Genomic DNA, 144,179 nt, shown 5'->3' on the forward strand with positions numbered 1-144,179 from the left:
GCCAAAAAATGAACAGACTATTGCTGGTTAAATGCACTTGGTGTGACAGCTTCACCCTGATGTAGGCTTTAGCCAAAAAACAACCACACCATTGAGGGTTAAATGCACTTGGTGACAGGCGCAGCTTGCCCCTGATTTTGTATATGGCCAAAAAATGAACAGACTATTGCTGGTTAAATGCACTTGGTGTGACAGCTTCACCCTGATGTAGGCTTTAGCCAAAAAACAACCACACCATTGAGGGTTAAATGCACTTGGTGACAGGCGCAGCTTGCCCCTGATTTTGTATATGGCCAAAAAATGAACAGACTATTGCTGGTTAAATGCACTTGGTGTGACAGCTTCACCCTGATGTAGGCTTTAGCCAAAAAACAACCACACCATTGAGGGTTAAATGCACTTGGTCGCAGCTTGTGCTGGCGCACCACAAGACACAAAATGGCCGCCGATCACCCCAGAAAAATGAGACTGACAAACGGTCTGTGCAGCCTAAAAACAGTGAGCAATTGAGGATCAGCAGCTCAATGATCCACAGCTGCAGATCGATCAGTTAATCAAGTCCTTTGGAGGAGTTAATCTGCCTAATCTCGCCCTACTGTCGCAGCCGCAACCTCTCCCTACGCTAATCAGAGCAGAGTGACGGGCGGCGCTATGTGACTCCAGCTTAAATAGAGGCTGGGTCACATGGTGCTCTGGCCAATCACAGCCATGCCAATAGTAGGCATGGCTGTGATGGCCTCTTGGGGCAAGTAGTATGACGCTTGTTGATTGGCTGCTTTGCAGCCTTTCAAAAAGCGCCAAGAAAGCGTCACAAAAGCGCGAAGAAAGCGACGAACACCGAACCCGAACCCGGACTTTTACGAAAATGTCCGGGTTCGGGTCCGTGTCACGGACACCCCAAAATTCGGTACGAACCCGAACTATACAGTTCGAGTTCGCTCATCCCTATTGCTGACCCCTGCTATAGGAAATCATTTATTTTAACAAATGTACAAAAACATGAAAATAAGTGATAAAATTGCAAATTTTTTATAAATACTTTATAATTTCTTGATACATGAAATTCCTTTAATTGGATATCGATAGGACATGATGGGAGTCACATTTGCAGTAAACCCATAATCTGCTCCTATAATGAATCAGAGAAGGCTTTTTATTGGTTCTTCTGCTTCTGTTCTGAAGACAGGTGGCAGGAGTTGTATCCAGCCATATTAGATTTTTACTCTGATTCCCCATAGATATCACAATAGCAAGACATTTCTAGTAATGTTAAATTGAATAGCACCCATCATCCTCTGCTCTGAATTACCTGGTGCACTATTGAATGGCTTGTAAATCCGTACTGAGGTATTTGGCTCAAAGGGGTATTCCCATCTGGGTCATTGATGGTATCAAATAGGTGCAGGTCCCATCTCTGAGACTCACTGCTATCTACAGAAGGTGACCCTTGAAGTGAACAAAGAGCGCAGCCACCCTCCATTCACTGATATAAGAGTGCCAAAATAGCCATGGCTCGGCTGTTTCCAGCAGTCTCATAGAGGTAAAGTGGCCATGTCTGCATGGTATGCTCTCCATTCACTGTTATGGGAGCACACCTTCCAGACTAACTTCAGAACTCCCATAATGATGAATGGAGAGCACGCCCAGGGCTGTTTGAAGGAATTTGGGGGCCCCAAGAAAAATAGACATGGAGGCCCCCACAGTATAGCCATACAGTTTAAGTTCACCCACACTTTTTGCCGCCCTAGGCAAGATAAAAATTGACGCCCACCCCACCCCTTTCTCAGCTTTTAAATTAAAAGAACTGCTATGTTTCCCTTAGGGTTAATCCAGCTTCTTTTAGCTGTCTCTTTTTGTGGAACGGAATTGCGGACCGATACATTTCTATGGGGCCGCACGACGTGCGGCCCCGATCCGGAATTGCGGACCCGGATCCGCAATTCCGATCCTGAAAAAAATAGAACATGTCCTATTCTTGTCCGCAATAGCGGAAAAGAATAGGCATATTCTTAGTGCTGGCAATGTGCGGTCCGCAAAATGCGGAACACACATTGCCGCTGTCCGTGTTTTGTGGATCCGCAAAACACACACGGATGTGTGAATGGACCCTAAATGTGAGGTAAATTAGTTTCCAATGTAGTATTAATAACTAAACAATTACATAATAAACATATTGAATTGTCTACTTACCACCAGGACAATAAGATGATCTGGTCTCTGGCTGCAGTCCGGCTCTTGGTCTGGCTCTGCGAACTCCCTTGTCACTTTCATCCCCCCCCTCCCTTGTCACTCTCATTATTCCCCCCCTCCCTTGTCACTCTCATTATTCCCCCCTCCCTTGTCACTCTCATTATTGCCCCCCCTCCTTTGTCACTCTCATTATTCCCCCCCTCCCTTGTCACTCTCATTACCCCCCTCCCTTGTCACTCTCATTACCCCCCTCCCTTGTCACTCTCATTACCCCCCTCCCTTGTCACTCTCATTACCCCCCTCCCTTGTCACTCTCATTATCCCCCCCCTCCCTTGTCACTCTCATTATCCCCCCCCTCCCTTGTCACTCTCATTATCCCCCCCTCCCTTGTCACTCTTAATCTTCCCCCCTCCCTTGTCACTCTTAATCTTCCCCCCTCCCTTGTCACTCTCATTATTCCCTCCCCCTCCCTTGTCACTCTCATTATTTCCCCCCCTCCCTTGTCACTCTCATTATTCCCCCCTCCCTTGTCACTCTCATTATTCCCCCCCCTCCCTTGTCACTCTCATTATCCCCCCCTTGTCACTCTCATTATTCCCCCCCTTGTCACTCTCATTATTCCCCCCCCCCTCCATTGTCACTCTCATTACCCCCCCTCCCTTGTCACTCTCATTATTCCCCCTCCCTTGTCACTCTCATTATTCCCCCTCCCTTGTCACTCTCATTATTCCCCCTCCCTTGTCACTCTCATTATTCCCCCTCCCTTGTCACTCTCATTATTCCCCCCCTCCCTTGTCACTCTCATTATTCCCCCTCCCTTGTCACTCTCATTATTCCCCCCTCCCTTGTCACTCTCATTATTCCCCCCCCCTCCCTTGTCACTCTCATTATTCCCCCCCCTCCCTTGTCACTCTCATTATTCCCCCTCCCTTGTCACTCTCATTATTCCCCCCCCTTGTCACTCTCATTATTCACCCCCCTCCCTTGTCACTCTCATTATTCACCCCCCTCCCTTGTCACTCTCATTATTCACCCCCCTCCCTTGTCACTCTCATTATTCCCCTCCCTCCCTTGTCACTCTCTTCTCCCCCCTCCCTCCTTTGTCACTGTCTCCCCCTCCCTCCTTTGTCACTGTCTCTCATTTCCTCCCCCCCCTCCCTTGTCACCTCTAGTGTAGCGTGGCCGAGCTCTGTTCGGTCCGCGGTACAGGAGCATTTGTTTCCTGTACCCGGCCGGACTGAAAGGAAGTGCACACTAAGTGAGCACTTCCTGTCAGTCCAGCCAGGTACAGGAAACAAAAGCTCCTGTACCACGGACCGAACAGAGCTCGGCCACGCTACATTAACAACAGCATAGAGGCAGAGCAGACACAGCAGGCAGGATTCTTTAGAGCGGCAAGCACTCAGCCTCAGCCGCTCAGGCAAAACAAGCACCGGCTCTGCTTGGGGCCCCGGGCCAGCTCGGGGCCCCAAGCAATTGCTTGTTTTGCCTGTGTGTTAGCGACGGGCCTGAGCACGCCATATATGCACAGTCTCCTTCACTTTTGGGGCCCTGTTCTCTAGATATGAGCAGATCTCAGAGGTGGGACCCTCATCTGTTTGACATTGATGGCATAAACCAAAGATATGCCATCAATGTCCCAGATGGCCCAACCCATTTAATATGGTGGTGTTGTTGTGCAGTCGTACTCTCCAATCCAATTTGACATGTTAGAAAAGGTGACAGGTCTTTTATCCTTTCATAAAATTTTAAATCTAATTTGCAGCATCATTAATCCTTCTCCCCCATATCTTGTTACAAGGGCTCCAACATTTCCAAATGTAGAACTCAAAGGAAGTGGGCTGCTCTGGTCCCTGTAGGCATTGCAGGAGTTAGTGAATAGAACACCCAGTCTATGTCTTCTGCAGCCCTGCTTTATGCATTTTTAAACTTTCTATAGTAGAAAGTCCGTAGGAAGTTTAGCTTAGTTATGTCTGGTGATTCATACTCCTACTCCTTACATATTATAATAGAAGGAGGTCCCATTTCCAAAGACAAGATTCAGAAGAGATGGGGGTTGTTTCAGTTCAAGTGTAGAACTGCCAGGACTTTTGCATACCTTTATCCAGCAGATAGTCCCAGTGTTTTGAAAAAAAAACTGGAGGAGGTAGAATTTTCCCAGTTGTGGTTGAGGAATGAAACCACCTTCCCAATGTGTTAGTTCAAGGGTCCCCCATCTCCAAACTCGCAGATGAAGTGTTATGCCGTGATTGCAGACCCACTGTCACTTGAACAGAATTGGGTTCAGGCTACTCCCAAGGACATTATCAAAGTGGCCCCCTTGGTTTTCACCATTTGACCCCTATACAGAAATGTGGACTTTGCTGCAGGGGAACCACCAGGCCACTGCCACAGAGTAGTTTATGTTCAAGTGACTGCTCACTGAAAAAAAACACCAAACAGATATACCACTGACTATACTAGCTGGTCATACAAGCAGATATTAAAAGCTGAGACTTTTGCCAATATATTCCTGTCAGGAAGATATCGGAGCCCATCATGCACCACGTCACGGTCACTCAGCATGGCGAGGGGTCCTACCACTGCACTAACTATGGTGTGAACACGGTCTGAAGGTGATGAAATCCAGCTCACAGCCAAGCTTCCACACAACCGCATAGCAGGTCAGCTAATGCAATGTGAACACAGCCAGACTGTAAGCCACACCCATATCAGACCATGTGATGGAGGTTTCCAGGTGCAACAGAATGTTCAATTGCCAGATAGAGGCCCATTCAATACATATAAAACAACATCACAAAAATATAGTGGCCAATATGGGGGAACTGTCTCAACCACAAACACTGTAGCGTGTCTTTCATTGGGCGAGCAGTCCCACCGCATGTGAACCACAAAATTACCGTGGCAAGTATGGGGGAGCTGCTCAAACCCCAAACACTGTAGCGTGTTTATCATTGGGGGAGCAACTTGCCATTATGAGTGACCGTGACGTGGTGCATGATGGGCTCCGATATCTTCCTGACAGGAATATATTGGCAAAAGTCTCAGCTTTTAATATCTGCTTGTATGACCAGCTAGTATAGTCAGTGGTATATCTGTTTGGTGTTTTTTTTCAGTGATTTATATGATTGTATTTTCATCCGCACAATGCTCCTGTTTGTGTAGGATGTTTTTGTGGTGCATGTGGACCGCGCTGGCGTCCTCCTTTGTATGCATTACTTGCTCGGGATGGTCGTTTGCTGCGGTCCACATGCGGTGGGGTTGCTCCCCCAATGATAAACACGCTACAGTGTTTGGGGTTTGAGCAGCTCCCCCATACTTGCCACGGTAATTTTGTGGTTCACATGTGGTGGGACTGCTCGCCCAATGAAAGACACGCTACAGTGTTTGTGGTTGAGACAGTTCCCCCATATTGGCCACTATATTTTTGTGATGTTGTTTCAAGTGACTGCTCACCAACAAGGGTCAAGAGATGCTGGTGTATAGCACTAAGGGTTCAGGCATAAATGTAGTCAGGGACAGACCAAGGTCAGGGCAGACAGAGTATGTGCAATCCAATAAATAGTCCGAGGCCAGGGTCGGAACGGAGAATAGACATTGAAGAGTTACTCCCAGGAAAAAAGGCAGAAGTCAGTACATGAGGAGACAGAGGAAGGTGCCTTAAATACCCCTGGATGACTGACCATTTAGGTGCACACACTGGCCCTTAAAGAGGCAGAGGAGGCATGTGCACATGCCCTATGGGCAGTGAAAGGCACTCTGCTGCCTGGAAGAAGCAGGCCGCAATCTGCAAGAAAGAACAGCTAGGCAGCTCCAATAGCCTGGCGCACTGACAGTGGCATGACTAGGGTGTTTGGCACCCAGGGAGGGTCCTTTCTCTGCCCCCCTCCAATACTTAAAAAAAAATTGTACCCCCTTTCACAGTAGTATTGTCCTCATTGTACAACCTTCACAGTAGTTCTGGACAGATGTGTGCCCCCTCACAGTAGTTATGCCCACATTGTGCCCTCTCACAGTAGTTATGCCCACATTGTTCCCCCCTCACAGTAGTTATGCCCTCTCTGTGCCCCTTTCACAGTAATAATCCCTATTGTGCCCTTTCGCAGTTTAAACCCCCATTGTGTCCCCTTCATAATAGTAATCCCCATTGTGCCCCCTTAATAGCAGTAATGCCCACTGTGCTAGTAATGTCCTCTGTGCCCCCTCCATAATAGAAATCCCCATTGTGCCCCCTTCACAGTAATAATGCCGACTGTGCCCACTTCATTGTAGTAATGCCCTCTGGCTCTGTGCCCCCTCCATAGTAGAAATACCCATTGTGCCCCATTCACATTAGTAATGCCCTCTGTGCCCCCTCCATAGTAGTATTGCCCTCTGTGCCCCCAGCTGTTTAAAGAGAGGGCAGCACTCATATACAGCGTTACAGAACATACGGGGTCATACAGTGCCCCATGCCTCTTACATCCAGTGACTTCTCTTCTCTGATGTAGATATTCTCTTTCCTCTTCTTCTCCTGTTAGACCAGACCAGCATGGTGACTTCTTTCAGCTGTGCCTCGTCTCTGCAGAGTTTAACAAACAGACATTTTACTTTCCTACTTTTCCATCATCCTTCCATCTTCTCAACACCCCATCCTGCCACCCCTAATACTGTGTCCACTGTGCTCCCCAATACTTTCCTGCAATAACAGTCCCCCTGAAAATACTGGTACCACACAGATCAGATCAGGCCCCCATATAAAACCCATTATGGAAGCGCTCACTAGTATTCCCTTTATAAGATGCACTGCATCTTATAAAGGGAAAAGCAATGAGCACTTCCATCTGTATTGATGGAAGCGCTCATTGCTTCTGTTCTGACACCCCCCTGAGAGCCAGCACCCGGGGCGGTCCGTCCCCCCGAGCACACCACTGCCCACTGAAAAGAATGAGAGCAAGCGCGGGTCAGCCAGACTACAGGAGAATGGGAGTAGAAGAGTAGGGGAGAAGAGTGGTGCCCATGCCCAACAGGGAGAGTGGAACAGCGATGGGCTTGTGCCACTGATATAACATAAAGAAGTACTCTGAAGCCTGTGGACATGGTAATAGTGCCAGCATTAATAATTCTGAATTCTGCAGCCTTGATATGTGAAGTTCCTCAAGTCTTAAGTAAAATACTAGAATAAGGTTCATTCTTCAGACAAACTAGTTCTTTTATATTTTTGATTTGCAATCTGAATTTGCACAACATGGTAGATACCTCTTGGTATGATTATCTTTATAATTGAGCCAATAGAATTAGAATAGAATTTGTATTTTCAGAAATTGGAGTCATATCGCTAAGATTGAGCAAAATTTTATGGGGATCTGATCTCTGTTATACCAACCAATCTCTAGAATGAAGTGGCAGCAGAGCTAGGAAAGTCTTCTCTACCCTTAACCCCAGTAAGAATTTTCCACCTGTAAAAGCCAAGCATAGCCAACAGTAGATGATGTGACACATCGCTTTCCTATCACTGCTGCAACTTTGTTCCAGCATTCATTAGGAGTCAGGTCCCACCAATCGCACATTAGTGGCAATGTCCTAGAGATATGTCTGCATCTGTATTTTAAGGAGACAGCTCCTTTAAATCTCAGAAATGAAAATGTTTCACGAATACAGTATCCTTACAAGCTCACACACTCCATTTTTATTCACAGCATAGATCATCCTGTCAGAAAATTCATAATCCAATGCTAGCTATTCATCTCAGAAGAGATAAATCCCCTTAAACCACTTTCTGCTCTTTCTGCTCTTTTATTTGCGGATTAGTACTGCAGCTCTTGTAATGGTATGGTTAAAACACTTAATTGTCACAGTTTATCACTTATCTTGGTTTTATTAACACTAATCCTCTTATCAAAATACTTTGAAAACATTGTTTTTATAATGTAAACCCTGCATTTGCTGGAAAGGTTCTAGCTTAATAACTGATGCAGCTCAATGAAATAAGCTTCATATCGCTGCCAACACAGTAAGATTTTTGTCTTGAAAGCAAATGGACCACAATATTATTATTATTTTTCATTTTTTTTAAGAGAACTAATGCTTAAAAAACAAACTCTAAGACGTTCATGACTGTGTAGTGTAAATGGGGATCTTTTTTTCTGCCAAGACCACCAGCAATTTTGAGTTCATTGGGGTCTTCACGGTACCTTGAAAGGCCAAAAGACACATTTGTACAAAGTGAAACATTTCCATTCACTTCCAATGTATTACCGTGAGAGTGGGGTTTTAACCCGTCACGCTGAAAAGCAAATAATAGTTATCATTTGGCCCTTTTGTTTGCTACTTGGTGAACAGTCTTTTGTGTGGTTGACCAGTTTCCTACAGATTTTTTACAAAATAAATTAGCACGCTCCAGTCTGTTCACCCAACTGAAAATGTCTAGCTAAATATTCTCATGGTTTAAGAACTCGAAGTTCCGAATTAAGTTCATTTAAATTTTTAAACTATTTTATTCCAAATATAGCAGAGCTGTATATATTTCTTATGTTGGCAAGAAATAAGGGAAAATGAAGGGAAGTATTACTGTAGGATCACACTAAACTGGGGGTGTTTGTAGACTGTAACTATAAAGATACATAGGTCTGCATATGAGCTGTAGACATAAAACTGTAGAATATAGCCTTTGAAATTCACCAGTGAGTTTACCTGATGCCCTTGGCCATCAAGGCAAGGCAAAACGAACAGTTGCTCCAAAGCCTCCACTAACAAGACATCTCCACCATCTAGGGGCATCCCCCCAAAAATAGATGTTTGATGAAGTCTTTAGTTCTGATTATTGTACCATCTTCAACAATACAAATGTTTAAAGGGGTTGTGCAGCCTAATGATATTGATTACCTATCCTCAGGCCAGGTCAAGCTAAAGTTAATCAACATTTTGCAACTTGCTGACTGATAGGCGCATGAATTTAATTGAATTCCATAAGGGCACACATTGTATTAATCACAGCTAAAACTAGATGTATGATCTCCATGTGATTTACCAAAAATTCATAGAACAAAATGGAAAGAACTCATAATACCCCAATGTCAAAGCCTATTGATTTCCATTCAGAAATACCACAAATTCATTAGCAATTTACAGTTTGTCACAAATGATTGCCGCATCAAACAACAGTTCCTGTGGTCAGACTCATCATGTCTTAGAAGAATATGGTCTTAAAGTTAGTTCGGAGCAGCTCCAGTATTGTTTTGCATAGTACAGCAGTTTCAGCAGTTCATCGTCTGACTTCAGCATTTGATCTTTCTTCCCTTGATCAATGCCGCTTTAGAACCTCATCATTTGATCTTAAAATAATGAACGATAAAAGAAAAACTATCCCTCTCAAGAAGTGCGAAGCTGAGATCCTAGCAAACTAAGAAGTATGGAGGGAGTAGGACACATGTAGCCTAGACTGACCATGTTTCCACCCTGGTGTGCGACTGACTAGTCTGTCGATTTCTATTGATTTCATTGAGCGACGTGCTAGAGTTCGTGTAGTCTGCTTTACAAATTAGGTTGATCAATAAACCTTTGATGTCTGCTATTCATGTGTCAATGGCAGTTACTCTTGCAAAAGTGACAATATTAAGTGCTGACATTTTGGTGGTTATAGCTTGAACTTGCTCACAAAATGACTGTAGGTCATCAATTTCTGAGCAGCAAATGCAAAAGTGACAGCTACTGTAACAGCAAAAATGTCACCAAAATAAAAGACAAAATGGCAACATCGCTGTAAAATAAAAATAAAAAGGAACAAGCAGGGCTGACTCTCCTGATCTCTTCCATCTTGCAGCAGGGCTTTGCAAAGCAGCAGGGCTCATTAATAGCGATGAGCGGCAGGGGCAATATTCGAATTTGTGATTTTTGCAGATATTTTGTAGAATATTCGTCGAATATTCGCGAATTAGAATGTGTTATATTCTGCATTCTTTTTTTTTTTTACTCAAAAATCGACAAGGTAATGACCATGTAATATGTGAATATTACGTGATCAATACAGGCGTAGGTCAAAAACTAATATATAGCACTATAGACTATAGAGCTATATATTTATTTTTAGAATATTCATCATTTTTTCCATCTGAACACATGATTGGCCCAAAAGCAATTTAAGCAGGGAGGAATCATGACTTCACATGGAAAAAATGACGAATATTCTAAAAAAAAGAATATACCGTATAGCACTATATTGAATATGGTGCTATATATTAGTTTTTTAGAATATTCGTCATTTTTTTCCATCTGAAGTCATGATTCCTCCCTGCTTAAGTTGCTTGTGGGCCAATAACTCATTGGCCCACAAGCAAGAAGCAGGGAATAATCATGACTTCAGATGGAAAAAAAATGACGAATATTCGAAAAACAAATATATAGCACTATATTCGAAATATTCGCGAATTCTCAAAGTTGAGATATTCGAGATAAAAATTTGCTTTTAGAATATTTGCGCTCAACACTAGGGCTCAATAACATTTTTGCTCCACTACAGACAAAGCACTGCAGGGAGACGCCTACTCCAGCCAGTTGTCTTACACCCAGACACAGGGCAGTTAGAAGGAGAAGGGGGCATGGATGAGTTCCTGGGACAGACAGAATATATATTTTTAATATATTAGTAATATGAGACAAACTAGAACCAAGGAAATGGAGCGCATGAAGGGAGATGCTGGGAGATTTTCTGTGTTTCTTTTAAGTAGTTCTCCTATGAGTAGAGCTCTGCTTAAATTGCACTTCATAGAGCATGTGCAACTGATAAACTCTGGCCTATATAATCCTTTATTAGTTGGAGATCTACATCTAGTGCAGCTACAAAGTAGTTTTAGAAACCAGTGGCTGATGCCCCCAATAGATATATCCACCATCTCCAGAAAACCAACCAGCTTGACTGCTTATGCCAAAGACCTCGTTCCTATCCTACAGGTTCATGTATTCCAGGCTGAAGACTGTAAGTTACTCCCAACTACTGTACATATATCGCAATTACTGCACATATCCATTCAGGATCACAGTCAAGTTATCATTTTTGGCCTGAGGTATGCTTTAAGCTTTTTTGGGGCTCCTGCTATTACAATGTTGCATGCATAGCTGTATGTAACTAGGTTACATTGAACAGTCACTCAAAACTATGATGAGACATTTCTGGCTGGAGTTCAACAGAACAATGCTGTTTCAAACATTAAACCTTATAGTGAATTGTTTTACTTCAGTCAGCATAAGCAGGGGATGTGCCATACTGAGATATGAGAGTGGGAATCAGCAGGTAAGAGCCAGCATCAAGAGCTGAAAAATATATTCAAGAGAGTTGAAGTGACAAAAAAAAGTTCCAGAATATTATTGATCAGCAGATTGCTTGGTTCTCTGCACTTGCCAGCTTTGTGTCAAGTGACACACACAGATGCTATGAGTGCACTTCTGAAATATAGCATTTTATTAATATATGCCATTACAGGCAGAGATTTTGTAATCATGGAGCTGTTTGCTTTGGTCCTACAGATTCTGCACAGTCTCCCCGTTGATATATATGTGCATGTGTGTGTGTGTGGTTGTGTGTGTTTTAATGTAAGATAATTAATTCTGTTAAAATGTAGACGCTTATGAGGAGACATTTCCCTCTAAAAACAATTATTTATGTATTTTTTTATTTATTCATGGTGTGTTATAAAAAGAAAACAATTACATTTTCTGTGTTTTCCATATTGTTGGCCTATACTAATGCGACAGTAACGTCTCATTAATCGGTCACACAGCTTAGTCTCAGTGAATGGGCCTGAGATGCAATAATAAGAACAGTCATATACAATGGACAGCGCTATGTATGGCATGCTGCAAGGAGGCTGCAGCATATTGAAGGTGCTGCAACCAATCAAAACAGCTGATAGGCTGGGGTGGCGTGAGTCAGACCCCCCACTGATAGCATCCCAAGGATAGATCTTCAATATAGAAGACCTAGAAAACCCATTTAATGGTTATAGCAAGGTTCTTTGTACAGGAAGTTTGTACATGCATGATGCAAACTTCATGATGCTTGGAGACCCTATTACATACTCTGGTGCTCAGGAGCTTCAAGCTATACTATACCTCTGGTACCTATAACTGTACTAATAAAAGAACCCTGTTCATTGAAAAGATGCCTTACACTTTAGACAGATGGTCGACCAGAAATCCCCCCCCCCCCCCCCCCCCCGCTACACACACACACGACTGGTCTGAGCCACTTCTCGAGGTGACATTTTTTTACTAAGAGCAAATGGATCGGGAGTATTTAAATCCAACAGCCCAGTCTTTCTTATTGTCCAACCTTTGACATCAGGGGTACACAACACTACTACTACTAATATGCATCAGATGGTCAGCTGGTCCTGCTGAAATCAACAGGTTCGGACAACATTAATCCAATGTGCGTGGCCCGGTTTACAGTGTTACTCCAACTTACCGGTCTACTAACATGTCATTTTATTATTCATGTTTAAATGCTTCTTTTAGCACTGGGAGCCACAGGTGCAACTGAATTTAGTGGATATTTGAGATTCTGAAATATGGAAATCACAGATCATAGACATAACAAATGCAAAGAACTTAGCAGTCAGTGCCGGTGTCAGAGTCCCAGTTCAGTGACTAGGACTGTAACTATAACATTGGCATAGTCTCTACATCTAGAGGAAAGAAGGAATTATGGAACTCTCTGCCTGAGGAGGTGGTAATGGTGAACTCTCAAAGAGTTTAAAAGGGGCCTTAATGTATTTCTGGAGTGTAATAAAATGACAGGTTATAGTTAATCATTGACCCAGGGACTTATTCTGAATACCAGATTTGGAGTTGGGAAGAATGTTCCCCCTAAGAGTAGGAAAATTGGCTTCTACATCATGAGGGTTTTGCCATTGCACTGGATTGCAGGTTACTACTGTAGGCAGAACTGGATGGATGTCTTTAGCCTTACTTTGATAAAAAAAACTACATCTCCTAGAATGTTTTCACAATACCACAGAATACTTACCTTTAGCTTTGGCCTAATTAGATCCCAAAAGTGACCCTAAATCATGGTCAGTCAATCCACTGGACATAGCAGCTGACAGTGTCAATGACCCACCGCATTTTAGGACATCCCACCTACAGGCTTTCCATGGTAGCTTCCATCTAAAGTCTACTATTAAAAATACTCTTTATATTTAGATACTGTCCTTTTATAATATTGTTACTGCTATACTACTGTATGGTACAACAAACAAAACTGTTTTGCGATTGCATAGTACCTCTAGAATGATTTTTATTTAATTATTTTATACAACACTGATGTATGCATGCAGGAAATGACAGCCATTAATGAGGTTATTAATTTTTCCAAACAAATTGCAGTCTATATAAGAAGGTTAACGGCATGAGCCCTACCTGTAACTCTAGTATATTCTAATTACCGCGTAACACGTAGCTGTTCAGTAACACCATTTTAAATTACAGCATATCTCTCTGAACTTGTTTTTATTATTTTTATTTCAAATCCTGCGAGCCTTTGACGTTGCAGATCCCAAGTGACATGCCTGCATATATAACCACATTAAATCTGACATTGCCTCAAACAGTACTTGCAAAAATTATGGTGATCACGTTAGTTCATAGCACAAAGAATTAAGATTTTAGAATGCTTTTGTTAATGAGGTTGACTGGAATTTTTTTCGGAACCTTAGATTATTTATAAAATGAAGCAGAATGTAGTACATTAGTAGACTCTGTGGTGTATGTATTGAACCTCACAATTTTAAATTTGTATTTTATTTTAAGAATAAAGTGTGAAGTTTTGAGCCATCTTACAGCGGACTCTTACATAAGTTGATACTGAGCTAATAATGAACACCGGTCAACAATATACAATTTAAAGTGCCTTTCATAGGGTCTGATGAAAAATGAAATGAGGGCAGACAATCATTAGTGTGATTGTTCATACCCCATTCTCTTCGCACGTTGCCAGCAGCACATACAGGGCAAAGTTCTGCCAACTAATGACAATTTTAGGTGCCACATAAAATATGCGATCATTCAACAAACAAGAATTTTGTCCATTTCTAGGGGGATCAGCAGCACTTTTACATTGGGAAATTATCACCAATGGAAATTCCTTCCCAATAATTGGCCTAGTCCTTGGCCAATGTAACAGAGCCTTAAAGTGTCACTGCACATTGAAAAACTTTTGATATTACCGAGATATCAAAGATTTTGATTGGTGGGAGTTCAAACACTAAAATGAGGAGAGAGAAGCACTTACATAGCACTTTTTCTTTACCCACTGCAGGAAACGGAAGTGATAGAGTCCTTAAAGGGTTTGTCTGACTAACTAATGTATTGTGATTGTCCATATTGCCTCCTTTGCTGGCTTGAGTCATTTTTCCATCACATTATACACTGCTTATTTCCAGGGGTTACGACCATCCGGCTATCCAGCAGCGGTTGGCCGTGCTTGGGCACTATAGGAAAAAGAGTCAGCCTCTCTGGTGAAGTGTGCATAGGCAGGCGCACTTGCTTGCTCTTATTCAGTTATAATCAAAGTGCAGTATCTGTGGATCACTGCAGCTGAGTAATGGATTTAAGGTGCTCTTGGTTTATGTGACCCACCCAGTCACAGAGAGGAATACAAAATAATATAGGATAAACCAGGCACTCAAGTATGGAGTAAATTGATAAGGATATTTATTCCCACAATGACAATAGAATATAGCAATAAAATTCACCAATAAAAATCACCAATAAAAGACTATAAAATATTATAAAACACTTTAAACCGTAATAGCAGCAATATAAGGCATGTGCACTAAAAGTCAATGTGTTAATTGAATGGCAGCAGCATTTATATTAAATTAATACGCAGCAGCAATAGACATATGCATTGATTAATATATAGCAGCATTGGACATATGTGGCTTGTAGATACTGAAGTCATTGGGTTCAGAAGACAAGGAAAACGCAGAAAAAACGGTTACCACTGAGGAAGGGGTCATTCAGAGAACCCCGAAACGCGTATGGTCTAATACCCTGTACCGGCATGCTGGAAAAATAGCTCCCCTGGACTTCCAAGAATTCATCAGCTGTGACTAAGAGCGACGAACACCGGAGGAATCCTAATAAAGCCACAGACATTGCTTCGGTGAGCAGGACATCCAGGTGACACTGCGCTCACAGCAAATTTCCACAGATCCGGACGTAGGATAAAGACATACTGGCCAGGTAAAACTAAGCAACAGAGTTGCTCAAATCGGTGGGACGCCACCGCTGTGCAAATTCAGCATTACCGAAACCAAAGAAGCGCTTATAAGACTTTGCTACCAATTACGGTTTTTCTGCGTTTTCCTAGTCTTCTGAACCCAATGACTTCAGTATCTACAAGCCACATATGTCCAATGCTGCTATATATTAATCAATGCATATGTCTATTGCTGCTGAGTATTAATTTAATATCAATGCTGCTGCCATTCAATTAACACATTGACTTTTAGTGCACATGCCTTATATTGCTGCTATTACGGTTTAAAGTGTTTTATAATATTTTATAGTCTTTTATTGGTGAATTTTATTGCTATATTCTATTGTCATTGTGGGAATAAATATCCTTATCAATTTACTCCATACTTGAGTGCCTGGTTTATCCTATATTATTCTTATTCAGTTATATCGGGTAATACAGCCTGGACTGTTTATTGGCAGCACCAACATCACCTCCATTTTTTTCCACTCTCATTGAGGCTATGTAATATATTTTATGTAGTCTTTGGGAACCTGAAAGAGGGAAAAGTGACTTCTTTCCAAATGTCCCAATTGAAATTGACACCAAGCTCTTGTGTTATACAAGATTTAGCAGTGAGATCCTACATCTAACTGGTCCTAGAGCAGAGCCTGTCTTTGTGGCCGTAGCCTCAGGACAGATCTCATTTTTTGGACGTCCTGGATTAGAAACAAATCAAGACATGACAAAATTACAATAATCTTTCTTTCCAGTGCTCACTGTCAACACCACCAAATCTTATTTGACCTCCCAATATGGCAGTGCAGCAATATACAATGTATTTTCAACATTACAGACCTTGAAAAAGGAGGAAATGACTCCAAAACTAGTAACTAGTAGGTTTGAAACTGGAAACCAGCTCTTGTGGACGAGGTTGATGTACTACATCTGCCAGGCCCAGTACTAGAGCCATGACATATGACCAGAACAGATGTCGTTGTGTGCCCTCATGGACCATTGTTCATTTAGATCATCACTGCAGTAAACCGACTATGGTGTATAACATGTAATTTCCGATTAAATTACCTTTTATGAATTCCAGATGAAACTACCTTTTTAAGAAATTTGGCTCTGTTGCAGCCAAATCAGCATCGGTAATTATACATGATGAATCTCGACAATATGTTAGAATTTGTGCAGCTAGATTGATTCTTCCTCTGTTGTACCAGAACACACACTTTTCAATCATGCTTTTTTTCTTTTATCTAAACTGTGCATCAAAAGTCTTAAATAAGATAAAGTAAACTTGAACCATTACCAGAATTTCCGATAATTGACATTTGCCGGAGCAGCAAAGGAATTTCAGTACACACATTCATGATCATTTTTGTTTTACATTTTACTCAGAGATGCCTGCCTGGTAGGAAACAAACAGGTGCACATATGATTAGCAAAGTAGGGGGCAGAATTCAATACCCAGTGGCATACAATGAGCAGCATATTACTATGGGAGGAACAATGTGTCCCATTCAGATCTCCATTAAATGTCTACGGTTCAGTGCACACAAGAACATGTCTCCAGTGTTTCAGGGCATTAATACAATCCCTTAATTCACAACATTATTACTCATATTGACTACACAAATTTGCACAACAAAAGCTAAAGACATTTTGTTAGATTCCGTCAGGAAATGTGCTACAGAATTTCATAGCATAGTGGTTGAACAAAGACCCCAAACAGATGGGGATGGTAAGTGACAGCCTGCCAGTCTGCCACCACCCTTCTTCACACATGAGCTTAACTTATTGATGGTGATTTGAGACATACTTCTAGAAGTTAATATATAATACAGTGCTAGGAATACGTAATCCAAAAGGAAACAAGTTTATTTTATTGTAGGGCGCTAATATTGCTACTTTTTCATATATTTTTTTAATTTTTGCTTTCTTATCTATAAACACAATAAATATACCCATTGGATTAAGTTACACAAATGTTTGCATTTTTCATTGCGTGAGATACTCAGTTTAGTGTGTGTGCAGCAGTGGCATCCAGCTCTCAGGTGGAAGGTGATGTGACCCACTCAGCATGGATCGGGGATGTGTTCACAGCCTTCAACTTCAAAGAGTTTTATCCAGCGAGTAAAAGCTGCAAAGTCTTTATTTCTTCATACCCAAACAATAAAAACAGTATACCTCCTTTGAGACAAATCTGACGCGTTTCGACCAATTTGGGTCTTAGTTTTTCCGTCATGCATAACGGAACCAAACAAAACTGTTATGTGCCCCCATAAACATGTATTAGGACGAAGCAAAACAGAATGCTTCTTAATTCTGTTATATTCCATAACCTCGGAATTAACAGAATTCAATAACACAAATGTGAACCCGCCCTTACTGATGTTCAGCAGATCAGTCGGAGATGATCAGCATGATTACTCTAGGTTTAGACCCCACCAAGGCCAAAATTTGCATGGTCCTCTGGTTTACACAATACTCTAAAAAACACAGTAGGTGAAATGGCTTCCCTGGAAATTGACCCTTGTGAGCATCTGAGATTAGGGAATAGGATTGTGGGGAAAGGGACTGAATGGAGTGACTAAAAATGTATATAGTGCTTCTGAATAAGTTAGTTTTATTCATGCAACTGGAAATAAAGTAAATAAATGATCCCCATGAGGATTTTCCCTTCTCAGATATAAGTCATTAGTGCATTGGTTGAGAGATATATAAGGGAAACTTTCTGTTCATGCATTGGTCTCTATATGGACATACAGAAAGAATATTGGAAAGTAGGAGGTGGGAAGTAGGGTGGACGTATGCCAATGTACTGCATTTAGGCAGGGGAGACAGGCAGCAGTTGGCACCCTAATAGTCAGGTATAAATAAGCAGCTCTAGTGGGGTTATACACAACACAGAAGGCTTGAATATGAGATTAGATGGGACCATAGTCAGTGCAGACACTGGAGGAACACTGGGAAGTGTGGGCAGACAGGTCAATGTGTGAGGAATACTCAGCATGTGGGTGGGAACTCAATGGTTGAACTGGACAAGATGTCACTAAGAGATGGAATCTGCAACACAAAGCACTCAATGTCCCATGGCAGTCCCGTGCAAGAAACTGGATTATCTATTTAATCTGGAAAAAAGCAGCATGTAAGAGGTCACTGTTTAATGCAGTCTATTCAAAGCCAAATTCTGTGCAAAACATGTCGCCCCCAACACTGCTGCAATTGTATTGTCAGAACTATCAGGACTTCTCAGGATAATCTATTTCTAGGAACAACGTGTGTATATCCGTAGAATGCATATGAGTATTTTCTATTTAATTGTACATAATGGAAAGCAATTACAATTTTATAAAAGAGAATGTGATGCTTCATGAGATATAATACTCAGCATTACTATTACACATAGGAACCTGCTTACAGTATTAGCTTTGGCGATAATAATTTTATTACATAGAAAAGATTCTGTCTTGGTCAGTTTGTATCATATATGAAAGGCAAGGTTGTTACTGGTAACATATTACTGACATCTAATCACTGGTCATATAACAGCCAGTTCTAAGTGTTAACTAATGGAAAAAGTCTGTTGTGAAGTGTGAAATATCAGCAAAATGGATTCCCACATGTATACATAATCCCAGCCATTGGTCAGCATATGTCCAGAATGTCTGACATGAAACTTGGCTACACATGTTCATAATTCATGAGTCAATGTAGTATGAAACCAAGAGCTGCCTCATTAAAATCATTGATTTCTCCTCTGTGAGCTGAACACTGTTGGTTGGCATGTTCTGCACTTTTAATATATAGTCATATAGGTAACTAAAAAATCTACTAGTCTACGGAGTCCAGTCTGCTTTGGTTTGTTTGATGTTGACTCTTCATGACTTGTCATTAAACTACATGCAAAGGAAGCCTTAGGCCTCTTTCACACTACAGTATTTTGCGTTCCGTATACGGTCCGTTTTTTGCGTTCCGTATACGGTCCGTATACGGAACCATTCATTTCAATGGTTCCGCAAAAAAACTGAATGTGTTCCGTATGCATTCCGTTTCCGTATTTCCGTTTTTCCGTTCCGTTGAAAAGATAGAACATGTCCTATATTTGGCCGAGAATCACAGTCCGTGGCTCCATTCAAGTCAATGGGGCCGCAAAAAAAACGGAACACATACGGAAATGCATCCGTATGTCTTCCGTATCCGTTCCGTTTTTTGCGGAACCATCAATTGAAAATGTTATGCCCAGCCCAATTTTTAATATGAAATTACTGTATACTGTATTTGCCATACGGAAAAACGGAACGGAACAACGGAACGGAAACGGAACCACAACGGAAGCAAAAAACGGAACAACGGATCCGTGAAAAACGGAACGCAAAACACTGAATGCAACATACTGTAGTGTGAAAGAGGCCTTAACCATACATTTCATTAAATGGACACATTTTTGTTGGATAAAAGGAATAATTGTTGTCATTCTGATTATCATAGAGTAATCAATCTATCGCTCTCCTTAGTTTCTGTAGATTTGTTATATGCATATATCTCTATATGCATTTATTATTTATATGCATATATCTCTATATGCGTTTTATATATCAGTCTTAATAAACACCTAAGCTGGAGGTGGATCCGCCGAAGTTAAGAAGAGGCATCGGCCTCTTCATAACTTCGGCGGATCCTGCACCAGTTCTAAATGTAAGACCGTTTACTGCTGCCCGCCCCCTTACCCGCATATAGCATGCCTACAATTTTCGACCCGGCGTGAGCAGGGAGAACTCACAGATGGCGGAGCAACGGTTAGTCTGCGCCTGACATACATCTAACAAGTATAATAAATGACCCACATAGAGTCAAGTATCGAAAGCAAGAACTGACCTGGGAATGCCAGCTACAACACTGATGCATGTTCAGATAAATCCCTTTGGCTTCCCTTAGAGTAGTATGCATACTGCATGCTAGCAAACATATTCCACAGACGTGCCAAATGAGTGATGTCACTCATATCCATCTGTATCCCCAGTGGGGAGCACAATCCAATTTCCATATCTCAGAAGCTCACACCATCACTGGCGCCATTTCATACAAATAGATAGAATATAGTAGGCGGCACTCACCAATATAGAAAAGAGATTCCTTTTAGATGCCATTTCATACAAAGCCTATGGACACAGCAGTTTGTTTTTGGAGTGTGGGGGGGAAAAAACAGCATCACCCAGGAAACCCATGCAAACATAGGGAATGATATAAACTCCATGCAGGCGCGAAATGTGTTGACTCTATATAAATGAAGATTATTGCTTTTTATGTTCTCCTTGGTTGTTTCAAACCCAGGGCCCCAGTGCTTCAAGGCCTCCGTGCTCTCCTTGTTAGCAGTTAATGGTAAAATATGATAACCCTACCTTCTCATTTCTTTACCCCGCCTTTGGGTGCCGTAGTAGCTTCTTACACTAAAACACATACTCCGGTCAACCGGTTTACTGCGAAATATACTTTAGATTATGTATGTGTCATCCGAAATGAGGACAGATTGTAAAAATATGCAAGAAAATACATTCTTTTTGTAGCTAGTAGTAGTAGATCATGTATTTTGGAAAAATAAAAGACAAATAAAGTTTTCTAAAGACCTTTTCTTTATAGAAGCTGCCATTGCTTATATAGTGGTCATTCAGAAGGACTGTACACACACAGTAATCATATGAAATATGCATGAATGCACTCCCAACCTTAATATGATTTTCTGCCGTTTATAACTAGTATGGTACAGCTGTGTTGCATCTTTAAGAAGTGGGAATTAAGGGAAATTGTATACATTACGACTTTCTTGGAGACATGCAGCTGTTCAGTTGCTACCAATAAATTATAGTAAAAAAAGTTACAAAATGTATTATCGCTAAGTTGCCAAATCATAAATTAACATTGCTCTAATTGCTCGTGTGAGCCAGATGGAGAGAGGACGAGAAGGAAAGAGAGGGAGAATGAGATAAGGGCCTTTAAACTGAGCAGCTCAACATTAACGCTATATAAGATGTCCTGAGTGTTTTGACAGGGTAAGTTGAGCGCGATGCCACCTCATTAAGTCCCACAAAACTGTGAAAGAAAAAGTTTCCCCACTCAATAGCCCAGAGTGAGGTCACCAGCTAATCTGACTTCATGGCAACAAAAGACCCTTGACTGATGAGAGGGCTTCCTGCACTGGAGGTCGGCATTCCTTTACCTAAACCAGGCTTTCAGACTGAAGAAAGAAAATCTGTTCGTCTGACTTGAACAATATCAGACAATGGCATGTGACTGTCAAATCCCCAATCTCCCATATGGATCACATAATGATTAACTGACCATTCAAATCTGGCCTGTGTCCCTGCGTTATCAGTACTCATATGTTTCTCTGGAAAACTGCAAGTCAAGTGAGATTGAATGCTACAGCAAGCATAAAATAATAATTAAGGTCAGGAATGATACAGATTTGCCATAAAAATAACCGTTATATGCTTTTGTGTCTCAGCAACGTATATATTTAGGGGGGGAAAAGCCGCTGTCCTTGGAAATTGCTTGGTAGGTATTCTATTTTCTGGAAGAAAATGCTTATATTCAGCAGTTTCAAAGGGCTTTTCAGATCATAAATACTGTATTTCTGAGAGCATGCTGTTAACTCCAGCAAATCAATAATACAGTGGAACCCTGTTGTAATCAAAGTAACCAAAGTGAAGTAATCCTCCTCACTAACTACAACCCCCAGTGTGCCTGTGTCCAAAGGTACTTTGTTGTATATAGGAAGATAACAGGCCTCTTTGTTCCTAAACATACTGTTCATATTTTATTATCATGCTATCCATGTGAAAGACTCCTCATCTTGTGGCAGAAAATATCATTATTTCCACTGAGGACATGATTTGACTTTATGCTTCTTTTTTCTTTCCTAGCTTCCTAGGTATCTGCTCTTAGAAGACAAAAGGATCAAACAACTTTTTAGAACTATATTTATTGGACATCAACTTGTACTGCTCTACTTTTATTAAATAAAACTAAAAAGATATCACAAGACAATGCGACATTTGAAGAATTATCCCAGACAAGGCGTCTACATCTACTACATAATGTTATTGGACTTGACAAATGGCATTTTCGGGTCTCCCAGTCAGCTAATAAGAGAATTAGATGATAAATCCCTGAACAAGCAGTTGCTGCACAATCGGCTGAAGAGAAGTTGGGTATGGAACCAGTTCTTTGTTTTGGAGGAGTACACGGGAACAGATCCTCTCTATGTTGGAAAGGTAAGACCTCCAAAATAGCATAAACATATATAAAATTGTCTTTCTTCACTTAGGCAATGGCCTGTAAAGAATTAATTTATGGCATCTGAAAAGAACATGGAATTGGTGTCACCTTGAGATATCTGGAGAGTATTCCAGCTGCTTAACATCCAATGAAATGAATATAAATCTCACATTAACTATGCAGCTCCTTATATTAAGGTGCCAAACACATCAAATGTTCCAGCAATGTGACAACTTATTACAGTTTCACGGCTATTCTCCTAGTGAATGATGATAATCCCATGTTTGAATACATTTATTAATTATTTCGGTTTTTTGTCCTTCCACAATTTCATGTGCAGTATCAATCAGTATTCACCCTGCAAGTTACAGTTAGTACATGCAGGTTACACAAAATGAAACCAAAATAAAAGCCCCAAAACAGTATTGGGCAGTGTCACAAACCCTCAACAAGCCCACTCAACATGGAACAGATATACCACCACAAAAAGAAAAGCCGAGTCGGAAAAGGCTCCAAATGTATAATACATTTTATTCAAAAACGTATACAATTCGTTGTTAAAATAGGCACAAAAGACATCAATAATGAAGTGCGGTATACACCTGAGGTGACTAATGAAAGATATAAATATGGTATGAGGAAGTTGACGGGTAGTTAGATGTTTCTGGTAAATGCTAATACAGTGTAATGTATGCAATACTTGCGCACATATTAACCAGACGCTGACCTATTGTCAAAATATATTGAGATGGGGTTAGTAAATTACAATAAAAAAGATGCTAATGCATCATGGAATGATGTTTGACATCCCCACACCAAAGGTCTGCATGTGGTGAAAGTGTGCCAGGTAGACATAAGCATATCAGAGAACCTATACCAGACAACATAAGACACCCCTCATACTAATTGCAACATATATGGCATACCCATAAAAATGGGGAACACACCTCAGGAGAACTCCCAGCATGCGCAAACAGCTTACATCTATCAGCCTACAGCAGGGCATGGTGGGAATTATAGTTTTACAACAGCTGGAGGGCCGCAGGTTGAGCATCCCTGCTTTAAAGTGTTGAGCAGCAACTCCAGCCTGTGGACAACATCCCAGAAACAGCTTTCTTTCTAGAAACAGCACCACTCGTGTTCCTACTCGGGGCATATTCACCCTTCCCCTTTGATGTTGATTTTACAGGATAATTCTGTGAAAATCAGAGTAGTTGGGAGGTGTGTGTTTACTGTACATAATTGCCTTTTTCTTTAACAGAACGTGTGCAGGTTGTCCATATAAACAGTGTCACCAACATTTATTTGCATGTTTTTAATATTAATATCACCAATCCAAATCTCTGTGACGGTGGCTTATCTCACTCAAAAATTCTGCAATTCTTGGCATCCTAAAATACAACTGCTCAATTATTCTGTCCCCAAACATCTGCTGTAAAAAGAGAGTCAAGTAGCCCACATACACATTAGATGGTCTGCCATTCGTGCCAAGTTTGGTCAACATAAATCTAAGGCTGCTTTCACATCATCACTATTATAGGAGCAGAAGAATGAAAGTAACAGAAGTGCCAGATATGATTAACTATAATGGGATCCATTAGGTTTTCATTCGGGAGAACATTCTTTCAGAGGAGAAAAAAGTTCTGCATGCAGGACTTTCCCTCCTCTATTTTTTACGAACTTTGTGACGGGAGCTTCCAACAGGTGTGAAAGCAGTTTAGTGTGTATAGCCAGTTATTGGTGGATCACTGAAAATGTCTAGTGAGGTATCTTCATTGTCTATGCACTGCCATGGTCAACTGCCTAATCGGTGTTGACATGATGGAAGAACTTATTGAACACTTTAGGTCATCAGTAGTGATAAATGCCCCTTTATAAAGACACATTTTCCAATCAGTGCATTGAGCTGAGCGATAGGATAGTAGAAGACCACCTTCATAGCATCAAATATTAGTTTTATATTCCACAATCACATGCGCAGCAATTCCAAGGTTTAATGATGCAATTATAATGTCCTCTTCAGAGGCTGCATGATGTGTTAAGGTATGCAGCAGTGCTATAGTTCCAGGCTATTTGTATATGACAGTTGCTAATTACTAGCATGCTCATTTCAAACTAGTGAAATGTCAGTGTAGCTCGTCTCGTAATAATGAAGATGTTTCCAGCAGAGAAGGATTAATTTGTTGGTTTACTTTGTGAAAGCAGTTTTTTATTTTTATTTTTCTGAGCGCATAAATTAATGAAAAAAAATTCCACTTTGTATTTCTTAGTGGGTTGTTTAGAATCGGATCTTAATCATTACAACACACTAATTAAAACCTTCGCTTAATAAGCCACACACCACAGAAGGAAGCATTGTTCTCTGGGCAATTTCAAGTGACTACTCCAAATGCTAGCAGAAAGAACTGACATAGAAGTCGTTTACCAGCACCGCCAATATCACTGCACCTGCTGCTTTGTTCCAGTGCAATGGCGCACATGATCCGTTCTTTACTGTCCGGGACAGATTCTGTATAATGAAAGTTGCAGATATGGAGTAAATCACAATTTGTTTCTTTAGTATTTCAGCTGAATCTAGCCTAGCAGTCAGTTGATCCATGTGGGTTTGGCTTCATTCAACCTCAGTGAACAAGTGTCATTGCCAGGAGAAGCAACAGCCATCTATACATTTTCCCTGCATTGGCTATAGCATGTACTGTAGTATTACACGCATGTAACCTTATAATTAGAGATGAGCGAATCGAAGCTGACAAAGTGGAATTTGATCCGAATTTCAGGAAAACTTTCATTCGCAATGAATGCGAATTTCATCGCTTATCGTGGTAACAAATCGCATTTTTCCTAAAATTACGGCTACATGTGAGGACTGAGGACATGGGGGAAGGAACTCTGTAAAGGTGGGATCACCCAGATTGACATGATTGCATGCAGCCAATCAGCAGCCAGCCAGCCCTGTGATGTCATAAACCTATAAATACGGCGGCCATCTTACAGTCAGACATTTTCCAGCATTCAGAGTGCAGGGACAGATGTGTGAAGGCGCTAGGGACAGCAATTGGAAAAACCTGATTGTGGAAAAAAAAGACAGAAAAAATGATTTATAAGTGCAGGGAAAGGATAGTGAGGAATCATTTGACAACATCTTAGTGCAGGGAGAGATGTCAGAAGGCGTTAGTGACATTGATAAGAAAGCGATTGTGCAGGGAATGATTATTTGGGGATCCGAGCTATTTGTCATTGGGCTGAAAGTGCTACGTGTTGCCTTTAGTGGCTTATATCTTAGTATCTTTAGTATCTTATATTAGTACTACAAGAAAAATATATACGCACTGCATTGTTGCAGTTATTTCTGGTGAAAGCGTATAGGGGCGTATTTCAGTAAAAAAAGAAAAATATATGTACACTGCACTGTTGCAGTTATTTCTGCTGAAAGCATATAGGGGCATATTTTTAGTACTGCAAGAAAAATATATACGCACTTCACTCTTTAAGTTTTTCCTGGTCAAAGTATATAGGGTCGTATTTCAGCACAACAAGAAAAATATATTCTCAGTTCACTTCTGCAGTTAATTCTGGTGAAAGCGTATAGGGGCGTATTTCAGTAAAAAAAAGAAAAATATATACGCACTGCACTGTTGCAGTTATATAAGGTGAAAGTGTATAGTAGCCTATTTCAGTCCAACAAAAAAATATATATTCTCAGTTCACTTCTGTAGCTATTTCTGTTATAAGCATATAGGGGAGTATATCAGTAAAAAAATCTAAATATATACGCACTGCACTGTTGCAGTTATTTCTGGTGAAAGCGTGTAGGGGCGTATTTCAGTAAAAAAAAGAGAACTATATAAGCACTGCACTGTTGCAGTTATTTCTGCTGAAAGCGTATAGTGGTATATTTCAGTCAAAAAAGGAAAATATATACGCACTGCACTGTTGCAGTTATTTCTGTTGAATGCTTTGGCAGTTATATGTGTTGAAAGCGTACAGAAAGAAAAAGATATACACACTTCACTGCTGCACTTATTTGTGGCAAAAGCGTTTATTGGCCTATTTCATTATAGAAATGTTATATATGTTATTTTGTATTTCAGTACAACAAGAAAAGTATATTCTCAGTTCACTTTGGCGGTTATTTGTGTATAACAGTGCCACCCACAGATCCCCCCAGCCCATAACAGTGCCATCCACAGATCCCCCCTGTAACAGTGCCAGCCACAGATCCCCCCCCCTGTAACAGTGCCAGCCACAGATCCCCTGAAACAGTGCAAGCCACAGATGCCCCCCATAACAGTGTCCGTCATCCACAGATGCCCCCCATAACAGTGTCCGTCATCCACAGATGCTCCCCATAACAGTGTCCGTCATCCACAGATGCTCCCCATAACAGTGTCCGTCATCCACAGATGCCCCCCATAACAGTGTCCGTCATCCACAGATGACCCCCATAACAGTGTCCGTCATCCACAGATCCCCCCCATAACAGTGTCTGTCATCCACAGATCCCCCCATAACAGTGTCTGTCATCCACAGATCCCCCCCATAACAGTGTCTGTCATCCACAGATCCCCTCCATAACAGTGTCCGTCATCCACAGATCCCCCCATAACAGTGTCAGTCATCCACAGATCCCCAGTAATGGTGCCATCCACAGACCACCATTAGTTCCAAACCCACCAAACACACAGCACACCTTTTGGTTAAAAATATTTTTTTTCTTATTTTCCTCCCCAAAAACCTAGGTGCGTATTATGGGCCGGTGCGTCTTATAGGGCGAAAAATACGGTATATGTGTTGAAAGCGTTTAGTGGCCTAATTAAGTACAAAAATAAATATACTTTCTCAGTTCACGTCGGCGGCAGTTATATGTCTTAAAAGCGTTTAGAGGCCTATTTCAGTCCAAAAAGAAAAAAATATATACGCATTTCACTTCTGCAGTTATATGTGGTGAAAGCGTTCGGTGTGCTATTTCAGTACAAAAAGGAAAAAATATACGCACTTCACTGGTGCTTTTATTTCTGCGTTTACTGCCCTTTTTCAGTACAAAAATTTAAATATAAACGCATTTCACTTCTGCAGTTATTATTTCAGTACAAAAACAAAATATATGCAGCGTTCACTTTTGCAGTTATATGTGGTAAAACCTTTAGTGATGTATTTCGGTCGAAAAACTAAATATATTCAGCATTCAGTGCTTCAGTAATATTTGTGGTAAAATCTTTAGTGACATATTTCGGTGGCAAAACAAATTTTATTCAGCATTCAATGCTGCAGTTATATGCGGTAAAATCTTTTGTGACTTATTTCGGTGGAAAAACAAATTGTATTCAGCGTTCAGCGCTGCAGTTATATGCAGTAAAATCTTTTGTGATCTATTTCGGTAGAAAAACATAATTTATTCAGCATTCAGCGCTGCAGTTATGTGTGGTAAAATCTTTATTGACATATTGCATTCGAAAAACAAATCATATTCAGTGTCAGCGCTGTAGTAATATGCAGCAAAATCTTTTGTGATGTATTTCGGTGGGAAAGCAAATGTTATTCAGTGTTCAGCGCTGCAGTTATATGCGGTAAAATCTTTTGTGACTTATTTTGGTGGAAAAGCCTATTGTATTCAGCTTTCAGTGCTCCAGTCAGTGGTGCAGCTATAAGGATAGCAGAGGTCGCAATTGTGACCAGGCCCCTAAGTCAGGCTCCCCAGGAGAGACAGAGTAAGCCTGAGTGATTTACAATACCGGCTGCAGGCAGCTAAGTAAGTTCACATTGGGTGGGGGCGGAGGCAGAGTGTATGTGCGCGCAGGCGCAGCCAGAAGAGGGAGTGGTCCTGCTCCCATCTGGAAAAGTTGTATGGGCCACCAGAAGTGGAGGAGGTAAAGCTGCGTGCCACGCACTGGAGTGAGTGAGGTAAGGCGGCGCCGGCCTGCTCCCTTACCCTCTCTGCTGGTGGGTACCAGGCAAGCCTCTGTACTGCTGTGCATACTACAGGGCTAGCTGTGGGTGGGCACAGACCAGGGGATCAGTGCCCACCTCAGGGGGTAGGAGCTGGTGCCTGGCAGTTGATCCGATCTGGCAGCAGGCTGGCGCCTTTGTTGATGGGTGGCTGGCATGCCAGTCCTCAGTGCCCAGGCTTCAGAGCTGAGGACCCCCCCCCCCCCAGTATGGCAGAGCAGGGGTGACCTGGATCTGGCAGCAGGCTGGTGGCTGTGTTTATTGGCATGGTAGGGCACTGGTAAGGCAGGCATTGCCCAGCTGCTGAGCAGATCGTTTGGCACACTCTGCTGTGAAGGGGTAGTACCATCTCCTGAGGGCAGAGGGTCTTATGCTCATGCTCTTATGATGGTTAGAGAAGGGTTTATAACATACTTGTTCTGTCCTCTTGCCTGCAGAGCTGACAGTCCTGTTCCTTCTTGTGCCAGTGCTGATGGGCATGAGCTGGGATTATCTTGGCTGCAGAGCTGACATGTTTACAGCTGTACTGATGGAATATAGTGCATAGGTTTATGCCCTCCCTTGGCTGAAGAGCTGACCCTCCCTCTCCATGCCTGTGCCTATATTGATGGGTATGATAGTATATAGATGGCATCCTTATTATTATTATTATTATTATGCACTTATCGGATTAAAATGTATTTTCTCAGTGAGATTTTAGTTCTGCCATTGAGCATGGTGGGCGTGCAGGGGTCTGGTGGTGTTAGTAAGTGGTATTGAGGGTAGGGAGGCCCAAACTGAACTCTTGCACCAGGGCCCATGAGCCTATAGCTACGCCCCTGGCTGCAGTTATATACGGTAAAAATCTTTTGTGACTTATTTCGGTGGTAAAAATTAATTGTAAGTATGACAGCGGAGCGAGGCGCAGACGTAGCGCAGTGGAAATTGACTGGAAGGGGGAAGTGTCCAGGCAGGTTAGGGTTAATATGGATTAGGAAAGGGGGAGTGTTTCTGGGAAGGGTCTGTGGGGGTGGCAGGGAGTTCGCGCGCAGTATATTAGGCTAGGGTTAGGGGCGGGAACGGCACCAGTGTCCGTTGTGCTCAGGCGAGTTGGATGTTATGGCGTCTCTGGATGATTTAATGGCGGCGGTGCGGGCAGCGGCCGAACAGCATGGTTCGGCTTGGCTGGTGAGTAGTTTGCAGGCCGCAGTGGGGGCTCCTAGCGTGCCTCCGGTTGCGGCAGGGGGAAGGTTGAGGGCTAGGAGGTCGGTGCCGCCTGCGCGTCTGAGCCCGGAGGCGACCCCTCGGGCCCGGCGGCGTTTGAGGAGCCCTTCAGGGGACCCTCCGCTGCGATTGGCTGGGGTGGCGAGTGTTCCTGCCAGCCGGCGCAGTGGGAGGACTTCGGCGCAGCGTGGTGCGCTTGCTGTGGAGGCAAGGGTTAGTGCCCAGCGGGTGTCCCGGTCCCGGCGGGGGGGGGGGTGCTTGCGCGGCGGTCCTGCGGTTCGGGGCGATTTGCGGGGGGGGCGGCCTGGCTGATAGTGGGTCCGGCAGCGGTGGGGGAGGCCGGCCTGATGCGGCTGCGCTGGTGGCTGGTGCGGGCCTGGCGGTCGGCGGATCCGACGTGGCTCAGCGGGCGGAGCAGCGGGCTGTACGTGTGACCGGCGGCAGCAGCAGCGATGGGAGACATGCGGATGCGGCTTCACTTACCTCCGGTGGTGGCCAGGCGGCTGGGGATGATTGCAGGAGGCGGAGAGCGGCATCAAGGTCCGGGTCTGAGGGACGGCGGCAGGCTTCTGATGTGCGGTCTCGTCGGGAGGGTGCAGGAACATCGCCACCTGCTGGTAGGTATGCGCTATCAGGCAGCAGTGAGGGGAATGAGGAGGTGCTGCCACCTGCTGGTCAGTCCTCGGCACCAGGCAGAGGGATGAGGAGGTCTTCTATGTCGCCACCTGCTGGTCGATCCTTGGTATCAGGCAGTGGTCTAACGAGTGATGCCATGCTGCCACCTGCTGGTCGGTCCTCTGTGCCAGGCAGAAGTTCGCTGGCCGGCGGGTTGGACTTCGTTCCGCCCACGGTGCAGCACGTTAACGTTTTTTCTGCAGGATTGCAAGTTGCGGCTCGCAGTGGACAGGCTGTGGAGCTGGGGCGGGATGTCCTTGGATCAGGAGTTTCGCAGCGGCCACTTGACGGTGGGTCGGCGTGCAGGGAGTTGACGTCCGCGCAACCACGCCACGTGGATTCTGGCGGGGGTTTCTCAGCCGATCGGTCGTTGGAGGAAGGAGAAGTCAGCCAGGAGGCGTGGGAGTTCGGTGGTCGGATGGATGATGCGGACGGCGCGTGTCCCTCGACGTCCAGGTCCTCGGCTGGGTCGACGCAGAGAGGATCATCGGTGAGGTCGGCGGCTGCTGGGAGGATGCCCCAGGGACGGCCAGGTGAGGGGACGTCGTGTCCGGTTCCTGTTGGGGGGGTGGGACTTCGGTGCCGGGGGAGGAGGGGTTGGCTCATGAATTGTTGACGGGTATGTGGACGTTATTGTCGCGGTGGAAGACCGGGGCGGGGTCGTCTCCGGCCGCCGTTTGGGCTGCTGCGCTGGCGGTTGGGGAGGGTGTGCGTTTCAGTGGGGCGGGAGTTGGTGACACCCCTGTTGTGGGGGCGGGGTCTGCGGTGGTTGAGGCTGCCGGGAGTGGAGGCAGTAAGGGGGCTGCCGTGGACGAGGTTCGGTTGGCGGATGCTGCGAAAGGGGAGGTATATGTGTGCTTCGAGGGGCCGTTGGGGGCCCATTTGAAGAGTGATGTCAGGGAGAGGATTTGGAAGGACGAGTATGTCGAGATATTCTCGTTACTTCCTTTGGACAAATTTAACTTGGATAGGGGAAAGCCGGATGAGAGTAAAAAGGAGGAGGAGGAGAAGCGGAGGTACAGGTTGATTCCGCGTACGTTTTTTAATTGGCTGCAGGCTTTTGCTATTTTTGCCAGTGTGGTGGGTGAAAAGGCGGCTGAGCACTGTTCGGCCCTTTTTTGCTATATGGATGCCATAGGGGAAGCGTATCGGACTTATGGTGGGGTGGCGTGGCTCAGGTACGATGAGCAGTTTCGCCAGAGGAAGGCGGTTAGGCCTAGTATTCGTTGGGATCATAAGGACATTGGTCTGTGGATGCGGTTGATGGCGGCGCCAAAAGGGGTTAGCCAGCCCTTTCGCGGGGCGGCCGGGGGTCCCTCGGCATCCGAAGCGGCTGGAGGAAGCAAAAGGGGATGTTGCTGGCAGTTCAATGAGGGACACTGCAAGTATCTGTCGGAGTGCCGTTTCAAACATGAGTGCTCCGATTGTGGGGGCGCCCATAGTTTTGCGCGGTGTTTCAAGCGCGGTAGAGGGAGGGGATTGGAGGTTACGCAGAAGAGGGGTGACCCCGGTGAGGGTGGACGTGATGGAGCCGTTTCTAGAGAGCTATCCAAATAGGGAGGCGGCGGCAGTGTTGTTGGCCGGTTTTCGGGACGGTTTTCGGATTCCGTGCACAGCGGTGGGTTCGGTGGTTGCGGCGCGTAATTTAGCTTCCGCGTTGCAGCGTCCTGAGGTTGTGTCTGATAAGATTGCAAAGGAGGTGGCTGCCGGTAGGGTGGTGGGCCCCTTTGTGGACTGTCCTTTGCCGGATTTGTGGGTTTCGCCTTTAGGCGTAGTCCCTAAGAAGGAACCTAACAAATTTCGACTTATTCACAACTTGTCTTACCCGGCTGGGGGTTCCGTGAATGACGGAATTGATGAGGTTTTGTGCTCCGTGTCGTATACGTCGTTCGACGAGGCGATTAGGTGGGTGCGGCGTTTTGGGCAAGGGACATTGTTGGCTAAGACTGATATTGAGGCGGCATTTCGCCTGTTGCCGATTCATCCAGATAGTTTTCGTTTGCTTGGTTTTAAGTGGGAGGGGCGGTTTTTTGTGGATTGTTGCTTACCCATGGGGTGTGCGATTTCGTGTTCGTTGTTTGAAATGTTTAGTTCTTTTTTGGAGTGGGTAGTGCGGCGAGAGGCGGGATGGAGTTCAGTGTTGCATTACCTGGACGATTTTTTGTTTTTGGGCCCGGCGGGGTCAAGGGTGTGCTCAGTGTTGTTGCATACCATGGAGCGGGTGGCGGAGAAATTTGGGCTTCCGTTAGCGAGGGAGAAGACGGAGGGTCCATCTACAACTGTGAAGTTTTTGGGAATCGTGATTGATAGTGTGGCTATGGAGTGTAGGCTGCCCGAGGATAAGGTGGTTGATTTATGTAGTGAGGTTGGTTTTTTGCGTAAGCCGAGGAAAGTGCGGCTCCGGCGGGTGCAGTCGGTTTTGGGCAAATTGAACTTTGCTTGTAGGATTTTGCCCATGGGGCGGGTTTTTTGTAGGCGTTTGTCCAGGGCCACGGCGGGTGTGAAGGCTCCCTTTCATTTTGTGCGGTTGGGGGGTGAGGTGTGTGCAGATTTGGCAGTGTGGGAGCGTTTTTTGAGGGACTTTAATGGTCGTTCTGTTTGGATGGAGGCGCCCGTTTCGAATGTTGATTTGGAATTGTTCACGGACGCGTCGGGGTCATGTGGTTATGGTGCCTTTTGTCAGTGGCAGTGGAGTGCAGGGGCTTGGCCGGAGGAATGGAGGGTTGCTGGCTTGCTTGGGAACCTGGCTTTGTTGGAGTTGTTCCCTATAGTTTTGGCCGCGTTTTTGTTGTGACAATTTGGGGGTGGTGCAGGCGGTGAATAGTAGGTCGGCCAGTTCCCCACCAGTGGTGCGGTTGCTTCGGCACCTGGTTCTGACCGGTTTGAGGTTGAATGCGTGTTTCGTGGCGGTGCATGTTCCTGGTGTTGATAATTGCATAGCTGACGCTCTTTCTCGTTTCCAGTGGGATCGTTTTCGCAGTCTGGTTCCGGGCGCGGAAGTGACTGGTCTGCCGTGTCCTCAGTGGCTCTGGAGCGTGGCCTTGGGGTCTAACGATTCAGTGGTCCGTGAGTAGCAGTACGTGGTCGGCTTATTCTTCCGTGTGGTCTCAGTGGGAACGTTTGATAGAGCAGGTGGGGGGGTGCGAGGGGGTTGATGATTTTCATTCGTTGCTGATTTATTTTGTGGGTGTGTCGTTTAGTGCGGGTTTGTCGTTTTCGGCGGCGACAAAACGGGTGGCGGCGGTGGCTTTTTGGTTGAAGTTGCGGGGTATGGCGGATGTTTCCAGGAGTTTTTTGGTGCGGCAGGCTTTGAAGGGGTATCGTCGTAGTGGGGTTCGGAAGGATGGCCGTCGTCCGGTTTCTTTTCAGGTGTTGCAGTCGTTGTGGGACCGGGCGGAGGCGGTGTGTAAGTCCTGGTATGAGGTGTGTTTGTTTCGGGCGGCGTTTTCTTTGGCTTTCTTTGGGGCTTTTCGGGTCTCGGAACTGGTGGCTGGCAGTCGAGTGAGTGGCGGTGGTTTGCTGCGGGAGGATGTGAGTGTTGGTGAGGCTGGATTGCGGTGTAGGTTGCGTAGGTCCAAGACGGACCAGGTGGGTAAAGGGGTGTGCGTTTGGTTGCGGCCTCTGCCGGGGTCAGTGTTGTGCCCTGTGCGGTGTTTGGTGATTTTTCTGGCGGTCCGGCCGGACGGGCCGGCTTCGTTGCTGGTTCATGTGGACGGTTCGGCTTTATCTCGTTATCAATTTATTGCGGTTTTCCGACAATGTTTGACAGCGGCGGGTTATGAGGCGAGTGGGTTTGCGTCTCATTCATTTCGTATTGGGGCGGCGACTGAAGCCGCTAGATGGGGTTTGGGGGACGAGGCCATTAGGAGGATTGGCAGGTGGGAGTCCGCTTGCTTTCGTTCCTATATTCATATTCGTCCTCATATGTTATAAAGTCGGTGGGTGGGGGTGTGTTGATTGCATGTAATTTGTTATTGTAGGTTTGGGTGCTAATTTCTTTTGTTTGTTTTCAGGTTCGCCTTCTTGTTTGGCCTGGATTTTGGGCCATTCTTATGTGTATTGGGGAGCGTTGAGAGCGGACGTGCGGAGGAACGGGCGGCAGTTGGGGTTCCGGCCGGAGGACTTGCAGGTCCGGTGGATTGGCGTGCGGGGTATGCTGTGGGGGCGTGTGTTGCCGGTATTCCATGAGTATGCTTCCCTGGATAGGTGCCCTGACATTGTGGTTCTGCATGTGGGCGGGAACGATTTGGGCGTTCGCCGCTCGAGGGATGTCATACGTGATGTGAAGTTGGATTTGCTGCGTTTGGCTGAGGAGTTCCCGGATTTGCTGGTCGTGTGGTCTGATGTGGTGGCTAGGAGTTCGTGGCGTTTTGCGAGGTCCGTGGATCGCATTAACAAGGCACGTGCGAAGGTGAACAAGGAGGTGGGGCACTTTGTGCGGCGGCAGGGCGGTTTGGTGGTGCGTCACCGGGAATTGGAGGTTGCGTCACCTCAATTCCTCAGGGCTGATGGGGTTCATCTTAATGAGATTGGGATGGACTTGTGGGCGCTGGGGCTTCAGGAGGGTTTGGAGTCAGCGTTCAGGGTTTGGCGGGACGTCCATAGGTGAGGTGTCTCCTATGTGCGTCGATGGCAGGTTAACGGGGGGTCTTGGAAGGCAATTCTACGTTTTATTAGGTGCATGACACGTTGGAGCGTGCATCTTATGTGGTTTGGTAAGCTGAAAGCTGGGGGGCTCCTGTTGGGCTAAAAGGCCTACAGGGGTAGAGGAAGATATGGATTCTGGGGGATTCAGTGCCCTTGGGTCGGAGAGTGCGGCCGAGGGTAAAAGGATAAGATGTGAGGAGTGAAGATAGCAGCTTGCTTGGGTTGCCTTCTAGGATCCTTCCGCAAAGGGATTGTTGGGACATTGTACTGTTGATGTTTGCATATATGTATATCTCATGTTTGCATTATAATAATGTTGGATAAAATATTGTTATTTAATAAACGGCTACTATGGCCTTTCCACCAAGAATTCAGGTTTTGCGTGCTTACTGGGGGTAGGGGGGAGTGGTTGGTGGGAAGGGCTGGAAATGATCTTACCTCCTTAAGTCAGTATGACAGCGGAGCGAGGCGCAGACGTAGCGCAGTGGAAATTGACTGGAAGGGGGAAGTGTCCAGGCAGGTTAGGGTTAATATGGATTAGGAAAGGGGGAGTGTTTCTGGGAAGGGTCTGTGGGGGTGGCAGGGAGTTCGCGCGCAGTATATTAGGCTAGGGTTAGGGGCGGGAACGGCACCAGTGTCCATTGCGCTCAGGCGAGTTGCCCACCCACCCGCCCTGTTTTAGGTTGTTTCGGGGGCCTTTTTTCATGTCATAGCAGGGGGCAGGTTAACGGGGGGTCCTGGAAGGCAATTCTACGTTTTATTAGGTGCATGACACGTTGGAGCGTAAATCTTATGTGGTTTGGTAAGCTGAAAGCTGGGGGGCTCCTGTTGGGCTAAAAGGCCTACAGGGGTAGAGGAAGATATGGATTCTGGAGGATTCGGTGCCCTTGGGTCGGAGAGTGCGGCTGAGGGTAAAAGGATAAGATGTGAGGAGTGAAGATAGCAGCTTGCTTGGGTTGCCTTCTAGGATCCTTCCGCAAAGGGATTGTTGGGACATTGTACTGTTGATGTTTGCATATATGTATATCTCATGTTTGCATTATAATAATGTTGGATAAAATATTGTTATTTAATAAACGGCTGCTATGGCCTTTCCACCAAGAATTCAGGTTTTGCGTGCTTACTGGGGGTAGGGGGGAGTGGTTGGTGGGAAGGGCTGGAAATGATCTTACCTCCTTAAGTCATCAGAGTTCAGTGCTGCAGTTATATATGGTAAAATCTTTTGTGATGTATTTTTATGGAAAAAACATTTTTGTTCAGCACTGCAGTTATATGTGGTTAAATCTTTTGTGATGTATTTAGATGGAAAAACAAATTTTATTCAGCGTTCAGCGCTGTAATAATATGTGGTAAAATCTTTATTGAAGTATATCGGTCGAAAAACAAAATTAATTCTGCGGTCAGTGCTGCGGTTATATGCGGCAAAATCTTTAATGATGTATCTTGATGAACTTCGCAACATTGTCTGTAGCTACTAGAGGCATGTTCATGCCAGGCAGGCTCCCCCAGAACTATCTTGGTCAATCGACACTGTATGATTGTGTCATTCTGTGTCTTCCTCATGCTGCTGCCACCTCCAGATTCTGTCGTTGTGCCACTCTGTGGCCTACTCATGCTGCTGCTACCTCCAGACTTGGTCATTGTACCACCCTGTGGCATCCTCCTGATGCTCTGGCTGCCGACACCACCAGACTCTGCCATTGTGCCACTCTGTGGCCTACTCATGCTGCTGTCACCTCCAGACTTGGTCTATGTTTCTATGTCATTGTGCCACTCTGTGGTCTCCTACCTGATGCTGCTGCTGCCACCTCCAGACTCTGTCATTGCGCCACTCTGTGGCCCAATCATGCTGCTGCCACCTCCAGACTCTGCCGTTGTGCCACTCTGTGACCTACTCATGCTGCTTCTACCTGTAGACCCTGTCATTGGGCTATTCTGTGGTCTCCTCATGCTGCTTCAACCTCACCACTATGTCATAGGTCCACTGTGTGGACTTCTCATGCTGTTCCCACCCTTCCCCACTTCATGACTTGTTCACTATTTTGACTTTCGGCATGGCTGCATCATCATTTATTTGACACTTCTTCTGATCTGTCAGAAGGAAAGAAAAATGAGACGCACAACAGATCCTGTCTGTGTATTCGACTCACGTGTCATCTCTGTTTTAGATCAACTTCAGTTTTTTGGGCATTAGCAATACTGATGGATTACTGACCAAATGATGAGCGATTGAAGGCAAATGCTCAACAGACTGGATCTGTTTTTTGAGGGGTTATTGTTGTGACGGATCAGAGGAAGGGCAAAATAATCAGTAACGTCAGCACAAACTTACTGCTGACACCCTCTCCACTCTGGGGGATCTACTTTTAGAAGCGTTTAATAGAACAGGTTCTGTAGACATCTGTGGAATCAGCTGACGGTGTAAAAGGAGTGCGCTTCTTCTTGAAGCTGATATCTACCTGTAAGGCTGAGTTGATACTTGAGTTATTTGGTCAGTTTTGGCCCCATAGCTGCCCAAATAAGTGAAGTATGCAGTGATTCTAAGAGTGACACCTGTCATGTGCTTGTCATACTGACTCACAGTATTGTTTCACTACCACAGCAGACTCCCTATGCGTGTTACTGCAAGGCGCAGTGTTCTACAGCCATATAAATTCTCTCTGCAGCCTGGAAATAGCCATGTTTAACAGGATTCACCGCAAATAAATTCAGATCGAAGCAAATTTTTCCTAAAAATTTGGCAAACCAGCCGAATCGAATTTTTTTAAAATTTGCTCATCTCTATGTATAATATATAGATGGACTGGGAAAAAACACTCTTTGTAAAGAGCTCTCTATTCAAGCTCATAGAGACAGGGAGCTTATAAATGAGGCCTCCACCCCTATGACATCCATATCCCCACATAGAGTATATAGAAGGAATCTCTTCATGAGACAACCTCTTAATTCTCAGGTTGCCAGCTATATTGATCACAGCTGCCAGCTATAAATCACAGTTTCAAACACTCTTTGCTTCAACTTATAACCTACCCTTACAGCCTATAAATTAGTGTGGAGCTTCTGGCTTACTTCATACAGTGTTTATTTCTAGCAAGTTTTGTGTCTTATTCTACAGATATATAGATTCAGACATACAGTAGATATCTCTACACATTAAAGGTGGCTAACAATAGCTGTTGGCCAGCTATTCTTCTGAACTCCTCCCACATACATGTACATTCAATTTGGCCAAACATAAATGTGTTCTCAATGGAGATAAGGGAATAAACCATGGCCATATAACACCTAGAGAAGCTGCACTCCCCCTGCAGGAAGAGATTGGCAGAGAACCAAAATTCAGGAGACAGTTGGGAAAGTTTTAGGAGTGACAGAGTGCATTTAGTGTGGTCTTTACTGAGGGATGGCAGAAACAGAGGTGTCTTAAGACCTAAATTGAAAATGCTGGATCCCAAGTATGAGCTGCTGAATTCAGAGATGATGGGCTATGCAACAGGTTATAAGATAAAGACACACTACCAAGCATACCATAAGCTGTATCCCAGCACCAGAACCAGGGACAGCCTGACCTCTGCACAAGTACTGGATTACAACTCAGAGTGAGTCTGTCATCAAATAGAAAAAGCACCAGGTGTAAGAACTGTTGAACTGTATCCTAAAGATAACTACTGTGGTTGCCCCTGACAAAAGAATAGTATTTTCAGAAACTGTTCACATTCAGAAGTTTAAAAGACATTTAAAGTGTGTTCTAGTTGAACCTGACACGTTATTTTTTGGATCATACCATTACTGTCACGGACATACCGAGATACGGATGTTCCCCGCGACAGGTTGCAGGAGATCTGTGAGACTGGCAACAAGTGGTTTGATCTGACATGTTTTCCTTTTGTATTCAACCGCTATGCGGTTTATAGCTTCTGTTAAACTTGCTAGCTTGTGTTTAGTTCTCGGCTGAGTTCCTGGTGCTACCAAAGCTTTATTGAAGATAAGTGCTTCCTTTCCCATTTGTAGTTTGTTTATATATGTGTGTGTTGCCTTTCCCTGTTGCTTGTCATCAGGCCTGAGGGAGACTCCTGTTGGTCCTTCCCTTTGGAGGAACAGGTAGAGTCAGTCCTGACATTAGTCCCAGGGTCCTATAGGGTGAGATAGAATTCTAGGTATCCGGTGTATGACCGTGCCTACTTTTATTGTCAACAGTATTATGCAATGACACTATATACAGTGACACTGTAGGAAGAGGATGGGGCAGCTACCGGGCTTTGTCTGAGAGATCAATCTTGCACGTGAGTGGGGAGTTGCAAGGAACTTGCTGGGGGAAGGGGGGGGCAGTTCAAAAATTTGCTGTGCGGCCCAATCAGTTGTAGTTATAGTTACACCAATGCTCTGTAATGTGACTTAAGCTTGAGGCCTTCTTCCAAGTTTTCACCCTCTACACAGTTCTTTCTCTCTGAATTCATCAGGAAACAATTGTTGGCTAGCTTTTCCCACCTAGCTCTGTAGAAACCTCTATTATTCCCTGTCCAGGACACACAGCAGAATATTTGTCTACTACACACACTGTAGGAACTTTTAGGCCCCTTTCACACGGGCGAGTTTTTCGTGCGGGTGCGATCCGTGCGGCAAACGTATGGCACCCGCACTAAATCCTGACCCATTCATTTCTATGGGGCTGTGCACATGAGCGATGTTTTTAACGCATCACTTGTGCGTTCAGTTGAAATCGCAGCATGCTCTATATTTTCCGATTTTGACGTGACGCAGGCCCCATAGAAGTGAATGGGGTGTGTGAAAATCGGATGGCACCCGCGAGCAAGTACGGATGCCGTGCGATTTGCACGCATGGTTGCTAGGAGACCATCGGGATGGAGACCCGATCATTATTATTTTCCCTTATAACATGGTTATAAGGGAAAATAATAGCATTCTGAATACAGAATGCATAGTAAACCAGCGCTAGAGGGGTTAAAAAAAAATAAAAAAAATTTTAACTCACCTTAGTCCACTTGCTCGCAAAGCTGGCATCTCCTTGTGTCTCCGCTGCTGATGAACAGGACCTGGGGTGAGCTGCTCCATTAAATAGAGCTTAAGGACCTTCGATGACGTCACTCCGGTCATCACATGGTCTTTTACCATGGTGAATCACCATGGTAAAAGATCATGTGATGTACCATGTGATGACCGGAGTGACGTCATCAAAGGTCCTTAACCTGTATTTAATGGAGCAGCTCACCCCAGGTCCTGTTCATCAGCAGCGGAGACACAAGGAGATGCCAGCTTCGCGAGCAAGTGGACTAAGGTGAGTTAAATTTCTTTATTTTTTTTTTAACCCCTCTAGCGCTGGTTTACTATGCATTCTGTATTCAGAATGCTATTATTTTTCCTTATAACCATGTTATAAGGGAAAATAATACAATCTTCAGAACATCAATCCCAAGCCCGAACTTCTATGTAGAAGTTCGGGTTTGGGTACCAAACATGGGCGATTTTTCTCACGTGAGTGCAACGCATGACAATGTTTTGCACTTGCGCAGAAAAAATCGCGCATTTTCCCGCAACGCACCCGTCTCTTATCCGGGCAAAAAAACTCACGCCCGTGTGAAAGAGGCCTTACAGTCTGGGATCTAAAACCTTCCTCAGCTGTCTCCTGAACTTTGCTTCCACTTCCTTCTTCTGGACACTGCTAACACACAGCATCTGGACAATGTAGGAGATTGCAGCTTCTCTGGGTGCTACAGGCCCAAGTGAGCTAATATAATGGACAATAGCAGTAGTCTGAAAACAAGAGTTTATCCCTAAACATGCATTAGAAGATCACCCAAAATAATAAAATAGCTCCAAGAGGAAGCAGCAGCCTTGGATTTACTATATTATCTTACACAGAATTCATATAAATAGAGTTTATATTGCATGTTGAAAAATGGATTGCAATCAGTAGAAACATAAATTTTGCACTCCTTTGGGACTAAGCCAATTTTAATTTTAGTTTTTTCATTCCATCCTTCCAAGATCCATGATTTCTTAAATTTTCTTTCAGCCATATGAGGACTTACTTTTGTGAGAAAAGTTATATTTTTCAGTGGCTACATTTAGTTTACCACAACTTGTGTTGAAAATCTAAAACAATTATTTGTGGAGTGATAGTGAAAAAATGCACCTTTCCTATTGTTTATTCAGGTTTTTTTTTTCTTTGTGTTCACTGAGCCCTAAAAATGACATGACAACCTTAGTCTGTGCTTCAGTATCATTATGGTGATACTAATGTTATATAGTTCTTCTTATGTTTTACTGCAGTGGGGTTAGTAAAGAGAGTTACCAGAGTGTAATCTGTTAGCACTGATGTTAATCAGCCACAAAAATACAATGTTAGTGCCGACAGGTGAAGATTGGTTACCAGGTAGAGCTTATAGAGCATCCTTCAGCCCCCTGTATCCACACCTTCGGGATCTGGATGCTGGATTTAATGCATAAACCTTATGAAATTTCTTCATGAAATACAGCTCCAATAACATGGATAAAAGAATATACAATATTTCACAAACATATAACGCTCTAATCTGAAAAAAAATTAAAAAATTATTGTAGGACATTCATGGTATATCAACGGGATATGCCATAAACGTCCCATAGGTGCAGGTCCCCCGTCGGGACACGCTCACTCTTGTGTTAAGAATTGGCCCCCGTTACACCTGGCCAGGAATGGAGAGGTGGCCATGCATACGTGTCTCACTCCATTCAGTTCAGTAGTACTTTCGAGGCCATTGATGGTATTGAAGTAACTGGAGAAAGCAGGGGCGTAACTAGAAGTGACTGGGCCCCACAGCAAATATTTGTAAGGGCCCCCCTCAACGCGCTTCGCATCTCCCTCCTCCTGTGTAAACCCCACTCCTTTGGCACAGTGTAGCGGTATACTGTATATTGTGTGGCACAGTGTAGAGGTATACTGTATATTGTGTGGCACAGTGTAGCGGTATACTGTATATTGTGGGGCACAGTGTAGAGGTATACTGTATATTGTGTGGCACAGTGTAGAGATATACTGTATATTGTGTGGCACAGTGTAGCGGTATACTGTATATTGTGGGGCACAGTGTAGAGGTATACTGTATATTGTGTGGCACAGTGTAGAGGTATACTGTATATTGTGGGGCACAGTGTAGAGATATACTGTATATTGTGTGGCACAGTGTAGAGGTATACTGTATATTGTGGGGCACAGTGTAGAGGTGTACTGTATATTGTGTGGCACAGTGTAGCGGTGTACTGTATATTGTGTGGCACAGTGTAGAGGTATACTGTATATTGTGGGGCACAGTGTAGAGATATACTGTATATTGTGGGGCACAGTGTAGCGGTATACTGTATATTGTGTGGCACAGTGTATAGGTATACTGTATATTGTGTGGCACAGTGTAGAGGTATACTGTATACTGTGTGGCACAGTGTAGCGGTATACTGTATATTGTGGGGCACAGTGTAGAGGTATACTGTATATTGTGGGGCACAGTGTAGAGGTATACTGTATATTGTGGGGCACAATATAGAGGTATACTGTACATTGTGGGGTACAGTGTAGAGGTATACTGTATATTGTGTGTCACAGTGTAGCGGTATACTGTATATTGTGGGGCACAGTGTAGAGATATACTGTATATTGTGGGGCACAGTGTAGCAGTATACTGTACATTGTGGGGCACAATATAGAGGTATATTGTGTGGCACAGTGTAGAGGTATACTGTATATTGTGTGGCACAGTGTAGAGGTATACTGTATATTGTGTGGCACAGTGTAGCGGTATACTGTATATTGTGGGGCACAGTGTAGAGGTATACTGTATATTGTGGGGCACAGTGTAGAGGTATACTGTATATTGTGGGGCACAATATAGAGGTATACTGTATATTGTGTGGCACAGTGTAGAGGTATACTGTACATTGTGAGGCACAGTGTAGAGGTGTACTGTATATTGTGTGGCACAGTGTAGAGGTATACTGTATATTGTGGGGCACAGTGTAGAGGTATACTGTATATTGTGGGGCACAGTGTAGAGGTATACTGTATATTGTGGGGCACAGTGTAGCGGTATACTGTATATTGTGTGGCACAGTGTAGGCTATATGTGTATAACATAAACATATTTCACATGAACACTTACAATTACTTGGCTTGGCCCTTGGGGGTCTCGGACGCCACTTCCACACTTTGGCCGGGGGCTCGGCGGAGCTGATGTTGTGTTTTATCCTAATGAGAAAGATTTCATAATAAGGATTTGGAGAAGGGGCAGAGGGATAGCAGAGCAGGGAGAGGCCGGTGCTGCTACTAGGGGCTCATACCATGGGGGAGTAATAAAGCCCACCATAATGCCCACCCAGTAGTAATAATTCTCCTTATAATGTGACAGTGCAAAAATACCCCCTTGTAATGCCCCCAGTTGAGCTAATGTCCCCATAGTGCCCCATAATGTGCCAGTATAAAATACCCCTATATAGTGCCCGCAGTAAATTCCCCCATAGTGCTCCTCTCCCCCTTCCTGCTAGTGCCCCCCATAATGTACCAGTATAAAATGCCCCATATATAGTGCCCCAGTAGATGCCCCTCAGTGTCCGGCCTCTGATAGGCTGCCGGCCTAGTGTCCCCCATAATGCCCCCCCATAATGTGCCAGTAAGTGTCCCCATAGATGCCCCCCCATCATGTGCCAGTATCAAGTGCCTCCCCCCCCCCACATGTCCCAGTATCATAGTGCCATCTCCCCCCATGTGCCAGTATCAAGTGCCTCTCTCCTTCCCACCCCCCATGTGCCAGTATCATAGTGCCAACCCCCCCCCCATGTGCCAGTATCAAGTACCTCTCTCTTCCCCCCCATGTCCCATTATCATAGTGCCATCTCCCCCCCAAAAAAGTGCCAGTATTAAGTGCCTCTCCCCCCCCATGTGCCAGTATCATAGTGCCAACCCCCCCCACTGCCAGTATCAAGTGCCTCTCTCCTCCCCCCCATGTCCCAGTATCATAGTGCCCCCCCCCCACAAAAAAGTGCCAATATCAAGTGCCTCTCTCCCTCCCCCTCCCCATGTGCCAGTATCAGGTTCCTTTCTTCCCCCCCCATGTGCCAGTATCAAGTGCCAACCCCCCCTCTCCCCTCCAGGTGCCAGTATCAGGTGCCTCTCCCCCCCCCCACAAAAAAAGTGCCAGTATCAAGTGCCTTTCTCCCTCCCCCCCACCCCATATGCCAGTATCAGGTGCCAACCCCTCTCCCCCCCATGTGCCAGTATCAGGTGCCCCTTCCCCCTCATGTGCCAGTATCAGGTGCCAACCCCCCCTCCCCCCCAGGTTCCAGTATCAGGTGCCACTCTCCCTCCCCCCCATATGCCAGTATCAGGTGCCACTCTCTCTCCCCCCCATATGCCAGTATCAGGTGCCTCTTCCCCCCCATGTACCAGTATCAGGTGCCTCTTCCCCCCCATGTACCAGTATCAGATGCCTCTTCCCCCCCATGTACCAGTATCAGGTGCCAACCACCCTTCCCCCATGTGCCAGTATCAGGTTCCTTCCGCTCCCCCATGGCAGTAACAGTCGGGTATTAAGAAAAAATAATAAACACTTCTACTTACCTCCATGTCAGGGATGCGATGCAGCCTCTTCCTGTGTCCCGCCTTGTATGTCCATATATGGAGTCAGTGCTTGTATTTCAGAAAAGATTCTGCTGGGATTCGAACCCACGACATTCTGCTTCAGAGGCAAAGCAGCTAACCACTAGACCATACTAGCTGCCTTGCTGATGATTGAAAAATATGAGACTTCTACTGTTGTAGCTGGCTAAGTGTACATTTATACACGACAGCTGCTCATATATAGAGATATAGCAGAGCTGAATGTGCTGAGACAGCTGTCATATACAGATATAGCAGTATCTCAGATATATCTCTATATGACAGCTGTTCCAGCACACTCAGCTTTGCTATATCTCTATATATGATAGCTGCCCCAGTAAACCCAGCTCTGCTACATCTATGCATATGACAGCTGCCCAAACACACCCAGCAGTGCTATATCTCTATATGACAGCTGTCCCAGCACACTCAGCTCTGCTATATCTCTATATATGACAGCTGCTCCAGCAAACCCAGCTCTGCTACATCTATACACATGACAACTGCCCAAACACACCCAGCACTGCTATATCTCTATATGACAGCTGCCCCAGCACACTCAGCTATGCTATATCTCTATATATGATAGCTGCTCCAGCACACCCAGCTCTGCTACATCTATATATCTCTAAGTATTGCTATACAGTAGATAGCTATATAAAGATATAGCAGAGCTGAGTGTTCTGGGGCAGCTGTCATGTGTATAGATGTAGCAGAGCTGGCTGTGTTTTGGCAGCTGTCATGTGTATAGATGTAGTAGAGCTGGGTTTGCTGGGGCAGTTGTCATATATAGAGATACAGTAGAGCTGAGTGTGCTGGTGCAGCTGTCATGTGTATAGATGTAGCAGAGCTGGGTGTGTTTGGGCATCTGTCATGTGTATAGATGTAGTAGAGCTGGGTTTGCTGGGGCAGCTGTCATATATAGAGATATAGCAGAGCTGAGTGTGCTGGTGCAGCTGTCATGTGTATAGATGTAGCAGAGCTGGGTGTGTTTGGGCATCTGTCATGTGTATAGATGTAGTAGAGCTGAGTTTGCTGGGGCAGCGGTCATATATAGAGATATAGCAGAGCTGATTGTGCTGGGACAACTGTCATATAGAGATATAGCAGTGCTGGGTGTGTTGGGGGCAGCTGTCATGTGTATAGATGTAGTAGAGCTGGGTTTGCTGGGGCAGCTGTCATATATAGAGATATAGCAGAGCTGATTGTGCTGGGACAGCTGTCATATAGAGATATAGCAGTGCTGGGTGTGTTGGGGCAGCTGTCATGTGTATAGATGTAGCAGAGCTGACTGTGTTTCGGCAGCTGTCATGTGTATAGATGTAGTAGAGCTGGGTTTGCTGGGGCAGCTGTCATATATAGAGATATAGCAGAGCTGAGTGTGTTGGGGGCAGCTGTCATGTGTATAGATGTAGCAGAGCTGACTGTGTTTCGGCAGCTGTCATGTGTATAGATGTAGTAGAGCTGGGTTTGCTGGGGCAGCTGTCATATATAGAGATATAGCAGAGCTGAGTGTGTTGGGGGCAGCTGTCATGTGTATAGATGTAGCAGAGCTGGCTGTGTTTCGGTAGCTGTCATGTGTATAGATGTAGTAGAGCTGGGTTTGTTGGGGCAGCTGTCATATATATAGAGATATAGCAGAGCTGAGTGTGTTGGGGCAGCTGTCATGTGTATAGATGTAGCAGAGCTGGCTGTGTTTCGGTAGCTGTCATGTGTATAGATGTAGTAGAGCTGGGTTTGTTGGGGCAGCTGTCATATATATATAGATATAGCAGAGCTGAGTGTGCAGGGACAGCTGTCATATAGAGATATAGCAGTGCTAGGTGTGTTTGGGCAGCTGTCATGTGTATAGATGTACACTTAGCCAGCTATAACAGTAGAAGTCTCATATTTTTTCAATGGGTTGTAATGCAGCTTTTATGGCTGTGAGGGTAAATGCTTTGCCACTGATACACTGCTAGATTGAAGGTTGTGGGTTCGAATCCCAGACCAGGAGACTTTAGCAGACAGTAAAATTAGATCATACTAGCTGCTGTGAAGGGGCCCTGAACATGATATTTAACTAACTTGAAAATAAACTGAGTCTGTCGCACACGCCCCCGGGGCGCCGGGCCCCGAAGCAGCTGCTTCCGCTGCTTCCCCTGCTTCCCCGGTAGTTACGCCACTGGGAGAAAGCCGTGCAGCCCCCATTTAATTTCCATCCAGCCAGGCTCAACAAGGTCCCTTTCTTGAGATAGGAGCAGGCCCCAGAGGAGAGACCCACACCTATGGGACATTTATGGCTTATCCTATGGATATACCATACATGTCCCAGATGGGAATGCTCCTTTGAAGGATCACTTTAGGAACAATTGATACACTGTGCTATACCTAGCGCACAATCTGAGAGGGGTGGTCCACAGACCATAAAAGACTGAGGTCATGCCACTGCCCCCTCACCCCCTGTACTAGGCATAACACACTATGTGAGTTTTTCATGGGGAGTTCTTTTAAATGAAACCCTCATAAACATAGGGACATATGCCTTAAAAGCCTACATGTGTCTGTTTTATGCAATGTACATAAAGTGTATGGGTCAAACATACTGTTAATAAATCATTATTAGCTTATTGGAATAGAAACAGCATGGATGTAACAGGAGCTGTACAACAAGGCACTCCTGAGCATGCGATCTGTCTCAGTTTCTAAACCTTTTTCTCATCAATAAAAGATTATGATATACTGTATACTACATACTAAAAGATACTATAAGTTTTGACTAATTTTCAGAATGCTGGTTAATCTTTTTTATAACGTTAAGAGGCTGTATGTCTATTATTAGAGTGCTCCACAATATGCAAATTATATTGTGTCTTATCACTAATTACCAGTTTTCCTAATAAATTATACTGTATTATTATTATTACTGCTATTTTTTTGTGCGCTTCTTTTGAGAATCTATCCACTTTATCTGTTTCTATTTAATTATATGGGTGATCCTTTTATTTTGCAATAATTACATTTTCTAAATTCAAGGAATCTGCCAAATTCCTCCTATTTTTAAGTTGGAGTAGGTCTAGAATACACTGTTGATGAAAAATATAAGAACAATGGGGGTCATTTACGAACAGATATCTGGCAAAGATTCTGTCGTACGCCATGGTGGACATGCGACTTCTTCCCAGTTCGCGCCAGGTGTAAAAAAAGGGGAATCTCTCTTTGACATAAAGCATTAAAAATCTTCCTTTGCCAAATAACTGTATCATCTACATGTTAGAAACCACAACAAAGAACGGGCTCAATTGCATATACATAGCAAAAGAATAGCAAAGAAGAGTGTTTTTGTAATTATTTTTAATTTCATTTTTTATAGCTTCATTCAGATATGGATGAAGGAGATGGCTCAATAAAATACATACTCACTGGTGATGGGGCAGGAATCACGTTCACGATTGATGACACAACAGGTGACATCCACGCCATACAAAGACTGGATAGAGAAGAACGAGCCCAGTATACCCTCAGAGCCCAGGCTTTGGATAGAAGGTCTAATAGACCTATGGAACCAGAGTCTGAATTTATCATTAAAATACAAGACATAAATGACAATGAGCCCAAGTTCCTGGATGGACCTTACACAGCTTCTGTACCAGAGATGTCACCAGTTGGTAAGTAGATGTGAAAAAATGTCAGTAACTAAAATTTTCTATTCCATGCCAACTATATGTGGAATATTGTAATTAAACTATACACGTTTAATTTAGGTGTGGTATTAAAGGTGATCTTTGGGACTTAAATACTGATAACCTATCCTTAGATTAAATCATTAGTATTGGATCCTCAGGACTCTGACTCCCGGCTCCCTGCCGATCAGATTTTGCAGGAGCGCTATTGCCGAAACCAGGCACCAGAAGTACATGGTTCCCTCCACTTTGTAGCTGTCATGCCTGGTTACTACAATATGGCTCCCATTTAATTGAATGAGAGCTCAGCTTCTATAACCAGGCACAGCCACTACAAGGTGGATGAAGTTGTGTATTTCCAGTGCCAGTTCCAATTCTGGAGCTCCTTTAAGAGGCATAGCTGAATAAAGATGTTAGAAATACACACATAGGGTATGGCCACACAGCCAGGTTTCTGTTTGCCGTTTTGAAAGGCAAAACCAGGAGTGAATAAAAAAAAAAAGGATGCATCATATATGTTCTTTATATTTTCTCTTTTTAAGATCTAATTTTGACTTTGGCTTTCAAAACTGCATGCAGAAACCTGACCGTGTGGTCATAACCCATAGAGTAAAGGCGCGTGGGGTGGTTTGCAAGGCTAAACACATTTATTTCATAGGAGAGTACAATAATCACACCACAGAAAGCTGCATAATGCTATTTAGTGGTAATTACTATTGCACTGGTAATACATCTGACAGCACAAGGGATTAGACCACCATGGCTTTCCTTTATCTTCCAGCAGGTTAACCTGATGGATATCTTTATCTTTATATAGCACCATTTATTCTGCTACATACATTTTTCTTTGCCAATATAAAAATATTTTCTTTCCTTGATTAACATAATACCATAAAAATGGTTTTATTAAAAAATTAACATACGTTTGTAAGAATCAGTCCATGAAATATAGACTCTATAGGTAAATGATTAGTTTCAAAGTCAAACTTAAAGGGGTTGTCCGGGTTCAGAGCTGAACCCAGACATACCTCCATTTTCACCCAGGCAGCCCCCCTGACATGAGCATCGGAGCAGTTCATGCTCTGATGCTCTCTTTTGCCCTGTGCTAAATCTCGCAGGGCAAAGGCATCTTTTGGAAATCCGGTGACGTACCGGGGCTCTCCATGGGACTGCTGGGCGGGATTTAGTACTGCCCTAGCCAGTAAAACGGCTAGTGCAGCGCTAAAGCCCGCCCATCAGAGCCGGTGACGTCACCGAACACACTGCCAGGCAGAAGCTTCCGCCCGGCAGTGTGTTATTGAAAACAAAAGAGCCCTTGCCCAGCATGAGATGCTCCGATGCTAGCCTCAGGGGGGCTGTCTGGGTGAAAATAAGGGTATGTCCTGGTTCAGCTCTGAACCCAGACAACCCCTTTAAAGGGAATCTATCACCAGTGACCTTCCTATCTAACTGTGTGCATAGACATATAACTGTGGTTCACCTGATTAAAACACTGTTTTAATTGTATTGATCTGAGGCTCCGTTTCTGAGTTATGAATTATTTTTTAGAATATACAAATTAGGCCTTCGGTTCAATGAAGAAGTCACCATTGCTTTTGTTGCACCTAAGCTCCGCTCATTTCTGTGGCCAGCCCTACCCTGGCTGCTTTGCCACTGCCTGGATCTTTGCGGCTTACAAACTGATAACCCATCCTTAGACTAAATCATCAGTATCGGATCAGCAGGACTCTGACTTTGTGCATGCCGCTGATCAGCGGAGTTTTACTACAAGTGCTCATTCCCATTCACGTAAACAGTGAAGAGAATGCAGCTCTCAAAGGAGCTCTTCAAACAGCTGATCGTCGGGGGGCCATGAGTCGGACTTTCACCGATCTGATATTGATGACCTATCCTGAGAATAGGTCATTAATATCAGAAGCTGGACAACATATTTAAGGCCCCCATATATATTAGAGCTAAATTGCCCAAACCCCTCTCACAGCAGTTCATCCTGGAGAACAGATGGATGATGATTTTTAATATCCAATCAAGTTCTCCAAAAGGAACAACAGGATGGACTGCCAGGATCGGAAGACTATATGGTGTGTATGGGGGCTTCCGAATTTCCCACAATAGCTAATGTCAGAAAAGAGAATGATGGTGAATGCTAAATTTCAACATCCAATCCTGATGTTCTCTAGGAGGATAAGCCAGCTCCAGAGATTTGTAGCAGTGGCGTATCCCCCTCTCCAGTCCACATGCATTTGTGGGCAAGCCAAGCTTCTCTGTATATTGTGCGAGTGGGGGGTGAAATAACTGTCACCCTAATGAGCGTTCGGACCACAGCTATGAGCAACTTTTGTTGGCCCATGTCCCCATTCCAACAGCAATACATAGTTTGCTAATCTTGACTATAGAGTGTCTTAAAACAACCCATGTGTTGCGGCAGGCCAAAGGTCAGCCACGTGATGATCGTTGCCTCGTGTTCAGGTGAATGACGTCGACGGAGGAAAATGACAGAAGTCTGAGTATAGTTCAAAACCTTGTCAGGACCCTAAAGTGAAAGTGTCCTGCACCCTTTATTTATACACAGTTCACAGGGTGTAACCCCTCAAAGTAAAACATGATTGGTTTACAGACATTTCAATAATGGCTTTTGAATCCATCTATTGATTGGTTAGTTATTTTTCAAGTTTCACTTTACAAAAAATGTGTTAACTAATGGGTTTAGAATTTTAAGCAAAAGAGGCAAAATTACAAGGAGTAGTACAAATGTTATCTTATCTTAACACACACAGTTCACTTCTTCTATAGTTTTCTTTTCAAATGTCAGCAAATTATATCATGTATACAGATAAAATGAAAATCACTTTTATATCCATAGTAGAAGCTGGATAATTTCCTTAACATTTCCCTCCTTTTTTTCATTTTTCTGTTCACGTGGTAGACGTTTTCTTCCTTCTGAAGGCTTCATTGTATCATGTGTGTCTTGCTAACTACTAACCTGCCTAAACAAACAAATGACCCCTTAGACAGCCCGTACTTCACAGAGTATACAGATAAGCTGCATAGACCATGCGATGCAAGCATCGATTCCAGCCTGTCTAGTAGTTGTCATTTGATTAAGCATACATTTTATTAAAACCACATACTACACACAAACACACTATCTAAGTGGATGACAACAGCAACTAGGGATACATCGCAGCACAGGAGCTTCAGACTGTCATCTCCAGGGCTGTTGTGTCATCTATTTTCAAGGGAGGGAATTTCCCCTACTGCAATGAGAAATACACAACATTAGTAATTTCCAAGCAATTAGCAGTATCAAAACCAGGCCTATCACTACCACTATGGGCTTCAGTAAATCAGAGATCATATTGTTGAACCAGACACCTATAGACCCCATCCAAGAGAAGGGGTTCCATCCTTCTTTAGCTATGTCTCTAGCTTTTTGTTGCAATTCCTTTACCTTATTCATGTGGGCCTCTATGGGATCATGTGAATCTTCAACCCAGGTGCAGCATTCTTCTCCTATGATAGCACAAGTCCCACCCTCTATAGCTAGGAGGTAGTCTAAGGCCATCCTATTTTGGAGAGCCACTTTCCTGACTTGTGCCAGTTCCTCATTAAGGGCATGGATTGAACTTGTGGTCTCATTAATAATTCCATCCATGATATTTGCATATTTGTTTAATTTATTTGCTAACTCAATTCCCCAACCTGTCCAAGAAGGGAACCACATCCAGGCTTTATCTGCTGATGTGAATAACTCTCGTTTGTTTCTAGTCATCCCAAGAAGAGTTTCAGGGGCATCAGTAAGTGAAATGTTTGTGCGTCGTCTGATGGCTGGGACAACTCTTCCTATGGTACAGTTGCCCCATGCCCCCATAGGGAGCCATGAGTAGGCTCTGTTACCACAAATGTAATATAGTCCTTGTTTCAGGACTTTGGGAATCATCCTGCCGTGATGTCCCAGCCATCCCTGAAACCATATCATATTATCATACAATTTCGTCTTACAAGTCCATTTGTCCTTGTCCTTCTTTTCTGGACAGGCACACCTGGGGGCACAAGAAACTTTCATAGTTGGACAGAAACACAAACTATTACAGTTAGTATTAACTATGTCACATGAAGTCTTCCTAAATTCCATATTGAATATCAGAGTAGCATTTCTACAATCTGTTTCCCCCACATATATCTGTGGTAAACTGACAAAACGGCCCTTTATCTTAGCTATATGGTTCACAAACATAGGCCCCAAACATATAGTGGGCGGAGAGATTATACCAGTAATCTCTAAGTATATCCCTTGATCAGAAACAGCATTATGTGAGGTGTGATCTACATCTATTTGAACATCATAGCTATAGTCTGTGAGATTCAAATCATTCATAGAGATTGGAACACCTATCAGAGGGATTCCCTTGTAGTTGGCAGGGATATGAGAGCATATCCAACAGTCAGTAGTATTCAGCTGCTTGGCAGTCTGTTGATGTAGTTGCCAAATGGAATTTGTATGTTTTCCTCCTTTCACCTGCGCACAAAAACATAGAATATAAAGAAACAGGCAAGGCATTGCATGCATTGTGATGGTCTACTGATCCACGTTATTCTCACAACTGGTTGGATTTACAACTGTAGGGCTGCTTTCCTGTTCGTGACTGTCTGTCTTCAGAACCTTTTTGCAGTGACTTGCATGGACCCAGACTGGTCTCCCGTTCAGCTTGACGGCGGTGGGTGTGGTCAGTTGCACCTGATATGGACCGTCAAACCTTGGCTCCAGGGTCTTTCTTACATGCCTCTTCAGGACTACCCAATCTCCAGGAACTAGAGAATGTGTACCTTCAAGAGAATTAGGATCTGGTATAGAAGAGAAAACACGTGAATGCACCTTTGACAGATGTTCATGCAATTCCACCAAATATGAAGTCAGGGTAGAGTAGTCTGCTTGCAGCTGCTGTGGAAAATATAACCCTGTCCTTGGTGCAGAACCAAACAAAATTTCAAACGGACTAAGCTTTTCTTGTCCAGTAGGAGTAGTGCGGATGGCATATAATACTACTGGCAAAGCTTCTACCCAGTTCATAGAACTGTGTGAGTCTAAATACTTTTGCAATTTTAATTTAATTGTCCCATTAAGTCTTTCCACCTTTCCGCTGCTTTCCGGGTGATAGGGAGTGTGCAGGGCTTGTGTGATCCCTAGGGTCTTCAGTATGTGTCCCATTATCTCCCCAGTGAAGTGGGTACCTCTGTCTGACTCTATTACCTCTGGAATCCCATATCTGCAGACTACCTCTGACAATATTTTCTTAGCAGTATTTTTGGCTGTAGCTGTAGTTACTGGCCAAGCTTCTGGCCAGCCTGAGAATACATCAATGGCTACAAGGACATACTCATATGTGCTCACCTTGGGTAGCTGGATGTAATCCACCTGCACTCTTTGAAACGGGTACAAGGGTTTGGGAGTGTGTTTCTTGGGGGTCTTTACAAACCTCCCAGGGTTATGTCTGGCACATGTAAGACAACCCTGAACAAACTTTTCAAAGAGGGTCTGAATTCCAGGTGCAAACCAATGTTCTAACACTAGTGCGCTCATAGCTCCTTTCGACAAATGAGTAGGGCCATGTGCTAAATTGGCCATCATCGGATACAAACTCCGAGGCAAACATGTTCTGCCATTTACCTGCCAGAGCTCTTCTGTCTTCGTAGCCCCCGCCTCCATCCATACCTTTTTGTCTTGAGGCGTTATCTGGGCCTGTAATTCCTGCAAGAGCGACAAATCTGGCATAGTTGGAAAAAACAATGTCAGGAGCGGCAGACCGGCTGCTTGTTTGGCTGCTTGGTCTGCTTGAGCATTTCCCACAGCCAGCGGATCATCTTGCTTCACATGGGCTGGCACTTTAACAATGGCTACCTCTGTGGGCAGCTCTAGGGCCTCTATGAGGCTCTGTACTGCTTCTGAATTTTTAATTGGTTTGCCCGAGGAAGTCAGAAATCCCCTAGTTTTCCAGATAACACCAAAATCATGTGCTACCCCGAAAGCATACCTGGAATCAGTGTAACAATTTATTCTCAGTCCCTTACCCATTGTACATGCGTCAGTGAGTGCCTTCAACTCCGCCTCCTGTGCAGACGCACAAGATGGGAGTGGTTTTTGTATGATTACCTTACCATCCTGGATTACCGCATACCCGGTGACAAAGTGTCCTTGTTCGTCATTCCACCATCTGGAGCCATCTACAAAATACTCAGCATCAGGTTTAGTTAATGGTGTTTCAGTAACATTTGGTAACCCTTTTGTTTCTGCAATCATCAATTCATGACAGTTATGATTTGCAACTGGATCAGACATGTCTACTACTCCCACTCCCCCCTCCTCTTCTAAATCCACTGGCATCAAAGTAGCTGGATTTAGAACAGTACATCGCTGTAAGGTAATGTGGGGACTGAGGAGTGTCATCTCATATTTCGTGATCCTGGCTTGAGACAAATGTTTCAGTTTGGTGGAGTGCAGTAATTCAGCAACTGAATGTGGTGCTTGTAAGGTAAGAGGGTGTTGTAGTACCAAGTCTTCCGTCTTTAGCACCAATTCAGAGGCAGCAGCGACAGCTCTGAAACATGTGGGTAGTGCTCTGGCAATACAATCCAAACTGGTAGAATAGTATGCTATAGGCCGCATACGATCCCCATGTTTCTGCGTCAATACACCTGAGGCAAATCCCCCTTGCTCATGACAATACAACGTGAAAGTTTGTTTGTAATTGGGGATGCCCAATGCTGGTGTCGTGGTGAGAGTGAGTTTTAATGTATGAAATGCACTCACAGCTCCTGGTGTGAGTTCAAAGGTCTCTCCTTTGAGGCAATCATATAGTGGCTGCATCATCTGAGAGCAATCCTTAATCCAGGGGCGACAGTAACTGACAAGTCCAATAAAGGCACGCAGAGCCCTTGGAGTACTTGGCAGGGGGTGCTGCCGGATAGCAGTAACCCTCTCAGTCGTGAGGTGTTTGGTACCTGGAGAAATACAGTGACCTAGGAAAATCACAGTAGATTTACAAAGTTGCAGCTTCTCCTTGGAGGCTTTACAACCATTTTCAGCAAGGAAAATAAGCAAAGATAAAGATTCTTCTTTACACTGTTCAGAGCTGTGGCAACAAAGCAACAGATCATCAATATATTGTAAAAGAACAGTGTCCGGATAGGCCGGCTGCCAGGACTGCAACACAGAGTGTAAAGCAGTGGAGAAAATATCAGGGGAATTGGCAGCCCCTTGTGGTAAAACGACCCATGCATACTGCTTGTGACGAAAAGTGAAAGCAAAGTAGGGCCAGCATTCTTCATCTAAAGGGACAGAGAAGAAAGCATTTGCAAGATCAATGACAGAAAAAGATGTGGCATCTATGGGCACTTGGTTTAACAGTGTGTGTGGATTGGGCACTTGTGGTGTATTTATGACAGTTACAGCATTCACTGCCCTTAAATCATGTACCATACGATAGACTGGAGGCTGACCCTTCACAGTCTGTTTCTTCTTTACAGGAAATAGGGGTGTATTAAAGGGGCTTTTTATAGGGATTATTAACCCTTTCCCCAACAGCTCTTCCAGATCATTTGCAATGGCATCTTCCTGTGAAGAATTTAATGGGTACTGACGCACACATGGCGGCTTAATGCCAGGTTTCAGCTGCACAACCACCGGAGTTACTGGTAGTCTGCCCACATCTGTCTTGGAAGTTGCCCACAAATGTGATGGCACTTCAGACAGCCAATCTGGGGGTGTATTCTGAGAGGCAGAGGGGGCACTAAATGTCATTAAGTACATAAGTGCACACAGAGTCTCTTCAGACACAGGGGCTGTAATTTGGGGTTTTCCTGAAGAGAAATCCACAGATGCCCTCATGGCACTGAGTACGTCAGTCCCCAGCAAATTGTATGGACTATCTGAGCTTACCAACACACGTGTGACAATAGATGCAGCATCATGAATATTAAGTTTAACAGGCTTTGTTAGTGGGAGTTTAACAGTTGTCCCCTCAACCCCTTGACAGTAGATGTAATCTGAGGAGATAAGCTCCTCAGGCACATATTTTTCTTGTATTAGGGTATGGGCCGCTCCTGTGTCTACCAAGAAGTCAATTGAATTCCCTGTGTCCTCACATGTGGATGTGATGATTAGTTGTGGACCTGGGATTGCGTCAAGGGGGTAGTTAACGTTGAGGGAACTCACAGGATTGCCGTCACTTCATTGAGAGGTCCGGGCAGTAGCCTGACCTCTCCGGGGACATCTGACTGAAAAATGCCCTTTTTTCCCACAATTCCAGCATGTTACTTGGTCCCAGTTACGTGGAGACTGATCCCCACCTGGTATTCTTTCGTGAAACCTGCCCTTAGGTTTAAAAGGTTGGTTAGCCATTATTGGCTTCTTTTTATTTTGTAAGTCTAGCTCAGCTCCCTTTGCTATGGCCACTAGGTCAGGGAACTGGCAGGTCCGCCAATCAGGGCGAGCCTTCTTCACCGCATCCTGTATGGGTGCTTTTAATCCAGACATGAATGTATGTTTTAGTAGTCTCATGTCCTTACTGTCTCCTGTCTCATACCCATAGTCAAGCCAGAGCTGTTCTAAAGCTGTGGCATAGTCAGCTACAGTCTGCTTAGCGTCTTGTGTTTGCATCATAAAAGTGTCAGTCTGATTGTCCTGTTGCTCTTTTACCCAGGGTTTAAGGGCCATGATAAATTCCTGGCCTGACTGGTCTGTGGCCTTATCCACTGGGACAGTACCAGGGGCTTTTGCCATCATTTGATTCTTAAGTACTTCCCCTCCTTTAGTCTCTAGAAGACTCTCCAGATCCGCCCAAGTGGCTTTATATGCGGTCTGGATACTTTCCAATTTACGAAGGAAAGTACTGGGGACAGTACGGGGGTCTGGCAAAGTATTACACATAGCCAGTAACTCACTAGGAGTCCATGGCCTATAGACCTCATAATCATGTGTTTCCAGTTGCCCAGCTTTCACTGTGGGGAGGGTCTTATTGACTAATGGGTATAAGCCCACACGAGAGTGTGGCTTGGACCCCCCACAGGCTGAGCATCTCACTCTTGTGTCTGGGTTCTGTTGTCCACAATTAGGACAAGTCCACCCCTCCGGGCTTTTATATGGAGGTGGTGCTGTGGGAGGGAGAGATTTTTGTGGGTTATGGGGGATAATACACCGTACTTCAGAAGGGATGTTTAATTCTTTTGTAGGCAATTTAATTTCATCCCATATTTCATACATAGTCCCTTTGTCAGTGTCTTTTGCCTTATGGGCAGTCAAAGTCATTCCCTGGGCTACATCATACCACATTGTGGCCTGGTCATATTTGTTATGGTCTTCCAACCACCCCTTAAAATTTGTAAGAAATTTCTGCCATACTGGTTCATCCAATGTTCCATTCACACCTGCTCCTAATTTCTTTAGCATTTGTCTACAGTCTTTGGTTGCTTCAGTGCCCTTTGCGCATTGCATAATATCAATTGCAGAGACCCATTTCTCTGCTCCCTTCTCAGAGGAACGCTTACTCTGTGTAGCCCCCATCCCGTGGGTGGCTCCTTGTAATTCACTATCCAGGTACTCACACACCTGGTGAATTACAACAGTGCTGTGGACACACTTCCGAGGCAGCACTATCAGTAGTGCCGTGGACACACTTCCGAGGCGGCACTACTATTGGTGCCGTGGACACACTTCCGAGGCGGCACCAATTTTCCTACCAGTGGTGCTGTGGGCACACTTCCGAGGCAGCACTATCCACTGGTCTGGCAATACTACAATATAGTCTTGCCCTCACACAGAGTAACTCACACGTCCTCTCTGGGGTTACTCACTGGAAACCCCTTAAACCCCTCTTCGTTCTTTCTATGGCACAGGAAGCAAACAAATACTGCAATCCAAATGATTATAACTGCAACCACCCAATCCAAACTGGAATCATAATACCCACGCATGTATACACTGTACAGCACAGGAATTGGCAGCAATGCAGTAATTCTTCCTCACACAATATCAGCAGGCACTCAGTACATGTGAAACCACACAGTATGACATAACATTGGAACAACCCCTGACCTCAGGCGCCTTTTCAGGTACCAACAAGGAACTGCAGGGCCCCTATCCAAACTTACTGGACAGCTTTATACACTGCCACTTCTCACAGCCTCCTCCAGTATAGGTCTGTCAACCCTGTCTCCACCAGAACCAGAGGCCTCCAGAGACAGGGACCGGACAAGCCAGTCAGCGAGCTCTAGACTTTCAGCTTGGCTCAGGAGGAGCAGGGACAGACCCCTCCAAGATTCAGCTTATCTCAGCCACTCACACATTCGTGCATTCATACGCCTAAAGACAGTTTAGCACATATAGGGGAAATATTACATTCACCAGAACACGGTACAGGCACCACGTTCACACACCACACTGCAGAACAGCGAGCAGAGCTCAGGAGACAGGTAGTAACACAATGGGTTACTTACCGCGGTCTTCCTGGGTCCTGGTCTCCGTGTCGCGATCTGCAGCTAGGAGTGTTGTTATGGTGCCCGCAGTCTCCACCAGAAAATGTTGCGGCAGGCCAAAGGTCAGCCACGTGATGATCGTTGCCTCGTGTTCAGGTGAATGACGTCGACGGAGGAAAATGACAGAAGTCTGAGTATAGTTCAAAACCTTGTCAGGACCCTAAAGTGAAAGTGTCCTGCACCCTTTATTTATACACAGTTCACAGGGTGTAACCCCTCAAAGTAAAACATGATTGGTTTACAGACATTTCAATAATGGCTTTTGAATCCATCTATTGATTGGTTAGTTATTTTTCAAGTTTCACTTTACAAAAAATGTGTTAACTAATGGGTTTAGAATTTTAAGCAAAAGAGGCAAAATTACAAGGAGTAGTACAAATGTTATCTTATCTTAACACACACAGTTCACTTCTTCTATAGTTTTCTTTTCAAATGTCAGCAAATTATATCATGTATACAGATAAAATGAAAATCACTTTTATATCCATAGTAGAAGCTGGATAATTTCCTTAACACCATGAATGTAAAATAAATCATTATTATAATACAGATGATTTACATGCACAGCACATACAGAGACAGAGAGCAGTGAAATTAAAGACATTCTTGTACCAGAGAACAGGTGGTTAAAGCAGTAATCATGTCGACTATGAATGGTAAATCCAATATGTAAGAGGACAGAGAAGCATTAATAGCCTTCTGTAGCTTATCTCTAAAAATGGTTTCTTCATTATATTGTTAGGATACATTAGTGGAATGGAAGATGTGGCTGGCAATTAATCTTCTGCTGACAGGTGGTTAAACAGTTAGTGTTGCTGTCATTATGCAAAGTTTGCAAGTTTTTTTTGTTTGGTTTAGTTTTTTTATTGAAGAGGCTAAATTAGATTTTCAACTCTTAATGTAAAAGAGGTCAATGTTTTCTATTTTTTTCAGGTACCTCTATTATCCAGGTGTCAGCAACAGATGCAGACGATCCTACTTATGGAAGCAGTGCAAAGGTTGTATACAGTATTGTGCAAGGACAGCCATATTTTTCCGTGGACTCCAAAACAGGTAATTACTGAGGTTGCGAAATTAACACGGTGACATTGAAGGTCCAGTGTTACTTTTTAGGGCAGATTTTGATATTGTTTTATTGACCTAAAAATATATACTCATATTTCTATTACTCGCATGGAAACAATCTGTACAGTGATGTACTGTATATAAATATGTGTAGATAGATAAGACAGACAGTTAAGGCCCTTTGACACGTTTACACATATGAAACATTTATTCCCAATCATTTCCCTGTGCTAACACGTCAAACAATGCTCATTTGTCTTTTTTTCTTTATTGATCACCAAGGTGTAATAAATAGTTCTTTTTGATAAATATGTTGTCTAAAAAAATAATTTCAGGCATCTAATTTCTAATTAAATGGATTCTCCATGCTTTTCTGAAATTCCCAGTGTCCTCAAACCCTGTGTTTCCTCTGTCTCCATTGCTCTAGGACTGGCTGCAGGCTCTTCTGCCCTGGCCGAACCAAATGTGTTCCTGAGTTTTCCTCCTTAGCTGCTTATACTTGATGTGGTGCTGAACAGGAAGACTGTGCGTGCAAGGTTCAGGTTATCTAAGAATTTTGTTATGGGTTCCACTACCATGAACCATAAGTTATGGTCCGTGGTAGCAGAATCCATAATGGAATTTTTAGATATCACAAACTCAAACCTTGTATGCCGAACTTGAAAACAGAAGTTTGCTCAACACTTTCCATGATAAAGCCCTCAACATATCTCCTTAAAGGGACACTGACAGGCCCAAAAAGCGTATTTAGGTATATATATGACAGTACAGGTCATATAAAGTGTATTAGAATCATCTAAGTATCCCCCCTGTCCACCATATAAATACAGTAAAAAGAAGTTTTATAACCTGCTTTCATCGTGTTCAATCTGCCCAAGGGGCGGTGTTTCATCAACTTGCGCCCAGCCAGCCTCGCCACAACTGCCGTCTGAAGCGCCGCCCAGCTAATCAATATTCAGTTCGCTAGGCGGCTACTCTGAAGCTAGGCGGCTAGGCGGCTACTCTGGGAATCAGACTGTGCGCAGGCGCGATGCGATCCCGGCCAGTTAGGGTGCCGGGCGCATGCGCTGAAGATGGCCGGGGACACTAGTAGCCGCCCAGCGAAGTGAATATTGATTAGCTGGGCGGCGCTTAAAACGGCAGTTGTGACGAGGCTGGCTGGGCGCAAGTGGAGAGGAAACACCGCCCCTTGGGCAGATTGAACACGATGAAAGCAGGTTATAAAACTTCTTTTTACTGTATTTATATGGTGGACAGGGGGGATACTTAGATAATTCTAATACACTTTATATGACCTGTACTGTCATATATATACCTAAATATGCTTTTTGGGCCTGTCAGTGTCCCTTTAAGTATATAAACATTAAAGAGTTGGCTTCTAGTAAAAAAGAAAAGAAGAAATAGAAAAAAGCAACTTCTCTTCGGAAGCCCTCACAAACCCCAACACAACCCACTAGCATTACATCAAAATGCATCCAATAACTCCCTCCCTGTCTTATTATCTGATATGATTATTTGTCCTTAATCGCATCTTTTAGACAGACAATAAAATCATTGTTCGTGCACAGTGCATCGCCCACATGGGATGTGCTGCCGACTATAATGGAATTGTTTATAAATGAACAGTCACATTAACAGTGTGATCTGAAATAATCCCGAAAATATATGACATCTCTATCTAACTTTTTTCCTATTTTATAGTTGGCAATCCAGTTTAAAAGAGATGAGCAAGTGGATTCTAAATTAATCAGATTCAATCAAAATTTTGTAAAAAAAATTGTTTGTGATTCGATTTCAGTGAATTTTGGCGGATGGGTGAGATAATTAAAAAAAATAAAGAAAACAATGAGCTGCTAGAAAGAAGTAACATGAGTGCTAGGAGACATCAGACTGTAATACACAAATACACTTTTGATTCAGAAGGAATTGATCCGGACCAGAGTCAGTTGACCAATTTGGACCAAATCGAATTGTGAGCGATTCACTCATCTCTACAGTTTAGGATTATGGACATGTTTTTCAAACCAAAAACTGTGGGCCAGTTCATGACATTTGTAAATGGATGTTTTGAGGGTGTTAGAGAATGTCCCACATTGTACAATAAATAGTTTCTGTTATTATGTGCCAAATAACGGGTGTACACTAATATATTATTCTTGTGCCAGATTCACATATGCAATCATTGACAAAATAATAATAATAATAATAATAATGATGCACTCAGCTAGAAATGGTGTATTACTGAAAAACTTGGCATGCAGTTATATCTCAGGGGGATATGAAAAAAGTTATAGGTGTGGTCTGATTAGACACAGGGTCTTGTGACAAGAGGGCATAAATGTGCTCCCCCTGCTGCCCTATAAAAATACTCTCAGAATCTACTTTTGGGCAATGTACCTCTTGGTGTGAGAGCGTTGACTGTTAGACTAGACATGCCTCATTGACACACTCATATACATTTTGCCCTGTTGACAGACAGAAAGGATGCACAATATGGGACTGATTTAAGCAGGATGGTAGTTTCGACAAATTGTCAGCCATCTAGGCTGTTCTGACCAAGCTGTTAGGAGGTGTTAGAAGCAGTGGTTACACGAGGGCATACATACATGGGGAACAGGATCTGGATGACCCAGACAGACCACCAGTAAAGAGGATCATTTGATCTGCCGACAAGCATCAGGAGCTCCCACAATTAGAGATGGCCTTGCTGTTCACCCGGCGGTCGTTTTGCGGCAAACTTTGTGCGTTTGAGATTTGCCAAACATGCGAATATATGGCGATGTCCGCCAGCACCAAATTCTTTTGCATTGCCCCGAACTTTGACCCATGACACATCCATCAGGGGGGACAGGAGAGCCAATTGAGACGTTTCAGCACATGGACACACCCCCACACTATAACAGAACCCGATCTGGCAGCCATTTTACATTCTGTGTTTTGCCAGTGTAGGAAGAGGTTGCTTTGTGGAGCAGAGACAGACTGTTAGGGACACCGAACGCTAGCTAATAGGGCCACAAAAGTCCTTTTAAGGACTGGTATAGGTGTTCTATCGATAGGTGTGACATTCTGAGGCGTGTGATATACTTAAAATATACTTTCTAACATAGAAATTATATTATAGTGCATTTGTTTTGTGCAGCAGTTGTGTGCGGTTCTGCTGAGATACTGCAGCTATATAGAGGGACAAGATCTATTGGAACAACTATCTGCAACTGGTGCGATATACCTGTTGCCCCAAAAATAACTGATTGAGGGGTTTGATATACCTGCTTCCACAAAATTCTGATTGAGGGCTGCGATATAGCTGCTTCCACAAAATACTGATTAAGGGGTATGATATACCTGCTTCCAAAAAAACCTGATTGAGGGCTGAGATATACCACCTTCTACAAAATACTGATTAATAGGTGAGATATACCAACTTCCACAAAATATTGATTGAGGGCTGCAATATGCCTGCTTCCACAAAAAACTGATTAATGGGTTTGATTTTCCTGTTTCCTCCAAATATTGATTGAGGCCTGCGATATACCTGGTTCCACAAAATACTGATTAAGGGGATTGATATCCCTGTTTCCACCAAATATTGATTGAGGTCTGCGAGATACCTGCTTCCACAAAATACTGATTATGGGGTTTGATATACCTGCTTCCACCAAATATTGATTGAGGCCTGCGATATACCTGCTTCCAAAAAATATTGATTAAGGGGTTTGATATATCTGCTTCCACCAAATATTGATTGAGAGCTGCGATATACCTGCTTCCACAAAATACCGATTAAGGGGGTTCGATATACCTGTTTCCACCAAATATCGATTGAGGCCTGCGATATACCTTCTTCCACAAATACTTCTCTTCTATAGGGACTTAGGCACAGGGTCATTTTGAAAATGACAGGCAGAGGAAGAGGCAGGCCGTTCTGCAGGCATGGTAGGGGTTGGGGGGGGTGCACCAGGCCAAAGTCTAAGTGGGAAGTTGGAGAAGGCGCATGTGATTGCTTCAAAGGACGCACCAGAGTTCTTTGAAAGGCTCATTCAGCCTTCCACCTCTAAAGACACCACCACCACCATAGCCCCTCAACTCGAGTCAGAGGAATTATTTTCCCATCCATTCTCAGACCTTATCGATGCGCAGTCATTCTTGACATCGGATGAGGAAGAGGAAGTAGTAAGAGCCGGCACCCAGCGGTCTGACGAGAGTACCCAGATCAGCCCAAGGAGGGAGGTCCCCGCTGTTGCTGCCTACTCCGAGTTCTCACATAACAGTGGTGGTGAAGGTGACAATGATGACGTGTCAATGGACGTCACGTGGGTGCCCACAAGAGATAAAGAGGAGGGGAGTTTAGAGAGAGAGACAAGAAGCAGGCAGAGCTCGCAGGACACAGGAGGCAAAAAGCAGATTGGAAATGTATCTGGAGCGAGCCACCCACCATGCGCGGTAACTTCTGGCGCTCCCAGGACACCGGCACATGGCTCCGCAGTGTGGGCTTTTTTTAAAGTGTCAGCTGCTAACAATAATGTTGCCATCTGTAGCCTGTGCTGTCAACGCATAAGTCGCGGTAAGCCAAACTTTAACCTAGGGATGACCGCTTTAAGAAGGCACCTGGCCTCCCATCACCGAGCCTCTTGGAAGCAACGCCGTCTAAACCCACAAAGCCACACTCCCAGCACTCCACACCCTGCCTCTTCTCCTTCTCCTCTCTCCTCCTATTTGTCCTCCACCCCACCTTCCACTGTGCCATCTTCATGTTCATCTGGCAGAAGGCAGGCTTCCAGAATTATTAGGCCTCACATAAAGGGTATTTTGTATCCACGTATTTTGAATCCATGTCACACAGATCATAAAAATGGCCCCAAAACTTGCTGACATTATAGATGTTTATTGTCAGGAGAACCTCTTTTGGTATGCAGGAGGAGGCCTACATTTGCTTTCAGCCTCTGTCATAAAACAGAGTTAGGTGGTGTTCATCCTCTGGGCCCAACACTATTGCTGACAACAAGGAGCCCTTGGTTCCCTCCGCAGGAGAGGAGGACAAGCTGAATGAGCACATTTAAATACTCATTGCGGCAGTTAGGGCGACCTAGTCCTTCCTGTTAACACCTCTCCACTCTGACAGGTAGAAGAACAAATAATTCCCAGTATAAAAATCATGACATGAGATGAATAGCCCCATTTGTGGTAAGGCCTTAACATTTTGTAGCTTCATGCATGGTGTTATCCACCTACGCATTTCGTCCTATCCATGCCTAGTCTTTGATATGTTATCATGTTTATTGTGGGTTTGTTCACGTCTTACTTATGTCTCTACAGTCCACTTTTATTCTGCTGCTTTTTTTTTTTTTAAGCGTGGTGTTCTTCAGATTCTGATTTAAAATTCTAAGCTATTATGATCTTCATCTTTTCCAATGTATGTTCCTGTTCACTACACAAAACACGACAATATAATACACAGCCCACTTCGTACATAATACCTCTTCTCCTATTATCATCAAAGACTTCCATATCATTTGCTCTGTTCTTCACCATTGTTTTTCCCTCCTTCTCTACTCTAATTACTTTCCTGGCAATATATCCTATTGGCAGTCTTGTCTCTGTAATTAACTAAGCCCCACTTCCCTCTTGCAATCCATTTCCAAGTCTCTGTTTTGATCCTATAAATAATCTGTCTCATAGTCATTAGCTTAAAGATGACATAAGTGCATCAAATGTTGGAGTGCACTGCTCTGAAAAGCTGCGGAGCCTTGTGGAGGCTTGTAAAGAGTTAACATGAGTAACCTGCTGTACTATGGCATAACATGAAAATGTTAAAAAAAAACACTTTACTTTTTTCTAGTGAGGTTCAACTTTTACCTGATAATATCCCTTAAAAAAAGGCTGACCAGAATATGTAATAAGGATAAGGGGTAATTATATAATGTATCTCATCCTACATACAGACATAGTAAAATGAACTTCCTTGCCTATGTCATTAGACGCCATTTATGTTTTCAAGCAAATATGTTAACGTCTAGAGGGAGCTATAGCATATTGTACTATATAGTGACAACCCTATATAAAGGTCCTCCGTCACATAAGTAGACCGACACTCTGACTTTCCAAATAACACAGCATCTTATGTGTGGACAGGAAGACAGTTTCTCTATGTATTCCTATGGGAGCCTCAATGTCAGGCTCATAGGAATGAGTAGAGAAGTAACTGACTTCCTGTCCTGTGTCAGCTGGAGATCAGAGAGTTGGTCACATGACACAGCTGAGACAAAACAATAGCTGATCTTAGGGAGCCCAGCAACAAAAAAAAATTCAGAGCCTCATTTACAAGCAATGCAAAGTGCAAAGCTCCCTGGAAAACAGTAATATGCAAATAACCATGGAGCCCAGTTATGGGTCTTCAACACAGTGAGATATTCCTCAAAGGAAGGAAAACCAAGCAAAGGAGTGCCCCCATTATAGAGATCACCAGATCCAACCATATTAAGTGAGGATCAGAAGAGAGGTTATAATTAGTTTTGGGCGCGAATATTCGAATCTCAAATTTTAATTGCAAATATCGACACTTTGAGAATTTGCAAAGATTTAGAATATATTCGTATTCGAGAATATTCTAGATTTTTTTTTCTGAACCCATGATTGCTCTCTGCTTTTTGCTTGCGGGCCAATGAGAAGGCTGCAATGTCTTTGTCACAGCTTAGCAACATCCCTAGCAGCCAATAGGAAAGTTGTCTACCCCTTACTATATAAGAAACTCCCCAGCAGCCAGCTGTTTTTTGCTGTTCTGAGAGAGACAGCAGTGTTATTGCTGTGCTCTGTGCTTACTGTGTCATTACATTAGTTAGTTAGCTTATATATATAATGCAGATAGTTAGTGGGGGATAGTCAGTGTAGGTTAGATAGTGATATAGTGCAGCTGATAGGTTCCAGTGCAGGGTGTTAGGTAGTGTGATATGTTCTGCTGTCCATACATACATGCTACAGACACAGTGCTGTGATGTCACAACAATACATAGTGCACCAATCAGTAATATGTAGTCAGACCTACTATGTGAAGTTGCACGTATTGTGCCAAAATATGCGCATCATTAATTGCCAATTTGCGCAATCGCAAATATATTTGAGCACTCTATCTGCATTTAAAGCTAATGTAGTGTTCTGCCGTGCCAACCATTTTCTCCAGTCTCAGGAAACTTCTAGCAGCTTGAAAAATGTAGCAAAAGTGACCAAAGCCTGTATTGTGCGCGCAATACACGCATATTACATTGCCGATTTTCGCACTAAAGAAAATAATGGCAAGTTCTCGAATTCGCAAATTTCTGACGAATATTCGCCCATATATTCGTGAAATATTGCGAATTCGAATATTGCCCCTGCCGCTCATCACTAGTTATAATTCACAAACACAGTCACTGGTTAAAACATTACATTCACTATAGTTTATATAATGTACCTTTCTAACAGGTCAGAGAATAGCATTTTTTTGTAGGAGTGATTTTTTAATTCTTTAATTTTACATATAAATAATGTCTGTCTATAGGAGCTATTAGATATTAGATGTTCAAAAGAACTGTATTTCTAAAGCAGCCAAACACATAGGAGCATATTTACTAAGCTTGTAGATGGTATGAATGCACCAGATGTATCACAGGGGCTCCGGTTGGATGATGCATATGATGCAGGGATAGACTCCAGAGATGAGCGAATTTTTCAAAAATTCAATTCGCCGGTTCACCAAATTGTTTTGGAAAAATTTGGTTTGATCCAAATAAATTTGTGGCGAATTATGTTAAAAAAACAGCTATTTCCTGACTGCGGAGAGCCTTTATAGTGGTGTAGAACACTGTGCCTTGCAGTAACAGGCATAGGGAGTCTGCTTTGTTAGTGAAATAATACTGTGAGTCCGTATGACATGCAGATGACAGGCTTTGCACTTAGAATCACTGCACACTTCACTGATTTGGGCAGTCACAGGGCCAAAAATGTACCAAAAAAGTCATGTACGATGAACTCAGCCTTGCTGGTCAATGTTAGCACCAAGAAGAAGCACACTCCTTTCACACCGTCATCAGCTGATTCCACATAGATGTCTACAGAACCTGTTCTATTAAACACTTATACAAGTAGAGCACCTTGACAGAGTGGAGAGGGTGTCAGCAGTAAGTTTGTGTTGACGTCACTGATTATTTTTCCCTTCCTCTGATCGATCAGAACAATAACCCCCCAAAAATGGATCCTGTCTGTGGAGCATCAGCCTTTACTTGGTCAGCATTTGGTCAGTAATCCATCAGTATTGCTAATGCCCAAAAAAACAGGAGTGGATCCAAAACAGAGATGACACGTGAATGGAATATTTGCATGTCTTCTGTGTTTTGTACATACTCCTGCTTTTGGCTACCAAATCATAAGCTAATTCTGATGGGACCATACAGGCCTTACAGCCGCTGCACAGACAGGATCAGTTGTGCGTCTCATTTTTACTTCCTTCTTACAGATCAGAAGAGTCAAATAAATGATGATGTCAGCCCGGCCAAAAGGAAAAACAGTGGCCCAGTCATGAAGTGGGGAGGGTGGGAACAGCAGGAGAAGTCCACAGAGTGGCCCTATGACATAGTGTTTAGGTGGAAGCAGCATGAGGAGGCCACAGAGTGACACAATGACAGTGTGGAGGTGGCAGCAGCAGCATCAGGCGGAGGCCACAGAGTGGCACAATGAAAGAGCTTGGAGGTGGCTGCAGCAGCATCAGGAGGATGCCACAGAGTGGCACAATGACAGTGTGGAGGTGGAGGCAGCATGAGTAGGCCACAGAGTGGCAAGGTGACATAGTATGGGGATGGCAGCAGCATGAGGAGACCACAGAGAGGCAAGGTGACATAGTGTGGAGGTGGCAGCAGCATCAGGAGACCAGAGTGGCACAATCACAGAGTGTGTTGGTGGCAGCAGCATGAGGAGACCACAGAGTGGCACAATGAGAGAGTCTGGAGGTGTCAGCAGCATTAGGAGGCCACAGAGTGGTAAGGTGACATACTGTGGAGGTGGGTGGCAATACCAGTACCCGCTAAAGATAGTGGGTGAAAGAAGGAGCACTTGGCATCAGGTGTGTGGCATCAGGCAGGTGACAGCATCAGAATAGTAGCTGAGGCAGGTTGCCAGAAGAAACCGGTCTCTTTTTTTCAAAGTGTTGGTGTGGCACCATGGATGATCTAGTCTGATACATCAGTCATTGGTGTGTGGAAATCCTGGCTGATCCACGCCTGATTCATCTTGATGCAGTGTCCCACTATGTGCTATATGTGAGCACTTTAAACTCTTGCTAAATGGCATATCAAATGTATTGTGGTATCATGCTGTAATTCCCTTTAGCAGGCTGGCAGTGTCATTTACCTTTATTTGCCCCTATGTCACGGACGGTGTACAGGAAACAAGACAAAGCAACATGCATATATGATTGAGTGGATCCAAAGCTAAGGAACCAAAAGGGAGACCCCTGCACAAGACCTGAGACTATCCCTGGCTGCTCAGCCTATGCAAAGATCCGAAAGGTGGAGGTTTGCATATCCACGTACCTCGACTATATAACCCCTGAACACCCTACAATAGTGAGGGGACACGACCACCGGCTCCCTACTCCAGACACGGAGGGAGTCAGGGTCACCTGGGATCCAGCAAACAGAAAATAACAGATAAATGTTCAGCACTTAACTTTGTAGCAGACAGGAAAACAAGATCAGCATGCACACACACTCCAGGAGGAAGTATAAGCTGCCCAGCAATGCACCATGGGGAGGGATTTAAAGGGAAGCAATCAGTCCAACTCCATGACAGCTGAGAGAGGCTAACGAGATGAGGAACTGAACAGCACAACAAAGAGAACTCAAGGAGGAGGTTCTGAAAGGCCTCTGTCAGAGCTTCTCAGCTGTCTGGTTGTGACAGTACCCCTCCCTCTACGAGTGGACTCCGGACACTCAGAGTCCACCTTCTCAGGATGGGACCTATGGAAAGTCCTGATGAGACGAGAGGCCTTAATGTCCGTCACTGGGACCCACATCCTCTCCTCAGGACCATAACCCTCCCAATGAACCAGGTACTGAAGAGAACCGCGAACAAGACGAGAATCCACAATCCTGGAGACCTGAAATTCAAGATTCTCATCAACCATAATCGGAGGAGGAGGCAAAGGCGAGGGTACAATGGGTTGAACATAAGGTTTCAATAAGGACTTATGAAAAACATTATGGATCTTCCAAGTCTGAGGAAGATCAAGACGGTAGGCAACAGGATTGATGACAGACAGGATTTTGTAAGGCCCAATAAACCTAGGACCCAACTTCCAGGAGGGAATCTTCAATTTGATATTCTTGGTAGACAACCACACCAGATCACCAACATTCAGGTCCGGACCAAGCACACGTCTCTTATCTGCCACACGCTTATATCTCTCACTCATGCTCTTTAGATTATCCTGAATCTTTTGCCAAATAGATGACAAAGACGAGGAGAATCTGTCCTCATCAGGTAAACCAGAAGACCCCTCTCCCGAGAAAGTCCCAAACTGCGGATGAAACCCATATGCACCAAAAAATGGTGACTTATCAGAGGACTCCTGACGACAGTTATTTAAAGCAAACTCAGCAAGGGACAAAAAAGAACACCAATCCTCTTGATTCTCCGCCACAAAACAGCGCAGATATGTCTCCAAATTCTGATTGACGCGCTCTGTCTGGCCATTCGACTGCGGGTGGAAAGCAGAAGAGAATGACAACCGAACCCCCAAGCGAGAACAGAAAGCCTTCCAGAATCTGGAAACAAACTGCATGCCCCTATCAGACACTATGTCTGAAGGAATACCATGCAATTTGACAATGTGATCAATAAATGCCTGCGCCAGCGTCTTAGCATTGGGCAAACCAGGAAAAGGGATGAAATGCACCATTTTGCTAAAACGGTCCACCACCACCAGAATCACAGTCTTCCCCGAGGAACTAGGCAGGTCCGTGATAAAGTCCATGGACAGATGTGTCCAAGGACGGGAAGGAATGGGTAAGGGAAGGAGAGGACCTGATGGCCGTGAATGAGGGACTTTAGCACGAGCGCAAGTCTCGCAGGCTGCCACAAAACCCTCAACCGAATTACAAAGCGCAGGCCACCAGAATCTCCGAGCGATGAGATCCAGTGTGGCTCTTGCCCCCAGGTGCCTAGCAAGGACCGTATCGTGGTGTTCCTTAAAAATCTTGTGTCTTAAAGTGAGAGGCACAAACAACCTCCCAGGAGGACAAAGATCAGGAGCCTCTGACTGGGCTGCCTGCACCTCTGCCTCCAATTCAGAAAAAAGAGCAGAGACCACCACACCTTCAGCCAAAATGGGACCCGGGTCTTCAAAATTCCCACCTCCCGGAAAATAACGTGACAGGGCATCTGCCTTCACATTCTTAACTCCAGGGCGGAACGTGACCACAAAATTAAACCTAGAAAAGAACAAAGACCATCTGGCCTGTCTCGGGTTCAGACGCTTGGCTGACTCCAAGTAGGCCAGATTTTTATGGTCAGTAAATACGGTAATAGGGTGTCTGGCTCCCTCTAGCCAATGGCGCCATTCCTCAAAAGCCAACTTGATGGCCAACAATTCCCTATCTCCCACATCGTAATTTCTCTCTGCGGAGGAGAGTTTTTTCGAGAAAAAGGCACACGGTCGCCATTTGGCAGGAGAGGAACCCTGAGACAAGACCGCCCCCACACCCACCTCAGAAGCATCAACCTCAACTATGAAGGGTAAAGAAATATCAGGTTGCACCAAGATGGGAGCGGAAGCAAAACTCTCCTTGATATTAGAAAAAGCCTTACGCGCCTCTACTGACCAAGAAGAAAAATCTACCCCCTTTCTGGTCATATCAGTGAGTGGTTTAACAATAGAGGAATAATTCAAAATAAACTTCCTGTAATAATTGGCAAAGCCCAAAAAAACGCATCAGCGCCTTCTGATTCTCAGGAAGCTCCCACTCAAGCACAGCGCGGACCTTCTCGGGGTCCATGCGAAAACCAGAAGCGGAGAGAAGAAACCCCAGAAATTGAATTTCTGGAACTGCAAACACACATTTTTCCAGTTTCGCATATAATTTATTCTCCTGCAGGATGAGCAAAACCTGACGTAAATGTTCCTTATGAGTTTTGAAATCAGGAAAAAAAATCAAAATGTCATCCAAATACACTAATACAAATTTTCCCATCAAATGATAAAAAATGCTGTTCACGAAATGCTGAAAAACGGCTGGGGCATTCATCAAACCAAAAGGCATAACCAAATTCTCAAAATGGCCCTCAGGAGTATTGAAGGCCGTCTTCCATTCGTCTCCTTCTCTGACCCTGACCAGGTTGTATGCCCCTCTTAGATCTAATTTGGAAAATAATTTAGCCCCAACAACCTGGTTAAACAGGTCCGGGATCAGAGGAAGCGGATAAGGGTCACGAATAGTGATACTGTTCAGCTCCCTGAAATCCAGACAAGGTCTTAAAGAACCATCTTTTTTCTTAACAAAGAAAAAACCAGCGGCAATAGGTGACTTTGAGGGTCGTATGTGTCCTTTTCTCAGACTCTCAGAGATATAAGCACGCATAGCGATCCTCTCAGGTTGGGAAAGATTGTATAAACGAGATTTAGGCAGTTTGGCGCCTGGGATGAGATTAATAGGGCAATCGTACTCCCTGTGCGGGGGCAAATCCTGAACTCCACTCTCAGAGAAGACATCCGAAAATTCAGAGAGAAAAGATGGTACAGTCTTAGTAGCAACCTCAGAAACAGATGTCGTGAGGCAATTCTCTCTGCAAAAGTCACTCCAACCATTTATTTGCCTCGCTTGCCAATCAATGGTGGGGTTATGTTTAGTGAGCCAGGGTAGCCCCAACACTAGAGGGTTAGGTAATCCGCTAAGGACGAAACATGACACATCCTCAACATGAGCATCACTCACAATTAAACGGATATTGTGAACTATGCCCTTTAATGATTTCTGAGAAAGTGGAGCGGAATCAATAGCAAAAACAGGAATATCCTTTCCCAAAGTGTGCACCTGGAAACCATGAGTTATCGCAAATTGATTATCAATGAGATTGACAGCTGCTCCACTATCCACAAAAATCTCACAAAAAATGTTCTTGCTCTCTAGCGCCACCCTAGCCGGCAGGACAAAACGGGAACTACAAGCAAACGGAAAACCTTCAATTTCCGCCTCAACCCTGCCAATAGTAACAGACGGAACATTTTTAAAAGATTTTTTCCTGTTTGTTTCTTTATTACTCCCAGAAAACTGCCTGAATCTCCTAGAGGGACAAATATTTGCCAAATGATTTATACCTCAACAACAAAAACAAACCCTCCCATGCGAGCTGAATCTTCTATTGTCAGAAGCAATCAACCCCAGCTGCATGGGCTCCTGCTCAGAAGGGGCTGACAGCGACTGAGACCCCTGCGCACAGAATGGGACCGCTGCACTGTCCTGGGACTGAGTATGACAGGAAGGGGACATCTCTCCTCTCTCTCTAAGACGCCTGTCAATACAAACGGCCTGAGACATAGCAGAGTCCAAAGAAATAGGCCTCTCATGAAAGGCAAATGCATCTTTCAATCCCTCTGAAAGACCATGGCAAAATTGACTTCGGAGTGCAGCATCATTCCAACCAGTATCAACTGCCCATCTCCGAAATTCTGAGCAGTATATTTCTGCGGATTGTTTACCCTGGCATAATAGACGTAGTCTAGACTCAGCCAGAGCAATAGGATCCGGATCATCATATATCTGACCCAGGGCTAAAAAGAATTCATCCACTGAACGGAGAGGCAGTGCCCCCTCCGGCAGCGAAAAGGCCCAGGACTGAGCGTTACCTCTGAGCAGCGATATAATGATCCCCACCCTCCGTTCCTCATCACCAGAGGAATGGGGAAGAAGGTGAAAATGGAGTTTGCAAGCCTCTCTAAAGCGGACAAAATTCTCACTACCCCCGGAGAACGTATCCGGGAGCGAGATCTTAGGCTCAGAACAAACTCCATGAACGCAAGCTGAACCGGTCACTTGAAGCTGAGAAAAAGTCTTACGGAGATCAGCTACCTCCAATGAAAGACCCTGGAAGCGTTCAGCCAACAGTGAAACCGGATCCATGCTTGAGACGGTTTTGGCGGCTTATAATGTCACGGACGGTGTACAGGAAACAAGACAAAGCAACATGCATATATGACTGAGTGGATCCAAAGCTAAGGAACCAAAAGGGAGACCCCTGCACAAGACCTGAGACTATCCCTGGCTGCTCAGCCTATGCAAAGATCCGAAAGGTGGAGGTTTGCATATCCACGTACCTCGACTATATAACCCCTGAACACCCTACAATAGTGAGGGGACACGACCACCGGCTCCCTACTCCAGACACGGAGGGAGTCAGGGTCACCTGGGATCCAGCAAACAGAAAATAACAGATAAATGTTCAGCACTTAACTTTGTAGCAGACAGGAAAACAAGATCAGCATGCACACACACTCCAGGAGGAAGTATAAGCCGCCCAGCAATGCACCATGGGGAGGGATTTAAAGGGAAGCAATCAGTCCAACTCCATGACAGCTGAGAGAGGCTAACGAGATGAGAAACTGAACAGCACAACAAAGAGAACTCAAGGAGGAGGTTCTGAAAGGCCTCTGTCAGAGCTTCTCAGCTGTCTGGTTGTGACACCCTAGGTGGTGCTGGCACCACATATATATATATATATATATATATATATAGCTGTGGGGGGGGTTTAAGTCAGTGTGTGTGTTGAGGATGAGAATGAACAGAGGAGGATGTTAAGAGAGGAGGTGAATCAGAGCAATGTAGCTGCTATTTTAGCCCCTTGGCTCTGGTGAGGCTAAGGGAGTATAGAGAACACTATTACAGCATCACAGACCAGACTTCACAAGCACCAGTGACCAGGAGGAACCTAAAAGTATCTGGACACAGCCGGATGACTAATGCACAAAATTATCCTGTACCACATGCCTCTATGGACATTGTTGATCAGAGTAATTGAAGGCATCCTTACAAATAAAGGAGCAGTGGATTTGGCCTGCCGTTAGGGAGACTGCCCTGTGGATTGCTAATGACAAGTAAGAATTTATTATATCCAGTACCTGAGTGCTAGAGTGTGGACAAAGAGCCCAAGATGCAGGCAGCACCCTAAGAGATACGTGTCTCTCAAGTACAGCGGCCCCTAAAAGGTAAAGAGGTGGCAATCCCCGTGCCTGCTGACACGGCGGAGGCAGCCAGAGTCACCACTCCGCCGCCCAGGAAGCGTGGCTCTTTTAAAGGACTAAATCCCATGGTCCCAAGAGAGATTACGGCCCATGGGGAAATATGTGGCAATATCAAAAAGCTATTAAGGACTGCGCAGTCAGAGTATGGTATCGACCCCAGTCCAGGGATCCGATTTTTGAGAGGAGGACCAGGAGCGTGGTTTGGTTCTTGGTTGAGAGGGGCTCTGGCTTCATCCAAGATGACAAGACTGGGCAGGAGCTGTATGTTAACAGGCGCTCTGTGAAGCGCCGTTACCTTTTTCAGGCCCGCCACAGCCTATTTAAGGGGGACACCATAGAATATACCCCCTAGAGTCCCTTCAGGGTCCATTTGCTATAGCGTTAATCTGCTTCGAGAAACCTCTGGTCCCGTTGTCAGCACCGGAGGTATGGCCGGATGACCCAGCTACAATAAGAAAAGTGTGTTGTTTGCAAGAGTCAGCAGACGGTGTGCTCCGCTTCCGAGAACGACCTCAGCCAGAGCCGGAGCCGCTCATCTAAGGGTTGCCTACTCCACCGGAGGGATGGAAGGAACACCAGACCACCGACCTCCCTGCCTGTGACCTATGTGGGATCCCAGAAGGTCTTTGCTATGGCCCTGTCTCCCAGCCGAAAGGTCAGCCAGAGCCTACCCAGCTTCCTTCAGAGTGAGAAACATGTACCACCGTAAGCAACATGTGGCTTCAGATTTCTCTAATGTGTATGCCTACGGAGTCCTTTTGTTATGGCTTTGCACAGGGAGCAAGAATGTTACACACAATTCGTATGGAACTCCTGATCTTAAGAAACTGGACTGTCTTGTGTGCCCGTGGAGATCGAATGCAGACAGAGCAGATAAAAACACATCAATATTTTCAACTTATTGAAGCTGATTGATTTAATTGTGTATAGATAGTAAAGGCAAAGTCTGATGGTGTGTTGTCATCAGCGTCTTCATTATGTTTACTGCTGGACCCAGGACGACGTAATTCGGTCGATACCGCATAAAAAAGAAGGTCTACAAACGCCCATCAATTTTGCCGAAGAAAACATGGTTGAAATAAAAAAAATCACCAATGAAAGGATAATGGAATTCGGTTTATACAGAAGAAAGTCTACATTCACCCATACATTTTCCGGAAAAAAGAGCCAGTGTCACAGAAAGAATTTCACTACTAAGTACGTTGTTCCATACCGCAAAAAGAGGTATACATTCACCCATACATTTCACCACTAAGTACTTCAGTCCATACCGCTAAAGGAGGTGTACATTCACCGAACTGGGCTGTAAAATATCTCACTGCATCACTGAACCCTGTAAAAACTAAAGCCATAAAACTATAACTCACTTGCGATTTTTTTTCCAATTTCCCCTCATTTGGAATTTATTTCCAGCTACATCATATGCAATATTAAATGACGACATTAGAAAGTGCAACTTGTCCCGACAAAAAATAAGCCCTCACATAGGTATGTGAATGAAAAAATAAAAAAAACTGTTGTCTCCGGGAAGGCAGGGAGTAAAAAACAAAAATAGAAAATAGCCCGGTTCTCTAAAGGGTTAAGGTAACTTTTTCTTATGAGGAAATGAACAGTGAATTCTTTTTCTCAACGGCCAACAGTCTCTTACATTGAGCTTGATATTAGAGATGAGCGAATTTCATGTTATGAAATTTGTTCACGCTTCTTTTGATAGTAAGAGCATTGCGTTATGGATTCCATTACCACAGACCATAATGCAATTCTATGACGGAATGCATAAGGTCATAATCGAAGTCTATGGCCTGCATAACGGATCCCCTGCATAACGGAAATGGGACGGATCCGTTTTGCAGCCCATATACTTCTATTCTCTAAAGCATAGCAAAACGTTTGTTATTTTTGCAGTTCAGAACTTTTAGTCCAGCGCATAGGTAGACAACATGTTAGATGTAAGTTACAACTTCTGGTGACTTGCTGAAATATTTTTTAGGAGGGCTGCTTCTCAAGAAGAAATATGTATGAAATATATGTGACCTTTCCTATTAATGAATACACCAGGAGTTTTCTGTAGAATCTTCCATATATTACTACTAAATACTTGTCTTCCATAAAATTTTATTGTTGCCTAAACGCCTAAGGGCTCTTTCACACTTGCGTTCTTTTCTTCCGGCATAGAGTTCCGTCGTCGGGGCTCTATGCCGGAAGAATCCTGATCAGTTTTATCCTAATGCATTCTGAATGGAGTGAAATCCGTTCAGGATGCATCAGGATGCCTTCAGTTCCGGAACGGAACGTTTTTGGGCAGGAGAAAATACCGCAGCATGCTGCGCTTTTTTCTCCGGCCAAAAATCCTGAAGACTTGCCGCAAGGTTGGATCCGGAATGAATGCCCATTGAAAGGCATTGATCCGGATCCGGCCTTAAGCTAAACGTTGTTTCGGCGCATTGCCGGATCCGACGTTTAGCTTTTTCAGAGTGGTTACCATGGCTGCCGGGACGCTAAAGTCCTGGCAGCCATGGTAAAGTGTAGCGGGGAGCGGGGGAGCAGCATACTTGCCGTCCGTGCGGCTCCCGGGGCGCTCCAGAGTGACGTCAGGGCGCCTCACGCGCATGGATGACGTGATCGCATGGCACGTCATCCATGCGCATGGGGCGCTCTGACGTCACTCTGGAGCGCCCCGCCGCGTGGACTGTAAGTATACCGCTCCCCCGCTCCCCGCTTCTACTATGGCAACCAGGACTTTAATAGCGTCCTGGCTGCCATAGTAACACTGAAAGCATTTTGAAGACGGATCCGTCTTCAAATGCTTTCAGTACACTTGCGTTTTTCCGGATCCGGCGTGTAATTCCGGCAAGTGGAGTACACGCCGGATCCGGACAACGCAAGTGTGAAAGAGGCCTTATCTGAACAGCATGTTAATGTCTTGACATTGGTTACAGAGATAAGAACCCTTCTCAGTTCTAAACTAAAGATGATCACTTTGCATTGATTTGACACCTTCTTTGACAAGCACTTCTTCAAGATCAACCCACTATAAATGAAACGTCAGTCCTGCCATTTAGTCAGCATTGAGGCATTCATATTTCATGCACATAAATTGTTTGATTTTCACTTGAGCTTTCACATATCTCAGGGGATGTCACTCTGTAGTAAAGCACTTGACAATAGCTTTTGGAGCAGCACCTTCTGGTTGCAGCTTCCCAGTGTTATTACTATGATACATAGAACATGTGGTGAGGGAGAAGACGTGTGGTATACAAAGCGGTGCCCATATTTGTGCATTGAAAACCTCTTATGAGTGGAGACCTCTCTCCTGTATCATTATGTAGCACTGATGGTTTGTGCACCAACAGAGCATGAAGAACATCTGTTCTCAGGTACCATGGAAACAATGCTTCCTCTTCAGAACATTATTGTGATGGAACTAAAAGCCTTCTTAATTAAACTGCCCAACCAATCATGCTTACACGATTTCAATCATTTTTGGAACATGACATGAACATTGTGCAGGTACTTCATTGAGTGCTTACTGACCCTACAGTAAAGCCTTATTTATTTTTCTGCGATGCACATAGGATAATTGCCGGCTAAAAGATCTTTGGCCCGCAATTAACACCATCAAGCCCTACATTAGCATGCCTGATGGACTTGACCAAATTTGCGTATTAATCTTTCTGTAGGTAGGAATGGAATGGGAAGAACAGCCAAACACCTATGGAGACTACTAAACAGGAAAAATGTCCAATGTGATTGTCAACCACCAGAAACAATAGGTTGAACAAAAGAAAAACAATAGAATATGTGAAAAAAATATTGTTATGACTGTGCATTCTTTAGGGGTGGGGGTGTAGTTGGCTCCAGGCTAGTTCACTTCTTGTCCTCAACTATTCCACTGGGCTGCATGGATGTAAACTTCCTATTTGATGCCGCTGCAGCCAATCGCTGACTGTAGTGGTGACCTGCTCCCCTTGCGCCAGGATGAGAACAGGAAGTTTATGAAGAGTTACATTCCAACGTTAGAGGAAAAAAGCATCATTTTATATACTAACCTTTTATGTGGTACAATGTCAAATGCTTTGGAGAAGTCCATATATACGACATCCATTGATTCACCGCTGTCAAGTCTAGAACTTACCTCCTCATAGAAACTGATTAAATTCGTTTGACATGACCGATCCCTCGTGAAGCCATGCTGGCATGGCGTTATTTGATTATTTTCATTGAGGCGCTCCAAGATAGCATCTCTCAGAAAACCTTCAAACTGTTTACCCACAACAGATGTTAAACTTACCAACCTATAGTTTCCGGGCTCTATTTTTGGACCCTTTTTGAATATTAAAAGAGATCCCGCCAGGAGTTGCTAATCAAAGTATTCTTTTATTTTTGTCATAATATTGTCTTTTATGACACGTTTCGGCTCAATAGCCTTTATCAACAAAGTTACATACAAGTGGTTAGTACATTTCTTATATAACAAAAATGCAAGTGATACACCGGTGACATCGGACGCCTGGTTACGAAAGTAAATGAGTCAGCACCAATCAGTGACTTTGTTTAACTTCATGCATACAAAACGCAGGTTTTGTATGCACGTAGTGAAACCAAGTCGCTGATTGGTGCTGACTCATTCAATACTGTAACCGGGCGTCTGACGTCACCGGTGTATCACTTGCATTTTTGTTATATACGAAAGGCACTAAACACTTGTATGTAACTTTGTTGATAAAGGCTATTGAGCCAAAACGCGTCATAAAAGACAATATTATGACAAAAATAAAATAATATTTTCAAAAACCCAATTTTTAGGGACCAGTTCAGGTCTGAAGTCACTTTGCGAGGCTTACATAATAGAAACCACCCAAAAATGACCCCATTCTATAAACTACCCCCCTCAAGGTATTCAAAACTGATTTTACAAACATCATTAACCCTTTAGGTGTTCCACAAGAATTAATGGAAAATAGACATACAATTTCAAAATTTCACTTTTTGGGCAGATTTTCCATTTTAATAAATTTTTTCCAGTTACAAACCAAGGGTTAACAGCCAAACCAAACTCAATATTTATGGCCCTGATCCTGTAAACTACTGTACGGGCACACGGCAGGGCGCAAAAGGAAAGGAATGCCATACGGTTTTTGGAAGGCAGATTTTGCTGGACTGGTTTTCTTGACACCATGTCCCATTTGAAGCCCTCCTGATGCACCCCTAGAGTAGAAACTCCATAAAAGTGACCCCATCTAAGAAACTACACCCCTCAAGGTATTCAAAACAGATTTTACAAACGTCGTTAACCCTTTAGGTGTTCCACAAGAGTTATTGGCAAATGGAGATTAAATTTCAGAATTTCAATTTTTTGGCAAATTTTCCATTTTTATCCATTTTTCCCAGTAACAAATCAAGGGTTAACAGCCAAACAAAACTCAATATTTATGGCCCTGAATCTGTAGTTTACAGAAACACCCCATAAGTGGTCGTAAACAGCTGTACTCGCACACGGCAGGGCGCAGAAGGAATGCCATACGGTTTTGGAAGGCAGATTTTGCTGGACTGTTTTTTTTTACACCATGTCCAATTTGAAGCCCCCCTGATGCACCCCTAGAGTACAAACTCCAAAAAAGTGGCCCCATTATAGAAACTACAGGATAGGGTGGCAGATATTTTTATAGACCAAGTTGTCACGGATGCGGCGATACCTAATATGTATACTTTGTTTTATTTATGTAAGTTTTACACAATGATTTCTTTTTTTAAGCAAAAAAAATCATGTTTTAGTGTTTCCATAGTCTGAGAGCCATCATTTTTTCAGTTTTTGGGCGATTACCTTGGGTAGGGTATGATTTTTGCGGGATGAAATGACGGTTTTATTAGCATTTTGGGGTGCGTATTGACTTTTTGATCATCGCTTGCTATTACACTTTTTGTGATGTAAGGTGACAAAAAATGGCTTATTTAGCACAGTTTTTATTTGAAATTTTTTACGGTGTTCATCTGAGAGATTAGGTCATATGATATTTTTATAGAGCCGGTCGATACGGACGCGGCGATACCTAATATGTATACTTGTTTTATTTATGTAAGTTTTACACAATAACAGCTTTTTAAAAACAAAAAAAAATTATGTTTTAGTGTCTCCATATTCTGAGCCATATTTTTTTTTGGGGGGGGCGATTATCTCAGGTAGGGGCATATTTTTTGCGGGATGAGGTGACAGTTTGGTTGGCAAACATATTTTTTATCGCTTGCTGTTGTACTTTTTGTGTTGTAAGGTGACAAAAAAATTATTTATTTAGCACCATTTTTATTTTTTACAGTGTTCATCTGAGGGGTTAGATCATGTGATATGTTTATAGAGACGGTTGATTCGGATGCTGCGATACCGAATATGTATACTTTTTTTTTTGCCCTAATTTTTACCAATTTTTTTTTTTTACTTTATTTGGGGAAAATTATGTTTTTGTTTATTTTTATTTGAAACTTTAAATTTTTGGGGGGAAAACTTTATTTTTTCAACTTTTTTTTTCACTTTATTTTTTTGTCCCACTTTGGGACTTGAACTCTTCCATGCCATCGGGTCCCCCCCACAGCCGCATGGGGACCCGATGGTACCGCCCGCCGCCGCCGCAACCGCAGGTAAAAGCCGCAAACCGTAGGTCTGAATTGACCCCCGGCGTTGTGACAGGATGCCCGCTGAATGATTTCAGCCGGCATCCTGTTCCTATTAACCCCCGCCGCGCCGCAATCTATTTTTAAACTTAGGACGTACCGGTACTCGGCAAATGTGGCGCACCGGTACGTTCTAAGTCCCTAAGGGGTTAAGGTGCCGCTGTACTTCTTCCTGGGTCAGACAGAGCACTTTTAATGGGAAATTTACTTTTACATTCTGCATTTTATCTGACAGTTTATTTTCTTTTCAGTGGAGAAAAAAATATTTATTAGCTTTGCTTTCTCCTCAACCCAACGTTTCGGTCCAGACGGACGGTTTTCTTCAGCGGCTTTTAGTTCTGTGGTCTGAACTATATCAAAATGGAGATTGGATCATGATATAGTTATATATCATGATCCAGCTATAGTTATGCCCTACAACATGTAACAAAAGCCACCCAACTATCAAGCATCATTTATCATACTGGTCTCCTATTATATGGCAGAAGGACTTTTTCAGCACTCTTAGGCTCCAGGGCCAGGGCACAAACGCAAACTATGCACCCCCTATAGTTATACCCCTGGAAGTAGAATATACATAGATCTAAACAGACAGGTCTCTGATATTCAGTCTTTAGAGACCATCTATGTGCTCTTGTAATTAATTCCCGCATTTTTGGAGGTCAGTAATTTGCAGAAGCATGTACAGGTCTGCTCTGATATTTTATTTGTTACATAGGAAAAAAACTAATCCAAAACTACAGAGCCACTTTAATAACTTTTTCTAATGTATTCACATTTTGCCATGCAAATAATTAAAAGGGTGAATGCACTATTTTATTTTCTGTCGTTTTTAATTATACAATGGCATTTGTGCTTGTCCCATCAATATTTTTCAGACAAATGCATTTCAGCACTCAGACATTCTGCACTTCTTGTACGGTGGAGCAATCTAATTGAAATTCTCCACAGCCCAGGATGTCAACACAAAAACTAGTTTCAAGAAAATTTTCATCTTTGGGGAAATTTCCTATGAAGAGGTCAGGCTCATGATAGTCTTTTCAGGAAGAGCAAACGTATCTCAGCAGCTGTAGTGCAAATCAACTAACTCAGTCAAGCACTAATTATACGGCCAACACTCATCCACCGTTCTTTCAAGAAGCGTTGCTGCCACCTATTGGCATCATTTGGTATGGCAGGTCTAAATTGCAGTAAAAGATTACCTGTTACTTACAGACTACTGCAACGATAAAGTGTAAACAGTTTGTGGACATGAAACTAATCTGTGTGGAGCCTGTCATTACAGAACTGATAATTATTTTTCGAAATGACGTGAAATGTCCTTATGACTCTATTGCAGTACTTAAGCATACATCACTTTGAGTTGCTTAATTGGACATAGCACCGAAATTACATTGATTGGGTAGTTTTAGCATCTGGACAATTACCTCTGGCGTTCTCAATGATATACTTACTGCCATATGGAAGGATATCAATAGCGCTTCTGCAGGACATTTCTACAATTTCGCCCATTTGAAAAACGAACTCTTTAATTTAAAAGTTAAATTAACGTTTCCACCTAATATATCTCGTAAGCAAAATTTTCTGTTATTTTTCTCCTCCAGGCATAATTAGAACAGCTTTAACAAACATGGACCGAGAAGCAAAAGAGTATTACGAAGTGATTATCCAGGCCAAAGACATGGGTGGACAGCTGGGGGGATTAGCTGGAACGACCACGGTTAATATCACTCTCAGTGATGTGAATGACAATCCACCCAGATTTCCTCAAAGTAAGTGCATTGTCATCATCAGCTTGGGTTTCTCAGTCTATCCAGACTGGTTTCTAACTACGAACATCAAGTGCCAAGTTAACACACTGACATAAGCTTCAGTACCAAGAAGAAACATGAAAGTGCTGTTATATGGTTCATTTCTTCTTTCAAGCCTTCAAATCTGTGATTTATAAAAAAAAAAGTGTTAAAATGTTTTATTCTAACAGACTGCAGAGTGCAAGTTCATATGTTACTGAACTGACATCTTTACTGAACTTTTCTTGTCAAAGATCAGTTTGTACAAAATGAACAGTAAAAAGACTTTGTTCACATCAGTGTCTTGGTTTCTGTTATAAATGGAAGCCATGACACAGTGATGGATCCATCAGCATCTGACAGGCCCCATTAAATTACACTGCAATCTCTGTGGTGCCGGTAAAACATTTTTGTCAAATATCTCAAAATTTGCAAAGCTCCGAAACAGTCTTGAATACAGTAGTAGACAAAATGGAAAAGATGCCTTGTGTACTGTAGACAGTGTCTTTTTTAAAAGGTTTCTGACAGTAATATCATCGCAGACTGTGGTGCTGCACCACTGCAGGAGAAATTAGGAATTTCACAGTCTTAGATAAAGGGTTTACCCCATGGTTATTATGTAAAAAATAAAAATCAGACGTCATATAGTACATGACAATCTCTTTCTAGCAAAGCTAGAACCAGCCTTGTACCTCACATGGATCCAGAGATCTGCCCATTCATTGCTTTGCTAGATTATGTATCAAGCTGGCAGCTCAAGGGGAGTGTCATTTCAACTGCAGCTCAGGGGGCGTGTCTAATCCACTGCAGAGCTCTACCTATCACAGCTCAGGTGGCAGTTAAAAGATCAAACTGAGCATGTGTGACCATCTCAGTGAGCAGGACAAAGAAATTATAAAAAGAACAAACAGCAGGTGGCGCTATACAGATAAATTTTATTGAATAACTCACTGGCTATACTAAATTTTTAATTGCACGCAATTACAAAAGTATTCAGATCCAGGTGCTGGTTTGAAAACTGTAGAATATTTTTCGTTGGACCCCTTTAAAATGAATATTCTGTCCATAAGATGCATGGATGTGCTAGATCCTCCACAGTAAAAGATGACCATGGTAGTCACTATTTACTTTGGCTCCTAGATGAGGACCTTTTTAATCTGTTTAAACTATAATCTTATTTAAAAAATAAATAAAAAAGAATGCCCCTTTAAATCATGCTCATATTCTCATAATTCTACATTGTAATTTACTGCAGCTGACTAGAAATAACATAGTGATCCTTATCAGGGTACTGTCCTAGCAAATGAGGTTTTTCAGCATAAAGGCCCCATTACTCTGCATGATTTCAGGACTCTATCTATACAAACACTTGTTTCCAAAATATTGGCCAATAAAGCTGATGGGCATCTTATTATTAGAATGAAAGATGCCAGATTATCGGCAGCACATCTTCCTGTATAATCAGGGATGTGCTGCTGTTAATGAATAGAAGAGAATGAGGGAGGAACAACTGCAGTAGCAAACATTCCTCCCACATTCAATTTGCATCAGGCCAGTGGAAACGACTGCAGATGGATGTCTTATCAATATCATCCTTCAGGTAGTGTAATACCAACCTTATGCATGTGATTGATCAGTATGGGAGGGTTTTCTCCTTGTTCAGTCTGCTACAAGTAAGAATGGTTCTTTCATTTCTTTTGTTCTTTATCTCTATCTTTTTTCTTTTGTTCTTTCTCTCCCTCTTTTATTATCTCTTTCTTTCTTCTGTCTTTCTCCTTTCGTATCTGCCTTTCTCTGCCTCATTCTCCTGCCCTATTTCTTTCTCTTTCTTTCTTTCTTTCTTTCCTCACTCTTCCATACTTTTTTTCACTAACTTTCTAATTTCTACTTTTTCTCTCTTCTTTCTTATTCAGAACACTACCAAATGACCGTTTTAGAATCATCACCTGTAAACTCAACTGTTGGTAGAGTTCTGGCAATGGACTTAGATGAAGGAGTCAATGCAGAAATGAAATACACCATTATAGATGGAGATGGACCTGAGATGTTTGATGTTTCAACAGACCCAATATACCAGGTTGGAGTAATCACAGTTAAAAAGGTAAGCCTTAATTTTACATAACAGAACTTCTAAAGCACCAACCAGCATCACCCTGCTTCTGCTAGGTACGGCTACCAGAGTGCTAATAGTTTGGTGCCTGCATAGGTGGTCCATGTCCACTGGCATAATCCTGCTTCTCATCTGTCAGAGTCTTTGCCTGATCCATGCTAGGTCAGTCTGACCTCCCAGTTCCTGGCTGCAGCCCTATCTGCCCATAGGATATACTCGAATGCCTTCTTTGGCTCTCCAAGGGACAAGTTGCGTTAGTCTCTAGCCAATAACTGTCTTTCTACTGGTATCCCTATGGGAAGGAGCCCAAACAAAAGTATTCCCTAGCTTAGTAGCCTCTGTGAAGGTGTGCTACCTTCTGATCTTCTGTGCCTGACTTCTGCCTATTTACCATATTGTACTAGTTGCTCCTCGCCTGACCCCTGCCTGTTTATGAAAACCAACCCTGCACTGCCTGCTCAGACATTTTGGTTAGTTAACTGGATTGAACAAACTTTGTCTGCCTGATCTCAGTGTTTCAACTTACAACTTTGCCTGTCCCCTTGGTGCCACACACTGGTGACTCATGGCCCGCCTGGATCAGTTGCCACTAAACAGAGACTAGTCCAAGAGGCAGCAGCCACTGCAACAGAGACCAGATTCCTATATAGGGTTGAAAAGGTGAAGACCAGGGGGCAGCTTTTACCAGCCTCAGAAATAAAATCCTTTCAGCAACAGAGTGGGTCCATACTCACTTTACTACCACTTTTATATATAATCAAATTTAGAACCTGTGTTAACTATGTTTTATTCAAGGTCAATCCTACAAACTAGTAAAGATCTGTCCTTTAGGTAATAAGTAATGAGAAAAATGTTCATATTTAGTCAAGCACTTCACCAGCAAGCTGTAAGTACAGACCCATCTCAAGCAGTCGCTAATTCATTTAATGATAATTATCCATCATTCAACAAACTCATCATCATGTTCAAGTTTATGCTGACTTTCTTAAAGGCTTGACAGTTCTTTGGCAATGACAGCTAATGAAGTAGAGGTCATAAGATAAACTGGAGAAAAAGAGACATTAAATTGAAAGAATATGGAATATTTTAACTTAGCTATGGAATGTGACTGGATGGGCCAGTGTATAATTAGAGAACATGTCCACTGGATCATCCATGACTCAACATCTTCATGGATACTTAAAATATTAAATTCTGCATCTAGAAACGTTATCATTACAAATGTATATTCTCCAAAATTTCATTTACCCAACCCAATGTGCCAAATGATGGTGGTCTGAAACTTAAGAACTGTGTGGACAGGGTAGTTCCGTATTTTCAATGTGTCATGTGTCATACCCCAGGGCTGATCGCTGTCCTAGGTTTATAGGAATGCCGAGTGGTGTGGCCTTAATAGACTGTGTGTTATGGTGTGTTATGGTGCTCCTACCTTGATACCGTCGCTCCCCAGGGTTAGGTTAGGTAAGCAATAAAGGGGAGAGTAAAGGTGGAGAATAAGTCAAGTCCAGACGTTATAAAGTTCGACAGCTTTACTTGAATCTACTTGCATCCATACAAGAAGTGATCTTTCTCTTGGATCCAGCAGGTTTTGGGAAAACTGGCTGGCAAACTTGAATATTCTACTTTCTCCTTCTCTGCTGTGCTAAACTCAGCTTTAGTCTGGTAGCTAGACTTTAGGACTGGTCTGGTATCTTTAGAGTGGGGTGCCTTTGGCTGTTGACTCCTCGTAATACTCTGTCTCTTAATCTGTAAAGAGACATGGTGATTTATGAGCTGCTCCCCTCTGGAGAGACTCCTGCTGCAGGAGAGGAAGCCTTCCCCTTGCTGCTAGATCTTTACTTGTCTGCTTCCAACACTAGAATAGACTACGAATGACTAAACACTTCATGCAGCCTCCTCTTTGGTAGGAAGCAGAACTTGCCCACTTCTGCCCAACAGGGAGGAGAATGGAATGGTAAGTTCCATTCTATCTAAAGATCTCTCTGCCATATCCGCTGCCACCTGCTGGTGAACCAGGTACATTACATGAACTACAACTAATAACAGTTAAATAGCAATAATAGGAAGGCACAGTGTAAAAGGACCTGGAATAAAAGATGAAAATTATGGTTAGCCTATTGGAGACAGTAGCAGGTTGTAGGAATGGTAGTGCCACTCTGGGGTACTACATATTGGATGGAACTTACCATTAGATTTCTTTTTTTCTAAATGCACCTATGTTCCCAATACATTACTTTAGTCGAATTATCATGGCTTTATCCAAGGACATATAATTGTATACATAATAGCATTGTCTAGACTGGATAACATTGCATCTATTTTCACAGCTGAGAGGAGGACTAACTATGACAAGGTTTGCAATCTATGTATGACAAGAAATATCTTGAAAATAGTGAGGAATTGAAACACAAAGGGGAACATTTATGAAATCTTGTATAATCCCTATTATGCCTTTAAAAAGTAGAACATTATGGAGCATGCCATATTTGAACCATAATTTGTGACTTTTTAAGCTTCTTGGTGCTCCCCACTTTCTGAAATGGGAAGAAAAGAGACGGGCTTAGCAGGGGCTTGGAACCTGGTGTTACTTATAGCTCAAGTTTCTGGCGCATGGAGGGCCAGAGATGCGACTAATTTATTAAGAGACAAATGCAAAACAGGCGCATCTTACTCCAGTGCAGGGGAGTCAAGACTGACATATGGGGATGCCAGTCTTCATAAATGTCTCCCAAAGTATTTTAGGAAGTTATATAACTTTTTATTTATATATTGATTCAGCTTTATTTGTCAAAAGCTGGCAAACCTCTATAATGACTTGATACAGAGAACTGGAAACTGGTGCAAAATATAAAAAAAGGTTTATAATACAAAATGGATTACTTTTGAACTTTTAACAAATGTTTAGTTGATATTGATTTGAGGCAAATTCCTACTATTGTATTTACAGCACGCTAAGCATTTGTTTGCTCATCTGTTCCCTTGCCATCCCTACAAATGAAAATATTAACTGTAAGCCATACTGTACATGTGAACATAAAGAGTATCACTACCCTTCCTTCATATAGGGTTAAATAAATTGTACTGTGGTAGAGTTGAGTAAAACCTGGAAGGTGTGAGGTCTTTTCAATTACTACCCCCTCTCCTGTTTGTCAATCAAAACTAAAATACTGAGGCTTCAGTGCCTCACCCCAACATTTACAATGTGCACTTACATTTAAATGTGATCTACATAGAAACATTCATCTGTAAGTACAATGTCACTCAGTATAAAATGAATGGCAACCACATCAAAGCCATAGTAATAATGTAAGGTCAGGTATCTGCATGCAGTTTTGGAAGAGTGAATTCAAAAAAGAGGAGGCGTTGTATCTGTCCCATCCTCTCTCTTTATGACCCACTCCTGATTTTGGCTTCCAAAACTGCATGCAGAGACCAGACTGTGTGGCCGTACCTTTAGCTATCTATAAAGTATGTCAGTGTAAAGTCTTTTGAAAATAAAATAATGTTGAACTAAAGATTCAAGCACATTATTTCCAAGACTTTTGTCTTATTAATTAATAATAATATTTAAACCATCTTTTTAGCTTTAAAAAAATGAAGTGCAGTTTTTACATTGGCCACTAGATGGCAGCACAATAGTTTAGTAGCTAGGTAATAGAGATAGAATAAATATTGAGCCAAGATAGGCAGCTTTTACACTTTTGAGTAGCTTTAGTTGACACATAGTGTAGTGAATATTCAGGGTTACTCTGTCCTTTTATGATGGGAAGCAATCCCAGTAATTACTTCCCTCAGGTAGTAAATAACTAAAGAATAATTAACTATAACTTACGATAATAATTCTTCCTAATGGCATATAGAGTAAAATGTAACTATAGTTTCTTGTAAGAATGGACGGTTAAATTAATCTCTTAGGAAAAAATGTCTGTTTATTGATTGATCATCACGTCTTTTCCTGGCATTCGGTAGGATCGGTTCTAGAAAATCCAATTTATTTTCTACATTCAACGTATTAGTATTTATGTCCCTAACTGGCACGTGTCACTTTTGCTCATGTTTGTCGATCTACATATTCAGCAAGATGCTAATTGAAAGTGGCAATTTTTTATTTGTATTTTAGCACCTTTTCAATGAATGACAACATCCTCCATATGGTGAATATAAATTTAATACAAATTACACTAACATGCTAACTAGAACCCTGGAGGAAAGGCACTTGTCACAATAGTTTATTTAAAGGTGAATTATTTAAAGCTGCAACTTTGTGAGCAGCAGCAAAATCTTATTTTACAACAATATTTTATAAATTAGAACCTATATACTGCCCGATTTCTTTTGCCATGGGATGCCAATAGAAGACTCACACCTAATTCCCTAATTCCCACACCTTATTTTCTTTGTGCATGTAAGTGATTAGAAATGTTGCTGTTTCTCATGATTTTCATTAGCCTCTTTCTAGCTTGAATGTAATTTTAATACCGGGCTCCTCATATAGATTATATATACCCTGCTCCCCGGCACCTTCGTCGCTTCTGATCGGCTGCTCTCCTGTCACCAGGTGTTTTGATCCGAGCGATGTGGAGATGCAGCGGCGGCCGTGCGGGGATCAGGAGCAATGCGGATGCCAGGGAGCCGGATAAGTATAATCTAGATGAGGTGCCCAGGCATTGGGGGGGGGGGTCATTATTGGTGTTGAATAACCCCTTTAACGTATGCTTATTTTTACATACCTGCTAATATGCATATACAAAGCTGGCAAATATAGAATATAGCTGGAAAATTTTTGACATGTCCTTTTTTGGGTCAACCACCGATGGTTCTATTTTATTGTCAACCACAGATGCGCTCATATTTGTGTACTAGTGGCGCAATAACAGGATGTAAATCATTATGTACCAGACACAGATGCTCTTGGGCACACTTGTCCCTTGCTCATGTGCCCACACCAGTACCTGTGCCACAGAGGCTCTCATTACAGTAAAGATTACATGCTTACAATAAAATAAAAAAGATATTAAAGATGTTACTGGCTGGAACCCTAGGGTCTGAAGATGGCATTTTGTAGTACACAAACATACAGAACTGCATGTATGCATTTTCTTTAAGGGGTTCTCTGAGCTACAGATATTGATGGCTTTTACTCTGGAAGCAGATCTGCTTCCAGCTCTGTATACTGTACATAGTCTTCAACATTGAAATTTTAACATGGAAATCACAAGATCAATAGACATGTTAATTATATGTAATTGATAAAAATATGGAAATAAAATATTCAAAACATCTTGATTTATTCAGTATCAAATATAATCACCACAGACATAAATGCACACACTTTGCACCACTGGTTCCATAACCAAATCAATGTAACGCCGAGCTGTTAGTGTACCTGAAATGAACACTACAGGGATCTACAGGGACATTCTTCTAATTAGATGATCAGTCCGTGCAGATGTTTGCCTCTGTGCATCTCTTGCTGTCATTCGAGTTCATAACTGTTCTCCCAACCACCAGGAGACACAACGTGGTGACATCTCAGCCTAGGCACTTAGTGATCTGCTGAAGTGATAAACCAAGGTCTCTCAGTTCAAGGATTCTGTTCCTCTAAGTGTTGATGCCTGGCATGTAGGCAAACAGGAGGCATCACACAGTCATCCCACAAAACTTGATCTGATTTTTAAGGTTTTATGTGGCTAAAAAACTTTGCTTTTAATCTGGCTTTTATGCTCCTCTGCCACAAATTGGAGCTAGGTGCTTGAACATGTGATCATCCGCAGATCTTAGCAACACCTGCTACTTCTTCAATTTGTTTTTTTGGTGTTTCAATTTTAATGCTGAGGAGTGTTGTTTCTGGCACCAGGGCAGCCCAAAACAGCTGATTGGTGCCTGGTGTTGGACCTCTACCAATATATTGATGACTTGTCCATAGGATAGTCCATCAATATTTGTAGCCTGTAGAACCACTTTCACTTGGCCCACTGTGTATTGTACACAGTGTACACAACAGTGATGGAAGATGGTAGCAAGGGACCACAGAGAGAGCACTTGTGGAGGAGCCAGATGCCTACCACTGACTTAGAAAATAGATTCAGATTTCAGACCAGGGCCTTCCATATGTGTTATCAGAGATTATCATTGACATCTTCCAGCAGATGCAAGTTCTGTCTAATTTAGATTTTCTTCATGTTTTGTTTTATTTACTATAAAACAGTCTGCTCTAAGCCTGAAAGCAAAGTCTTGTGTAATGAAAATGTGTAATGCTGTACACGTATTATTTCCTGTAAGTAGTCAGTTCATCCGTGGTGTATCTCGGCAGAGATTCCGTAAATAAATTGTCTCCCGTTTGACTGATTCTATCAATAGTTGCATTTGCACACCACACATTTTTCACACCATTCCACCATAAAAAGCAATAAAAGATAGCATGGATTATTTATAAACCAATAAAGCTCATGTGTTTTTTTAATTGGAGCTTGAAGATCCATAAATGCTAATTATGCTTAGACAAAGCTGTTGTAGATAAGGCAGATGGAGAATTGCTTGTGCATAGAGCAGAAAAGTAAGTAAAGTATTGTGTGTGATAAGACCGTCACTCTACGGATACTAATAAATTGTCCTATATTAGCCAGTAGTAAAAGACCAGACATGCATATTGTTCTTCTAGAACAAGTCAGAAAGTAGCAAACACAGACAGCTTGGAGCAATATATCACATAGGCGGCTTTACACGGAGAATATTTAAAAGAAAATTATGTAACAATGTTATAAAACTAGTCCAGTTATAACTAACTCACTTAGAAAGTTTTCAATTTTTAAACTTCTCTTAGGTGATTTCTTATAAAGATAATTTGATTAATTCAAATATAGAATTGAGCGAACACCTGGATGTTCGGGTTCGGGATCCGAACCCGATCCGAACTTCGTCCCGAACCCGAACCCCATTGAAGTCAATGGGGACCCGAACTTTTCGGCACTAAAACGGCTGTAAAACAGCCCAGGAAAGGGCTAGAGGGCTGCAAAAGGCAGCAACATGTAGGTAAATCCCCTGCAAACAAATGTGGATAGGGAAATGAATTGAAAAAAAAAATTAAATAAATAAAAATTAACCAAAATCAATTGGAGAGAGGTCCCATAGCAGAGAATCTGGCTTCCCGTCACCCACCACTGGAACAGTCCATTCTCAGATATTTAGGCCCCGGCACCCAGGCAGAGGAGAGAGGTCCCGTAACAGAGAATCTGGCTTCATGTCAGCAGAGAATCAGTCTTCATATCATAGCAGAGAATCAGGCTTCACGTCACCCACCACTGCAACAGTCCATTTTCATAAATTTAGGCCCAGCACCCAGGCAGAGGAGAGAGGTCCCGTAACAGACAATCTGGCTTCATGTCAGCAGAGAATTAGTCTGCATGTCATAGCAGAGAATCAGGCTTCACGTCAGCCACCAATGCAACAGTCCATTATCAGATATTTAGGCCCAGCACCCAGGCAGAGGAGAGAGGTCCCGTAACAGAGGATCTGGCTTCATGTCAGCAGAGAATCAGTCTTCATATCATAGCAGAGAATCAGGCTTCACGTCACCCACCACTGCAACAGTCCATTTTCATAAATTTAGGCCCAGCACCCAGGCAGAGGAGAGAGGTCCCGTAACAGACAATCTGGCTTCATGTCAGCAGAGAATCAGTCTTCATGTCATAGCAGAGAATCAGGCTTCACGTCACCCACCACTGTAAGAGTCAATTTTCATAAATTTAGGCCCAGCACCCAGGCAGAGGAGAGAGGTCCCGTAACAGACAATCTGGCTTCATGTCAGCAGAGAATCAGTCTTCATGTCATAGCAGAGAATCAGGCTTTTCGTCACCCACCACTGCAACAGTCCATTTTCATAAATTTAGGCCCAGCACACAGTAGCGTGTGTGTGAAGTTATTCTGAATGACCCTATGTGCACCTTGAATATTATATACCCTTTTAGGGATAAATTTCAAATAGCTCTGATATAGCAGAAACCACTAAATTATGAAATTGTTAAATTGGGAATTGTATTTCAACCCTGAACAAAAAATGTGCTTTGACGGACACTAAATAACTTGCCCAGCCAGAACAGTACAGCGGTAACGACAGATTTAGCGGGATATAAATTTGAGGCCTAGTATTTAGGCGCTGGGTGACCGGTATGGATTTAGTGACAGAATTAGACTGGGATATGGCCAAAAAATAACCACACTATTGCTGGTTAAATGCACTTGGTGTGACAGCTTGACCAACCACACTACTGAGGGTTAAATGCACTTGGTGACGGGCGCAGCTTACCCCTGATGTAGTATATGGCCAAAAAATGAACAGACTATTGCTGGTTAAATGCACTTGGTGTGACAGCTTCACCCTGATGTAGGCTTTAGCCAAAAAACAACCACACCATTGAGGGTTAAATGCACTTGGTGACAGGCGCAGCTTGCCCCTGATGTAGTATATGGCCAAAAAATGAACAGACTATTGCTGGTTAAATGCACTTGGTGTGACAGCTTGACCAACCACACTACTGAGGGTTAAATGCACTTGGTGACGGGCGCAGCTTGCCCCTGATGTAGTATATGGCCAAAAAATGAACAGACTATTGCTGGTTAAATGCACTTGGTGTGACAGCTTGACCAACCACACTACTGAGGGTTAAATGCACTTGGTGACGGGCGCAGCTTGCCTCTGATGTAGTATATGGCCAAAAAATGAACAGACTATTGCTGGTTAAATGCACTTGGTGTGACAGCTTGACCAACCACACTACTGAGGGTTAAATGCACTTGGTGACAGGCGCAGCTTGCCCCTGATGTAGTATATGGCCAAAAAATAAACAGACTATTGCTGGTTAAATGCACTTGGTGTGACAGCTTCACCCTGATGTAGGCTTTAGCCAAAAAACAACCACACCATTGAGGGTTAAATGCACTTGGTGACAGGCGCAGCTTGCCCCTGATGTAGTATATGGCCAAAAAATAAACAGACTATTGCTGGTTAAATGCACTTGGTGTGACAGCTTCACCCTGATGTAGGCTTTAGCCAAAAAACAACCACACCATTGAGGGTTAAATGCACTTGGTGACAGGCGCAGCTTGCCCCTGATGTAGTATATGGCCAAAAAATAAACAGACTATTGCTGGTTAAATGCACTTGGTGTGACAGCTTCACCCTGATGTAGGCTTTAGCCAAAAAACAACCACACCATTGAGGGTTACATGCACTTGGTCGCAGCTTGGATGCACTTGGTCGCAGCACCGCACTAGACACAAAATGGCCGCCGATCACCCCAGAAAAAAGTGACTGACAAACGGTCTGGGCAGCCTAAAAACAGTGAGCAATTGAATTTCAGCAGCTCAATGATGCACAGCTGCAGATCGATCGATTAATCAAGTCCTTTGGAGGAGTTAATCTGCCTAATCTCGCCCTACTGTCGCAGCCGCAACCTCTCCCTACGCTAATCAGAGCAGAGTGACGGGCGGCGCTATGTGACTCCAGCTTAAATAGAGGCTGGGTCACATGGTGCTCTGGCCAATCACAGCCATGCCAATAGTAGGCATGGCTGTGACGGCCTCTTGGGGCAAGTAGTATGACGCTTGTTGATTGGCTGCTTTGCAGCCTTTCAAAAAGCGCCAAGAAAGCGTCACAAAAGCGCCAAGAAAGCGACGAACACCGAACCCGGACTTTTACGAAAATGTCCGGGTTCGGGTCCGTGTTACGGACACCCCAAAATTCGGTACGAACCCGAACTATACAGTTCGAGTTCGCTCATCCCTATTCAAATACCTTTGTTTACTAGGATTCATAATGTGAGGAATCTAGTGCAAAAGTTTTCTTCAGTAATATCTCAGGAAAAATCAAACATTTAAAGATAGATGATGATGTTATAATGTCCTCCTAGTTTATGGTCCATTTGGTGTATGTGCCAGGTCAAGTTTTAGCAAGCTATGGCAATTATTTATTGTGCCTTGCTTACCCAATGGACGCCTAAAGATTATCTTTTTTGGCATTTGTCAGGTTAGAATAAACTGATATGCCGTTTTTCAATAGAAATGAATAGGGTAGTACATTTTGCTATTCGATACAGAGGCATTCAGTAACACATGTGTGCTAGACAATATACAGATTTTTTTGTTTTTCTTTAACATGGGAGCCCATGGTTGATAGATGCCATTGCATTTCTAGATCTAACTGCTGGGACTCTCACCAGTTATAAGGACAAGGATGCCATATTCCCTGTTTAAATGCACACTTATGCTCACTACCACTTTATTCAATGGACAGCACTCACTATCTCTCAGCCTCATAGACTTTGAATGGGGCAGTAGTGCACAAGCATGACCACCACTTTCTTAAATCAGGGGACACAGAACTCTCATACTTATCATTGGTGAAAGTCTCGGAGAATCTGAGTTAATATAAATGGGTACTGTACACACCACCAGAGAGTGGTCTGTGTATCCCACCCACCAAAGAATCTTAAAACATGATGGGGAATATCAGAGAGACCCATTTACAGACACTTGTTTCGGAGTTCTTGCCCCTCATCAGTATAGAGAAAGCCGGATGAGACTCTTTTGACGCACTGTAGCTCTCAGATGACATGCAGTATGCTTTCTTATCAGAAAACGTATTTATTTCATAAGGACCATTTCGAATAACATAAGTAAACTAGGTTGGTAACACAGTGTAAAATAAGGAATACATCTTAGCAAAAAGTGATGCATAGCATAGAAGGTTATATTAATGAATGTCCATTTTAGTTTAAGCTTTCCTGTAAAGTTGATTTTTCTGTAGAATATGTAATTTTATGAAAATCTTTTCTTCCTAGCCATTGGACTTTGAAAGCAAAAAAAGCTACATCCTGAAAATTGAAGGTTCAAACCCACACATTGAAGTACGTTTTTCTAACCTGGGTCCATTCCGCGACACCACAACCCTGCACATTAGTGTTGAAGATGTGGATGAGCCTCCTGTGTTTGAATCTAGTCATTATTTTGTGGAAGTCTCAGAAAATGTAGATATTGGTACAACAATACAGATTGTTTCTGCCAGGGATCCAGACGCAACTAATAACTCAGTCAGGTAAGTAACTATGAACATGAAGACCACAGATTATAGTGAAGTTAACAGGGATGTAAAACATAGCTCCAATGATCCACAGTAGCAACCTCTACAGATACTTATGAATGCTTTTAATCTGGAAGTAAAAATGGAGCTCCAGTCTGCACCAGGGTCATCAGGTCAACATCAGCTCTGTTGGAATGATACCAGGGCATACTACTGCTGCACTCTGCATTTAAAGTGATTAGTCCATGATTAATATAAAAAATTAAAATTAGATATCACATAGTGCTTAAGAGGTTGTCCGTGCTTTTACTATTGAAGACCTATCCTCGGGATAGGTCATCAATATCAGATCGGCGGAGTCCGGCAGCGCAGTGTGGACGCGCCGTCTCCCTTATCTCTTCCTGCTCACCGCGGCTATCTATGGTCTTTGCGATTAGCAGCAGCAGCAGACAGGAAGAGAGACAGCACGTGCACACTGTGGGCGCTGTCTCCTTATACAACTGATCGCTGGAGGTGCCGGGTGTCAGACCCTGCCCATCTGATATTGATGACCTATCCTGAGTAAGGGTCATCAATAGTAAAAGCTCGGACAACCCCATTTAACTATCTCTTTCTAAGAAAGCTAGAACCAGTCCTATACTTCCTATGGATCCAGAAATCCCTAAACTATTGCTCAAATTGATCTGTTAGATTTATTTCAAGCTGGCATCTCAGGGGTGTGTCTGTTCTCAGCAGTGTTTCCTTATTGCAGCAGTTCTCTCCCTGTAACTGTCACAACTAATAACAATATATAGGACAGGGAGCAGTTGCATGATAGAACTGAGCATGTGCGACCACCTTAGCAAGGTGTACAGAGAAATACATAGAACAAACAGCAGGTGGCACTATACAGGTAGATTTTATTGAACAATACTATACAAAATGTTTAATTAGATGCAATTACAAAATACTCAGATCCTGGTGCTGCTTTGAAAAATGTGGAATATCTTTCATGGTACAACCCATTTATTTGCTCCAGGAATGCCCCTATACATTGAGTTTTTATTCTTTGTATACAAGGTATCTCAGTAATTGTAGTGGCCATGCTGCATTAAAAACATGCTGTGGAAAAACAAAATGCAAAAATGCCTCAAACATGTGACAGAAATGCTGCTGGTGCCTCTATTTGTGTATAGTATACTGGGAGGATGAAAGAAGATGAGACATAAGGAGGGCCATTGTGACGCTACCTCCCAGGGGCCCACATAAACCTGGAGTTGGCCCTGGGCTGTATACAGGTCAGTATACAAGCCTTTCTAATCTGATTGCTATGGGAGTGATATACCGCTAAAATACTGCGCCTTAAATAGCTTGCTGCAAGCAACCAGGCTCCCTCACACCCAGCAACGTGAGAGCGCCTGTATAGAGGTGTTATTTGGCCAACATATAACATTGCTACCATACTGAATGGCAATTATAAATAAGCATTGTATGGTACTGCATACACAATATGACAGTACTCCTTGGGAGGAGGCAACAGAGGGTACGCGCATTGCATTATCCAGTGAGTGCATATAGCATGTATCATTTTACCTTACATCCTCCACTCCCCCCACCGGATCTCTGTAGTCATGCAAACTTACCTGCTCCCTTCTGCTTGGTTGTGGCTCCATTAGTCCCCCGCTCTTTTCATCATGATCTGGTTCCCGCATGTAAACTTTCAGCATGGAAGGGTTCAAGTGTGCTTCTGCAGCAGTGGCATGTCCCCCAAGCAGCACATCACTCACTTGCCATTTGGGGGGCCGCCATCTGTTCCAGAAGTTTACATTTGATGACCAGAGAAAGGGCAAAAAGAATTGTGAACTGAAGGAGCCGGAACCGAGAGGTGGGTAACAGGTAAGCTTGAATCCACAGGTTGGTGGGGAGAAATTTAAAAAGCTGAAATAACCCTTTAAATTATGAAAAAAAGTTTCACCTAATTTGCACAGAAAAGTGTATTAAACTCAACAGCAAATTACAATTTTAGAACAAAACTTTTAGATAATATAATAATATGGTCTGCATATGAAGAATAATGTAAGTTCAGAGTCTGGTTATTAATTGAGAAAATGGAGAATTCAGAACAAAGGTATTGCCTGTAAAGCTTAGCATTAGTGATTAATATGGCACAATGATCATAATCTTTAATGCTGACCTGACCTTCAAATGTCAAGAAAATGAGAAAATGTTGAAAGAACTTGCAAGACATTTCTAACAAATCAAACCCTGTAATTCATTCTAGATGGGTTTTGAAGTAACTGAGGCTGGTTAATAGAGAATTACGGAGGATTTTGCCACATACAAGGTGGCAGGATGGATGGCTTATTTCTCCTGTAATGGGCTCTTGTCATCAGCAATCTGTACTGGATGGAGATATTAATGTGTACCCTTAGAACATATGCAGAACCATATACAGCAGGTTAAGTGGCAGTGCTCCACATTCAGCTGTTTGGTGTTCCATATGGTGCTATAATATGGAAATATTCTTTTAGGGGACAATACCTCCATAATACAGCCCTAAATCAAACATGGCATGACAGTAAAAAAAAAATATATCTATATGCCTCCACAAAAGTCTGTAAGTGCCCAATGACTTGGCCATGCTCTTAAAGAGGACCTTTCATGGGTCCAGACATTATGAAATAACTACCAGGATATGTAGGGCATAGTGCACTGATGTAATATTGCTTACTATTTTTTTCTGGGCGCCGCTCTGTTTGCCCGCTGTGCCCCCTTGCAGTTTTCCCGGATGGTATGCTAATGAATAGCATCGGTACAGGGAGGAGAAGATGGCCCTGTTTTTCAGTGGGCGTCTCCTTCTCCCTGGCTGTAGCGCGGTCCAATCACAGCAGAGAGCGTCACAGCCAGGGAGAAGGAGACGCCCATTGAGAAACAGGGCCTTCTCCTCCTCCCTGTACAGATGCTATTCATTAGCATACCATCCGGGAAAACTGCATAGGGGGCACAGCAGGCGAACGGAGCGGCGCTCAGAAAAAATAGTAAGCAATATTACATCAGTGCACTATGCCCTAAATATCCTGGTAGTTATTTCATATTAATCAAACAAGGAATGTCGCACTAAAATGAGGTTATTTCATATTGTCTGGACCCATGAAAAGTCCTCTTTAAGGAAGCTGAAAACAAGGCTGCAACATAAACCATTTCAACCCTTCTGGCTGAGAGGCCTCACTTAGGAGCAGGGCCATGAATATGATACTTGCTTCGTTTTGTCCCAAGTCTATTTATTTGAGTCCCTAATTTTAAAGGGTTGCCTTTCAACATAAATGTCCTTTTGGAATGCAAATATAAATACATAAAACTTTCTAATGTACTTTAATTTGGAAAATTGTATAAGGTGGCTCAACCTCAGACCCTGTCATGTGGTTAGAGCGTCTGCTGTGACATCAGTGACGTTCCGATACAGATAGAGGCTTCCTCCTCCCCTCTGTGTGTCGTCATGTTGAAGAAGATGGCTGCATTGGCCAGTTCATTAGCTAAGCCAGCCCCCCTTCTCTGTGTTTGAATCATCCAAGATGGAGACGGAGACTGGCTTACCTAATGAACTGAGCCATACAGCCATCCCCTTCATCATGATGCTGACACACAGAGGGGGCAGAAATCTGTTCTTATGTGGGTTTCCTCCAGGTACTCCAGTTTCCTCCCTGATACAAAGACATACTGATAGGAAACTTAGATTGTGCACTCTATTGGGGACAGCGAGTAATGATAATGTCTGTAAAGTGCTGCGGATTATGTCAGCACTATATAATTGAGATCATAATTAAAGAAAGAAAAATAATGATTACAGCAGTTGGTAACGTTTGGCAGAACAACATAATTCAGCATATAAAATGCCTGATCTCTATTAAAAATCTTCCCCCTACTTCAGGTCATAGGAACATGTCAAATATTGTATGCTAAAGGGAAATAAATATATATTGTTAACAAGGCACACAACATTGGGCTAGGTCAGCTGAATCTAATGATACCCTTTACTTAGATTCACAGTAGTTTTTCTAGAGAAAAAGTACTTTTAGTCCATATACAAATGAACAGTTAAGTGAACCCAGTGTGGGCCCAAGCCACTCTGTGCACCCTTGCTCCTCCTGATTCCTCTGTCAGTTCTTCCCTCTCTTTCTTGATTGCCGGGACCAGGTTCCTGCATAGTAATCTCGCCTGAGCCTGTCAATCCAGAAATTGGAGGGAGTGGCTGGCAGAGGAAGCTGTAGGAGCAAGGGTTCACAGAATGGTTTGGGCCCACCCCTGGTGCACTTAACTTCTCATTTGCATATTATTTGCATAACAGATCACTAACTGTAAGGCACTATTACATTTAGATGAGGTAGCCCTACAAGTGTTGTACCTGGTTTTGCGGTTTGGAGCATATAATATTGATATGCAGGCAACTGTATGGAATTGTTATTCATTTTAAGTGCAAATAGGACTGCTGAGGAGACATTTTATATTTTTAATGCAATTTTTGCCTTTTTCTTGCAGGTATTCTATTGACAGGAACAGTGATCCTGGAAGATATTTCTATGTTGATATTACCACAGGAGCACTGATGACAGCAAGGCCTTTAGATAGGGAAGACGTGGCTTGGCATAATCTCACACTCTTAGCAATGGAGATGAGTAAGTAACATTTTCACATACTGTTAATATCTTCTTTTTTTTTTTTTTTTTTTATAAAGCAGAACATTGCACACCTAGCACCTTCTGCAGCCTTTTCTATGTCCTGTTGGTCTCTTTGGATATATTCACATTTGCATTGGAGACTCCAGAGCAGACTCAAAGCACTGTATACAGGTGCATCTTAGTAAATTAGAATATCATTGAAAAGTTTATTTATTTCAGTAATTCAGTTCAAAAATGTAAATCCATACTGATTCATTACACACAGAGTGATCTAGCATTTATTTATTTTAATTTTGATCATTATGGCTTACAGCTAATGAAAACCCAAAACCCACCATCTTCCAGGTCTGCCTATACCCCTCATTTCCTTAGTGAAAGCTTCTTGCGTTTGACTTCAATGAGGAAATTTTTTTTTCCAGAGATTTATTGAATATTTTTAAGCATGCATATAAAGTACAAATAAAAGTAATTAGTATTGAGTATATACAGCATTATCAAAAATAATAAAATGTGCTACTTTCTTTAACCCTTCAGATAACGCCGCACAGGTTGGAAGTGTTCCTGTCACCATAAAAATCCTCGATGTTAATGACAATGCTCCAGTCTTCACCAAATTTTTTGAGACATTCATGTGTGAAAATGCAAAGGCTGGACAGGTACGATAACTAAACAAAAGTATGAAAGGTCCAGCTAAGTTTTATATTCATATTAAATGTTTAGTCTTATACAAAAAAAAACAATAAGCAGTAAGGGAAGCAGGAGATCTCGTTGAAGGGGTTGTCAGTTTTTAGAAGAATCCCCTAATTTTTTCTTGTGATCCATCAGAAGAAGAGGGAAAAAAAAGATTCTGCAACTTTTTTTTTCCTCTGTTGCATCAGTTGTCATCCGTTTGAGCTATTTCCATCTGAGATATGTAAAATGGATCTTAGATGGAAATGGCATAAACGGATGACAACTGATGCAACAGGATCCGTTTTTTTCCAGGATCCTTTAAAAAAACAGATCCTATACAATCCTATGCATAACTGATGCAACAGGATTTTTTATTTATTTTTACTTCTTTTGATGGATCAGAAGAACGGAATGCTAAATGGTGATGTGAACTCGCCGTTAGAATTACTGTAGCTGTAGGATTCCAGCACCACATTTTCAATTCCAATTAATCTCTATTTCCAACAAATGAAGCATTAAGGCCCTATTAGCCTGCCAGATTTTTGGGCACAACGACCACTGATTAATGTGTTTATCGCTATTTACATTAGTTTATTACACAAGCCGATGCAGAGTGAATCGGGGATGATCGGTACCACAATCGTTCCCTTCCTATTCGGGTCCTGTTGATTATCAGCTGCACCTCCCTGGTTACCGCGGAGGATGATTATCAGATGACAAGCAAGCATTTGATCATTTATCGGCTGATTGGTGGCACAATTATACAAATCAATTATTGGGAACCAACGTTCCTATGAATGCTTGTTCTCTATCATAGGCACGAAAATTGCTCAGTTTCATAGGACCGTTACACAATGACCTGTGTAAACTAAATGCAAGTAAGCCGCGTAATCTATGGATCCTCTTTATTACTCACCACTCTGGCTTATTGGTGGAGGTTGCAAATGGGGATAGCCTCACTTACAAGGTGTTTAGACCACCAATAGGGCCTGCGTAGATTAAAGATTACGATGGTCGCTCCTAACCTAAGTGGCCTACAGGAGACAATGTGAACACATCCATGGCACTTCCACAGAAAGGAATCATGAGGCTACATAAGAAAGGCTTTTATTTTGCATATTGCATTGCACTTTTATAGGTGGCCTCAACAACAGGACGGTATATTGTAGTGTAGATGTTCTTAGCCAAATGCTTATATAGGACTTTGGGATGCCTCTCAGCAAGGGCAGTGCCACCCACTCCATGTTTCTCTTGGAGCATCTTATAGTTGTCCTAGAAAGAGATTTTCTGTATTATCCTTTTCATGTTTATAAAAAAAAAACATTTAAATATTGTATCAGGTAAAAAAAAGATTACTCATTTGAATAATGAGACACAGAGACAGGTCAGCCTACCTAAGCATGCACAAAATTCCAAGTCTCCTGAAGCAACAAGTGCAGATAAGATCTAGCACAATTTTCCCAGTAGAAACTCATGTTCCACACAGCAGAAACGAATATACGGGTCAGAGCATGCACACACTGACCTGAACGTTATGAATAAGGACTAGTGTTTTCTGAAATGTGTTGACTGAGTTTCCCCTTCGTGTTCAGGCTTTGATCTGAATAACTTCTTAACTGGGAGAATTGTGCAGGCAGGATATTAGCTATACATCTCGCTGTCAGTACTATATTACAATATACAGAAAAATAAATGTAGAAATAAAAACATAAATGTGTAAGTCTTTGTATATATGAAATCCTGCTCCAGGTGATATAATCTTATGTATCATAGGGCTCAGGTTCTCTTCCTCTGTCATACATATTCTACTCTCAAATAGGGAAGCCTGTTTTAAAGAGAACGTGTCATCCGCTTCTAGCCTGGATGCAAGATGAAATATGGTTGGGCATGGGAATATACAGGTTTCATATGGTATTCTATGGCACATTTGCCTGCAGATGTTGCAGCTGAGTCTGTAGATCCTACACACTCATAGGTTGCCAAAGCTGATGTCTCAACTGGTCCCATAAATGCTCTAATGACGATAAATCTGGACGGGGTAGTCCCAGGAAGTGTTGCAATCTGGCAGAGACATTCTTGAGAAACCTTTGCTGTGTGAGGATGAGCACTGTCCTGCTAAAAAATGCCAGTTGGAAGTGCTGCCACACATGTGACATGCACATATCACTTAGCTGTTGGTGTCCCTCATACTAGGGGTGACCTACTCTGGTATGTGATGGTTCCCCAAGATCATCACACTAGCAGTTGGGGCAAAGTGATCATGGGATCCCAAAAATAGTCTAGATTCCTCACTGAAGACGCTATGGTTCCAGTCCGTAGCAGTCCAGGTTTCTTGTTCATGAGGAAGCGGTTCCTGGTTGTCAATGACAGGACATGTAAAGGGTGCCATGTGAACACATTTTCATTTGCTAAGTGCATGGAAATGGTGGGAAGACAAGGATGTGTACTGATGGTGTGATCTACAGTGCTGCCCATAATTATTAATACCCCTGGCAAATTTTGACTTAAAGTTACTTTTATTCAACCAGCAAGTAATTTTTTGACGGGAAATGACATAGGCGTCTCCCAAAAGATAATAAGACGATGTACAAGAGGCATTTTTGTGGAAAATAAACATTTCTCAGCTTTTATTTACATTTGAACAAAAAGTGTCCAATCCTAAATTATTTATACCCTTCTCAATAATCAATAGAAAAGGCTATTACAGCAATCCAACGCTTCCCATAATTGCAGACCAGCTTTTTGCATGTCTCCACAGGTACTTTTGCCCATTCATCTTTAGCAATGAGCTCCAAATCTTTCCGGTTGGAGGGTCTTCTTGCCATCACCCTGATCTTTAGCTCCCTCCACAGATTCTCAATTGGAATCAAGTCTGGACCCTGGCTGGGCCACTCCAAAACGTTAATGTTGTTGTCTGCTAACCATTTCTTCACCACTTTTGCTGTGTGTTTTGGGTCATTGTCATGCTGAAATGTCCACTGGTGCCCAAGGCAAGTTTCTCTGCAGACTGCCTGATATTATCGTTAAGAATCCTCATGTATTGCTCTTTTTTCACTGTGCCATTTACTGTGATTAGGATCCCTGGTCCATTGGCTGAAAAACATCCCAAAAGCATTAGGTTCCCACCACCATGAATGACAGTGGGGATGGTGTTCTTTGGGTTGAAGGCTTCTCCTTTTTTATGCCAAATAAAGAAAACATCATTGTGACCAAACAATTAAATTTTTGTTTCATCTGACCATAACACAGAAGACCAGAAGGCTTCTTCTTTGTCCAGATGAACTTTTACAAAGGCCAAGCAAGCTTTTATGTGCCTGTTCTGCATCTGTGGAACCCAGCAGTGTGCAGTGTCCGTTGGATTGTCTGCCTTGAGACATTGCCACCAGCCGAGCCTAGATTCACTAGGATTGCCTTCTTGGTGATCCTTGGATTCTTTTTCACCTCTCTAACTATCCTTCTGGCCAGCACAGGTGTCACTTTTGGCTTCCGACTACCTCCTCTGAGATTTTCCACAGTGCGGAACATCTTGTATTTTTTGCTCAAATGTAGAGTTGAGCGAACACCTGGATGTTCGGGTTCGAGAAGTTCGGCCGAACATCCCGGAAATGTTCGGGTTCGGGATCCGAACCCGATCCGAACTTCGTCCCGAACCTGAACCCCATTGAAGTCAATGGGGACCCGAACTTTTCGGCACTAAAACGGCTGTAAAACAGCCCAGGAAAGGGCTAGAGGTCTGCAAAAGGCAGCAACATGTAGGTAAATCCCCTGCAAACAAATGTGGATAGGGAAATTAATTAAAATAAAAATTAAATAAATAAAAATTAACCAAAATCAATTGGAGAGAGGTTCCATAGCAGAGAATCTGGCTTCCCGTCACCCACCACTGGAACAGTCCATTCTCAGATATTTAGGCCCCGGCAACCAGGCAGAGGAGAGAGGTCCCGTAACAGACAATCTGGCTTCATGTCAGCAGAGAATCAGTCTTCATGTCATAGCAGAGAATCAGGCTTCACGTCACCCACCACTGTAAGAGTCCATTTTCATAAATTTAGGCCCAGCACCCAGGCAGAGGAGAGAGGTCCCGTAACAGAGGATCTGGCTTCATGTCAGCAGAGAATCAGTCTGCATGTCATAGCAGAGAATCAGGCTTCACGTCAGCCACCACTGCAACAGTCCATTGTCATAAATTTAGGCCCAGCACCCAGGCAGAGGAGAGAGGTCCCGTAACAGAGGATCTGGCTTCATGTCAGCAGAGAATCAGTCTGCATGTCATAGCAGAGAATCAGGCTTCACGTCAGCCACCACTGCAACAGTCCATTGTCATAAATTTAGGCCCAGCACCCAGGCAGAGGAGAGAGGTCCCGTAACAGACAATCTGGCTTCATGTCAGCAGAGAATAAGTCTGCATGTCATAGCAGAGAATGAGGCTTCACGTCAGCCACCACTGCAACAGTCCATTGGCATATATTTAGGCCTAGCACACAGGCAGAGGAGAGAGGTCCCGTAACAGACAATCTGGCTTCATGTCAGCAGAGAATCAGTCTGCATGTCATAGCAGAGAATGAGGCTTCACGTCACCCACCACTGCAACAGTCCATTGGCATATATTTAGGCCTAGCACACAGGCAGAGCAGAGAGGTCCCGTAACAGACAATCTGGCTTCATGACAGCAGAGAATCAGTCTGCATGTCATAGCAGAGAATGACAAACTCCAGCCTAGTGGATATAATTAAATATAATGGGGTTGGACCCTGGGAGAAGAAACTGATCTTGGGAGGAAGAAGCAATCTGCCGGCACTAACAGACATGCAGGAAGAACTGTCTTTTTATTCTCATGGATAGTCTGATCTGTCGCAAGTTGTTCAGCTGTTTGCTCATCGTGGTACATCTCTTGGCTGCGTCGCATGAATAAGGCGGACGCGGTTTATGTCTTTAAGGGCACATCCATATATAACAGACACGGCCTCTGGACACAACTTCCTTGATGTTTCCATGAAATTCAAATTAGCGTGTCACAAACATCGGCATGGTCGATGCGTGATTCTTCCCTCCCTTCATTTTCATCCCTCCCAGTAAGGTCATCTGGTCCAATCATTTTATTATGACCGTCAGTGGGCATCCTCCCCTGACCGTCATTTGACACCTGGGTTTGTCCTACAGACATATCATGGTGGCCCAAACATGGTCCTCCATCTGTTAGACATCCATGATTTACGATATTATTTATTATTATCTATGCGCCCCCTGATGATCCCACACAGTGGGTGAAACGCGTTGGGGTTTCTAGCACAGACACGTCTGTGCCTTCACTAGGTATCCTCCTAGGTGTCAATGTTTCGTTGTGTCTTGTTCTGTAGTCATTTTGCATCGTGTACCTTTTGGTATCTCTACCGATAGGGTAGTATACACTGTGCATTTAGGGTAATCCTGTCTGGTCCATGCCCAACTGAGTCCACCCATACGGCCTTTGCCGGCCCGCCTACCGTAGGGTGTACTAGGAGTTGTCAGTGAGGTTCGAGGACGGGGGGTCTCCACCATCAGGAGTCGCCCCTGGGCACAGGGCCTAGATGTAGTATCATTACCAGGGTCACTTCACCTCCTCTTCTCAATATATGGGTGGACTTCTTGTACATGGACCTGATAGGACTTATTAGTGCGTTCTATGAATTAATAAAGATTATTTACTATTAAGGGTTTCTCTTTAGCTGGACCTGCATAGCAGAGAATGAGGCTTCACGTCACCCACCACTGCAACAGTCCATTGGCATATATTTAGGCCTAGCACACAGGCAGAGCAGAGAGGTCCCGTAACAGACAATCTGGCTTCATGTCAGCAGAGAATCAGTCTGCATGTCATAGCAGAGAATGAGGCTTCACGTCACCCACCATGTCCGACCATGTCCACGACCATGTCCACGTCCGCGTCCCTTACTAGATGTTTTTCTCATTGTTATGGTTCACCACAACAACAAATATATTATTTGGCCCAATGTATTGTATTCAAATTCAGCGGGATATAAATTTGAGGCCTAGTATTTAGGCGCTGGGTGACCGGTATGGATTTAGTGACAGAATTAGACTTGGAAATGCACAGAAGCGTGTGTGTGTGAAGTTATTCTGAATGACCCAATGTGCACCTTGAATATTATATACCCTTTTAGGGATAGATTTCAAATAGCTCTGATATAGCAGAAACCACTAAATTATGAAATTGCTAAATTGGGAATTGTATTTCAACCCAGAACAAAAAATGTGCTTTGACGGACACTAAATAACTTTCCCAGCCACAACAGGACAGCGTTAACGAGAGATTTAGCAGGATATAAATTTGAGGCCTAGTATTTAGGCGCTGGGTGACAGGTATGGGTTTAGTGACAGAATTAGACTTGGAAATACACAGTAGCGGGTGTGTGTGAAGTTATTCTGAATGACCCAATGTGCACCTTGAATATTATATACCCTTTTAGGGATAGATTTCAAATAGCTCTGATATAGCAGAAACCACTAAATTATGAAATTGTTAAATTGGGAATTGTATTTAAACCCAGAACAAAAAATGTGCTTTGACGGACACTAAATAACTTTCCCAGCCACAACAGGACAGCGTTAACGAGAGATTTAGCAGGATATAAATTTGAGGCCTAGTATTTAGGCGCTGGGTGACAGGTATGGGTTTAGTGACAGAATTAGACTTAGAAATACACAGTAGCGGGTGTGTGTGAAGTTATTCTGAATGACCCAATGTGCACCTTGAATATTATATACCCTTTTAGGGATAGATTTCAAATAGCTCTGATATAGCAGAAACCACTAAATTATGAAATTGCTAAATTGGGAATTGTATTTCAACCCAGAACAAAAAATGTGCTTTGACGGACACTAAATAACTTTCCCAGCCACAACAGGACAGCAGTAACGAGAGATTTAGCAGGATATAAATTTGAGGCCTAGTATTTAGGCGCTGGGTGACAGGTATGGGTTTAGTGACAGAATTAGACTTGGAAATACACAGTAGCGGGTGTGTGTGAAGTTATTCTGAATGACCCAATGTGCACCTTGAATATTATATACCCTTTTAGGGATAGATTTCAAATAGCTCTGATATAGCAGAAACCACTAAATTATGAAATTGTTAAATTGGGAATTGTATTTAAACCCAGAACAAAAAATGTGCTTTGACGGACACTAAATAACTTTCCCAGCCACAACAGGACAGCGTTAACGAGAGATTTAGCAGGATATAAATTTGAGGCCTAGTATTTAGGCGCTGGGTGACAGGTATGGGTTTAGTGACAGAATTAGACTTAGAAATACACAGTAGCGGGTGTGTGTGAAGTTATTCTGAATGACCCAATGTGCACCTTGAATATTATATACCCTTTTAGGGATAGATTTCAAATAGCTCTGATATAGCAGAAACCACTAAATTATGAAATTGTTAAATTGGGAATTGTATTTAAACCCAGAACAAAAAATGTGCTTTGACGGACACTAAATAACTTTCCCAGCCACAACAGGACAGCGTTAATGAGAGATTTAGCAGGATATAAATTTGAGGCCTAGTATTTAGGCGCTGGGTGACAGGTATGGGTTTAGTGACAGAATTAGACTTAGAAATACACAGTAGCGGGTGTGTGTGAAGTTATTCTGAATGACCCAATGTGCACCTTGAATATTATATACCCTTTTAGGGATAGATTTCAAATAGCTCTGATATAGCAGAAACCACTAAATTATGAAATTGCTAAATTGGGAATTGTATTTCAACCCAGAACAAAAAATGTGCTTTGACGGACACTAAATAACTTTCCCAGCCACAACAGGACAGCGGTAACGAGAGATTTAGCAGGATATAAATTTGAGGCCTAGTATTTAGGCGCTGGGTGACAGGTATGGGTTTAGTGACAGAATTAGACTTGGAAATACACAGTAGCGGGTGTGTGTGAAGTTATTCTGAATGACCCAATGTGCACCTTGAATATTATATACCCTTTTAGGGATAGATTTCAAATAGCTCTGATATAGCAGAAACCACTAAATTATGAAATTGTTAAATTGGGAATTGTATTTAAACCCAGAACAAAAAATGTGCTTTGACGGACACTAAATAACTTTCCCAGCCACAACAGGACAGCGGTAACGAGAGATTTAGCAGGATATAAATTTGAGGCCTAGTATTTAGGCGCTGGGTGACAGGTATGGGTTTAGTGACAGAATTAGACTTGGAAATACACAGTAGCGGGTGTGTGTGAAGTTATTCTGAATGACCCAATGTGCACCTTGAATATTATATACCCTTTTAGGGATAGATTTCAAATAGCTCTGATATAGCAGGAACCACTAAATTATGAAATTGCTAAATTGGGAATTGTACTTCAACCCAGAACAAAAAATGTGCTTTGACGGACACTAAATAACTTTCCCAGCCACAACAGGACAGCGGTAACGAGAGATTTAGCGGGATATAAATTTGAGGCCTAGTATTTAGGCGCTGGGTGACCGGTATGGATTTAGTGACAGAATTAGACTGGGATATGGCCAAAAAATAACCACACTATTGCTGGTTAAATGCACTTGGTGACGGGCGCAGCTTGCCCCTGATTTAGTATATGGCCAAAAAATGAACAGACTATTGCTGGTTAAATGCACTTGGTGTCACAGCTTGACGCACCACACTACTGAGGGTTAAATGCACTTGGTGACGGGCGCAGCTTGCCCCTGATGTAGTATATGGCCAAAAAATGAACAGACTATTGCTGGTTAAATTCACTTGGTGTGACAGCTTCACCCTGATGAAGGCTTTAGCCAAAAAACAACCACACCATTGAGGGTTAAATGCACTTGGTGACAGGCGCAGCTTGCCCCTGATTTAGTATATGGCCAAAAAAATGAACAGACTATTGCTGGTTAAATGCACTTGGTGTGACAGCTTCACCCTGATGTAGGCTTTAGCCAAAAAACAACCACACCATTGAGGGTTAAATGCACTTGGTCGCAGCTTGGATGCACTTGGTCGCAGCACCGCACAAGACACAAAATGGCCGCCGATCACCCCAGAAAAAAGTGACTGACAAACGGTCTGGGCAGCCTAAAAACAGTGAGTGAGCATTTGAATTTCAGCAGCTCAATGATGCACAGCTGCAGATCGATCGATTAATCAAGTGAAGTCCTTTGGAGGAGTTAATCTGCCTAATCTCGCCCTACTGTCGCATCCGCAACCTCTCCCTACGCTAATCAGAGCAGAGTGACGGGCGGCGCTATGTGACTCCAGCTTAAATAGAGGCTGGGTCACATGGTGCTCTGGCCAATCACAGCCATGCCAATAGTAGGCATGGCTGTGACGGCCTCTTGGGGCAAGTAGTATGACGCTTGTTGATTGGCTGCTTTGCAGCCTTTCAAAAAGCGCCAAGAAAGCGTCACAAAAGCGCCAAGAAAGCGACGAACACCGAACCCGAACCCGGACTTTTACGAAAATGTCCGGGTTCGGGTCCGTGTCACGGACACCCCAAAATTCGGTACGAACCCGAACTATACAGTTCGAGTTCGCTCATCCCTACTCAAATGTAAATAAAAGCTGAGAAATGTTTGTTTTCCACAATAATGCCTATTGTACATTGTCTTATTATCTTTTGGGAGACACCTATGTCATTTCCCATCAAAAAATTACTTGCTGGTTGAATAAAAGTAACTTTAAGTCAAAATTTGCCAGGGGTATGAATAATTATGGGCAGCACTGTATGTCTGGACGGTGGACAATGATAATGTGGAAGATGCTTGTGCTTGTCAGGGGATGAAATCATCCTTTATATTGTTGGTCTGTCTGGGCCATCCAGAGCCTGTTTGCCATGTGTACGTACCCTCACATAACCACTGCTCTGTCCCAACATCTGCTATCAGATAGGTCAGGCAATTAGCCAAAACAACCATCCTGCTTCTCTCAGTCCAATGATGCGGTCCCTCTGTTCGGCTTCTCCTGCTCTGTAACATGCTGCCTGCAGATTTCACTGCATTTTGCGATGACAGGTTGTCTTGAACTCCATTGTACTCTCTGATATGCAACCCAATAGAGTGTTCTGTAGCAATCACCTTCACAAACTTTCCAAAAATGGAATGGTCTCTGGTGAAGAGAGTGCAGCACAATTCTGAATTTACGTTTCTGCCTGTAAAGCCAACAAACATCTGCCATACATGTATGGCAGCAGTTGTGTCTTAAATTTGGTGTCCGGTCATTAGCGCAGCAGGCTCCATAGCTGCTGGGTTTTTGCTGTCGTCTAGGATTGGCGATAACGCAGATATTGAACACCTCAGAAGCTGTGGTCACACAGAGATAGGGGAAGTTGTAAATTCTCCATAATAGCCTCTGATCCTCTAATAGCAATAAAAACTACAGATTGGCCTACAAACAAATAAGCACTCAAGCAGCTCCATAATCCTAACTATAACAAAGTTACGGCAGTCAGAATGTAGTGATGAAAATATCTTTTTTTTCCAAATTTCTTTCAAATATCATTTTATTTGTATTCAATAATAATGTATTGTTTGATACAAATTAAAGCGATTAAACTGGGACTCCGATCAGAACTCTCCGCTGCCAACAATGATGGGGGGGATTTTAATTGGGGGGGAGAGGGGAGGCCGCACTGGCCACCAATGAATTTAATACAGGGGAGGGAGGAAGGGGGGCCGGGGGGGGCCGCACTAAACAAATTTAATACAGGGGAGGGGGGGGCGGGGGGGCCGCACAGGCCACCAATGAATTTGATACAGGGGAGGGAGGGGGGGGGCCGAACTGGCCACCAATGAATTTAAAACTGGGGAGGGAGGAGGGTCTGCCCCCTGCTGCCTGGCAGCACCTGATCTCTTACAGGGGGCTATGATATGCACAATTAACCCCTCAGGTGCCGCACTGGGGAGGGAGGGAGGGCGGGGGGCCGCACACTGTGCCACCAACCTATTATTACAATAGAGGGAGGGGGGGCCCGCACTGGCCACCAATGATATTCAAACTGGGGAGGGGGGGGTCTGCCCCCTGCTGCCTGGCAGCCCTGATCTCTTACAGGGGGATATGATAGTACAATTAACCCCTTCAGGGGGCAGTCATGTACACAGTTCTCAGTATATTCTAACTTGAAGCGTCCCCATCACAATGGGAACGCCTCTGTGTTAGAATATACTGTCGGATCTGAGTTTTCACGATGTGAAAACTCAGCTCTGAGAAAGCTGTATGCAGACGGATCTGCGGATCTGTCTGTGCTAAAGTAGCCTATGGACACGGATCACGGACGCGGGTGGCAATCTTGTGTGCCTCTGTGTTTATTCACGGACCCATTGACTTGAATGGGTCCGTGAACCGTTGTCCGTCAAAAAATTAGGACATGTCCTCTTTTTTTGGCGGACAGGAAACACTGATCACGGACGCGGATGACAAACGGTGCATTTTCAGAGTTTTAAACGGACCCATTGAAAGTCAATGGGTCCGCAGAAAATCACGGAAAACGGAACAACGGACACGGATGCACACAACGGTTCGTGTGCATCAGGCCTAAGACTGCTACAGTCTGATGAAACATGTCAACGATGTACCAGAGGGGATGTTTTTTTTTTTAATGGATTTAATTCAATACTATTTGGGATTTTATTTACACACAGGATCTATTTCTTCTAGTTATGGTTTTTCCAGATATATAAAGCAACCCATTTACAATAAAAAAACATATTTGTTTCTTTTGATTCATAAAGTAAAATATTTGAAAATGAAGAACATAAAAATAATTAGGCCAGTAAATGAATATTCCAAGTAAAAACAGTTGCCAATTAGCATGTGCTGTAGCCCATGTCCGTAGCATGGAAGGGCTTCAAATATGATACTTTGCACAGTTTTGTTGCCCTGTAATCCATGCAGACTGGTTATATAAATCTAATAGGATTATAAATATGGCAGAGACAAGTAAGGATTTACGGCTAAAGCTATAATAAACCAAAAGTAAAATATAAACAGATTTGGTCTTGTTCCACTGAAGCAAAAATCTGCCTGCTTAACTCTTATCATTCACAGGATGATGATGGATATCAAGCTATAGCCTAACTGAATGAGCTGAGAATTTATATTTTTGTTGATACAATAGGAACACAGGGGATGCTGTCCTGCACATCGTTTTACCATGAACTGTGCTGGCCCTTAATATGTTCTATAGTTAAACAGTTACATTCTTATTATTAAAGGGAACTGGCCACTATGAAAAGGATGTCCGCTTCACTGGCGTCATGTTATGAAGCAGGAGAAAAGCTGAGCAGATTGGTACATGTTATTGTGGGAAAAGATTCAGTAAATCTTGTAGTTTATGGATTGAATTCTCTGCTCACATTGGACTTAAGAGTCCAGTAGGTGGTACAATTCAGTGACAACCTTTCCTATATGAGCATACGTACAGGAAAGGCTGTCCCTCGCTAAGGGATTGTTCATATCTCTGCTTTGGGACTCCGGTAGTGTCTTCTGGCAGAGGAATAAACTACCAGAGTAACCGTAGCTGCATAGCCGGACACCGCCAGTAATGGGACCCAGAAATGGGATTCAGGAGGTTTCAGCAAACGGCAATTTGTCTACTAGAAAGCCGTCAGATTCTATTATACAAAATGGAGATTCAGCAGTGTCTGGCTATGCTGCATATGGTAGCTCCAAAACGGAGATGTGAACCTAGACTTAGTAGGACAACCCATTGGATTCCTAAGCCTAAAAATTAGCAGAAATTTCAATCAATAAGCTACAGGTTAGGGTCCATTCACACGTCCGTAAGTGTTTTGAGGATCTGCAAATTGCGGATCCGCAAAACACAGACACCTGCAATGTGCGATCTGCAATTTGCGGACCGCACATGACAGACACTTTAATAGAAAATGCCTTTTGTGGTCCGCAATTGCGGACAAGAATAGGACATGTTCTATTTTTTTCAGGAACGAAATTGCGGATCCTGAAAAAAACGTATCCCGAAAAAACGGATGCGGATCCCGAAAAAACAAATGCGGATTCAAAAAATGTGGATTTGCATCTGTTCCAGCCCCAATGAAAGTGAAAGGGTCCGCAAATTGCGGAACAAATGCGGACCCAAATTACAGACGTGTGAATGGACCCTTATACTGAGTTTTTTCCACAATCTGCTCAGCTAATCCTGCTCTGTAACACCATGTTATCAGACTACTTGTTCAACACGAAACGCTTTTACTACTGATTATTTTACCTTTCATACTTTTTAATTGCATTTCAGCTGATTCAGACAGTGAGTGCGATAGATCACGATGATCCTCCAGAGGGTCAACATATATACTATAGCCTGGCTCCTGAAGCTGCTAATAATCCAAATTTCACATTACGGGATAATCAAGGTAAGCCATGTAACCAATATGTCTGTTTTTGTATCTATCTACTGTATCTATATATCTTTTTTATCTATATACAAAATATTTAAAATATATGAAATTATCATCTATCAATCTATCCATCTATCTATGTAACACACAATAATATATGCAGATACAATATTAAAATATGGGAACTGTGTAAGTCACTTTTACCCATGCATTAAAAGGTAAAGTATGACTGTGTAATAGCATAAGGCTTTATTCACACACTCCCTATTAATTAATGTTAATCTTCTCTTCAAACAGCTGATCTGATATTGATGATATGATATCCTGACGATAGGCCATCAATATGTATGACCAGCTCAACCCCTTTAATGTGTGTTAAGACCTAAAAAAAAAGGTGAAGGTACGCCCACATGTAAGGGTGGGTTAACACTAGCGTTAGGGATTCTGTTATGGTTTCCGTTATAACAGGGTTATAACGGAACATAACAGAATCCATAAGACGGAAGGGCGGATCTGTTTTGCTGCCCATAGACTTGCATTATGACTGAAGGTAAAACGGACGCCTTTAAAAGGCATTCCGTTTGCTCTCCATTCTAATAGAAGTCTATTGGAATCAAAACGGATCCGTCTGGTTCCCGTTATGCAAGACAGAAAACAAAAGTCCTGTCGACAGGACTTTGTTTTCCGTCTTGCATAACGGGACCCAGACGGTTCCGTTATGTTTTCCCATAGACTTCTATTAGGACGTAGAAAAATGGAATGTCTCTTAGAGGCTTCCGTTTTGCATTTCATCCTATAGATTCCGTTATGTTCCGTTATAACCCTGTTATAACGGAAAGCCATAACAGAATACCTAACGCTTGTGCGAACCCACCCTAAATCTACAGCAGCTAAACCCATCCAAATCGTGCTAATGATTTAAAATTAGCACCGCAGTCCAATTTATGCTATAAATTTTATAGAAAGTGTGGATGAAATTTCTTAAAACTGTATCCACTTTGCTGGGACATAAATACTGAGGATTTGCAGCCACAGGTTTGCATATGACAAATCTGCAGTGTTTATGTACCATGTGAACGTACCCTAATATTTCCAGGTAGCTATAGGTTGGGCCTCCAGAATCGGTTCCCTAGGCACCCCAATTTGACACTGAGTACAATGTTGTATTGGTCTGTAACTTGCATTTAATCTGCGTCGGCGGATAGGCAAAAGAAAACATGGACGTAAATCTGATGTTTTAAAACGAAGACCAAAAATATTTCAATATGCTTGTGCGAATAAGGCTTAACAAAGATTATCCCAATCTAAAATAATAATCCAAAATCTGCAATCATTTAATATTTATTGTGCTTCTCTTTATGTGTCTGCTAGATAACACAGCCTGGATCTTGGCCCGAAAATCTGGCTTCAAACAAGCTGAGCAGAACATCTTTTACATCCCAATCCTAATAGCAGACAATGGGCAACCGATACTGAGCAGTACTGGTACTCTGACGATACAAGTCTGCAGTTGTAATGAAGAAGGTGATATAATGTCCTGTAGTGCAGAACCATACACCTTACCCATAAGCCTCAGCAGGGGTGCACTGATTGCTATCCTTGCCTGCATTTTTGTATTATTAGGTAAGTTTCATTCATTTATGAAATCCTTTTTAGTCTTTTATCCTGAAGCTTGTATTAGATGGGTAGATTTTTTGCTACAAGCTTTCGCAGTAACGCGATGATCTGGCAATGTAATACTGCCGCCGATTATCCGAGGAATAAGCAAATCTTTTGACATGTTCAATAAATATGGATCTGTATAGCACCACCTGCTGTTTCTTCTTGTCCTTATTTCTCTGTCCACCTCACTGAAGTGGCCGCACAAACTCAGTTTGAATCTTTAACTGCTACCAGCCCGATGGTCTGTTAGAAGCTGTGGCAGTTGCGAGGAAAGAGACGGTACTATATGATGCCTGATTTTCAAGTTTTACAGCAGTCATGAGATAACCCCTTTGATGGGCCCTTATATAATATTTAAGGCCAATCCTTCTCTACAGCAGCAGAAATGCGCGCATTTTATATGTGGCTGGAAACTGAGCTGTCAGATTGCTTTACTGTCCATATTAGTTTCATGGCATCCCTGGGTCTTATTAACACTCTAAGGCAGCTGCTGTATTAGAATGTAGAGTTTGTGGTCCCTAATCTTCTGCTCCATGCATGTAAATGAGTTGTCAGCAGGTGATTGTATTCTATGATATTCTCAGCAGATATCCATTGGATGCTAATGAAACTTTTTTTAATTCCACGTTTCAAGACTGTCTGTGTGGTTTATAATTACCATGCACAACGCAGATACCTCTGGCACCTTTGGTCCCTGCTCAGAAGCCGATTACTGCCATTGAAAAGTGTGTGCAGAAAGCATTTTCCTTGTCAGCTGCAATATATAAATTAGACAGTGTAAAGCATGATGCAGAATACCAAAAAGTACTTTATTTATTAACATCCTGTTATATAGAAAAGGAAATGAACAATAAAAGTCTAAAAGTACTCAAAATCTGAAAATCCGGGTTTTACTGTCAGTTACCTCCAATATCCCACCCCCGCCTAGTGTACAGCTGTTTAGCAGTGTTTGTGTTTGTCTGTGTGTTGAAATCAATTGTTTTTCTCTGACAAAATTCTTAAAATAGGGTAATTCAGCAGGAGAGAATATCATAGGTGAACTCTTTTTTACTTTTTGCCATAGGCAGGTTGGGGTAGCTAAAACAGCCATACAGTGGGGTAGATTTCCTAATCCTATATAACATTTAAACAGTATAACCAGAGGGTGCGGTCACATAGTAGTGAACCAGGGGGAAAAATAGGTAGAGTTGAGTACCTCTATGGTACCTCCATGGTAGCCCTGTATGTTCCCTACAAAGCCATGATACAGCTTTATGACACTATATGCTGTTGAAGGGCTTTATCTAATGGTTGTACTAAGTATTATTATCGTGTGTCATTTATCTGCTATATCTAAGTATTTTTTTTTCTTTTTCAGTATTAGTCCTGCTTATTTTATCCATGAGAAGACAAAGAAAGCAGCCATACACTATTGATGAGGAGGACAATGTTCATGAGAACATTGTCAGATATGATGATGAAGGAGGGGGAGAAGAAGACACTGAAGCATTTGATATTGCAACCCTATGGAGTTCAAGGGAGGCACATGTTGGAAAAAGTAGACAGGACATGCAGCCAGAGATTGAGAGCCTGTCCCGTTATGTGCCTCAGACGTGTGTCATGGACAATAATGTACACAGCTACATGTTGGCTAAGCTCTTTGAAGCGGATACAGATGTTTGTGCACCTCCATTTGACTCTCTTCAAACATACATGTTTGAAGGAGACGGATCAGTGGCTCAGTCTTTAAGCTCATTACAGTCATTCAGTACAGACTCCGAGCAGAGCTATGACTACCTTAATGACTGGGGACCTCGGTTTAAAAAGCTTGCTGAGATGTATGGTGCCAAGGATAGCAATGCATCATTGTGATAGCAAACAGAAAGAATTGGGAGAATTTATGCAGGGCTCCAAGCCCCATACTTTCTGGATTCATTACCTTTGAGGATTTCATTAATAGTGAAGCATAATCGGAGGTTCAGAATGAAAAATTCAATGGATGGCGCTGTAACAGAATATGCTCATGCTCTGGATCAGCTTTATTAAACCTATATAAAGAAAATTTTACATTGATGGTGTGAAAAAAGACATAATATTTCTTGGATTTGAAGGACTTTTTAAGTCCAAGAACGATACGATATATATTTTTATACCATGTGACATCTTTACATCTTGTTTCTAATCTACACAATTGCAATGTACTTTGCAATGAAACTTTTTTTTCATAATTTATAAATTCTCACTTCAAAAACTTTAAAAGATATGTAAAAAGGAAAAAAACACTGTGTTTAGTATATTTCTATTACCAATGTTTGGTCTCATATTTCTTTCTGGTATCCCTCTGATCCCTTTAATAGTCAAAAATCAAGCGTAATAATACTAATATTCTCCCTTTTCTAAGAACTGTGTTTTTATTCCTGCTATTGGGTGGCATGTCTTGAGAAGAAGACTGGCTTAACCACCAGTAATTTTATGGGACATTTCACTGACGTGTGCCAAATGCTATTAATGAGCGTCATAAACTAAGATGTTCACCTTGTACTGAAGATTTTAAAGGATTTCCCTGTATATTTATGTCAATTTATATCCAGGACTGTTTACATTCATGTATAAGTTGATAAACTGAAATATCACCCGAAAAAAAAACGTAAGTTAAGTTTTGTACATTTGTCAACAATTTTGGTAATGAGATACGATGTACTGAATGTCCAGTACTTTAGCACTTCTTTAATAAAAAGTTAAATCTGAAGGACGTCTTGAGCTTTTGCTATAATACTTCCTGAATGGCATCATGATTTATTAAGTATTTAAAAGGGAACTTGTCACATTAAACATGGTGTTTGAACTGCAGACAGCAGGTTATAGAGCAGGAGGAGCGGAGCAGATTGATATATAGTTTTATGGGGAAAGATTCAGTAAAACTTGTATTTCATTCATTAAAATTCCTGCTCATTCTGGGCTTTGAAGTCAGGGAGCGTTAAAAATTGATGTATTTTTTAGTAATAACTAAATAAATAAAAGTGAAGTTTTAAAAGAAACAGCACATATAAAAAAGATGTATCTAGGTCAGAAGGACCAATTGTATTAGTCACTATAAAAGTTAACATCTTATATGTGCTGTGAGGTCTCACTCAATCTGTATAATTGCTGTTCAAAAATTGGGGTGATTTCCCCCATTAACTATTCTGACCTCTTCAGTGTGATGTTGGTCAAGATATAAAAATAGTGACAAAAAGAAAAAAAGATTATGGCAGGATTCCTCTCTAATCAGGTAAATAGTCAGTATAGAGTATTAAATAGAGTATTTTCCACTGAAAGTCTTCCCATAAATACTCTTGATATCTCTCAAGCCTTCAGAGAGATTAACAGAACGTATAAACGTTATATTAGATCCCTATGGGAAATTACAAGTCTCGAGACTTACAGTGGGATGCGAAAGTTTGGGCAACCTTGTTAATCGTCATGATTTTCCCGTATAAATCGTTGGTTGTTATGATAAAAAAATGTCAGTTAAATATATCATATAGGAGACACACACAGTGATATTTGAGAAGTGAAATGAAGTTTATTAGATTTACAGAAAGTGTGCTATATGTTTAAACAAAATTAGGCATTTGCATAAATTTGGGCACCACAAAAAAGAAATAAAATCAATATTTTGTAAATCCTCCTTTTGCAGAAATTACAGCCTCTAAACGCTTCCTGTAGGTTCCAATGAGAGTCTGGATTCTGGTTGAAGGTATTTTAGACCATTCCTCTTTACAAAGCATCTTTAGTTCATTCAGGTTTGATGGCTTCCGAGCATGGACAGCTCTCTTTAAGTCACACCACAGATTTTCAATTATATTCAGGTCTGGGGACTGAGATGGCCATTCTAGAACGTTGTACTTGTTCCTCTGCATAAATGCCTTAGTGGATTTTTAGCAGTGTTTAGGGTCGTTGTCTTGTTGAATGATCCAGCCCCGGCGCAGCTTTAGCTTTGTCACTGATTCCTGGACATTGGTCTCCAGAATCTGCTGATACTGAGTGGAATCCATGCATCCTTCAACTTTGACAAGATTCCCAGTCCCTGCACTGGCCACACAGCCCCACAGCATGATGGAACCACTACCATATTTTACTGTAGGTAGCAGGTGTTTTTCTTGGAATGCTGTGTTCTTTTTCCTCCATGCATAACACCCCTTGTTATGGCCAAATAACTCAATTTTAGTTTCATCAGTCCACAGCACCTTATTCCAAAATGAAGCAGGCTTGTCCAAATGTGCTTTAGCCCACCTCAAGCGGCACTTTTTGTGCTGTGGGCTGAGAAAAGGCTTCCTCTGCATCACTCTTGCATACAGCATCTCCTTGTGTAAAGTGCGCCGGATGGTTGAACGATGCACAGTGACTCCATCTGCAGCAAGATGATGTTGTAGGTCTTTGGTGCTTGTCTGTGGTTTGACTCTGACTGTTCTCACCATTCGTCGCTTCTGTCTATCTGAGATTTTTCTTGGTCTGCCACTTCGAGCCTTAACTTGAACTGAGCCTGTGGTCGGTCTTCCATTTCCTCAATATGTTCCTAACTGTGGAAACAGACAGCTGAAATCTCTGAGACAGCTTTCTGTATCCTTCCCCTAAACCATGATGGAACAATCTTTGTCTTCAGGTCATTTGAGAGTTGTTTTGAGACCCCCATGTTGCTACTTTTCAGAGAAAATTAAACGAGGAGGGAAACTTACAATTGACCCCCTTAAATACTCTTTCTCATAATTGGATTCACCTGTGTATGTAGGTCAGGGGTCACTGAGCTTACCAAGCCAATTTGAGTTCCAATAATTAGTTCTAAAGAATTTGGAATCAATAAAATGACAACAGTGCCCAAATTTATGCACCTGCCTAATTTTGTTTAAACAATTATAGCACACTTTCTGTAAATCCAATAAACTTAATTTCACTTCTCAAATATCACTGTGTGTGTCTCCTATATGATATATTTAACTGACATTTTTTATCTGAACAACCAACGATTTATACAGGAAAATCATGACGATTAACAAGGTTGCCCAAACTTTTGCATTCCACTGTATCTCCAACAAACAATAGTATATAGGGGCATGAGAATCAACATTACCCCTAACGCACATCAAGAAGATACTGAATTTATTAAGAGCTGGGAATTACTGCTAACCGAAAACTAATTTCGCATGCAGGCGTTTATACTAGAGTATGAAAAGAAATTGCTTACCATCAGCTCAATTGGAAAAAGAAACACAAGACATACAAACTTTTCAATCACAGTTAGAATTCAGTAACCTAGAAACTAAGTTACAAAAAGAAATTGAAAAATTACAAACAGAAATTAAGGAAAGAAAACATTGCAAGTACATTATAGATAAGAGAGATTTTGACACGGGGCAAATATACATCAAATCAACAAATAGATCACTACCAAATAGGAGAGAAGATCTAAAACAATATATGGATATATCAGAGTCTGAGGGAAGTACCTATAAAGCAGGTACTAAAAGAAAAGTCAAGTATAGAGGTCGATATCTACAAAAAATAAAAAATCCCCCCACTCTGACCACAAATTCAGGATGGAAACAACCAAACCAAAATGTTCAAACAATAAATACAGTTCCACAACAATCATCATCATTTGCACACTGTACTACAGTGCCAGCAACATCATCTGGCACTCAGGTAACTACATCACAAGCTACAATACCAAATATTCCCTCCCCTTTTTTAGTGCCGGGCATACAACTGAGGGATCGAGACAAGTGGAGATACAATCAAAGAATGTAGGGGATGAGTCAAAAATGCAGATTATTAATTTATCAAAAGATATATTGAAACCAGAGTATGAAACTCTGATATGTAAGGGATTATCCTACACCCCCAACTCCAGGTTTTGACTGCTTCCTATGGGTGTAAGACGTAAATCTATTTGCCAGGAAACTGGCACTTTATAAAGAATTCAAGAAGAAGGAATATAATAGAGGAGAAATGGAAAGGAGAGAAATAGAAGCCCTAGAGACCCTAAAGCAACAGTGCAGGGAAGGGGCAGGAGAAATCCTGAAGCCACAAGCACCCATTAGCAATATGCGTCCAAAATCTAAGTTCACCCCTCCGTTCACCGGATATGCCAATATACAAACGTTTGAAAATTTAGTGATGGAAGACCTGCAAAAGATAAAAACAAAAAAAGACAAAGTGGGTGGAAACCTCACTACGGATGAAAAGATTGCTATTAAAGTACTCACAGAAAGAGATGATTTGGAGATAAAACCATCTGATAAGGGAGGGAACGTTGTACTTGTGAGCAAGGAGTATTATGTCGCAATGTTTATGAGATTATTGAACGATAAGACCACGTATAAAGAATTTGAGTATGATCCAACATAAAAATACAATAAAGAATTGAGAAGTATACTATTAAAAGTAAAAGAAGAAGAATTAATAATCTCTAAAGAAGAATTTATAGACTCTTTATAAACCGCATCCAACCATTGCGATATTTTATGCCTTGCCAAAGGTCCACAAAAAACGAGAACCTATCCCGAGAAGACCGATAGTTACGGGAAATGAGAATTTGTGTGAGGACATCGGCACATATGTTGATGCCATCATTGCACCATTCGTGCAAACGCTTCCCTCCTTTATAAAGGACACAAGTGACACTGTCATCAGACTAAGAGACTTACATGTTACTGAAAATACTTTTATAGCCAGTTGAGGCTTTATATACGAGCATTTAACACGAAATAAGCATTAAAGCAGTAGAATACTATTTGTACACAAAAGGGTACGCATTTTCAAGAACACAATTAATTTGTCACTACACTTTTATGTTTTGTATTTACAATTTTTTCACATTTGATAGACAATTCTATCTGGAGATAAATGGCACCGCTATGGGCACGGTTTGTGCATCAAGTTTCGCAAATTCATTTCTAGGGTGGTGAGAGGACAAATATGTGTTCACTGAGCACAATTCACAATACACGGGTCACATTTCTTTTTGGGGGAGATAAATAGAAGATATTTTATTTTTTGGGGATGGCACGGAGTCTGATTCTTTAACACTATAGGCTCATTAAAAATCTCAGTGGTGTGCAGGCTGGTTAATTTTCTGCTCAAATAACGTCTGCCGTTTATATTTCTGATGGAAGTGTCATGACGGAGGTATACAGAAAACCTACATCCACCAATGGATTTCTCCAATGGGAGAGTTTCCACCCACTGTCCCTCAAAGCATTCCGGTGGGCTAATATTTGAGAGCTGAGTGAAATAACACGAATGAAAAAGCCTTCGAAGAAGAAAGTAGCCTTCTATATGATAGATTTTTGGCGAGAGGCTATCCAAAAAGACACTCCATCGAGCCTATAACGGAGCCCAAAAATATAGATAGAGAGATAGTCTCTTTCATAAAAAAAGAACAAATAAAAGATGAAAAAACAATACGCTGTATAAGCACCTATGATATAGAACACGAAAGAGTGTAAAAAATCCTAAGAAGGCATTGGCACCAGGGACGTAGCTATAGGGGGTGCAGAGGTAGCAGTCGCTACTGGGCCCAGGAGCCCAAGGGGACCCAAAGACCCTTGCGCCGCATAAGAAGACACCAGTATTATAGAAAGTGCATGATGGTCAAGTTACACCTCTGGCTGGGCTGGACGGAAGGGGTTAGGTCAAGCATTTGGCAAGGGGGGCTTTTCAATTTTTGCCTCAGGCAGCACGAAGGCTATGTGCTTCCCGGCCCCTGGCCACAAACACTGAGGGAAGGGGGGCCCAAGCTGAACTCTTGCAAAAGGGCCCATAAGCCTTTAGCTACGCCCCTGATTGGCACATATTGCAGGCAGATCAAGATCTGAAAGAAGTAATCCCAAGGAACCCGTTGGTAACATATAGGAGAGGGAAAAATTTAAAAGAGATGCTAGTACATAGCCATTTCCAGCGACGACAAAAAGACACATAAACTTGGCTAACAACAAAGGGATCATATCCATGTGGGGGCTGTACCTTCTGTAGATATATGGCTTCAAAGAAAGAATTTATAAATTTGATGGATGTAAAAACATACATCATAAAGGATTACATCAATTGTAGGACAACAGAAGTGATATATTCGATTCAGTGTGCCCAAAGTTCTACATTGGGAAGACTACTCAAGGGGTGAGGAGAAGAATATCGAAACACCTGAGCAGCCTGAACACAAATGAATAAACGCCACTGTCCAAACATATAAAAAATCTGCATAAAGGGAACCCCTCAGGCCTAAACATATGGGGGATACAAAAAGTTAGGAGAGGCCCTAGACAGGGAGACATAGATAAGAGGCTGCAACAAGAGGCGACTAAGTTGATCTACCGCTTCAAATCTCTTTCACCAGGAGGAATAAATAAGGGATTTACTTTCGCATAATTTCTATAATCCTATAAACTGACCAGCACACCAAAAATGGAAAAAAAAAATTAAGCTTGAAATAAAATAAAAATAATAAAAGAGATAATTAAAATTGACAATTTTTTTCTAAATTATGGGACCTAAATGTAAAAGATAATAAATATAAAATAAATATGGGAAACATATAAAATTATGATTTCCCTACATAAAAATGAACTTACATTTCTGGGAAAGTGATGTGTGGTTCCTCGCTGATCATATCCGGTTCTTATGAAGGATGTATAAAACAAAAAATAAAAGATATGCTATTATATACTGTAGATAAAATAAAAACAAGAAGAATAGTAGATATAAAAAAAGAGTAACATGATGTAAAAATGTATACTTACCAGTAGTTGTGATACAGTTGTTTGGCTGGTGCTCTGTAATAGACTGCATATGGTAAAAATCAAATTTTTGACACATGCCTAATAAATAATATAGTAGGAAAAAGCACTAGTGTGAGAGTGTATATGGATACATGTATTTTTGAAAGAAAAAGAAAAAAATTGTTCACAGAGGAAAAATATTATATTAAAAATGTAAAACAAAATTACCAGAATATATTTACAAACCGGATTCCCAAAAAGTTGGGACACTATACAAATCGTGAATAAAAACTGAATGCAATGATGTGGAGGTGCCAACTTCTAATAATTTTATTCAGAATAGAACATAAATCACGGAACAAAAGTTTAAACTGAGAAAATGTACCATTTTAAGGGAAAAATATGTTGAATCAGAATTTCATGGTGTCAACAAATCCTAAAAAAGTTGGGACAAGGCCATTTTCACCACTGTGTGGCATCTCCCCTTCTTCTTACAACACTCAACAGATGTCTGGGGACCGAGGAGACCAGTTTCTCAAGTTTAGAAATAGGAATGCTCTCCCATTCTTGTCTAATACAGGCCTCTAACTGTTCAATCGTCTTGGACCTTCTTTGTTGCACCTTCCTCTTTATGATGCACCAAATGTTCTCTATAGGTGAAAGATCTGGACTGCAGACTGGCCATTTCAGTACCCGGATCCTTCTCCTACGCAGCCATGATGTTGTGATTGATGTAGAATGTGGTCTGGCATTATCTTGTTGAAAAATGCAGGGTGTGACGAACTGCGACCGCAGCGGCCACAATACGTCACAAAACCGTCACAGCGCCCCTAGTGGTCAATCCGCAAACAGGCTACCGGCCACTTTCAGCACACCGACAGTCTAACTTGAGTCCGTACAGTCGATAGGCTGAAAGCGCAGGGATTGGACCGCCGATTGACCGCCAGTAAGCATGTGAGCGACCAGACCGGAACTACACACAGGGTAGTTTAACTGCCACCACCTTGCAATTTATGGGAGCAAGGAACCCACTATCTAGATAACACAACCAAGTAGCTTTCCCTTCGGAGAGGCTAGGGTAAGTTTTTGCAGTGTTTGAAAATAGGCATAGGGCTAGAGAAATGACTTGGAGGTCATTTATTATATATCTATATACAATACAAATTATCAAGATGCACAGTAATTATTAACACAATAATAAAGGAAAGTATAGTCCAATAAACAAAAGGGAGAAAAGGAAGAAAATACTTAGTTTCCGCAGAAAAGATGTCCGTTGGTGAAATAGTCCGTTGCAGGGATAAAGTCCAAGAAACCTTTGTCCAGTGTAATATGCCTACAGCCCACGGGTTCTCTGGCTGAGGCCCTCTTTAGGTGTTGTTAAAAGTGGAGAACTCCTTTCGCAGATTCTAGGTCTTTGTTATAAAGGGTCCCAGAATCAAGGCGGGGAATTGAGAGTCCGCCTGCTGGGCAGGCTGTATTCCTGAGGTGAATGTCAGTTCTGAAATATGGCATGTGCCATATCGCGGGATGTCTCCGCTGTACACAATTAACAAGCACATATTCACATTCCCCACAAAATATGGAGTTCAGGGATACCAAATATTACTATTATAACTGGTTCTATGATGGGGTAACACCATAACTTTACCTGGGCACATCTTAGAGTTATGTTTGTCCTATGTAAACGTCCAGTGACACGATGATGTAATTTTTACGTCCGTAAGATGCATGGTCTCTCTTAAAAAGGTAAAAATCATATCTCAGATTCATGTTGCAATCTGGGAAACCTTGGTGCCGGCCTGTCTGCAGCAAGCTAGCTTACAGACCCTTATGGCAGCGACACCATATGGCTTCCCCCAGGTGCAGTCTTCACACCTAGCTGTGATATCTCTTCAGAAAGGGAAGTTCATTTGTCAGCCTGAGGAAGCCAGCTGTAATTGCGTTATCTGCTGGGCATCTACTGACTGACTTGAACAAAAGGACTATGTTGTTCTCTGGGTACAACAGAAGGACAGAAGGAGACGCTCTGAATAATCAAATTGTAGGTTCTGGGGCCTAGGGAAATAATTACTGTTTAATAGACCTACTGATCAATAAGGCAGAGTAATATTGATAATATTGGGAGGACAGTTCAATATTCTCGCGGATCATCCGTGACACAGGGTCTTCCCTGAAAGAGATGACGTCTGGATGGGAGCATATGTTGTTCTAGAGTCTGAATATATTTTTCTGCATTGATGGTGCCTTTCCAGACATGCAAGCTGCCCATGCCACACGCACTCATGCAACCCCATACCATCAGAGATGCAGGCTTCTGAACTGAGCTTTGATAACAACTTGGGTTGTCCTTGTCCTCTTTGGTCCGGATGACATGGCGTCCCAGATTTCCAAAAAGAACTTCGAATCGTGACTCGTCTGACCACAGGACAGTCTTCCATTTTGCCACACTCCATTTTAAATGATCCCTGGCCCAGGAAATAGTACATATATATAACATATAATAAAAAATGTACATGATTTTGATATTTAATTGGTGATCATCTTAGTACACATATCAGAGGCCGAACCTGGTCCCCGCCCCCAAACACGCAAACCTACATCATCCCCTGAAGACGCTGGGTGTCCAGCGAAATATGTCGGGACGCAGGGTGTATGTGTGTGTGTTTTTAGGTTCAGTGGTAGGCAAGCAGGGAGCTCTGACAAGAGCAAATTATATAGTACAAAAGGAGTACAGGATTGACTGTTAGCCAGAGCCCTCGAGCGGCCGAGGTCATTATAATACATTAACCCTTAGAATCCTGCTGTGAGGAAACATGAACAGCAGAGCCATCTGAGTAGTAAATCAATTAGTCTGTATGACTGCCAGTCATAGCGCTGGAGCGGCGGAGGTCACTACAACATATCAATCATTAGAATCCTGCTGTAAAGAAATATAAACAGCAGACGTTGTTGAGCTGAAAATTAACCAGCCTGCACACCACTGAGATGTTTAATGAGTCTATAGTGTTCAAAATAGATTTATTTTTTAGTGATAACTAAATAAATAAAAGTGAAGTTTTAAAAGAAACAGCACATATAAAAAAAAAATGTATCTAGGTTAGAAGGACCAATTGTATTAGTCACTAATTAACCCATACCCCCTGAGCAAAGGGTACCTGAGATTGTGACTTTGGGGTTTTCATAAGCTGTAAATCATAATCATCCAAATTATAAAGGCTGGAAATATCTCGCTTTGCATGTAATGAGTCTATCTCATATGTTAGTGTCACCTTTTGAGTTGTACTACTGAAATAAATGAACTTTGCACGATCTTCAAATTTTTAGAGCTTCACCTGTATATCTCAATCTGCTCAGCCTCTTCTGCTCTATAACCTGCTGCCTGCAGGCCAAACACCAAGTTCAATTTCGCAGGTCCTCTTTAAATTATCACCATGTATTTTGAGCTGTTGAGTAAAAAATAAAATAGAAAGGAGAAGCAGTGAATGTACTAAAATAAAAACCTAACATAATTTACCACTTCAATCCCCCACTGCTTCAGCAGTGATACCAGTAAGAATGGCACAAGACTGCTGAGGCCACTCATGCAGCAGTATAGCACATCATGACTGGCACCCTATAAAGAAAAGTCGGTAGGCGACCACCGAAGCATCTGCAATGAATGCAAAGGAGTTGCAAAGGTGAGTACTTTTAAAAAATAAATACAATTTGCTGCACTTTTCTAACTCTGGAAGAACTCCTTTAATCTGGCTATATGAGGGGTATGGGTTAAATTTAACACACTAGTCGTCAGTTTAAAAGAAGCAATCAGCCATCACATCTAAACTGACTGGAAAGTGATATTTTTATTGAGGCATGGAAAACATGAAACAATTATCTTCAAAGGTTTATAAATGCACAAATACAGGTAATATCCATTAGACATAATGTTCCCTCTCAGGCTTAGTCACTAGTGACCTGGTCATCAAAGTAGTCATTGCAGCATATCAGAATTAAAGGCATCAATCTGAGCCAGACAGACTGAGGTCTTTAGTAGAGAAGCAGGGAAGTCAGGCCGGACTGGAGCGCAGCGGTGGGGGAGGACGCACATGAAGAGGCCTGGCGGTGAAGGACTGGTGGGGAAAGGGTTAGTTGGTGGTGGGGGCGGGATAGGAGCGGAGGCGCGAGTTGCCAGGGCGGCGGGGGGCGTGGCCAGAGCGGGGACGGAGGAAGAAGGCGGAAGTCGGGACAGTGCGGCCAGGGGAGCGGAACGTGCAGGACGTGCTTTAGGATGTCGGCGCCAGGAATGTCTGTGGAGGAGTTATTAGGAGAGGTTGCGGCGGGAGGCGGAGGTGAGGGGGCCTGGCTGGCTGCAGGAACAGGTGGGCGCCTGCATTGTGTCGCCTGCTCCGGTGGCTACCCCCATTGCTAGGGCTGCCCGGCCGCGGCGGAGTATACCGCCGGCGCGCCTAAGCCCTGAAATCACCCCCCGGGCCCGGCGCCGAATAGGGAGCCCCCCTGTGGACCCTCGGCGGCGGAGAGCGGCCGCTCAGCCTTCTGCGAGCCGCTCTCGCCGTGGGAGGAATCCCGATTCTCGGCGGGGCCCTGTGAGGAGCGGGACGCCCCTTCCCCCGTTCCCTGCTGCAATGGACTTGGATGCAGGACCAGGCACGGTGGACCGGCCCAGTCCTTCCCCATGCGGGCGGTCCACTCGGTGTTCAGACAGTATCCAGGTTCCTCGGGCTGCTCTGGTGGGAGAAGAATATCAGGGCAGGCCCAGAGAAGATTCCAGCAGTGTGGAGGAGGATTCCTTTGCGGTGGCGGGTGCTGCGGTATCGTCCAGGCGTCCGGCTAGCGTGGTGCAGAGGGTCCAGGAAGAGCAGCCGTCGACATCCGGGTGCTTAGACGGCGAAGTGTCTGTACGGCGGGAGTCAGGATCTACGGCAGCGGGAGTCACAGCGCCCGTGGTGCCTGGTGAGATTGGTTGGGGATCTGTTTTGGCGCAGGGTTTCCCGGGTGGGGGGGGGTGGGACCATGGGTGAGTTTGGTAAGGGTTTGGGTCAGTTTTTGGGGGGACTGGCGGGTTGGTTGTCGGGTATGGGTGCGGGTGCTGGGTCTCCGTTGCCGGGGTGGGGAGTGGTGCCGGGGTTAGGGGCAGGGTCGCAGGTGGTTACGGCGGGGTCGGTGTCGGTGGAGACGCAAGCGGGGGGGGAGGAGGAAGTGCAGAGGTTGGATGATAGGGCCCGGGGTGAGGTGTATGTGTGCTTTGAGGGGCCGCTGGGGGCTCATTTAAAGCAGGAGGTGAGGGAAAAGATTTGGAAGGGAGAATATGTGGAGATATTTTCGCTGCTCCCATTGGAAAGGTTCAATTTGGATAGGGGCAAGAAGGATGAGGGAAAGAAGGAGGATGAGGATAAGCGTCGGCATAGATTGATTCCGCGTACGTTTGCTAATTGGCTACAGGCGTTTGCCATATTAGCGAGTGTCATTGGGGAACGGGCGCCGGAATGCTGTTCGGCGCTGTTTTGCTACCAAGACGCTATTGGGGAGGCTTATAGGGTGTATGGGGGTGTGGGCTGGCTCCGTTATGACGAGCAGTTCCGGCAGCGTAAGGCGGTGAGGCCTGATATCAGGTGGGATCATAAGGATATTGGGTTGTGGTTGAGGGTGACGGCGCCTCCTAGGGCTGGGCAGTCCTTTCGGGGGGAGTCCGGGGGGTCATCCCCTGGTGCATTGGCGGCGGCGTCGGCAAAAGGGCTGTGCTTCCTTTTTAATGAAGGAAATTGCAGATTTGGCGCCAAGTGCAAATTTAAGCATGAGTGCACAGGGTGTGGGGGAGCACATGGAGCTAACCGTTGCTTCAAAGGTGGAAGGAATAGGGGGGTGATGGGGCTGGAAAAGGGACGGACGCCGGTGCGGGTGGAAGAGATGCAGGTGTTCCTCGATAGATACCCGGATCGGGTTGCGGCCGGGTTGTTGGGGGATGGTTTTAGGTTTGGCTTTCGTATTCCATCAGTGGCTACGGCGGGGCCTACGGTTCTGAAGAATCTTAGGTCCGCGCTTGTTCATGCGGATGTTGTGGCGGAAAAGTTGAAAAAGGAGGTGGAGTTGGGGCGGATGGCGGGCCCATTCAAGGTGCCGCCGGTGCGGGGATTGCGGGTTTCCCCGTTAGGTGTGGTGCCAAAAAAGGAGCCGAACAAGTTTCGGCTCATTCATCATTTGTCTTACCCAAAGGGGGCGTCGGTCAATGATGGTATAGACCCTGAACTTTGTTCGGTGGTGTATACCTCATTTGATGCGGCTGTGAGATGGGTGAGGCGGTTGGGGCAGGGGACGTTGATGGCTAAGGTGGATGTGGAGGCGGCTTTTCGGTTGCTTCCGGTTCACGTGGAGAGCATGGGGTTGTTGGGGTGTTTTTGGGAGGGGGAATACTTTGTGGATAGGTGTTTGCCAATGGGGTGCTCTCTGTCGTGTGCATACTTTGAGACCTTTAGTTCTTTTTTGGAATGGGTAGTGGTGGACGTTTCATGGTTGTTCCTCCGTTATCCATTATTTAGATGATTTTTTGTGTTTAGGGCCGGCGAATTCGCGGGTGTGTTCGTTGTTGCTGCACACGGTGCAGTCTGTTTTTGCGCGTTTTGGGGTACCAGTTGGCGCGGGAAAAGACGTTGGGGCCGGTGACAGAGTTGTGTTTTTTGGGGATTGTTATAGATACTGAGCGGATGGAGTGCAGGCTTCCGCAGGATAAGTTGGTGGATTTGCGTTTGGAGATTGGCAGGGCCTTGGACAAGGAGAAGATTAGGTTGAGGGAGTTGCAGTCCTTGCTGGGTAAATTGAATTTTGCTTGTCAAATTATGCCAATGGGGAGAATTTTTTGTAGACGGTTGGCTGCGGCTACGGCGGGGGTGGCAGCACCGTATCATTTTATCAGGTTAGCGAAAGAGTTGAAAGGGGATTTAAAGGTGTGGGCGGAATTTTTGGGTCGTTATAATGGCAGGTCTTTAATGATGGCGGAGTTGTGTGATAGTGTGGAGTTCGAGTTGTATACCGATGCGTCGGGGGGAGTGGGTTTTGGGGCTTATTGCCAGGGTCAATGGTGTGCGGGAGTGTGGCCGGATTCGTGGGTAAGTCGGGGTTGGGTGAGGAACATGGCGTTGTTGGAGCTTTTTCCCATTGTAATGGCGGTTGTGTTGTGGGGGGAGAAATTTGAAAACAGGAAGGTGCGGTTTCATTGTGACAATTTGGGGGTGGTTCAGGCCATCAACAGTTTGTCCGCATCTTCTCCGCCGGTGGTTAGGCTGTTACAGTTTTTGGTGCTACGTTGTTTGTCGATTAACATGTGGTTGGTGGCGGAACATGTGGCCTGGAGTGTCTAATTCAGTGGCGGATTCTCTTTCTCGTCTACAGTGGGAGCGGTTTCGGCTTCTTGCGCCAGAAGCGGAGCTGGAGGGTCTGGAGTGTCCGCCGTGGCTGTGGGGGATCCTCGAGGAGCGGTGATGGGGATGCTGAGGGATTCGTTGAGCCCGGGTACTTGGAGGGAGTATGGTAAGGCGTGGGCGACCTGGGAAACTTGGAACGGAGCCTGGGGTGCTGGGGTGGGTGATGAGGATGTGAGGTTGCTGATGTTGTTAGGACAGTTGAAGGGCGAGGGGTGGTCGGTGTCGAAGGTGAATCATTTTATTGCGGGGGTTGCGTTTGGTCTTAAGTTGCGGGGGTTGCCGGATTGGACTAAGGGTTTTTTGGTAGGCAAGTGTTGAAAGGGTGGCGTAGGGGTTCAGGTAAGGTGCCGGATTGTCAGGAGGCCGGTGTCCTTTGAGTTGTTGGTGCAAATGGGCGATAAGTTGAGTGGGGTTTGCAGTTCCGGATGGGAGTTAGTGCTGTTCAGGGCGGCATTTGCTTTGGCGTTTTTCGGTGCTTTTCGCTTGGTGGAGTTGGTGTGTGACTAGTGTGAGTAGAGCGGGGGGACTCAGAAGTGAAGATGTTGAGTTGGCTAGGGGATAGGTTATATGTCCGGATTCGGAGGTCAAAGACTGATCAGGAGGGCAGGGGTCGGCGGTTTACGTTGTTCACGGTATCAGGTTGTAGTATGTGTCCGGTGCGGTGCGCAGGTTCTTATGGGGCGGGGTTACCACGTAATGAGCTTCCTTTTCTTAGGCATGAGGATGGCTCCTTTTTGTCTAGGTTTCAGTTTTTGGCGGTCTTTAGGAAATGTTTAAAGCTCTTGGGTGTGCCGGTAAAAGATTATTCTGGTCATTCGTTCAGAATTGGCGCGGCGACTGAGGCAGCTAGGTGGAGCGCCAGTGAGGAGGTGATTAGGAAGATTGGGCGGTGGGAGTCGGTGCGTTTCAAGTCATATGTTAGGCCTGCATTATTGTAGTTGTACGGTGGGTGATGGGTGGGATTTAATTTGTTCTTTTTTGTGTTCGCAGGTTTGGCGGTGACGGCTTTGGTATGGATTCTGGGGCACTCCTATGTGTTCTGGGGTGCGGTCAGAGCAGATGTGAGGCCAAGTGGGCGTCAGTTGGGTTTTAGTCCGGAGTGTGCTACGGTCAGGTGGTTGGGTGTGAGAGGTATGTTGTGGGGTGGAGTTTTGCGGGAGGTGCATCATTTTGTGCGATTGGATCGGCCTCCGGATGTGTTAGTTTTACATGTAGGGGGGAACGATTTGGGCAGGCGTCCTTTTAGGGAGTTGATTCGAGACGTCAAGTTTGATTTGCTCAGGATCTGGGCGTTGTTTCCAGGCATAATAACGGTTTGGTCGGACATTGTGCCGCGGAAGGCGTGGAGGGGTGCGAGGTCGGTGGAGAGCCTTAACAAGGCTCGAATTAAGGTAAACAGAGCGGTGGGCCGGTTTATGGCAAGGAATGGCGGGGTGGTGGTGCGGCATGAGGTGTTGGAGAAAGGTGAGGGTGCATTTTGGAGGGCAGATGGGGTGCACCTGAATGCGGTGGGTACGGATTTGTGGGCTCTGGGGCTCCAGGGTGGTGTGGAAATTGCTTTGCGTATGTGGAGGGACGCGCAGGGTTGAGGTGGTCAAGCTGCGCGTTCTTGGAGGCGGGGGAGGTCCTTGAAGTGGAGGAATATGGTGGTACCTGAGGATGGGAGGGCCCCGCGGGAGGGGCTGGACTCTCATTGAGGAGCTGGTAGGAACTAATTACGCGTCCATCAGTTGCTGCCTCCGAGCTGGGTTCAACGGCTGGGGGCAAGATGGAGACGCAGGTGTTCCAGCGTTTATGGAGTTATTGGGGCTTCTAGGACCTCCCTCGTCATTGGTTAATTTATTGTTATATATTTTGTATTTATTCAATAAACGGCTGCTGTGGCCGATTAAATCCAAGCAGTGGTGTGGTGTGTTTATTGCCTGGGTTAGGGTGTGGGGTTGGGGGTAAGATGATGGTTGAGTTAGTGGGACTGAACAAATAGCCAGTGCCCTCTTCAAGTCAGGCCAGACTGGAGCGCAGCGGTGGGGGAGGACGCACATGAAGAGGCTTGGCGGTGAAGGACTGGTGGGGAAAGGGTTAGTTGGTGGTGGGGGCGGGATAGGAGCGGAGGCGCGAGTTGCCAGGGCGGCGGGGGGCATGGCCAGAGCGGGGACGGAGGAAGAAGGCGGAAGTCGGGACAGTGCGGCCAGGGGAGCGGAACGCCCACCCACCCGACCCTATTGGATGTGGAAGTAGGGGAGTGGTGGTGTGTTATATGTCGCGGCAGTCGTGGAGGCGGGGGAGGTCCTTGAAGTGGAGGAATATGGTGGTACCTGAGGATGGGAGGGCCCCGCGGGAGGGGCTGGACTCTCATTGAGTAGCTGGTAGGAACTAATTACGCGTCCATCAGTTGCTGCCTCCGAGCTGGGTTCAACGGCTGGGGGCAAGATGGAGACGCAGGTGTTCCAGCGTTTATGGAGTTATTGGGGCTTCTAGGACCTCCCTCGTCATTGGTTAATTTATTGTTATATATTTTGTATTTATTCAATAAACGGCTGCTGTGGCCGATTAAATCCAAGCAGTGGTGTGGTGTGTTTATTGCCTGGGTTAGGGTGTGGGGTTGGGGGTAAGATGATGGTTGAGTTAGTGGGACTGAACAAATAGCCAGTGCCCTCTTCATGTCTAATGCAGTAAAAAGGTTCATATTAGACTGCAAGCGCGGGTCAATCCAAATTTGATCAAAGTAATTACAACAAACACAAAACATTGCAAACAGTAAAATGCAAGAACCATTTTAACTGGCCCCAGAGAGGTGCTGGTAATGAGTTCACATTGTGTGGGCTGTTTCTTTGTGGACCAGAGGCCACATACACTAAATAAACTTTGTCAGACTTTGTCAGGAAATCCTGGAGCATAACACCAGACCAATGCCAGGTTACAGTACAGCAAGGTAAGTTCCTTACATAAATACACCTATGCACTTACCTCCCACATTAATCTGCGTGACATAAAAAAAATGAAGACACTGCCAGTTAGAACACCATTTTTGAGATCTCAGGTGCATAGGATATTGTTAGACATAACAAAAGTACTTGCGTGTCCCAGTGGATCATATTGCAGATTAGTGATGAGTGGTGTGGTGACCAGTGGGGGACACTTGTTACTGTCTCAGTAGCAATGTTCACAAATACTCGGCTTGTGTAACAAGAGTCTTTATCAGAAGTGTGCACACAGCAAGACACAATTCATACAGTGAGACAAAGCTTTTCACATGAGATGATTTAGCTTTACTTACTCTCAGAAGTAGTGGTCCAGAATGTCTTTTCCTTGTCTGGTTGTCAGAGGTGTATCTCGACACCTCCACTAACTATGGCCAATCCCTTTGGCTGCAGTACTGCAGTCCAAGTACTCTAGTGCTTCCTCCTGGGTTGAAATTGCCCCTTTACTCTGTAGTCTATGACCAATATCCAGTTGAAAGTATCTGTACTAAACAATTGCAGTATCACTGACCTGAGGGTATGTGCAATGTTTGGGTTGTAATGCAATGTTATGTTTTGCCATGCTTTGCAGTGTTTGAACTGTATACCAGCAGGTGAGGTATGGTTGGCATAAGGATGGGGTTAACCAACCCATTCCTCCCCTCTTGGTAGGAATGGGATGGCCGAACTTCCTGTCAGGAGAGCGGAGTATTAGCTAGGACTGTGAGGAGTGAGAAGAAATGTTGTATTGCTCATGCTCCAAGGGCCTTAGTGACCAGAGAACCAACTCATCAGTAAGACCAGAGAGACTGCAAGAATACAGAACTACAGATATCTTCACACTACAGGGTTTACAGCCAGCAGAGAGACCAACAACCATAGGTATACAAACCTTGCTGCAGGTTAGGGAATACCACTCAGACACCCATTCCTAAATCACATCTAGACCAGGCCAATTTAAAAATCCCTGCATTACACAGTGGACACCTATAGCCACAAACTCTAGCTTTAAGCTATTATCAGAAGTTCAGGAGAGAGACATCAGCAAGATAGCATACCAAAGGTGCCATTATCTGTCACTTTGCCAGCCACCATACCTCATCACCTGAGAAGAGAAATTGCACTGAGTACAAACTATTGCTGGATGTACTTCTTTTTGCTCTTAGTAAAAATAGACTTTTATTGTTCTACTTCTGGCCCGATTCCTTATACTACCTTTTCACTGCACTGATCCCCAGGGAGCAATGGCCTGAGGGAGTACTTCATGCCACCTTCTCACTTCACCAATCCCCAGAGAGCAACAGCCTGAATGAGTACACCATGATACATCATCTTATCTTGGCCACTACTACTCCTATCCTCTGCACACTAACGCCTCAGGTGGGAAACATCCCTTTTTGTCAACGCTACTGGTAACTACACCTCCATCTGCAGTCAGCCCTGGAGGATCCTGAGCAGAGGATGGGAGTTGTAGTGGCTCCTGATATAACACAGTGTCTGTCCTCTCACCATTGCTCCCTAGGGCCAGTGCAAGTTGGAAATACCCTTTCTTCTCTTGGGGCACAGTACAAAATAGGAATAGTAGTACATCCACCTACAGCTAGAACACAGTTCCAGTTGTACACAGTGTATTTCTCTCCCAGATAGCAATGTATGGATTTCAGCAAGGATATGGCCCTCTTTCCTATCTACCTGGCTAAGGGCTCTAAGTTCTTTCTTTCTCTTTTTCCTTGCTGTAGCAGAAGCAGTAACTTTCATAGAGATCAGTTAGTCTCTGGAGCCTGAGGCCCAAAAAGAAGGAGCACATGGACTTGCTTCATCCCTCTCTGGAATTTCACAATACTATAGGTTGGGGGTGGAGCCAGTCAACATCTAATCTCCTTTGAGAGCTGAACCAGGGTGATTAACCCTGGGTTTGCCATCCATACACACCATACTGGGTGTAACACAGAACATGGTAATTGGTTTACTGGTGGGATACTGCACATCATGTGTTGTTCATGAAAAAACCCCAGCCCATCCACAACAGCATTATAATGCATATTTTGTTTAAAGACACAGACACAACCTATGATACAAATATTGAAAGAATAGATTGACAAAATTAACCCTCCCTCCCAATTAGTCCACTCTAGAAAGGAGGCAAATTACAACACCAAAGCAATATATGTTAACGTATTGACACAAACATAGCCAATGTCCATATTCTGTAGTGAGAGAATACACATTAAAGGGCTTGTACCATCTCAGACATGTGCCAGCAGTTCAACAAGATGTAGATGGCGATATATTAGACCACCCTTTAATACTAAAGCACAGTAATTCTATATATAAACTAAGAAATTTACTGCAAATGTGCCAGCAATTCCACAGGATGCTGACAGCGATATATTAGACTGCCCTTTAACACTGAGGCGCAGTAATTCTATTCTATATATAAACTAACAGATTAAATGAGATTGTGGCAGCAGTTCAACAAGATGCACACAGCAATTACACTCAATCTACAGTTGTGGCCAAAAGTTTTGAGAATTACATAAATATTGGAAATTGGAAAAGTTGCTGCTTAAGTTTTTATAATAGCAATTTGCATATACTCCAGAATGTTATGAAGAGTGATCAGATGAATTGCATAGTCCTTCTTTGCCATGAAAATTCACTTAATCCTCAAAAAACCTTTCCACTGCATTTCATTGCTGTCATTAAAGGACCTGCTGAGATCATTTCAGTAATCGTCTTGTAAACTCAGGTAAGAATGTTGACGAGCACAAGGCTGGAGATCATTATGTCAGGCTGATTGGGTTAAAATGGCAAACTTGACCAGTTAAAAGGAGGGTGATGTTTGAAATCATTGTTCTTCCATTGTTAACCATGGTGACCTGCAAAGAAAAACATGCAGCCATCATTGCGTTGCATAAAAATAGCTTCACAGGCAAGGATATTGTGGTAACAATCAACATTGTACCTCAATCAACAATTTATAGGATCATCAAGAACTTCAAGGAAAGAGGTTCAATTCTTGTTAAGAAGGCTTCAGGGCTTCCAAGAAAGTCCAGCACGCGCCAGAATCGTCTCCTAAAGAGGATTCAGCTGCGGGATCGGAGTGCCACTAGTGCAGAGCTTGCTCAGGAATGGCAGCAGGCAGGTGTGAGCGCATCTGCACGCACAGTGAGGCGAAGACTTTTGGAAGATGGCCTTGTGTCAAGAAGGGCAGCAAAGAAGCCACTTCTCTCCAAAAAAAAACACCAGGGACAGATTGATCTTCTGCAGAAAATATGGTGAATGGACTGCTGAGGACTGGGGCAAAGTCAAATTCTCCAATGAAGCCTCTTTCCGATTGTTTGGAGCATCGGGAAAAAGGCTTGTCCGGAGAAGAAAAGGTGGGCGCTACCATCAGTCCTGTGTCATGCCAACAGTAAAGCATCCTGAGACTATTCATGTGTAGGGTTGCTTCTCATCCAAGGGAGTGGGCTCACTCACAATTTTGCCCAAAAACACAGCCATGAATAAAGAATGGTACCAAAACACCCTCCAACAGCAACTTCTTCCAACAATCCAACAACAGTTTGGTGAAGAACAATGCATTTTGCAGCACAATGGAGCACCGTGCCATAAGGCAAAAGTGATAACTAAGTGGCTCGCGGACCAAAACATTGATATTTTGGGTCCATGGCCTGGAAACTCCCCAGATCTTAATCCCATTGAGAACTTGTGGTCAATCCTCAAGAGGCGGGTGGACAAACAAAAACCCACTAATTCTGACAAACTCCAAGAAGTGATTATGAAAGAATGGGTTGCTATCAGTCAGGAATTGGCCCAGAAGTTGATTGAGAGCATGCCCAGTCGAATTGCAGAGGTCCTGAAAAAGAAGGGCCAACACTGCAAATACTGACTCTTTGCATAAATGTCATGTAATTGTCGATAAAAGCCTTTGAAACGTATGAAGGCTTTTCACAGAAACAACTGAAACAAAGATCTAAAAGCAGTTTAGCAGCAAACTTTGTGAAAACTAATATTTGTGTCATTCTCAAAACTTTTGGCCACGACTGTACACTGTCCCTGCAGTCTGCAGTCTCCCTATGCTCTCCCTACAGCGTCTAAAAACTCTCCCTATACTGTTGCTGCACTGTCCTTGCACTCTCCATAACCAATATTCTACAATTAAAAGCTTTCTGCAACACTGTCCCTAGCGCATAGGCACTTGTCACGTCTTCCCTAAGTTCAGCTCACAGTGAAATGGCTGAGACCGCATGGGATGAGGCTTCTTATAGGGCTGTGACATCACAGGGGATGGCTATCTGCTGATTGGCTAGCTGCACAGCATTATGGGTCATATCCCAGGCTTCTTACTTTCACTTTGTAACATGTGCAGCAGCCATTTTAGGAAAAAAATCTGATTTGTTACCACAAAGCATGAGGAAATTCTGCCTCGCAACAAATCGAATTCTAATTCCGATGCTTCGATTTGCTCAACACTAATAAGGATATTATCCAATATCATCAACATCATAGTTGTCTCAAAACTTAGGCTCCCCAGACTTTACCATCAGGTCCTAAAAGGTGCTTGGGGCATTAATCGACCCAAAAGGCATGCAGTCAAATTTGAATAAATCCATGTGCTTTTGAATGCTATTTTTTTCAGTCCTCCTTAAGCAGGCTCTGCCAGTAGTCACAACAGGGAAATTTCCCGGTGGGTCTATGTCCAGGTGGCCACCAAAGCCCTCCGCATGGCCACCAGCCAGGAACATAAAGATCTGATGCACTAAGCATTAATTCATGTAGGAGCCTCAGGCACTTATGCACCTAGCCAGCGGCCGCAGGTGCTCTCCTGAATTAAACTGTATTGCTGTCCTCAGGACGATCATACAGTTTCATACTGTGGCATGGGCAGCAGTATTTTGTTTTACACTGTGATATTTGGTTCTTCTGGGGCAGTATTTTATTCTTTACTACGGTATTGCTAGCTTCACCTACATCTGTTGTCTATTCCTCTATTGGCTCCTGCCTACTTGTGTTGCCCTTCCTTCTGTCAAGGAACATGGGGCCACTTACAACATGGGGCTTTTATTTATTTATTTTTTCCACTGGCCAAATCAAGAGAGTTAAAAAGCTTTGCCTTGTATAGGGCTGTTAAAAGTATCCTTCATTCTTCACAATGTATATGCATCTCTTAGTGTGCAGGTGTACAGTTTCTTATAGTCTACTCAAAAGCGAAGGGTGTCATCCTTTTTCCAAACCATCACAGTTGGAGCAGCATGGGATTTCTTGCTATTCTGGATTAAATGTCCATCCAACATCTAGCTTTTTCATCTCTTGATACAACACAGGTGGAATATTGCATCCATGCACCTCATCATGCCAAGCAAACATGGTTTTGGTGCCAAATTAACAACTTTTGTAACGTTCAAACTACTGGTTATATTGAGCACTGTTATGCTTAAATGTCAATCAATGTCCACTGACTCCTTGGTGTATATTGTGTTTCTGGTAGTGTTAAAGGGGCAGTCAGCACAGCTACATCTCCAATTCGAGAGACATGTACCTCAATTAGCAACATCCTGGGTGATAAGGATACTTCCTGGTCCATAAGGTTTATTAGCCTTATCGCTGTCATTCCAGCGATATGACCAACAACCCGGGCTGCATATTCTATAGGGGGAACTGACAGGTCCAGCACCAGTGATGAGCGGCAGGGGCAATATTCGAATTTGCGATATTTCGCGAAATTTGGATTTGTCATATATTCGCGAATTTGAGAATTTGGGATCTCCAGTTATTATTTTCTTGATAGCAGAAATCGGCAATCAGAAAATTAGCAATAAAAATTTGCAATACGAAAATTTGCGATCAGCACTACTCCTAAAGTCAAAGATATTTCAGCCTTCTCATTGTCCCACAAGCAAGAAGCAGTGAGGGATCATGGGTACTGATGAAAAAAAAATCTAGAATATTCGCGATTATGAAGATATAGCACTATATTCTAGATATTCGCAAATTCTCAAAGTGCCAATATTCGCGATAACAATTTGCGATTAGAATATTTGCGATCAACACTATCCACCAATCCATACATTGACCCCCTTCAACTTGATAGGTGTGTAGACGAGAAGAGGCAGATTAATATGGGGGTACCCATACTTGGGGATTTGTAGACAGAAGCTGATTTGGCCACTATTCCGACCGCACAAATGTTGGGGCTCCAAATATCAAGTGAACATTATGCTTCCCCCTGGCAGATGGGATTTCCCAGCAGTTGGACCAGGTTTAACTGCATCTGCATCCTCAAGACATGGATACAACTTTATACAATGGTGAAGCATGGAGCCATCAGGGCAACAAAAGACTGAAAAAGTAAGTGGTACAAAGGAAAAACAGCTAGAGGATCAATTTGCTACTAAATCACATGACGGGGTATAAAAATAGCATGTTAGAGAGGTGACCACAGCATCTGGGAGAGCTAAAACCAGGAGCCCTGCGCTTCCCAGCCCAGGCTGCCTACCCTTGGCTGAGATCCGGAAAGGCAGCACATACTAGTAATAGATCTAAGCCTGTACAAGGCTTATATGCTGATTATCAGTATATTCCAATGCAGGCCTGCAGGTGGCAATACTGAATTGTACAAACCGGATTCCCAAAAAGTTGGGACACTATAAAAATCGTGAATAAAAACTGAATGCAATGATGTGGAGGTGCCAACTTCTAATATTTTATTAAGAATAGAACATAAATCACGGAACAAAAGTTTAAACTGAGAAAATGTACCATTTTAAGGGAAAAATATGTTGAATCAGAATTTCATGGTGTCAACAAATCCCCAAAAAGTTGGGACAAGGCCATTTTCACCACTGTGTGGCATCTCCCCTTCTTCTTACAACACTCAACAGACGTCTGGGGACCGAGGAGACCAGTTTCTCAAGTTTAGAAATAGGATTGCTCTCCCATTCTTGTCTAATACAGGCCTCTAACTGTTCAATCGTCTTGGGCCTTCTTTGTCGCACCTTCCTCTTTATGATGCGCCAAATGTTCTCTATAGGTGAAAGATCTGGACTGCAGACTGGCCATTTCAGTACCCGGATCCTTCTCCTACGCAGCCATGATGTTGTGATTGATGCAGAATGTGGTCTGGCATTATCTTGTTGAAAAATGCAGGGTCTTCCCTGAAAGAGATGACGTCTGGATGGGAGCATATGTTGTTCTAGAACCTGAATATATTTTTCTGCATTGATGGTGCCTTTCACGCTCCAGTGAGGGAATTAAGGACGGTACGATGTCCTTGTAACGGGGATCCAGCAGTGTGGCCACCTAGTAATCAGCACAAGTTAGAATGTGGGCAACTCGGCGGTCGTTGCGGAGACACTGCAGCATGTAATCGCTCATGTGTGCCAGGCTGCGCAGATGCAATGAAAAGCTGTCCTCTGTGGGAGCAGGGCCGTCTTTAATATTGATTGGACCCTGGGCAAAAATTTACTTGGGCCCCCTGGATCCTGCCTTCCCACACCTTAGCAGGCAATCACGCCCTCCACCACAACACACACACAAAAAAATCCACACATCTGGTAGAGTACAGTGAATGACTGTAAATACTTCCAGTTCTGAAGACTCCAGCGGCTCAGGATCAGTGCTCTGGGCAGCTGGGCTCAGGCTGGAAGTGGGCACCACTCTGCAGGAAGGAGACCAGGGCTCGGCTCACCCTATTGTTACAGTGCACCCCAGCACCACACAGTATGCAGCATAGCACCCTATAGTAT

The 144,179-nt window shown here is 43.3% G+C and overlaps 1 protein-coding gene across 1 annotated transcript; it reads left to right on the plus strand.

The window, feature by feature from the left end:
- The first annotated feature begins 22,462 nt into the window (after nt 1-22,462).
- Nucleotides 22,463-119,172, plus strand: CDH20 (cadherin 20). Its single transcript, XM_044295492.1, has 11 exons — nt 22,463-22,690; nt 48,161-48,455; nt 59,934-60,053; nt 83,595-83,762; nt 85,694-85,881; nt 96,729-96,982; nt 101,483-101,619; nt 102,157-102,278; nt 115,557-115,674; nt 117,031-117,282; nt 118,679-119,172. The coding sequence occupies exons 1-11, from the start codon at nt 22,463-22,465 to the stop codon at nt 119,170-119,172; spliced, it is 2,376 nt and encodes a 791-aa protein (XP_044151427.1).
- Nucleotides 119,173-144,179: the final 25,007 nt, after the last annotated feature.

The sequence above is a fragment of the Bufo gargarizans genome, chromosome 5 (assembly GCF_014858855.1).
Source record: "Bufo gargarizans isolate SCDJY-AF-19 chromosome 5, ASM1485885v1, whole genome shotgun sequence".
Taxonomy (NCBI): Eukaryota; Metazoa; Chordata; class Amphibia; order Anura; family Bufonidae; genus Bufo; species Bufo gargarizans.

What these genes read in the sequence shown, in the direction of transcription:
- CDH20 (XM_044295492.1), top strand. Translation starts at nt 22,463, where the DNA reads ATGCGACATTTGAAGAATTATCCCAGACAAGGCGTCTACATCTACTAC. An exon ending in ACCAGAGATGTCACCAGTTG is followed by an intron (nt 48,456 to 59,933) that starts GTAAGTAGATGT and finishes TATTTTTTTCAG; the next exon opens with GTACCTCTATTATCCAGGTG. An exon ending in GCAACTAATAACTCAGTCAG is followed by an intron (nt 96,983 to 101,482) that starts GTAAGTAACTAT and finishes TTTTTCTTGCAG; the next exon opens with GTATTCTATTGACAGGAACA.